At 44.3% G+C, this 122,931-nt stretch overlaps 5 protein-coding genes across 9 annotated transcripts in view; all 5 read left to right on the plus strand.

Annotated features, from left to right (window-relative positions):
- The first annotated feature begins 28,657 nt into the window (after positions 1 to 28,657).
- Positions 28,658 to 59,193, plus strand: ADGRG4 (adhesion G protein-coupled receptor G4). The gene is made up of 23 exons (XM_054214718.1): positions 28,658 to 28,670; positions 28,717 to 29,187; positions 35,621 to 35,704; positions 36,155 to 36,249; positions 36,577 to 36,629; positions 37,748 to 37,787; positions 38,172 to 38,191; positions 39,379 to 39,527; positions 40,446 to 40,578; positions 41,062 to 41,180; positions 43,099 to 43,309; positions 45,720 to 45,885; positions 46,007 to 46,156; positions 47,009 to 47,131; positions 48,822 to 48,867; positions 50,164 to 50,267; positions 51,710 to 51,831; positions 53,272 to 53,540; positions 54,770 to 54,863; positions 55,922 to 56,211; positions 56,753 to 56,854; positions 58,226 to 58,387; positions 59,045 to 59,193. The coding sequence occupies exons 1-23, from the start codon at positions 28,658 to 28,660 to the stop codon at positions 59,191 to 59,193; spliced, it is 3,165 nt and encodes a 1,054-aa protein (XP_054070693.1).
- A 9,298-nt stretch (positions 59,194 to 68,491) lies between these two features.
- On the plus strand, positions 68,492 to 72,873 carry BRS3 (bombesin receptor subtype 3). The gene is made up of 3 exons (XM_054214949.1): positions 68,492 to 68,922; positions 71,530 to 71,881; positions 72,466 to 72,873. The coding sequence occupies exons 1-3, from the start codon at positions 68,492 to 68,494 to the stop codon at positions 72,871 to 72,873; spliced, it is 1,191 nt and encodes a 396-aa protein (XP_054070924.1).
- Positions 72,874 to 79,484: 6,611 nt separating this feature from the next.
- HTATSF1 (HIV-1 Tat specific factor 1) lies at positions 79,485 to 94,834 on the plus strand. The gene is made up of 9 exons (XM_054213588.1): positions 79,485 to 79,781; positions 83,916 to 84,120; positions 84,441 to 84,488; positions 85,633 to 85,787; positions 86,851 to 87,014; positions 88,665 to 88,764; positions 89,262 to 89,351; positions 89,828 to 89,965; positions 90,346 to 94,834. Exons 1-9 carry the CDS (start codon positions 79,614 to 79,616, stop codon positions 90,625 to 90,627), a joined length of 1,350 nt encoding a protein of 449 aa, XP_054069563.1. The 5' UTR covers positions 79,485 to 79,613; the 3' UTR covers positions 90,628 to 94,834.
- A 347-nt stretch (positions 94,835 to 95,181) lies between these two features.
- On the plus strand, positions 95,182 to 108,834 carry VGLL1 (vestigial like family member 1). 5 transcript variants are annotated; one of them, XM_054213591.1, is made up of 8 exons: positions 95,182 to 96,728; positions 98,834 to 98,897; positions 99,689 to 99,918; positions 100,506 to 100,720; positions 100,811 to 100,925; positions 103,012 to 103,071; positions 106,509 to 106,650; positions 107,844 to 108,834. In XM_054213591.1, exons 3-8 carry the CDS (start codon positions 99,708 to 99,710, stop codon positions 107,875 to 107,877), a joined length of 777 nt encoding a protein of 258 aa, XP_054069566.1. In that variant the 5' UTR covers positions 95,182 to 96,728; positions 98,834 to 98,897; positions 99,689 to 99,707; the 3' UTR covers positions 107,878 to 108,834. The 5 variants fall into 5 exon arrangements, with proteins under 5 accessions (XP_054069566.1, XP_054069567.1, XP_054069568.1 ...); XM_054213589.1 differs by lacking the exon at positions 95,182 to 96,728 and adding an exon at positions 96,738 to 98,302 and having other exon boundaries at positions 100,506 to 100,925; XM_054213590.1 differs by lacking the exon at positions 95,182 to 96,728 and adding an exon at positions 98,310 to 98,725 and having other exon boundaries at positions 100,506 to 100,925.
- An 8,243-nt stretch (positions 108,835 to 117,077) lies between these two features.
- Positions 117,078 to 122,931, plus strand: part of CD40LG (CD40 ligand) — an 18,317-nt gene continuing 12,463 nt past the window's right edge. Inside the window, exon 1 of the mRNA XM_054213596.1 lies at positions 117,078 to 117,096. The gene's annotated coding sequence lies outside the window, so the exon portion shown is untranslated. The remainder of the gene's footprint in view (positions 117,097 to 122,931) is intronic.

Raw genomic sequence — 122,931 nt, forward strand, 5'->3', positions numbered from 1 at the left:
CTCCGACAGGGAGCTCTGGCAGAGGGAGACCTCTCGGCCAGCTGTCCGGGGTAATGAGCCGTTATAAACGGTCCGGCTGTAAACTCACTTTTCCAACAAAGAGGCTCCAGCCAAGGGGAAGTGGGCTGAGCTTTCTGGCACTTCACCAAGTTTTAGGCTCAGCTTCAGATGGGTGGGAGTTAAGAGATGGCTCAGTGGAGTCACCTTGTCACAGCACGTGCAGTGTTGACTTGAAGCAATGGAAAATGTGCATGGCTGGACAAACTTGCAAGGGTTGAGGCTGCCCGGTGCTGCGGATAATTTGCTAAGTTCGAGTGGCCCATGGTCTAAAGGTGAAGCGCATCCTGGAATTTGTCAGTCCTATGGAAGTTTAGGTTCACTGGATTCCCAAGAAACAGCCACAAATGTACAAGTTGGGTTGTACCTGCTGCATAACCAAGTGCTCGCTGGCTCGTGACAGGGTTAAGTCCTGTGTTTCAAGCACCACTGGTTTTGTACGTGTTTCCAAAAGAAGAGTGGAGTAAGGTCCTGCCAGTCAGGAAAAACATCACTCAAGCCTCGTTGAAGGAACTCCCAGGTATCATTCTGTGTTAACTTGAATTTGTCACCTGCCTACTTGGTTGTCAATGGATTGAATTTTGCTGCCTACTTGGTTATCAATGAATTCTGGAATAGTCTCTTCTCATTTTGCCTCTGGGTTTAAGCTCTGGGAAGAGTGAGAATAAAACGGCATCCGTGGCCATATTAAAGGGTAGTTTCTTAGGGCCTTGTGCAGAAAACTCCCCTTGAAGTCATAAATGGAAAGTTTACCTGTCAGAGGTTTGCCATAAATGGGAAGAATGCAGAAAAAGTAGCAGTGAGATCACGTAGTGTTTCAAGAGAATAAAAAGGAACCTTACAAAAATTCAGAGCAGGGCTCTATGTTAGAATATTCAGACCACAGACTTGCCCTGTTCTTTGTTTCTTGTTTGTTATGTTGGCTTTCCCCGCTTTAGCATGTGTGTACAGAGAATCCTTTGTCGGTTGTTTCCTCTCAGTGTTAATAGAATGGCAATTATTATTATTTAAAACAAAAGGTCAGATAAAGGGGAAAAAACCCCAAATATTCTGTGCCAAATTTCCCAAGTTTGTGTTTATAATATGTACTAATAATACCTTGCCACTTAGCAGTCTCAGTGTGCTTTGTACACATGCTGAAATTAAATTTCGCCATTCCACAGAGAGACATTGAGATGTTATCCACATTTTACAGATGAGAAAACTGAGTCACTGAAATCAAAGTCTCTAGGTATGTCATGAACAAAGCAGCTCAGCAAAAAAAACCCAGCCCAGATTTCTTGACTCCTTGTTCTGTATCCATGTCTTTTCCCATCTTTCTTTCATCAACAACTATCAGAAAATAGCATCAAAATGGTTTATATTGATTCTCTACAGCATAAAGTACAATAGGTGTGGTACCAAAAAATGGTTAAACTACCTGATAGAATGTAATTTTTATGTTTTCGCAAGCTCCATAAGTAATGTGTAGTTATGAGGCTGTACTTTCCATATCTGTAAGAATAAAGGGATGTCTTTGAATTTTGATTAGGTTACATATATTTTCCTTAGCTTACAGAATTTCTTTAACACACCGTGCAACAAAAGGAGCCGGTGTCTATTTATCCATTTTTGTTCCTGAGACAATTGACATGGGAGAAATCACTCTGCTGAAGGGAACGCTTACAAATGGAACAGGCAGCTAAAATTAATTTTCAAATGAGATGGTATTTTCTGTTCTTTCCATTTCAACAGACACATATACAAGTGGCCTCAGCGCTTGCAATTTAACCCGTCTGATATTCTGCACATGCAAAGCTTCAGAGTAGAAGGTATAAATTACAGGAAGGGAAATAAACTGACTGCTGCACACTCAGGATATTTGTGGTGGGACAGTGGAGGCTGTAAACTTAAAAGGGCCAAGCACATACAAATTCATGAGAGATAAAAGGCTTCTTGAGGTAGAAGTGGGGCATTGTCCCCTCCTGCTCTCCATACATATCCATACTGCTTGATGTGCATATCTTTTATCTTTAGGCGCACAGGAACCGAGCTGAGAAAATCTGCCCCAATGTGGAAAATGTGTTATGTTTTTCTCTGGTGAGCAGTTTAGGAATGTTTGAGCTAATGTTTCAGCAACTGTAACTGTAACTCCCAACTTCTTTCCTGTTTAACCTTGTTTCTCAGATTTTTAGTTCAGTCATGCAATTACTGCTTATGCATTTTTAGTGGAACTTCATTAAAATTTTGACCTTGCTTGGCTTCAGCAGAGCTTGCAATCATCTTTCAATTTTGCAGCATTTGCAGATTTGATTGCAGTAGCTGATTTATTCTAATCCTTTAAAGGCTGCCCTTTTTTTCCATTGTCCCCGTGGAAAAGTGAATAATTTAATTTTACAGTCATTTCTTCTGTCCTTTTAGTTTTCATGTGATAGCTTCTGACAAATCTTTCAAAAATATTTCAGGCCAAATCACTGATGGGTGCATATTGGCATTATGAGATGAAAATCAATGGAGCCCTGGCACTGCATGCAATTTGAGATTCCAGGGATTGGATATGATATTGGATATGATCCATTTCAGTTTAAGAAATACCAAAATTAGTCAAAGTGATAGTAGCTGCTATTAGTCAAGTAGAAGCTTGCACATGTGATGACCCAAATGCAAAATAAAAATAAAATGCTTGCTCAGAAAATGCTTGAGGCACTGGTAGATCCGGGAGGGTGTTAGAGGAAGAAGAACCCACCCATGAATCTATTTCTTACCCTGTTCTCCAAAGTATCTGGTGTTACACAGTTGTGCTTGACTGGACTTAGTCTGAAATCTGGTATAACAGTTTTTATATTCTAGTTCAAAAAACCAGCCCCCAGATTTCCTGTGAGCCTGCAGATCCTAACCGCTGTGAACACTGAAGTCTCTAATAGTAAAACGTTCATGTGCGTCCAACTTCATTTATGTCGGAGTCTCGCTGTATCTGTATATTTATATCTGTGCATAGGATTTTGAAAAATTATGAAAAAGTATTTCAAAATGTTCTAAATGCAAAAGCACAAGGCACATATTGTGACGGATTATAGTGGGTTTCCTGTGGCGAATGTAACTGCCATGGCCGATAGAAAGAAAATTGGTGGCATGAAAATGACTGTAGCTGTCCAACCTTCTTTCCAAATGGGCTTTAACTGCACATTCTTCTTCATTACTGCCCTGCTGGGACAAGTACCTGCAACAATCTGTGTTGCTAATACCTCTGTACTCTAAGGACCTCGTTTCTCAGTCTTGGCTCAAGTTGACTTGTATTTATCCGGGTGAATAATCCCTTAGATGTAAAGTTATCAGCCAATATTGCTTCATATAGAGATACAGAATCAAACCCTTAGTTTGTCCTTGGCCCGGTATGTTTATTAGTTACCTGGATGACAGAATGGATAAGCACTGCTGATATGGTAGAGGACAAGCTTAGAATTCAAGATTATCTTGAAAGTTAGAATTACAGTCCAGAAGAAAATGAGGAGAAATACGTACTGATGCAAGATAGAACATTTAGAGAGGAATAATTAATTGCAGAACGACAAGGCAGAGAACAGCTTGCTAAATAGCAGATAGAGCAGAAAATAATCTGGACTGTCACAAGCTAGGCATGAGTCAACAGAGCCATGGTATTGTGAAAAGGGAAGCGCCTGCCTGCGAGCACGGACAGAAAGGGTCACCTCCTGGACACACAGCGGTCCTCCGCGCAGCTCAGCAATGGGAAGACATTGCAGGACTACTCTTGTGGAAATATACAATTGGAGAAGATCTGGAGGAAGTCAACAAAAACAATGAGAAGATAGATGAGGAAAGTGAAAGAATTGGGATTTTTCTTTTTTTAGTCCAAAGAAGAGACAAATAAGGGTGATAATCTGCTTGCTTTGACCGAAGCAGAGAGAATAAAAGGCAATAGACTTGATTTTAATCAGGGAAGATGAATGGTTCAGTTTAAGGAAAACATTATCAGGTGTGATAGATTGCTGGGGAAGTGGTAAAGCTCCAACACAGGAGATCTGTCGCTGGATGAGCCCAAAAAGGCAGGTCTGATGGGAGGGCAGGAGGAGGGACTGCGTGACCTCTTGAGGTCTTCTCCAGCTCTTGAGTTTTTGTGAGTCTAAAATTCCTGCGTGTGTGTTTGGGGAATATTGGCCAGAACAAGTATTATTCAATGCAAGGGTTGCAGAACTGCCTTCTAAATTTAGATAGAGCATAATAAGCGGTGACGTAAAATAAATAAATAAATGAGTTCAAGTGAAGACACCATGATCGTGTGTCTACCTTGGGTAGCAGAAAAGGTTTGACACTTCAGTGCGTGACACCAGTTCTGTATCTTGGGTCATCCTTTGCTGTATAATAGTTTTGTAAGGACAGGACACCAATTTATACAGAAAGGAATAAATTGAGAAAGAAAGTGCACACATAATACATGTGGAAACCGGTCCACTCTTTTCCTGTCTGTAATCCTCTGCATGCCCACCACTTCTCATTTCATAGAATAACACCTGTGCGTTGCCTTAGCATACGTATTCCCTTTGAAATCCAAATTTTAATTATTACTGGGGTTAACATACCTTATCTTTTCAGCATTTATGTACCTACCTATTTATTTTATGGTTTTCCATCAGGCAGAAGGTGTCTCTGAGGTTGTCAGTTACTGTATTTAGATGTGTGTATGTGTGTTTATATGTATGTGTGTGTCTGGTAGGTTGAGCACACTGAAGATAGCAAAAAATAATGGTAAATAATAGCAAGTTTAGCTCTTGGGCTAATTTTGTGAAAGTGACTGCCTAAACAGCATGTGTAAAAGCTACATCTGTTCAACTAAACTGAGATGCTCTGTGCTCACCTGCTCGCTGCATGTGTAGACACCTAATGCTCTCATCACTAGCCATTCATTTGTATTGCCACAGTGTTTAGGAGCCTGCAGTGATAGCAGCCAGAGACAGCAGTAGGCTACTCTGTGCCCCAAAGAACCTAAATGTGGTCCAGAATTTGTTGCATGATCTGTGGAGCAGCTGGCTAATTTTTTAAATAGTTTTCTTACTTGTTTCTGTCTTGTCCTGCTCTGATTTGGAGGAGTACGTTTCCCAAAGAAAAAGATTAAGGGGAATTAGCTCAGTTAGTTTTCTTTAGGTACAAATCCCATCCCACTGAGTCATTGTACAAATGCTGCACGGGCTCTGCAGATCCCAGCATTTCCCTTTGCCTACAGCACAATCTGGTAATTATTACTGAATCTTTCGAAATTATCCAGAATTTTGATGTGATTACTGTCAATGGCACTAAGTCATACAATATCAACAAGCTAAACACTGATATCGTAATCCTTATCACTTCTAACACCAAACAATTTAATCTTATCATCATGTGCTGATGAGATAATATATTCCAGCAGTGGCTTTTTATGAATATTGTATTGTTCCAAGCGGTGTTGAGATAGAACACCATTGTGGAGAGTTACAGTATTATGCTAACAGTGCTGCACAACTGACTGAGAGGGCATTTTTGGGAAGACTCTTAGATGACTCCTCAAATCTGTGTAATGATCTATAATCCTTCTGATTGATCCCTGCCTAGAAGTGAGTACTTACAGGAAATTGGAGAATACAGAATAATTTTTCAGTTATCTGAGCGTGACAATATTTCTCAGTAACTCAACACTGCTTAGATGTTTTGCTTTCTGACAGCTCAAAGGTGGCTTCTTTTGAAAGATCAGTTTCCAAAGCAGCCTCCTTGGACAGAAGGGAAGAGCAGTCAGTCATGCTAATTTTATTACGTGCAGAGCTCCTTGGCAGAGCAGAGGAGAGTCCCTGAAAACTGCCTCACTGCTTTTGGAAAAAGCAAAAATAAAGAGCAGATTGTAGTGATGAGGGGGAAGGATAGAAGCTTTGAAGTCTTTGCTTTCCTAAGTTGCTGTAAGATATTTGCTTGGAGTTTGGAGAGTGGCTCCGTCCGCAGTAAGAACGAGATTTGTCAGGAGCAGCTCCCATTTCCCAAGCTGCTTGTAGACCTTTTGCATCATATTGCCACCTGCTCTTCCTAGATTTCTCGGCAGGTCTTGATTTAATAGCCTCATTATATTTGCCTTGATTCCCTGTGCAACTTCAGTACAGGCAATGTGCAGCCTTTTTCCCAGCTATTCCTATGCCAAAGGAAAGGGAACCCCAGCCAAGGCAAACCCCAGCAGGGACGGTTCCACTGCCCTGCTCACCGAGCGGGAGAGAAGGAACAGCAAAAACCCACAAAGCCTCAAACACCCGATAATGATTTTACTAACACACTTAATAGAGCTGGAGCTAATTTAATCCAAATTTCATCTTCCTGCAGTATTTTGGGATTTACCTACCTGAAAATCCCTCCTTTATCCCAATGCCACCTAGCTGCTGTTCCAAGCAGCTTGTACGGGGACCCTTCCCCTACACATGGGAATGGGCACAGACAAGTTGTGTTTTAGGACGACTGTGTCCAATTTGTTTTCCTCTCTGCCAGAGGCCAAAGATACTCGTGGTGTGAGATGGATGCTGTTAGGAATGGCACAATAAAAGACTATGTGTGTCTGGCACAGAGAGGTGCTGGCTGCAGTCACAGTGTTGAGACGCTGTGGTTCCGTTTCTTGTCGGGGAGTTACAATCTGTTAATTCTGCTGCAGAACTTGCCTCTCCCCATTGAATTAATCCAACCGTACCAAGTTCAATATGGGGTAAAAGCTGCGGGTCCTATTCAGCAGTATCAAGAAAGATTTTAGCCTGTGGATTCCTTAATCAGCTTTTAAAGACCAATTTCATATTGAAATAACGCTTGGGCAAACACGGAGTAGTTCTTTTTGGTAAGAAAAGTATTTAGAGGAGAGGCTTAACAGTATAGTTGTTCCTGAAACCTACGGTGTTCCTTCCTGTTTTGGCTTGGAGATTGCTGCTTTGGCAATTCCCGCTGGCTTCTTACCCGGCATGGAAAGCCCCTGGTCTCGCAGGCTGTTCTGCCATAGACCCTACCTTGTCCTCCCATGAAACGGGCCCTCTGCTCCTGACCAGCTGAAGGAACTGAAGTGGGATTCTGCATATCGACTCGCCAGGGACAGCGGGAGGCCCCTGCCACGGTTTTAAGCTCTAACACTGTGAAGCTCCTGTATTCCAGCTCAAAAAGAGGGCATGGAGATAAATGACTCTAGTGTTTGTTTGTTTGTTTTGCCTAAAGAAGCTTCTTTGTAAGCGTATTCCACATGAGTATTCTTCTGTCCACGTAAAATAGATCCCTTGTGTCTGAATTTAAGTCTCTGTATATTGTTACTTGTGCAATGATTTAGAAATACTTTAGAGCCATTATCTAGGAGCTTTTATGACTTCTCTCACATATTTCCTCTGCCTCCCTGCACCCACACATCCATGCACACATAGCGAGAGACGCAGGGGCAGATTCTGCTCAGGCTTCTGCTCATTTTACACAAACAAAACTCTCTTTTTACACTTTTTTTTCCTCCCTGAATTTAACCCAAAAGTCAGTTTTGGACCCATTAGACAGCTCTTAGTAAACACGAGGACCTCAGACTCTGGAAGTAGCGATAAGCAGTTAGATTTGGAGCTGAGAGCCTTAAAACACAAGCATCAGCCCATCTGTGGCTGGTTTCCCTGCGTGGTAGGGTTGGTTTGTGAAGTTGTTGTTACAGAATCACAGCAGTGCCATTTATTCTCGAAACTGTGGATTGCATTGCAGGAACAGCCATAACAAATCGCTAGCATCTGTCCTAAGCAGGTTTCATGCTTTCGCGTTTGGATTCCTCTTCGGTTAAAGCCCTGAATGGTGGCATGGAGCAGGAAGAGAAAGGCCATATGTTTCTCCTTGAGCATTTTCTAACTGTCTCTCCCTCAAAAGTTAACCATGCCACGATTCCTTTGGCTTCACATTTTTATTTAATGTCAGTTTTGGGAAGCCTTCAAGATTAAAATCTAAAGAAAGCATTTTAGCTTCAGAGCAATAAAGCAAGGAGTGCTTTGCTCTTTGGGGAGATCACCGAGCACAGAGTTTTCCTAGCAGAACACAGTTTCAAAATACTGGAGCTGGAACAGAAGTAGGCTTTCCACCACAGAAAAAGGACATGTGCTCCATTTATGAAAAAGCAAATTAATTAATGAAAATTTCTTTTATAAAATGATGAGTTTTACCAGGCAGGTAACAAGATGTCCCCAGCTGGACTGTGTAAAGGTGGTATATGTGAGGCCTGTTTATAAAAACTAGGGTTTTCTAAGCCAGAGATACAAATCATGCAGATGCTAGAAGTACGCCAGTTCCACTTTGCATGCACAGCCAATCGGTTATTACACCCCCCTCTAATGTAATCAGTGATGTACTCCGCAATTAGGCCTCCTGGGTAGCTGTCTGTAATGAGCACTGCCTCAGTTCTTCGAAGCATTGTGTGTCAAATAGTAGGTAAGTGCACCATGATGAGTAAATTGATGCTGTGGGTAACGGATTCAGCAAATTGCAGGATTGTAGCCCCCCAAGAAATCCACTCCATCCAGTCTCTTACCTTCCAGCTTCGCATTTATTTACATCTTTGCAAAGCACAGCCCCATTCCTTTCTTTGAAAAGATTAAGGGCCAAACTAGCAAGATACTTAAATATTTCTGAAATAAATATGACATGGGAATAGCATGTGGGAATCCTTTGGGAACATGTTGTGGTGATGCTGGGTAAACATATAAGTGATATTAACTCCAGGAGCACCCTTCAGAGCACCCACTAATGCTCTCCCATCCCCACACAGCTAACCATGCTCAACAGCCACCAACCAGCTCGACGCCCAGTAGCCAGACAAACAGCTTGGGTAAAGCATCGAGCACATACTCTAGGGAGCTTTTCAAGGCAAACCCTTCGGTTTTGGTAGTCTCTAACCTTCTTGCCCTGCTAACAGGGCTCTTGTTTTCTGGGAGTTCATAGCTTTCGGTATGACTGCAATTAGCACAAGTCCCAGACTTGCTAATAGAGTTTCTACTAGTTTATTTGCCGTGACTTCTGCTTTCACATTTGAAGGTTTCTGTCTCAAGTCAACACTGGTGAGCCCGAAGGGATTTGAAATCCTGTGGTAAGTGGCCTAGTATAAATTACTGTGAAGACATTGCAATAATACCCCTATGTGTATAAACTCGGCTGCGAGCGTGTTGTTGAGGTTGCATAGTTTGTCCAGCGAAGTACTAAAAAGGGAGAGAAGTTTCAAGTGTCCTGGAGATTCTCCTTTGCCTTACTGTGGTGATACAGCACCTGCTGTACCTGAGATTCCAAATTTCGAGGTATTTTAGTACTGGATCAAAGCAGGGGGCTCACACAGAGGGCTTTCGAAGCTTGCTCTGCTGTAGGAAATGATAAAGAACCTGGGTAGGTCTGAGCAGGAGGTGTTTGCTTTCCACCAGCAATACTGGTTTTTCTTCTTAGCATGACAACAGCCTGCTCAGACTACCAGGTTTGTAGCCTTGTCTTTTCTCGGGGGATTCCTGGGGGCATGATTTTCAGCCCGCCTGCACCCCACTGACTCCTGGCGGTGTCAGGGCTGTGTAACTGGTGTGAAAAGAAGTTGTGACAAATCCTGCGATGGTATCATTCAGCTGTGCAACCCCTGCTGGCTGGTGGGTGGAAGAGTGGATGGGGGTGGGGGGTTTCCATATGAAGTTTCCATTTAAATGCTGACGTTTGCCAGTTATTACTGTACAGTGGCATCTGATTTAGCTCAATTATTCTGCTGTTCCACACCTGGAAAAATAACTATTGTAGTTCAGACCTCAGGGTAATAAGTGTTGGCTGCTACTTACTTTTCAGTGGTAGTTCCTTATCTGCTTAGAGGCGATGCCATGAACCTCAATTAGTTAGTGGTTATACAGTGCTTTGAAATTATAAGACGCTATCTACTTTTTAAGTATTATAATATTTCTATAACATATTGTAACAAGTACATGCCTCAGTACAAAGCAGCACACTCGGCTGTAGGCCAGAAATGCTTCCTCAGTGAAATAATCTGGGATTTTTTGTCCCTGTAACATAAGGAAATGAAGGAAAATCTTCACCAGTTCTAAATGTACAGTGTACGTACCTTGTGAGCATGGTTATCCCAGCTAAGAAAATAAAGCACAGCACAACTAGCTGCCAAATGTGGGTGCAGAGCAGAACCTCCGTGCAATCCAGCCAGAGAGCAGAGTGCTTGGTTGAGTGGGAGCAGAGGAGGACGGGACAGGTATAGCATCTTCTATTTCCAATTATTTCCTTCCATGTCCAGCTCAGGAGCTCACGGTTGCTCTGAGCATGACTGCGCAGAGCTATAGACGGGTTCGTTTATTTTGAAACACGGGAGTCAAGGATGAATCCGACTTCCTCATTTTGCTCTTCAGCCAGTGCTGCCAGTGGTTAATAAAACGCGTTGCTAAATTAATAAGTCATAACGTTTTTGGGCTCGGGCCACTAAGCTGTCTCTCCCTGTTTCGCACGTGAGTATGGGAGATATGTTAGCCTGGGGATAGAGTAACAGCTCCGAAAGGCTGCAGTGAAATGCAATCTGGTTCTGACACAATGCAGCCGGCTGGGCCATCTGTGTGAAGGAGCACCCAAAAAGGGAACTGGCAGAGGCCAATAATCCCCAACTGAGCCTCGAAAACTCAAAGCACCCGGCCTAGCTGGGAGGCAGCTCGCGATTTGCAAATTTGAGAGAGTTGTGGCTGTGGCACTGAAGTTTTATAGTGATGGCAAGTGGTTAGGAATGAGGACATTTAGTTTATATTTCTCAACCAGGGTCCACTTTTAGTCCTGGGTCTTTCCCTGGCTCACCAAACCAGCGTGGGCGTGCGGGTCAGCCAGAGCTGGCATGGAGCAGGGTGCTCTGGTGTGGTGGAAAGGGTGCCCTGGCCGTGCAGTACCAGCCCTTCCCTGTCTCTGCGGGATTAAATCGGCAGAAAACTGGCCCCTGTGGAAGGGGTCTGGGGTCACAGCCTCCCACAGCAGCTTGGGCAAGGCCGGGTGGAGGGTGCGAGGCGTGGGTAGGACTGCAGGGATAGGGATGGGGGCTGGATAGTGACCCCCCTCCCTGGGTGCAGCAAGCTGGTGGCTGGCCTCAGCTGTAATCCCACACTCCTGCCACTGGCTTCTCTCCAGTCTTCCCCCAGCTGGGGCTATCTATGCCTCACACCTCGGTTCCCACCACAGTCCCAGGGACAGCAAGGATTGATGGGTGAACCACCGACCAGCTGGAGAGAGACCAGGGTCTGCAGATGAGCAGGATATTTGGCTGCAAGAGAAATATCTGCAAGATATTTGGCTGCAAGAGAAATATCTACAAGATATTTCACTGCAAGAGGCTCTGCACAGTGCAGCACAACAGTCTTGCTTCTAAATGTCTATATAATGTGGCTTCTCTACCTCTATTTCTGTGCCTTTTATTGCACAGGGGGAAGGCTGCCGAGTTTCATCTTTCCTCCCTCTGTGCCCTTCATTCCTCTCCTCGGCTAATGTAAATGTGATGTTTTGAACCCCTTCACTCTGGATGGAGAAGCTGTGGCAACATGAGACTTGTCCACCAGCTGACTGACGCATCCCAGCTGTGCCTGGCTGTGGTGTTCATCGGTCAAGGAATACTTCTCATGGAGATCAGCTCACAGGAGCGGAGCAGAGGAACAGGGGCCTGAAACTAAGAAAAAATTAAGATTTTGAAAAATTAAATGAGGCTTATGAGGTTGTGAAAAAAATAATCCTGCAGATAGGAGTGGAGACTGGCACAGAACAGAGAGATGGGACTCAGCTGGTGGAAGAAGTGCTGCATCACCACCGCGAGATGTAGATTATGTCACCACCATCTAGGGATGAGGGTCAAAACAGACCTGATTGCTTTGTCTACACACCATTCTAGTATATAGGTTGTGATATGGGAAGGGTTGGTAGATATTCAAACTAGCTTTAAAAGAACAAATATGTCTCACAACTAAATGCTTGGTGCCACCTGCAGAACTAAAGAGAGAACTACTCATGCCTGTTGGCTGCTTTTCTGACGAACACCTCATTTCCAGAGAGAAGTGGTACCAGCACAAAGCTGCATTCTGCATTCACATTTCATCCCGCTTCCATGGGACAATTTGCCTTAAAAGCCTTTGACGCAGTGCAGTCCTTAAGAAACCATTCACTTGAACACACTGCACTATTTAACACAAGAAATGAAATAAGGTGCGTGCCTGCGTGGAGTGACTAAATGTAGGATACAGCACAGAAGGATGCTACGTAGCATCTGATCTAGAATTTATCTCCAGCAGGCTGGGGCAGAACAGAATAAATCAGGAATTATGAATGCTTCATGTGTGGTGGAGGGTGCATCAACTGCAGACTTGGTTAAAGCTGGTGTTCACTTACCACTGTGCTCTTGGAAACTGAATAGAAAAACTAATTACCACCTATTTCTGTAATGACAGCTAAAGGGTGATGTTTCTCTTTGGTTTCCCAGCCAAAGCAATGGGCTGCATGTCAAAGCTTGTTCTTCCAGAGGTAAAGGCTAGAGGATTTGAGGCAAGCTGGATGGTTTGTGTGTCAGTGAGAAAAGGAGTCATCTAATGGCCTCCTGAAATAACAGAAGGACAGGCTGCCTTGGGCATAGGCCATGCTGATGACCCTGATTGGAAACTGGGAATAGGAGAAGCCCTGCTTGGTTTTCTTCTTCTGTGCCCAACGAAGCAAGGCTCAGTATTGTAAATACTGAGTAAATCTAACTCTTGTTTTCAGACCGTCTTCCCAATGGGACCAATCCAGTGAGATCCTGGTTATTACCTGCTATAAATCAGCTGAACATACACACTTCTGACTCAAGCAGAGTCCCCTCCCCTTCAATTATCCCTCCTTCTCATGTACAAACATTAAAGCAAAATTCAATTGGAAGTGAGCCAGGAGAGGGCAATTAAAAGCTATCTCTGGCTCCCAAACGCCCCAAGCAGAGCAGATGGAACATTCTGAGGGGCTGCAAAGGTACATCCCTTCGGCAGAGTTCACGCTCAGGTTTAGATTTAAGGATCTCCTGGGCTTAGGAGTTCTAGAACCAGTTTTGGCTCATTTCTGCCCAGGCTGAATGAAGTGCTCCATCCCCTAGGACGGGTCAGACCCAGGAGCGGCGGACGCTGGGATCCTGCCGCCATGGGTGGCATTCGCAGAAATATCACCAGCTGCCGGTCGTGACTTTTCTGGTTTCAGAAAGGACATTTGACTGGTTGTGCAGGGAAGTCTCGGGTTTAAGCCTTACTCTCCACGGCCTGAGCAAGGCTCTTGCCCCGAAAGGGGACAGGGGACAGGACAGGTACGTCATCTGCCGTACATACGTGCAGTGTGAGCATAGGGCACCCGGCACGCTGACACGTCTGTGGTAAACAGAATCGCACTGAAAAAATAATGGCTATTTTCAGTTTTCTTCAAGCAATGCTACTGCAGCTGGTGCAGCTGAAACTCCTTCTTTACCTAAAAGCAGGACTAATTTTTTTGATGAAATCATCTTGATTGGCACAGCACAGCTTGTTCCACAGAGTCGTTAAAGGGTTTGGGCTTTCATGTATTAGAATGTTGGTGTCTCTTTACAGCAAAAAATTATCTCTGTATTAGGACAGTTCTAGGTGATAAGTATTGAAAACTCATGTAGAAGAGGGCATCGAAGAACAGTATGTCCTCCAGGCATCTGCTGAAAATACAAAGGTGGCAAAAACTTTCATCCCTTAAGTCTGCTTGTCCTACTCTGGTGAGATTGTTAATGGCAATATTATTTCAGAAGTATTTCAAAACATAAATATGAGTTATGTTGAAGAAGTTTACATGTTCATCAAGATTTATTTTTTTTTAGGACTACTAAAACACATCCTTTCTCTTGCCTCAAGACTTAACAGTAATTATACAACTGAAAATGGAATGATTCTGAGAAAGGGTTTGAGAGGATCTTTGGGGTGGTAGTATTGATTTTACAAACACACAGAGCAATCCTGTTGCTATTTTTAACGGCCTGCCTCAGCTAAAAAAGGAAAAATATCAGAAGATGTAGAAAATGCGAAGAGGAAGTACTGCAGAGTGAGCCCAGGGGATTGCTCAGAGAGGAAATGAGTCAGGCAGTTGCTAAGTAAAGGCAGTTGCCTATTTACAGAGGAATTAAAAGAGTTAAAGGGGTGTCTTATGAAATTCCTAATCAAAATTTTCTGAGCAGAGTGCAGATGGCATGAGGATGCACTTAGAATAAATGCCTCTGGATCAAACCACTGGATTGCCTGAGGTTTGCCCTGTGCTGGCAGAGCTAAAACAGACACTCAGCCACAGTCACGGACAGGAGTCGGAAGCCACAGGACAAACCCATGGCTACCCTCAGCAAACAGCGGCGATGTGGGCACTGTTGTGACCGTGGTCTGGCCATTGCGGGCAGGGAAGGAAGCCCTCTGGCCACCAGGACTTCAGCCCTCCTGCTGACCACCTCCTGGCCCCTTCCCCTGTGTGAAGGTGGGGGTGGGTTGAGATGTAGTGTAGTTGAACAACATCCAACCCCTCTGGCCTTCAGCCATCCATCCTACAACAGGGTACCATCTTCCTTCTCTCCCTTTGCAGACCACTTGCAACCCCAGCCTGGAGGAACTTCTGGTGGGAAAGGACAGGTATGGCTGGTTTTGTCAGCTGGTGAAATGGGGAGTTACTGGGATCTGCAGGCAGAGCTTGCATGTTTGACACGCACCATCTGCATGAGAGGTGCACCAAAACCACCAGCAACTTCAAGGCAGGCCATGAAGCAACGTTTCCATCTACCAGACTCTACCTCTGCATGACTGTTTTTCCTTCTCACCAGATACATGCGGTTAACTAACTAGAACGGAGAGAAAACAAAAGCTCTTCCTCCCGCTCACATCTCGTAGCCATAATTAATGGGCAAAATACACTTCTCTCTGGTAAGCAAGAGAGTAAGTAAAAAGACTCCCGGCATTGCTCGGTAATAAAATAAAATCTAATAATAAATCCTACCCTATAAGACACGTTACAGAGAAGGAATGTTGCCTCGTAGCAGCGCAGTCTGTCCTGGGGGAACCAAGGGCTGATGTGACAGAGTGCTGTCCCGTGAGCTGGTAACAGCCCCTGTGTTTTGGGACCCTGACTGCACAACCAGGTCTAGTGTAAGCAGAGGGAGAAATTTATATCCTCTTACGTGAGATATGAATCTCACCCTATTATGTGTAACTGCAAAGCTTTTACACGGTTTTAGTTCTTGTCTAGTGAAAATGTTCTTATCACTTTAAGAAATTCCCCAGCCACAGGGAATGAGAAAAGCAGCGGTGATGTGACATGTTGAATTCAGGCTGTGGAAAAAATCTCGGCTATGACACTTATCTTATTTGAGTTTCTGTGTCATCTGTATTTTCCTAGCAGAATAGTTCAGATAGATAGTTTGGGTGGCTCCGACTCCCCAGCTGGATGCAGGGGCTACCGAGGGAATCCTGCCACTGGTGTGCCACGCTCCCTTCCACATCTGCAGCTGCGTGTCCGTGGGCTATTATGGAACAAGATTTCTTCCTATTGCTTTTGTCTGGTTTTGTCAGCAGAATGTCTGAAATATTTAGTCTGTTATCACCACCGAACCACACAGTTTTGGTGGCTCTCAGAGTAACTGGAGCTTTCATATTTTTGACTAGCAGCATTATAGCCATGCAGAAATCCTTGGGTTATGATCAGTAAGTTTCCAGCCTTTAAATAACTTCTAAATGTAGGTGCCCATATAACTTGGGATCAGGATTTTCCTCCATTCAACATACCTTGATGGAAGCCGTAAATGTGGGAAAATTTAGGAATCCCATCAGGAAGCTGATTTGGGAACATCACTGATCAGAAACGCCCTTTTGTGCGGTTGATGGAGCAGATGGAACGGAAAGGGCAGGAGGGAAAGTCCCATTGCTCATGGGGAGGAACAGGCAGAGAGTGGGTCCAGGGCATGTTTCCAATGCAAAGAGTCCAACGCAAAATTCAGAGCAGGGGATCATTTTTCCTGAAACTACAACCACCAGGCATGAAAAAGTCAAAGAGAAGAATCAGCCCTCAGTAAGTTGAAGGAATCATAGAATCACAGAATGGTTTGGGTTGGAAGGGACCTTAAAGCTCATCCAGTGCCACCCCCTGCCCTGGGCAGGGACACCTCCCACCAGACCAGGTTGCTCCAAGCCCCATCCAGCCTGGCCTTGAACCCCTCCAGGGATGGGGCAGCCACAGCTTCTTTGGGCAACCTGGGCCAGGGGCTCACTGCCCTCACAGCAAAGAATTTCTTCCTGATACCTCATCTAAATCTCCCCACTTCCACTTTAAAACCGTTACCCCTCAGACTATTATGGAGGTCCCCATCTTTCTGAACTCCTGCCTGGACAGTGGTGTTCATCCCAGAGGAGAATCATTACTCCATCATATTTGTATGAATATCACTAAGATTTTACCAGGGAAAGGAGGCCTTAAAGTGTAACCTGGCACAGATTAAAGGCCGAATCTCTGGTTTGTAATTTTGGTGGTCTTGTGTAAGAAGGACTCTGTCTCACTGACACAAATGACTTTAAAGGTAACCTTAAGAAACATCTGAGCCCAGCTTACAGTTCTTACTTTCCTTACAGAAGGTGTTTCTGGCTTGTGGAAGGATGACAGTGGAAATTATTAACGGCTGGACAGTGCTCTTGTCTCATGTTTGTTTTTCTGGTTTTGTTCCTGCACTGTACCTGCGCTCAGGGTCTGGACAGGAGGATGTTTATGAAGGAGCTGGAGGCGAAGCAGAGGGACTCAGCGATGCTGCAGGTCGGCTTTCCTGTCCTGCAGCTGGATTACTGTGTCCCGAGAGCCGTGCTTAATGGCCTTTTCAGTCTCCGGGGCTCATACATTAGGCAGTAACGTGTGGCTGATGGACACAATCCATGTCTCCTTCCAGCATATGTCAGCTTGGCACATGTTGCCTTCTGCGAGGCTGTGGGTGAATGCCTGGCTGGACTCCAAGCTCCCACTGCTGCAAACCCCATGGAGATGAGCTCACCTCGTCCTTGGAGGTCAGCGATGACCCTCGAGCAAAATTCACTCCCTTTTCCTTGCAGTTCTACTCTTTCTTTTTAATCCTGCTTTTTGAAAAATAAGCAGCTTGCTTCTTTTTATGCCACTTTTCCTCTTGCTTCAATGACAGCGTTTTCTTCGCAGGAGCCACCTGCTGTGTGCCCAGGGAAAGGCCCATCAGCACGACTTGTGTGGGGCAACAGTGACATCCAGTGGTCCCCAGTCAGCCCATGGTCTGCAAACATCTGCAGGCACCGGTCTGCCGGGGTTCGGCTCTTACTGCGTGATGACTAAGCTGGGTCCCCACTCAAGTCAATGGATGTTTGTTACTTCCGTAATAGAGTCATTATATTAAGTTCTCTAAATTTCACCCAGTGTAATTAAGACCTTTGCACTCCTTGTCCTGGCTGTAGCGTGATTACACCTCTGACAAAGGAAGGACAAGAACTTGCTCAGAATAAGATATAAATGAAATTCCGTAAGAAATATTTCCTCCTGTGTGTCATGAATACCTTAAAAAATAAAAGCTGTGTTGGTGGCTTATCTGCATAATCATTATGGCATGTGGCTGCAGGTCCTTCTGCTATTTGTTGTGTATTTTTGCTATGCTCAATTAGCAGGAGGTCTAGTTAGGCTGAACCCTTACTCTAATGATCCACTCTTCATTCTTCTCAAGCCGAAGTTTAAAGGCACAGAGTTCTGCAGGCAAAAAGTGTCTTGGGATGTATTTAATAAAGTTTCTTTTGCAGCAGAAAGAACCACTGCTGCTTCTTATCGCTCAGTAGGCAGACGCCTGGGATTGATATTCCGGTGGGGAAAACTGAAGAAGTGAGGGAAAGTGGGGAATATTCCCTCCATCTCACCAAGGCCCAAGCCCTGTGCGCGTCGATCCCCAGGCCAAGCTGTGCCAGAGCCTACAAGCGTCCCCTTCTCCTGGGGAGGTGGGGGAGCACCGAAGGCAAAGGTGCTTCATCAAGGGCAGCCAAATGCAATCAAGCACTTCACAGTGGTGAAGACTGCTGCGGCAGAGGTGGGGGGGTTGATCAGGGTCCCTAATAGGGACTCTTTTGGCCATGCCTGGGACTTGTGACCTGTCCTGTGCCCCAGACAGGAGCGTGGTAAATCAGCTTGTGCAGAGCAGTGCGTTTGAGCTGGCTCTTCCCGAGCAGACCAGGTGTCTTTAATCGCACCATGTTGTGGAGACAAGCCAGGTTTAAACAGGTCATTTTAGAATCTGTCTTTTCATTTCACACAAGTTTTGCTACCAATCTATCTCAATCTTTTGAACTCCCACCACAGCCACGCATGTCTACCTCACCTTTCCTTCTCTTCCCTCTTTCCTTACTTAAATGTTCCACAACGTGAGTCTAATACAATATTAAGCACTCAAGCCATAAAGGTTCTGTGCCAAAGTCTCCTGACATCAAATTACTTTCAAGGCAATTTTCATAATCCATAATTCCAGAGGACTATGAGGCGACACTACTAATAAAATCACTTATGAGGTTGACATTGTAATTTGTGTCTGTCTCCGTGCTGCAGTCGCTCTGGGGCCATTAAGCCAGGGAGTGGAGTGTAGGTGTGTTGTGTGGAAGTAGCACTTTCCATCCCTGCAATTCTGTGCTGTGGCTGTGACAGCAGCAGCCGACTGGATCGATGAACCGCCTGCTGGGTGCTGCAGAGAGATCCATTGGGTCAGGCAGAAGGTTCTCCGCTTAATTTGCTGTGAGAAAGGTTGGTGATGCTTGAGCCTTGGGGGTAATGCAATATTGTGGGTGCCCCATCCCTGGAGGTGTTCAAGGCCAGGCTGGACGGGGCTTGGAGCAACCTGGTCTGGTGGGAGGTGTCCCTGCCCAGGGCAGGGGGGTGGGATTGGATGAACTTTAAGGTCCGTTCCAACCCAAACCATTCTGTGATTCTGTGATTTTTGACAGGTGAAAGGCCAGGGCAGAGACACTGAACTTCACATGAGATGCAGGGTGCTGTGGCCACACTCCTGGCGCTGATGCCTGGAAAGGTGCTTGGCTGAGGGGAGAGGAACAGCCCTGGGCTCGGTGCCTGGACACCAGCTGGGGATCCCCTGGGCTGGGGGACTGGTGAGGACTTCAGAGATGGAGCAAGGCCAACAATCTGGTCCTTACAACCATAAAACAGATGTCCAGATGCACTTTTTACAGTTATGTCATTTGTGGTCACGGAGAAAAAATTAAGGGCTGCTAAGAGCAGCTTTAGGGCTGCTAAGAGTGAAGAGATGGTGCTCAGGTGTGGTTACGAGACAGGGTATGTAGGCAGCAGCCCTCCCGCTGTGATACCTAGTGAGTGAAGTGACAGGAGCATCTCAGCAATGGCTTGGCAATGAGCTGGATGCAAGCGGGTAAACGTCTGGGGCATATTTTCCCCGGTGAGAGCTGCACAGATGGACATTCAAAAGCCCATGCCCAGGAAACTCTGCCGAAACAGCAGAGCTGTGGCACAGCGGGAAGTGGGAGAGTGTCCATGATCCTGTTGAGCATCATATTCTGGATGTTCACCCAGTGTTTCTGCCACGTAAAATGGCGATGTGAGGTGACGGCACAGCAGATTGCCAGAAAAAAGGTGCAGAATGTTTGCTGACACTAGGTTTCTTTCAGGAACCGTTGATAACTGCTCTGGCGGGGAACAGGATTTTGTTTTCATTAGAATTTCTACTGCCTCTCATGTTGAAACATAATGAAGAAAGAAAAAGGGAAACATGTTTCAGAACACATTCTGGGTCACTTGTTCCAATTTGAATTTTAAAAGTATAAATCTTTTAAGATAAAAAATGAATACAGAAAATGTGATGATTTTTTTTCTTCTAGAAATACCTGCTTGGGATATTTTGACAGAACAAAACGTATGCCATTCTAGAATCAGCCTGTAGGAAAGGAGACAAGTAAATCTGAAGGTGTGGTTGTATTCTTTAAGTTGTATTTCTTGAATGCCTACAACTTCATGAGGACTTTACCCAGGTTTCTAAAATACGTGCTACACGATTCAATTACTCGTTGTCAAAAGATTTTCTCCTAGCTTTGAAATTAAAAAGGAATGGAAAAAGTCAATTTTGTATTAAAACCATTTTGTAACCTATAAGTTTGTATGAGCTGTCAGCTCTCTCAGAAAACGCTCTGGACTATTTACATCCTTCAAGGTTTTTGAAAGAGAAGATTAACACCCTGCTAATATTTTCCTGACCTTCTTTAGTGAACTAATCTAATCTTTTACACTAAAATGTGCAGGATTTATGGTTTATGGTCAAGGATGTTATTTACAGCTCAGTGTCCGGAGGGCGGTTCCAGCCCTCCCTCTGCTCCGCCACCACTGGGGCTCCGCGCAAGGAGCCCCGATGCTTCTGTGGGGAAGCAAAAGGATAACAATTGCTTGCTGAAACTTAACACCAGGTCCCTTTGCTGTTAAATATTTTATACCTTTTATTTTGAACAAGAGTGGTCTGATGGTGGTTCTGATTCATAGGACATGTATTTTGGGCCTTAACTCTTCTTTAAGGGCGCATTATCCCAGGGGGAGCTGCGCAGAACTGGGCAGGTGTGTTGACTAGAAAATGTGGAGGATATTTGCACAGTCTCTGTGCTTTCCACAATCGCTCAGTGACAACTGAATTAAATAGCAAAAGCTAAAGGTATGCAAAAATGCTCCCCTCGTTATGCACGTTTTAGCTTAGGGACCAAATTATAACATCCAGCGGTACAGAGAAAGCTCAGTCCAAACACGAGCTAAACATCCTCTAAATAACCTGCACTGATGCATAATGCAGGAGTGAGGTGTGCTGAAAAGGCAGCCTTTTAGTTAAAAATTATTCCAGAAGGTCTCGGGAGGATGGCAGCCAGCAAGGCCAGAAGGTTTCACAGAAACTGTAAGCAGCTGTTAAAGGCACAAGTATATGAATCCCTTTGTTTTGTTTTAGAATAAAAATGGCTAGTTGAAAAACGTCCTGAAGAGTCAGCCACCCACATTCTTCCTCCAAAGAATCGAAGATTCCCAGCTCACAGGCTTTGAGATGTAATTACAGTATGAGGAGGTTTGGGAGAGCTGAAAAGTCACCATAGCAACCTCCTGGCAAAAATCTTCGCACATCCAAAGTAAAGCAAAATTCCTTTTTATCTGAACGGCCCCAGTGAGTCTGAATGTGTTCCATCTTCATTTTCTGCTTCTCTTCATTTCACTGTACTCCGTAATCACAGGGTTGTTTCTGCTCTGGGTCCTAAGTGTCTCCTAAAATTTCCCAGGGAAGTTTTGACCAGAAATGGATGCAGGATGCTGGTTATTAGATCAGGCCCTGCCTGTAGCATTAAAGAGGAGATGCCCCCACATGGCCGTCCAGACCCTTGGCAATAATCTCTAGGGAAGATGATAAACAACTTGTGTTGAAGAATTAAATCCACTAAACTAAACTGAAAAACAGAGAGACAGGGAGAAGATGGAGGAAGGGGCAGAAGGGGATAGCTAGACCTTCTCAATAGCTGCTCTGGGGTTGCAGTAAAAACTCCTTCCATACCATGATGCCGTGATACTGGTTTAACGGGTACAAAAAGTTGACGAGTACAAAAAGATGACTTCTTAAGCACCCACCCTTAAAAACTCCAGTCCCATGCTTGAAAAAAGCCTCCCCATGCGAGTTTATGTGAACGCTCGAAACTGTGCAGCATGGACTTGGCGAGACAAACAGCGCATGCCTAGCAATTTCCATTAATATGTTCCAGCCATGAGAGAAAGAGAGCAAAACCTGCTGGCTGAGGCTGGTGGGTGGCAGGAGGGTGCTCGGCCGCTGTGCGAGGGTCCATGCTGGTGCACAGGGAGAAGACACGGCAGGAGAAGAGTTCCTGAGACATGGAACAGTTTGGCTAAGGGATGCTGTAGGAATCCTTTGGGGGGAAACCTGAAGTCCAGGGTCTTTATACGGTAGTAACAGAGAGGAGGAGACATATTTGTCAGGAAGAAGGTGAAGATGGATGACTAGATTATTTAGCAGAGCAGAAGAGAGGGACACTTCCACCCTGTTTGGAGACTGGAGTGTCTGGAGGAGCAGGGTGATCTGCAGTGTTAAGCAGCCTTGGGAGGTTCCCAGTCCCTCTTAGATCCCTAACCAGATCCAGGCAAGGAGCTGAACTGCTGTGAGCCACTGCCGAAACACTGAAGCTCACACAGGAGATGGGAACAAGCCCTCCAGGGCCTTGTGCGAACCTTTTCCTCCCTCCAGAGCTAACTCACAAAATTCAAGACTTAACTTCTAGCTAGCCAAAGTGACAGTCGCGCAGGACTGTCCGTCCCTGGTGCCACTCCTTCCTCGGTCTCAACTCACAAAGTCTTTCTCAGTAGCGAGCAATATTTAGTATTTTTTTTACTTAGCAACGACCGATTAGTATCTTGCAGGAGGGAAGAAAGATACTGGTTGAGCTTTCCATTATAGTGCTATATACTACAAAGACAGGCTAGACAGCTGCTGGGGGAAAACTGCAACTAATGTTCTTTACCGCAGTCACTTTTGAATCAGAAACGAGGGGAACACTTCAGTTCAGTTGTTTCTTTCTAATTTGTGTTTTATAACGCTCCGTGTTCTGGACTTTGCTCTGGGCAAAACTTAATACAACCCTGTGACGTGCCACAGCCTGGGAGCATAATGATTTGTTTCTTAAATGTTATTGCAAAAGTCAACAGATCACTGCTGGAGTAATAAAGGAGAAGGTTAGAAGCAGAGATTTGTTGTCACAGCAGGTTTTCCAGTACCGAAGAAATGTGGTTTCAGAACAGAAATCCCTTGCTCTTCATTGCCTGACCCACTGAAAACATCACAACATCCCACCTGATTTTTTCTTCATATTTCTCTTCATCAGTGTTTTGGCATCTGACGAAAGAAACAGTGTGGAGTAGCAAAAATCTACCAGGATTTCTGTGCAACGTGGGGAGGTGAGTTTTTGAGCAGCACATTTTAATGACATTGGTGTTTTTAGGAGAAAGCATGAATCACCTGAAATATGTAAGAAGTCCTGTTTAGGTACCAGAGGCTGGGAGCATAATGATTTGTTCCTTAAATGTTACTGCAAAAGTCAGCAAATCACGGCTGGACTAATAAAGAAAAAGGTTGGGAGGAGAGATTTGTTGTAACAGCAGTAAATGGAAAACCGGATGAAATTTCGTAACTTTGTAAGTCTTGTAAAGTGCAGTTTTAAAAGGAAATTGAGAGAGTTGTCATTAGCTCAGTTTTTATTTAATTTTCTAATGTTTATTTTACATGTCTGGACACAAAGGGGCAATTTCCATGTTGCCAGTGGTCAGAGTGCAGCAGCCCTTAGCGGGGAGCCCCAGGCAAGGGCTGTGTCTGATGTGAAGCCAGGAGAGTCCACTGAATGGAGCCTGGCCACCGTAGGCAGTCTCCTCAAGGATCCGGTCCATCCCTTATGGCCACTTTTTATACAACATTATTAGTTGAAGATTTAATCCAGTGTGGTCCTAGACCAAGAATAAGCCCTTGCCTTTGATGCCGAGTGATGCGAGTAAAGAAAGTGGAGCACTGCAGGGGGGCGTGCAGGGCAGTAGGAGGGAGTCTGGAGCGCTCGGCCATCGAGGCTGGCTGCCCTCTCTGTTGCTCTGGTTTAACTACAGTCATATTTGAAGGAAATTTAATCAAACTGAAGCACAAAATAGAAGAAAACTCTTTCCAATTTAGGGTGGATTTTTCTTTAAGCGTTCAGTGTATGCTGGAATGAGGCTTTCCCCAATTACAAGTGTGTTCCCAGGGCTCAATTAAACTGATGAAAGTTTGTTGGTAGACAAAGCCCAGCGGTGCGAATTAATACGGTATTTGACTGTGCTGGCTGTGAGCAGCCTGGTGTCCTGCTTCTCCATCTGCCTCTTGCCCTGTCTGCCGCTCTCTGGTCTCCCATCCCAGTCTCCCATCCCAGCAGAGTCTGTGGGGTGTCACTGTGGGTCAGCACATCCAGCTTAACCTCACCACTAGGGCTTTCTCTTCTTGTTTTCCCCACATTTGTAGGACCTTCACCACTTCAGACGTGGACTCCTTCTGTCAAAGCACATTCCAAGTTGCTAACAGGTTTGCAGACTTGTGACAGAGGGACAAAACATGCATAGTGTAATTGCGTAAACCTCATCTCTTTCAGAAACCAGCAGAAACCAGGGGGTTTGCAGAACTGTGACCTTTACAGTGACTGCTGATCTAGTGATTCAGCTCGGTCATGGGGAGCGAGGACTTCTGGGCTTCTGGGCTGTGAATGCCATTTCAGCAAACTATAGAAAGCAGTCTGAATTTCTCAGATGATCATCGACAACTTTCTTTCAGAACATGCCTGAAGAATGAAGAGGTTGACGTGTGGCCCTGAACAGCACTCTTCTCACAAGGCTCTTGGCATCTTGATGGTCGCTGCTCATCTTTTCTTCCTGGCAGGTACAGTAATTCCCCTTGGGATTAACCATAGGGATGGTGCTACCAATGGGCTCTGAGCATCCCCCGGCCCGGGGGATGTCTGCCAGGTTCCTGGTTTGTGCACACACAATATATCTATATAGGATCCCACTTTCATCTTGTTCTGCCCCATGCAGTGGTTACTCTTGCTCTGGACCTCTCCCTTCTCACTGCAGCTGCTGCTGGGGTCCTTGACTATCGTCTGTTAGACTTCCCTGAGCATACACTGGCCTGCAGACCTACAGGTCTGGGCATGATGCACACCCTCTCCGGGGATGCTGGTTCAGTCTGGGCCGCAGATGAGTCAGTACAAATGAGAAAATATGGCAAGGAGTGAAATGTCAGGTTTTGGTTGCATCACAACTGTTGCCCACGTTTGGAGGTGAAAAGCCTCTTGGTTTTGTGATTATTCACTTCTTTCCTTCCTGGGTGTCTTCCTGCCTTTCTGTGTGGTTTTTTTTTTTAGTTTTACTTTGGTCACTGTAAAATAAAAGCCATGCATTTACTTGCTTCATGGTGGTCTGAGAACAGCATGAAGCTACTGGCAGAACTAAATTCCCCAGTAATAATTCAGGCCCTGAGACAAACACAGTAAGCTGTGCTTCATTAACACACTCAGCACCCTTTTGCTCCACCATAAATCCCAGCAAAACAGTAATTAGTTCTATGTTGGTTTTTGTATTTCTTTCTTTCTTTGAGTTCTCCTCAAGAACAATGCAGAGCACAGAGATAATCCATGCTTCTAAAATGCACCCTGTTGCACTGGGGTCACTTCCAGCGCATGGTGCAGTCGAGGGAAAAATGAGCTTTTTCCAAGTAAAACCTCTGTAATAAAAAGACTGAATTAATGCCTAGGTCTTGCCAAATTTACCCAGCTTCAGCCAGAGGCTCCTGTGTATCTGCTATAAGACTCTGGTGCTCTGGTCAGTCGTGGGATGATTGCCAGTTCTCCCAGTTGTACATCCCACAGGGATTCCAGTCTCTTGGACAAACCCATGGGAACTGGCTTCTTACCTTCTTGGGTGCTGCAGCTGCTGGAAAGTACGGCTGAAGATGGCTGCTGCGTTTTCTTGTGCTGTAATTAATTACTCACTGCTTGAGCTGTAATTGAGTAGCTACACCCACCTCTCTGCATCCCCTGAAGCTCCACGACAGATCTCCTCCTGCAGTCCTGGCATTGGCCGTGTGTCATGGATGGAGTGATGTCCGTCACTTGTAGAGAGAAGCAGCGATACATTTATTGATATAAACAGGGATTTACCAAAGTTTGGTAGTAAATGCGACACTGTTTTAACAAGATTCGATGGAAAGGCACACTTGATTATTTACTGCAGAGAGGACAGGGTCAGACAGAGCTGTCAGGGAGACCTTCCCATTAAGTCGAGGTTCAGAGAGGACCCTTTGGCTTTCTAAACTTCTCAGAGAGGAGTCTGGGTGCGGCTGGCTCCAATCCCAGTCCCAGACTTGGTCAATGGTTTATGTCTAAACGATGATATATGTGCAATCAATCCTGTATACCACTTAGCTAAGATTTCAAAGTTTAGCATGCCATTAGTCACTTACTGAGAATCTGTTGTGGCAAGGAATTTCTAAACCTTGAGGAGTAACCTTGAGAGGTGTCCCTGCTCAAGGGGAGATGCTGGCATGCAGCCCGCAGCTGTGCAGGAGAAGTCAAAGGGCTCTTGGGCTGTTTGCTATTTATGGGGGTAAGATGATTGACTTACAGTCATATTTGCATATCGACCACAGTACCACTATTGTGGTCAGGTGGGCACATTGCTCAAGTTAACCCTTGGTTATTGTGTTGTTGCCTGCCTCCTGTCTCCCCAAAACCACGTTGAGCCGGATGCAGCCATCATGACTAGATGTACCCATCATGACCACCACGGGTGGTTATCGCTTGATAAAGATAAGGTTAGATAAAGCCATAAAGGTCAGGTTGGCAGTGGAGCACACTGTCACACCACGTGATTTTATGTGCTTGCTCCCACTAAGGCAGAGGCTGGTGTGCTAGTGGAGACATGCTGAACTCCTGACCCAGCCAGGGGCCTCCACCGAATGGGTGCCATACACTGCCGTTCTGAGTCCTGCGTGCTCCCACTCAAGGGGAAAATCATTCTCTTGGGTGCAAACCACCATCATAGTGGAGTTGCGGTGCTGGAAGCGAGACCAGGATGTGGGTGCATGCTCCACAACACACCGAGGTGCTCGGCAGAGCTGATTTAAGAGCTGAGACAGACATGAAAGATAGCAGGTGTAATAGAAATATTCTCTTTACTCCTCAGCTGCACGAGGTTATGCTAACACAGCAATGCACCACTTCTGATTGCTCCACAGATGAATCGTTTCCTACTTGCCTCCAGTTTGAAGCCTGTGGAGTAGATGGGGAGAAGTGCCAGCTACTTTTGCTGTCCCTGATGTGCATAACCTTTATTACAAGTGCAAATAGTCACTGGAGATTTCTCGGTCAGGTTAGACTTGAGGGATTTATAATAACTTGATTTGCATGGCTGGCAACCAGGTTTCGGAAAAATTTAAATTCATTTGAGCAAAATGCTGTAAAAACAGCCCCTAGATGTAGCTATAAAAGACTCAGCATAATGGCAGTTCTTATATAGAAGAAATATATCCTGAATTATTGAAGCATATGTAAACATGTGAGTGTAACGGCAAGTTAAAGACGCAGATCACCTGCACAGGAGGGGCCTGCGTTACAATTGGAATCATGGAATCATAGAATGGTTTAGGTTGGAAGGGGCCTTAAAGACCATCCAGTGCCACCCCCTGCCCTGGGCAGGGACACCTCCCACCAGACCAGGTTGCTCCAAGCCCTGTCCAACCTGGCCTTGAACACCTCCAGGGATGGGGCAGCCACAGCTTCTCTGGGCAACCTGGGCCAGGGGCTCACCACCCTCACAGCAAAGAATTTCTTCCTCAGATCTCATCTAGTCTGATTAAATTTTACCACTCTGATGGTGTACATGCGGCCACCTTGCCCCCTACAGAAGCACTTTGTTGGTGGCAGATGGAGCTGGTGGAAAGGTTGTCTCCTGCCTTTGGTGACCATGTTCTGCTGTCTAACCGTGTTCCCTGTGGACCGGTGCTGCTCCGTGGCTTTGTGCAGGTCCACAGAGATTCAAGCCTGGGAAGGGACTTTATCGTGGCTGATGGTGATGGCAGTGGGACCTGCTCAGTAGGACACCATGGCAAATCCAGGAATCAGAATGCTAAGAACACCAGGCTGCCTTCTGCCCAAATGTAAAACAAGACACTTAATGTGGAGTGAAAAACCCGGATAAGCAGAGTGAAAGACCCTCCAGCTTGCTGGTGTCCCTGCCAGACTGCTCCAGGGACCAAGGGTGGCAGTTAGAGCCATTGCAGCTCCCACTCTGCAGTCAGAGCTGGGGCCATGTGTGGGAAGTTACTCACTGCCTGTGCAGCTCTGCGGTCAGTAGTACTCAGGGAGGTTGCCTCTGTCAGCAAAACCTTTTGAGTAGGCTGTAAAGATATAATGAGATAATTTAATGAAGAAAAAAGATGCCCAGACTCTCTGCAGCCTGAGAAAAGGACAATCCTTATGATTTTTATTTTTAGCAGAAACTTTGACCCAAAACCTGAAAGTCTGGGGTGTGATATGTCGCCTGGGAGTGAAACCTGCAAGCAACTCATTTCTCAGAGTGCTGAACCAAGACCTTTGCACTGGACACCCATACTGATACTGGATTATGTGTAACCTAGACCTGAATTCTGTGTTGATTCCTATTTAGCATGTCTTGAGGACTTTAACTTTTTCTTTGCAGAATTAAACTCATCTTCTCTTTACTGGCGGTGTGGGTGGTCTCAGAATTCAGTTGCAAAAGCAGCAGAAACTAAAAATAAAAGAAACTTAATTTTTTTAATCATTATTCAGGGAAGTACCCGAATGAGGTCATATTGCAGCTTTTTCTTTGAAAGTGACACTTTATGTCCCTTCTTTAACCCTCTCTCCTAATGCTTTTCCCTTACAGAAACACATTCTCTGCATGGAGAAAGACTGGATTTACTGGGAAGGAATGACAAGTATGTGTCCCTGATCAACCACAGCATCCCTCAGCTATGTCGGTTCACAGTGTGCGTTGACCTAAACCGAACGGCCAACGTCAGCTCTTGGGCAGCGTTTTCCTACGACACTAACAACACCTCCACTGACATAAATGACATAGAGCTCGGACTCTCAGGAGAAAACAAGCAGTTGAGACTATATCTTTTTGGCACCAGACGAGACATTAAGATCGATCTGGCCCTTTTTGTGTGGTACAGCGTGTGCTGCTTGTGGGACACTGGGAAACAACTGCTGGAGGTCTACTGCAATGGTGAGCTCGTGCATTCTGAAACCATTGGCAGCACCGAGTGCCTGAAACCAAACGGGAGCCTGGTGCTGGGCCACCTGCACAAAAGGAAGGATGGCTTCATTGTGCGGATAAGCAACAGCTTCATTGGCAGCTTGTACTACTTCCAAATGTGGGACCGTGTGATGGGTCGGGAAGAGCTGCTGGACTGCGCCATGGGCAATACTGTCAGCTGGACGGAAGGGTACTGGAACTTCAGCAGCATCCTTCCCGTTGTGGACCGTCACCTACGCTGTGGTGAGTCTCTGCAATATTTTCTCTTCTGAGGGCTTGTGTCCAGCTTAGAACAACTGGGATTGTCTCATAGTCACCGTAAGACATTCTAATAGATTGTCCAAGTCACTGCTGCTGTGGCTGAGACTAAGAGTGGAGAGAGCTGTAGCCATGCGTATGACATTGCCTGCTCACCCACCCACACAGGCTCTTCTTGAAGCAGACACGGAGGTTGTGGATGAGGGAAAGATTGGCAGGGGCAGGCTCTGCCACCAAAGTCCCCTGGAGGCTGCTGGCAGGTGGCATCTTTGAGATGAACCTTTTAGTGGTTCATCCTTCTGCTGGGGCACCAACCTGCTACTCATCTGGCCTGGCACTGAGCGGGGTAGGCTGGACACAGAAGTTTTCTGCCAACATGTTTAACAATATTAAACTAGAGCCATTAGTTAGATGATGGTAATCACTTTTCCACAAGACTCCTGGCTGTTGTGTGCCCTAGATGGATGTTGCTTCACTGAAAAACACTCTTTAGCAGTGTTTGTGTTATCTCATCGTTCCATCCTCATGTCTGTATGTACTACATGGTATTTAAACTGCACAGTATTAAAACAGGACCGAGACTGATGAATTGACTGATTGATTAACTAACTTCCATAAAGCTAATGACATGCCAGGATATTTAGGAGCTCCACAATAGTAGTAAATGCATCTTTACTAATCCTCTCTAAGATGATGGCTTCACAGGGAAAGCAGAGGCACAGTCTGAGGTAAATGGTCATTTTTGGTGTCCGGTTTTAGATTCCAAGGAGTGTCCCATCAGACAGCACATCTCCATTGAGTGCAGCACCCGCTGCCTTCACTGCAGTTTTCGCTGCACTTTCCCACCTCCCACTCCAGGTTTCATCAGACCGGGGGCCAAGGTATCGAGAAGAGCATCAGGAAATCACCGACTGCTGCTGAAACCTGTGCTCAGAGGGATTTCCCCCACCTCCCTCACTGCACACCCCCTCACTCCGCACCGACCAACGCCGACGCTAATAACAATTGCTGGAAATTACAACCTTCCCATCTGTCTCTTGGCTCCCTGCCCCACTGCCTTTAACCAGGCGGGCCTCTTTCTGCACTGCCTGTTGCCAGAGCTGTCTCCTCACTCCCGACCCTGACTGGGAGGAGGGATGTGATCTGATGAGGAAGGAGGAGGAAGGCTCAGTTTCCCTTTTCCAATTAACACCTTTGCCCCTGGGCCCATTCGCTCTGTGGGAAAGGTGTGTGCTTGGCTTGGCAAGGACTTGTGAGCAGCTTAGTCATGTTCGCTGATGAAAAGTTTAGCACTTAAAATCAAAGTCTCCACTCAGTGTTCTTGGACTTTGATTTTTTTTCAAAAACAATAACCTGGATGAATTTGAGCAGCTTTTAATGAGACAAAGCACATCAGAGAGAGGCTTTCAATGGTCAAAGCATTTTTTTCCCTCTAAAGCAGTCCCCAGGAACCAGGTGATTTCCCCTAGCTGGGATTCTCCGGTGCAGCCTGAATTGGACATTCCGTCTGGAAAATGTTGGCCCAAATATTCAAGGGTTATCAGCAAGAAGAAGCATCAGTGTGACTCACCAGTGATGACCTACACCAACAGGATCCAGTGCTGTAAGCCACTGGATCCACACTGGGAGAAGGGTTATTGGAGTCTAGTATTTTCCCAAGAGCAATAACTAAGATGACTGTTGTGAAGTCCTAGTTATAGAGACGTTCATAAAATTTAATGATGTTTGAGAATGTCAAGATCTTGGCAAGACCTTTGCTTCCACTATAAATCTTCTCCTTACTTTAATTAACTGAAATTCATGAGCTAGCTATCGCACAGAGACGTACTGATGATCCACTAGGTAGGAATAACAGCAAGTGGTGTAAATACATACTGAGATTTATGTCCTGTCTGTCAGGCAGGGGAAGCTGCACCAGGCCATAGTTTGTGTGGGTTGTCTATATGGGGTCATACATATCGAGTCTACATGAGAACATAAGGAACATATGGAATATGTATATAAGAAAGAATTTAGGCAAAGTGAGTGAAACTTCTCATATGAATGTAGCAGAAGCAGCCTTAAGAAGGAGTGTTGACTTTTTATAAGTGATATAATTATAGTGATTGCACTGGCTTTGCTTGATAGCAGGAGTGAAGTTATTGTTCTGCCTTTGCTTTTTTCCCAGAGTTCTTGAAGATGATCCTTTACTTTTCCAGCTCAGCTGGGCCTTTGCTAAAAGTGCAGAAGTAAAAGCGTGTGTTCTCATCCTCTCACTGACTCACAGTCTTCATCTCTTCCTCCCCCTGCCTCACCCACACGCTGATTTCTGATTTTCTTCTTAATTTTAAATAATCTGGGAGAGGGATGAATATACAATATCTGAAAATGACTGATAATAATATAAAATACATATTTATCACAGATCTCTTATTGGTTGGTCTAATTTTTGCTGTTGTTCTATTGGAAACCATACCTATTTACAGGATGCCAAATGAGCCATTTGTTAAATTAGCAAACCAAAATCCATGACTAGGGCTTTAAAAACGTCAGTGGTACAGTATTTTTCTAGCTTCAGATCTCATCTGTCACCACTCCTTAGCCCTCACTTCGTGAACGAAATTACATGCATGTTAATTAAAGCAAATGAAGTTCCAGGATGCAGGTGGCTGGTCCCACACCTGCCTGCTAGTAATGATCCTTGACATGTCAGAATAAACAGATATTTTTTTTCTTCAGGTGATAATGAGAAAGAGAAAGAGAAAGAAATAAATTAGAATCTGTGAAGTTGTAATTATACCTCATTTGTCAGGAGATGAGAATGGCATTGTGAGTTACATTCCGGATTGGAATGGGTTTGGGTTTTGTTTGGCCATTTCTCTATTTTATTTTATTTTTTCCCTAGCAGATTTTTTCTGACTCATCCTGGCTGACACTGGGTGATATCATACATCACCCCTGAGGCAATGTTTTTTTAAACATTACATCGATAACAACAGGAACAGAGTGGAGCCTGTAATCACCCAGCGATATGTAGATTCCCCCTGTCTGGAGAGGATCTGCAGCAGGGGGACAAGTTAAACCCCAGGTATACAAACCGTTTGGCTTATGGCTTGATAAATCATAGCCTAATATCATGGCTATATTTCCATCAGAAAAGAAAAAAGAATTTATTCCAGTGGTAGGGCGTGTCTGCACAGCATTGGCCCTTCTGCATTCTTATCACACTTCCTATGCGACAGCAGGTCTTGGAGAAGCTTATAACAAGACACTCGTTTTCCGTCAGCTTGAAACCAGGGACTAACGAGTTGTGGAATCACACTGGGGCTCAGAGAAGCCACCTCTGCAGCTTCAAGCTGCGGGAAGGCATGCAGGTTTCCACTCGGAGTTTAAGCTGTGGGATTCTTTGCTGTGCGGGTGGTGAGCCCCTGGCCCAGGTTGCCCAGAGAAGCTGTGGCTGCCCCATCCCTGGAGGGGTTCAAGGCCAGGCTGGACGGGGCTTGGAGCAACCTGGTCTGGTGGGAGGTGTCCCTGCCCAGGGCAGGGGGTGGCACTGGATGGGCTTTAAGTTCCCTTCCAACCCAAACCATTCTGTGATTCTATGATTAAAGTCACTGGGGCTGCTGGAGCGTCCGCCTCTCCCCAGCACTCTGGGTTTTGCTCTCTGTATTCCCAGGGCGGAAGGGTTGGGAGGATGCGGAGGTCTTGGTGTGCATGGGTGCTGGAGGAACAAGTGCAGCCCCTTAATCTCAGCTCCTTGCATTTTCTTTAGAGGAGTTGATTCCATTTGTGTCTAGGAGTTTGCTTTTAATTTCATAGATACTTCTGGTTTCTTGTTTTCTGCTTATTCTTGTGTATGTCAAACCACGTTAGTGGCTATTGGTAGGAGGTCTGTATACTGAGTATCTAGGTCTGTCTTGCAGCTAGATGATCTAAACCTGCGGATTTTTTCCAGATAAAGAATAAGCAAATAGCCGTTACATCAGGTCATGTTTTTGACCTACTGCAGGCGACGTATTTGAAATGGCAATGTGGCAGCTTGCTCCTGGACTTGCTGGCGATTTAGCAGAAAAGTAAAGCAGAGTAATTAGTCCTCTTATTTCCAAACAGTTTAGTACTATCTCAGCAGCAAAAGGCCGGAGTAAAGAGGAGAGGTGTACAGATGAAAAGCTAAGACTCATCAAGCACCATGGGACAAGCAGGCTTGCTGTTTTGCCAGCTTCCTGTGCCCTCTGGGAGCAGCAGGGGCTGTGCTACGAAGAGCTCTGCAACAGCAGGTTGCTGGGCGGTTTGATCTTTGGAACAGCCCGCGCATCTTTCCCGCTCCCCATCCCGCTGCCTCCGGGGGCGGAGGAGCCTCCTGGCTCTGCTCTCTGCCAGCTCTGAGCCTCTGCCCATGATACCACTGGGGCTGAAACCCCTGGTTCTGAGGCTGTGAGATGACACCAAAACACAGACTGGCACCTCCGAGTGTTATCAAAGTATATTCCTGAGATGTTATTAGTAACTACTGTTGAAAGGCCTCATGTGTATTCTCACGAATAATGAAGATTCTATCCTCGATGTATCAGGCATGGTCTGATGAAAAGAACTCCTAACCAAGGGAGGCGAGTATTGTATCATTCTCGAGGAAGCACAACGAGCATAAGGACCTTGAGGATGGTACTAATCTACACGTTTTGAGAAGTTTAGCCAACTTGGCAGGAAAGTGAAAATTCTTAGTGTCCTAAGCTGAACTACCTTCATGCTAATACTAAAAATCATGCCTATAGGTCAAGACGACCCTTGCCCAGGTGAAGACCCCTCCCTTGAGCATGTGTGGTAGCTATAACTTGATGGTGTAATCGTATGTAAATTACAAACCAATCAAATATAGGTAGGAGGTACTACTATTATAATAATGTTGTAAAATGTGTATAAAAATTGCGTGGAGAGTTCTGATGAGTGTGCATGATAGGAGGAGAAATCCCCCATGCACCTGGCGCTGCAAATGAACTAATGTTGGCTTTCTAAACTACAAACCTGGTTTAGAGAGTGACGGTTTCATTATGGGTTTTGGTGACACGAGGAGCATTTGGAGGCTGAAGGTCTGAGCCAAAGATCGAAGGGTCTGAGCTTGGTCTGCAAGAGCCAACCTTGGAGAGACAACTTGGAGCTGGACTTCCATAGCTTTATTGTCCTCTTATTTGTCCATGAAGTTAGAAATTGCTCCAGTTTGACTTTGTGCTGAGCACACAGCCTGTGACTTAAGGCAAAGGGTAAAATTACTTGTTCATCTAAGAAGCAGAAGCTTGTGTACTGTAGCACACCTGTTCAGAGGGGCTTTTGACTTCAGCTGTCCTTTCAACTTCACAAAATAATTTGAAGCTATTTAGGATAAAAATAGGAGGCTTCAACTTGTTAACAGCCCCTGTTTCTGTTCTTATCCATGGATGTGTTGCCATTGATTTGAATGGGTCAGAGATGGGCTGTTATACTTTAAGCGTGGGTGATTCTCCTTACCTCCAACTATGGTAGAGACAACAATGTTTTGTGAAGCAGGGTCTTATCCTACTTATTTCCGACCACACTCCTTATTCATAGACGTTTGGCTTTGTATTCATATGTTAAGTTTATTTCTCTTAGTCAGAGCTAGAATGTCAAGTCTCTGAGAGTCACGAGAGTGAAGAAAAAAATACAAATTACCAGCATAGCAAGGAAACGGTACTTCTAGAGCAAAATGTTGTGATCCTGCTTTTCTTTCATCACCGAGGCCTGTAATGTCATATGATGATTTGGTTCACTGCAATTTTCTGTATTACATGTGACAAGCATCACCCGTTTTATCCCTGTCTGCCTGGTGATGTGGCAGATTGCATGTGAAATGCAAAAATCCTATCTGGCTTGACAAGGTGATTCACTTCAAGGAAAATTAGCTACCAATGAATTCTCGGAATTCTTTACTTTGAAAACAACAGGCAGGATGGACGGCATTTATAATGGGAATCCTAATGCCAGGTTATCATTAAACCAGAGACCGTGAACATCAATGTTCATCTCACATTCGTTGCTGCATGTTAACCCGTTAGCACTCTGTGTTTGACAGATACCGTTTCCGGAAGGCTGGGACAGGTTACACAAGCAAGAAGGGAATGGAGAGATAACTCCTCTTCAACAGAAGCAATGAAAAAAGATAAACTCTGGTCTTTCTTGTGATCTAAACTTTGCAAATCCTGTTTCCTCCCTTGTTATGCTGTAGTTACCTCTGGAGAAATAAAAAACCCCACACACGTAGGTGTATTTCCCCTTTGCCTTTCCCCTGCAGAGCTCTGTAGGACAACAGCAGCTCTTTGTTATGGTGTCCGTCGCTGACGGACTCACACCGCTCTCACACCTGGACCATGCCCTGCCTAACACTTTTGCCACTGTGGATTCTTAGACCTTTTAATCTTCCTTTCAGCAGGGTCCAGTGAAGCATCGTCAACAAGGGCTCCTGCGCTGCCCCCACTAACTCCAACCAGTAGTACCAATGGTACCATCCCACGTAAGTGCTGAACGAGGCCATTTTAAATGCTGACGTGGCCATCGCTGACACTGCTTGACACCATACACGGGACAATTTAAGACTCGGTCACATGTTCCAGCTATTGCTGCTGAGCAAGGCATTGTACGTCAGCAGATCCTACTATCTCTTCCTATGTATTCTTGGCAGGCAGTAAAAGCCAAGTTAGAGCACCCACGAGTACAAACCACGACTTGTTTGTTAAGCTGTGACAGCTTGACCGTGTGTTTGGGCCCTCAGGCTCTTTAGTGAAATTTCTAGCAACACAGCAGTAGTCTGGAGTTGGACACTTGGAGCATGGGATGTCCCAAAGAGCCTCGGTGGCTGTGGGAAGGGGAAACATTGAACGGAGGGGTGAGGAGGTGGGAAGGGGCACAGGCACCCTTCTGTGCAAACTCCAGCCTGCATCTCACTTATGTTCTCTTCTTACAGTCAGCTTCTTCAACATTCACATGAACTTCTCTCTTTTCTACAAAACTGAGAGAGCTCCCGATTACTACGACGCAAGGAAGCTTCTTGAAAACTGGGTGAGTTGCTTCCTTTTCTCATTCTCACCTATTTCTAGCAAGTATCAGGCAATGAGGACAGCTGGTACAGAATGCAAACTTATGGGACAACACAGAAATGAATAGCCATGTGACAATATTGTGGCGTTTCAGAATCATGTTATCCAATACATTTTTAACAGGATAAAATTAAATTCAGAAGGAAGGGAAAAGTGTTGACATTTTGCAAAAATTTTTAGCCATTTTCATCAGGATTTAGAATTTTGATGAGAGTTCTAAATTTACCAGCAGGTCTAGATAAAGAACCGATAAATCAAGTTAATAAAAATGTTACTGTTTTCTTTCCAGTTTAGTATCATATTTACTGGAGAAGAATTTGTTGTGACAAACTTTAAAGTCAGGTAAGCCTCTGGCTGCGTAGTGGTGTCCCCTTGACCCTCTGTCCTTTGAGCGAAATTGCAGCCAGGTTCCAGATACCCATTTCACAACTGACCAGTCCTGTGACAAAGGGTGTAAACCAAACCCTCAGATCTGTGCAACTGCTATTGCGTGGAACACCCACATTTTGTTTACTGGGCTCATTCACCTGAAAATACATCTCCTGCCTAAGGAAAGGCAAGTAGCTGCTGCCAAGCTGAGACTTCATCTTTGGCCATATAACTTGGCTGCTGATGAAGATGAAACCTTTGCTGCCTCTGCAGTGTGTGAGCGATGCATCCTGTGGGCTGATGTAGCTGGTGTGCCATCCTGGCAATGCAAAAAGGGCAGAAATTGGTACTTGTGGGAGATGGAAGGTGGGGCAGGGCGCTGGTACTTGCAGGGTTCATTCATGTTGGTACCCCTGAAGCCCTCTTTCAGCGACTGCATGTGAGTGCAAAGGAGTTTAGGGGTCACATCCCTCTGCAGAGTGAGGGTCACAGCCCCCCGAGGGCTGTGTAAGCAGGTACACGCTGGCTCTTGCGTGGCAGTGTCTAATGAAAGGGTATTATAGCTCCAAAACCCTGCTCAGAAACAACAGTTCGTTGTACAAGACTCCTCTATTTCACACCTTTTAGCCCAATCCAGCTGTATTCATATCCGAACTGTGAGCAGCTGAGAGGGATATTTAGTAATTCATAGAAGTACCACTTGTACAGACATGGAGTTTTAGCATTTTATACGTATTTCGACTTCCTACTTTCTTCTCTGACTTCCACAGTTACTGCTTGCTTTACAAATGACAATACAGTAACACACTGCACTGTTTACATGGGGTGAATCCAATTCAGAAAACCGTAAGAAAAGAGTGGGTGCCGTTCTGGAAGTAGCATTTTTTGTCAGGATGAATATCTGATACAGCACTTGATCTTGGCGATTTTGGTAGATATACCTGTGCTGAATTTAAGATGACTTCTCTGCTGCAAGGTCTGGCTCATTGTGGTTGCAAGATGGTATTTTTTTTTTAGACGATAGCAGAATGGGGCATGTTATATTTATATGCTTACTATGAAATAATTATTCTACTCTCTCTTGCTTGCAGGGGTAATTATCCGCAAAGCAGTGTCTATAAGAGGGTTCATGTATGTAATGTGCTATTTTCTGATTTAAAAACTACTCTCTCTTATCTCTGCATAGAGGATATAGTAGTTGCATGGTCTAAATGCTGATACTATTGTGTTTTGCTGAAATTATTTAATATTGACCTTCAATCTGGTAGGTGTATATAGATTCACTCTGCTCTCTGCACGAGGCAGCATGTTGTGTTTTATCCTGATGTACCTCTAGAAGTACTGTCAAACAAAGGCTACTCTAGAGAGCCAGGTCCTAATGTTTAAAGTAATAGGCTCTATTTTAATGAGCACACTGAGTTTCTGATGTTTGCTTTCCTTAAAATCCAACTTGCAACAGTTGATTTTAACCAGCTTCTAACTTTTTGTGTCCTTCTATGCGATCTGACGATGAAGGTAAAGCAGATGTCACAAAGGTAAGACGCATGGCTGTCAGCTGGGTTTCCATAATTCATATTGATTTCATTTTTAGGGTGAGGAGAAATTGTACCCCTTCTCAGCTATTTTAGTTTCAAAGTAACTGTGGAACCTTTAGTTGTCTAAAACCCAAAAGCACATGTGGAGTAAGAACCACAGTAATGCTTGACCTGGGGAAATGTATTTGAACATCCCAGGCCTCCCTTTCATACCCCATATCTTGAGAGGCTCAAAGTGCTTCCATGGCCAGTGGGGAGGTTTGCACTCAATGTAAGAGCCGGCTGTGAGCAGTGTCCTTCCCTGGGGCCAGAACAGTGAGTCGACAGTGACCAAGAAGTCTGCCAGGATGAATCCTGCACCTCTTCTACAGAAAAATCCTAATTGCCTTCTGAGCTCAGGCCAGAAGAGACAGGAGAGCTGGGTTCCCATCCCCTTCAGGGGGTTGCAAATGGTTTACAAAGGCTGTGCAGAGTGGGGAACAACTGTGTAGAAACAGGAGTGAGCTGGAAACCCTTAAAACATCACAGTCCTAAGGAAATCTCATTCGTCAGCCCCCAGTTAAATTAGAGGTCCATTGAGGTCATCCACCCACAGCTGAGAGCTGGCTTTTTGCTTCTTTCTGCCACGTCTGAAGCCACTCAAAGACTGAGATACAGTCTTTCCAAACCTAAGGTCAGCAAAGTACTTATCCATGAGAGTAACTGCTTTGAGGAGAAAAAAGCCAGAATCCAGTGGAGCCACTGAAAGCACTTAGTTAAATCTCAGTTTTCCAGGGAGCCTCGGAGTTTGCCACCTCTGTTTGGACACAGAGGTGCTCAAGTACCGCATAGTTTTATGACTTTAAACATGTTTGGAAAATGTTTGCATGTGACAGAGATATTCCTTTGCCAAGATAATGTGATTAGGAAACCTTTTGAGGTATTTACCATGAAACTATAAATAGATTCTTGTACCTGTAGTCCCAATAATTTGTACTTTAGAAAGCATTTCTAGCGATAAGGTACTAGCGTACATAAGAAGCGGTGTTTGGTGACATTTGCCATAGGACTGCACTTATAGTGAAAAAAACACATCCATAAATTATCCAATACAATATAGTTTTCTGAGTTACTCCTTCATTCTGTAGCCACTTATAATTGCGAAGTGTTACCAGTGTGGTCCCTCTGTTTGTGTATTATATCTGTAGCTACGTCTGTAAGGCCATTGTAAAGGCCACATCACTTGAAATGCAAGAAGTCCTGAGTCTCCGGATCGAACAGTTGCTGAATGACACTTATGAAGAGGGACCATTATCCTTATATGTGAAACCTGAAGATGTGGCTGTCAAGCCAATAGGTAATATTTCATTAAAACCTCATTGAAATCCTATGCTTTGTAACTCTGGCTACAAGTATGTTATCTAACTGAAACTTCATGGAGAGGTTAGGGCTAGAAAACATCCCTACAAGTAGCCAGACTGAGCTCATCCCATGCACGAGCTGTAGAACGTCATGCAATGACAGGAAGATCAAAGACGTGGACTCCAGATGAAGGGAGGTAAGCTAGAACTTGAATCCTGGTGCTGGGGCAGGTCTGAGCACCTCCAATGAAGGGGAGGTCAGGCTGATGCAGCTGCAGACCCAGGGGCTCCTGCTCAGAGCTCCCGGAGACGCAGCCACACACCGAAAACAAACCCGTTGCTGGCATTCTCTTAATGCCAGTGTGTATTGGATCAAGCCTCAGATGGCAAATAATCTCTTTGTTGGTTTGGTTACAATCTCCATTGCTCCTTAAAATACAGAAGTAAGCCAAAGATAAGAGCTAACAGACTGTACCTGAAATTCAAACCCACATTTTATACTAAAGACTTACAGAAGATCAGTTGCAGACAATAAAACGACAAGCCTGGAGGAAAGATGTTGATGGGATAATGAGGGGCAGTGTGAAAGCACCTGCAGATAGATGAGAGAAGCCTGCAGGATGTACTGTCATTAGATACGGTTTGTGATGCTGGGAAACTAACACTTTACCTGAGAACTGACCTTGTCAAACACAAGAGAAAAAGACTGTAGAAGAACAGATGAAATATTTTAGCAAAATGTTTTCTTGCAGCCGGTAAACTTGTAAAATGCTCCTATCCAGTCTGCAAATTACAGCTTATTCCCATCAGGAGAGGAGGTCCAGAGAACAACTGGGTCCCTGGGTGTCGGGGGGGGGTGTCTTCTTTTTGACTATTAAATCTTTTTGAAGAGCTTTTATGTATTTCTTCCTCAGCACTAATGGATTGTCCACAAAGTTTTTCACATACAACCTACAAGGGGAATTATTCCTGGCCGCTAACAAGTCCGGCTACAGAAGCAGAGGTCAGCTGCAGGAAAAACCCTCTGCAGTCTGCTCAGAGGAGCTGGTGAGCCACGAGAGCATCTCAGTTTGGGTCTTCCATGGGAACCAGGAGGGAGGGCCAGACTTGGTGCCATGGGGATCCAGGTGGTGGTCTGTCACGGCACACAACAGCGCCATGCCAAGGAAGATCAAAGTATACAGGGCCGGTCTTGGAAAATTTCCATCCCCTGCAGCCCCTGCAAGCCAGCAGACCAGGGAGCTGAGTTTCTGCTTGAGCAGGGAGGGGAAAGAGATGCACTGTAGCATTTTGTGCCACCCATCCATGGCTCTCTGCCCTCCAATACCTCTAGATGCACTCCAAATTGCTCTGGCATTTGGGCTCTGCTCCCACTCTGATAAATGAGTGCTAAGTCAGATCTGACTTGCAAGTCAGTTTTCAAAATCGGGCTAATTAATTACATTTTCAGTTACTTATATGGGAAATATAAGGAACATCAATTATTATATATTTTTTCTTGTAACAATATACACTGTTTTCATTTTTCAGTGCAATTAGTATTGAACTTGAGCAAGCTTTCTGGAAGAAACCAAATATGACTGAATGTAAATTACTGGAAGAACTTCCAAATAATATTTTAGACCTTCATAATATCACGATAACAGAAGGTGAGACGCCAGGTACTTCAGTGAATCAAAGTGAAAATACTCAGATAACTTACGTTGGACATCTGAAGAGCTGAAGTGATAAGGTTGTTTTCTGTGCATCCTACTCACCTGGTCATCTTAAAGTGTTTTTAGTGTAGACGAATTTTGCAGGTGCTTCAAAATTCTCTAGCCAGCACTTTGAAGACTCGTCTCAAATCATACCCTTAGATTTAGACAGGGAACTGCTGGAGAGGGGACAGCAAAGGGCTACCAAGATGCTGAGGGGACTGGAACACCTCTCTCATGGAGAAAGGCTGAGGGATTCGGGTCTCCAGTCTGGAAAAAAGACGACTGAGGGGGGATCTTATCAACGCTTATAAATACTGAAAGGGTGGGTGTCAGGAGGATGGGGCCAGGCTCTTTTCAGTGGTGCCCGGGGACAGGACAAGAGGTAACGGGCACAAACTTGACCATGGGAAGTTCCACCTCAACATGAGGAGGAACTTCTTTCCTGTGAGGGTGGCAGAGCCCTGGCACAGGCTGCCCAGAGGGGTGGTGGAGTCTCCGTCTCTGGAGACATTCCAAACCCGCCTGGAGGCGTTCCTGTGCCACCTGCTGTGGGTGACCCTGCTCTGGCAGGGGGTTGGACTAGATGATCTCCAAAGGTCACTTCCATCCCTATGATTCTATGATTCTGTGAAATAGCCCATGAATAATGTGACAGGTTTTGCCTGTCTGTACTCTCCCTGTTACCACATCCAAGTAGTTCATAATGTCTCACACAAAGAAGCACAAATCAGTGTATGGAACTGCAAAGTCTGTGCTGTAATTCATGCAAGCTGTAAGATGACCTTTACCACCGATTATATCTCTTTTTAAGCTACGACAAACAGTGCCAGTTGTCTGAATGGTGAACAAAACCAATTCCATTGCTTAGCCACCTACTCAGCAGCAGCATCAAATATAATAGATCATTGAAAGATATCTGCCGTTGCATACAGTCTGTCTGACTCCCAGGGTGTAAAACTCTGCTTCTATAAAAAAATTATAGAAGGGTGATGAGACGATGAATGGCAAATACAACTTTTCAGACTATACCATTCAGAATTTGCTTCTGCTGCTATACCAGTTAAGCAGCGTTTGGGGAGAAGGATGGATCTTGTGTAATTTTGAACTCACAAATGCTTGTAAATGTGACTGAAGTTAAAACTAAATACTATTTACAGATAATCTTTATAATCCAAAAGTTGGTGATAATATTCTTATGAAAAGTACATTGTTTTCTTGCTTTAAAATTCAACCTGAGACATCCAAATTTTACTCGGAAGTTTTTGCCAGTTTCATTGAGGTGTTGAGGGCTTATTGACTTATTCTTAGGACATCATTTTTAATAGATAAGAAGCATTATTATTATGAAGACAAACTGAGAGAGTTGGGGGCATTCAGCCTGGAGAAGAGAAGGCTCCGGGGAGACTATAGAGACCTTTCCAGTCCCTAAAGGGGCTCCAGGAAAGCTGGGGAGGGACTCTGGATCAGGGAAGGGAGCCATGGGACGAGGGGGAACAGTTTCAAATTGAAAGAGGGGAGATTTAGATGAGATCTGAGGAAGAAATTCTTTGCTGTGAGGGCGGTGAGCCCCTGGCCCAGGTTGCCCAGAGAAGCTGTGGCTGCCCCATCCCTGGAGGTGTTCAAGGCCAGGCTGGACGGGGCTTGGAGCAACCTGGTCTGGTGGAAGGTGTCGCTGCCCAGGGCAGGGGGTGGCACTGGATGAGCTTTAAGGTCCCTTCCAACCCAAACCATTCTATGATTCTATGATTATGGCCATATGGAAAGAGAGGAGAAGCAGCCTAACTCCTTGCTTTACCACAGAGACATGTAGCTATATAGCTAGACATATAGCTATGCCACATAAATCATCTGTACTTTCATTTTTTTTCAGACAATGCACAAGATGTTGTACAGCATATTTTATACCTCTTGCCAGATGCAACACTGCATATGGAAGAATTAGAAATCATTACAAGTAAAATTTCTGATATTGTAGGGGTTGCAGATATGACTGTGACACTTGCAGAGACTATATTGTCTATACTAAACTATATTTTGCTGCAAGAAATAGAAGATCAGAACATTAGAAAAATGACCAATAGGTAAGTAAGATAACTTGTGCAGAAATGGCTTCCTAAGCTAAAATGGCACCATGGAGTAATTAATTCAGGCTATTAAAATACCACGGCAAGAGTTAGCAATGGATCTTAAACATGTTTGTGGTTCTTAGCAGTAGAAATCGGTTATTGTGTTGTCAAAAGTGCTTTTACCAGAAGCAGTTCTGCAGAAGTCACCATCACAGAGCTGTTCTCTATGTTCATCATCTCTGTATGTTCATCAGCCTGGAGGCAGATGAGGGAGGCTGCCTAGCTGCCATCTCATCTCATCTCATCTCATCTCATCTCATCTCATCTCATCTCATCTCAGAGGTGATCTTTACAGCTCAGCAGTGAGGTCTGTTGGTGGCAGGTCAGCCTGGAGACACATATCTGTTCCACCAGCACACCAGGCTGGAGTGCTGTACCTGTGCTGATAAAGATTTTTCAAACCTAGCTATTCAGTGTTAGACTTCCGAATCTACATTTAGGATTCTGCTTCCATTATGTGATTCTCACACATGCTAAAATCGAGGTTGCTAGATAACTTTCCAAATATCTCTCTCCTTTGAGATCTTACAGGTAACTCAAGTACCTGTTTCTGAAATGTCTGGCTTCTGTTGTTGAGCTGTTCAGAAAACTACCACCAGCCTTTACAAAGGCGAATGCAAGTATGCAGAGTTTACTCATTTCTGATTTGGGCAAGACAGCTTACTCGCTTCTTACTGCATGGCCCGAACCTCCAAATAGGAAAGACTACCCTGCTTTGCACTGGCAAATCCAATGCTAACCAACAGTGCAAGAGATGCGGTGTTCGGCATATTAAAAAAGTCTTTCAGCATCTCTCATTTTAAAGACTGTGCCTACCTGCAATTTTCAAAAAATGAACTTTCCACTTAAGTTCTAAGCAGGGCATAGACCACGCAGCAGCCCGGTGGTTCGTACTGGACAACTCTGCTTTGCCTTTTCCAACTCAGGAGTCCGCGAGGAGTAGCCAAAAACAGCTTAGAAAATCTGCTGGAAAGAAAGCATTGAGTAGCATCGTGATCCTTTCGGCTGTATGCTCTCCCTTCAAAGTCTCCTGCAGTGTGCGGAGTGGGGGCTGTGATAGCTGCCAGCACTCAACACCTCTGCCTTCTCAAATAGGCTGTGGGGTTTTTTAAGTGAAATATCCATTACTTTGAATTCTTCTCCCGTGAAATGTAAGGTTTTAGGGACAAGGATGATATTCTAACAGGCCCTGGATTCCTGATCCTTAATGGAGATGGACTTGGTATGTTCAAGTTGTAATAAAAATGTCTTTACAGTTTTTATGGATGGAAGAATCTTAGGTATTTTAATTTTTCCATAAATCAGAGCTCAGAAGAGGACAGCCACTGTGATGATACCTGAGGAGTGCCAGCATGCTATCCTCACAAGAGCTATTATGCTCCTTCCTTTGGGCCTCGGTAGAAATTTTGGATCCCGGATATTTTGAGGAAGTTGAACTGCAGACCTTGCAGCACGAGGGCAGCTGTGGCTGAAAGGATCCCACAGGGGTCTTTGTGTGTCTGGCACCAATGATGCATGAACACCAGAGCAAAGAAGGACAGGAAGGTTTTCCTCTAGTATGCCGGGGCCAGCTGTCATAGGCATTTTCCATAGAATATTATCGCTTTGTGCACCCTGCTGAATAGCCTTAAGGCAAGCCAAACAAGATGTGGAGCTGTCTCTGACTCTTTTAACACCCATGAGCATTAAACACCCCTAATTTGCTGCTTCCTTTGGAAACCAGCCTCTCTACTTAGAAAACAGCTTTACTGGAGAAGATCCTGAGCAAGCTGACCTCCCTTTAAAGTGTGCCCTGCCATGGGGAGGTGGGACTTGGAGGACAGACCTCTAGAGCTCCCTTGCAGACTAAATTATGCTGGCTCTGATCTTTTACCTGATGATGTTCCTCCTCATATTTTCCATTTAAGTAGCTAAAAATGGTATTAGTTTGCCCAAATTTGAAAACTGACTTGCAAGTCAGATCTAACTTAACACTCATGTAGATGATTGCAAATAATCAAATTGGCAGGTTTCACAAGTGACTGCCTTCCAGATGAAATGTAGTATTTGACTGGGTGTGAATTTTGACTCAGGTCTTCCCAGAACCACCTCATGTTGTCCCTACAGGACAGTATCTTCCATCTGCTAGAGTGGAACTCATTCACTAACTTAATTGCTTGCCATCACCTGACCCTGTGCCTGATGAAATGCCACCTACCCCAAAATGGACCTGTCCTGCTCTAGAGATTGCTCCTTGTGATCATAAATAAGAGTTGATGTTTTTAGCCAATTGTCTCCTGACCGTGTGTTATGAAGCCAGGAGAACATTTCAAGACACGTATCTTTTTCTTCTTCTTTTTTCCCCTTGCTGTTGCGCTTGGTAAAGTATCCTGGGGACAACGGAAGAGATAGGCTATAAGGTGACTTACACAGAAAGAAATACGTTGGTGATAACCACTTCCTTGGCTTTGCTGGTGACAAGTCCGGACCCCATTGTGTTTGGAGGGTTGGCCTTTGGCGTGACCTCCTACAACAGAGGCATGGACCTCAAGGTGAGAGCAAAGTAACCCCTCAGTGACCACTGAGTAAACCAGACAATCCCGTTCTTTTGTACCGCTGTGTATTTGGCCTGAGGAAGGCAGCTCTGAGCATGTCATCTCTCTCTCTTGGCAGATCGATGTTCAAGAAAACCCTTTCAAAAACGCCCTGGCCTCGGTGTTTTTGCCAAAATCACTGAAGAAATTCTTAGGGATTGAGCACTCCGATCCAGACAAGCATTCGAAGATCCAGTTTAAGTTTTTTGGCATGACTTCACTCTTTGCAGTAACTATGAGTCCTAACAAATGCTCACATGGCAGTAATGGGTTCAGCTGGTCTTAGTGTGTACAAAAGAAAGGTCCCAATCGCATCATCTGTTCTGGGCACATTTAGCATCAGAGTGATGGAGCACTAAGAAATGTGCGGGGAAAACGTGCCCAGGCATCAAAGCCTTCGTTGTAGCAATGATGGTCTGAGAGGTGTCTGTAGACCTTAGACTTTTTGTTCATTTTCTGTAGATGATGTTTTATTCCAATATTGCTCTTCTGCAGCAAAAGAACATAGCCTAATCTTCCTCTGGTAGTAAGCTCTTGCTTAAGGAACGTGCATAGTACATGTCAAAGATTGTGAGAATAATTGCAAGATTTGGGTCTCCATTAAAACCATAGCAGCACTGATACGCAGAATTTGGGACTATTCTAGCATTTGCTGTCGTTTCTCAATGCCAGGGTGGTGGGCGAGTGTAATTACAAAGGGAGACATTTCTTTTGGTAGGACGGAGCATACAGTGTGCTGAGCAATGCTTTTCACACAGCAGCAGCATTCACGATTGTGTCTACTGTCTAATGAGCTTAATGATGTACAACTGGATGTTTTGATATACTGAAACGATTAGACAGCTTTCTCAATCCAGCTGATGCATCTGAAACTCTGTTCTGCTTCAGCTGATGTGGAGACTGGCCCTGAATTTGCAACTAACTACATTTGCTAATGAAGTAGCAAGTAGCTAACTTGCATCAAGCATCCCATGGTGTTTCAAGAAACACAATTTTTAACAAACGGAAGCAGAGAAGAGCAGGATTGCCGGTGACTGAAATGACTTGGAATTTTTTGCATGCCTGTATTTTTCCCCTGCAGGATGACAGTTTAAAGAAGGAGAGGCTGAATACTTACGTTGTGGGCGCCAGCATTGAACACGCATCAATTCAGAACCTTAATGAGCCCGTGACTATTACTCTTCAGCACGTAGACCGAAATACGGTAGGATGCGTTCATTTCATCAGAGACGTGTTGAAGTAGAGCCTGTTTCACTTAGACTCACAATAAACTGGCAACAGGAAAAATAAGCTTAAAACATTTTGCTGCCTGACCTCTCCATGATATATCAACCAAAACATTGACAGACCACACAGATCTTGGTGTTTTAATTCCTGCAGGTTAGCACAGCTTGTGTCTCCTCTCGAAATCCATGCTTAGCAGCAAGGGATGTTTTTATCGTTTCCTTGTTTTGACCTGGACAATTTTTTTCAAGGAATAGTTTATCTGCTAAAAAATGGCAGGTTTTGGAGTTGACTGAAAAGATTTGTAGTTGCTCTGAATTCAGCAAATTGGTTTAGTCACCAAAAGAGGTAAATTTCAAAAAAATCAAAACATTGCATGGATGTTTTTGATAATAATTTGCTTTGTTTGGTTTCAAAATTGATGTTTCAAAACTAAAAACTATCCTAATTATTTTCAAATGGCCATGGTTGAAACTGTTGACTGAGTTCCACCTCAGAATTTTTGTTGCCGATGTTTATGGTCCAGCCTCCACATGCATATACTGCAAACCCAGGGCAGAACAAAATTATTCAATAAGATTAATTTGATTAAAGTTCATGTTAATGAGAGCATGAAAATGCTGCTTTTATGGCAATATGCTCTTTCCATTCAGTTCCAGCAAATAACATATACCCAGAAATTTCATCTAGATATCCCCTCTCTTCCGTCATTTTTACTCCACCAGGCCATCTGGCACCTCTCAGATTTTTTTCCTCGACCTTTTAAAAATATCCTAATTAAATATTTAATGAGATATCATCCTAACCTACGTCTTTGGCTCTCTGCCTAATTGTATTTGACAGTCTACAGATCACACAACAGCTTATCTGTTAGGGTGCCTTCCTGTAAACTCTGTGCTTTATTAAACTTTATTAATAATAAAATAAAATGAATCTGTGCCTTGGGAAAGTTTACTGCAGCATTATGAGTAATAAACTAGAATGTCCCCAAGAGAAAACATTGCATTGAATACCCATTTAAATCTGTTCAGCTGTTTGCAATACACAGGCAAGTTTTATTTCCTCTTAGGTGTCTTCCCTGCCTTGTTTCAGAGAGAGAGGAAACACTGAAATTCTAAAATAAAGGTTTTCTTGTGCTGAGAATTATTTTTTTATTATTATTGTATAAAATCTCAGGTTGTTTTTGTAAGCGTTGGTCATAGCTTTTGAATTTCAGCAGTATTTCGGTGTGACATCTCAGGTACCACATGAGAATAGACATAGGAATTGATCTAAGCTGGACAATTTATCAGATTTTCTGCTGTCCTTAAAAGACTAGAAGACACAGAAAGACTGGTGAAACTGGGAAAATCACTGACTCCCAGAACTTCCCTTGGTAAAGGGGAAGGCAAAAATTAGGACCTTCTGCTGGTTTTCAGTGCCACAGATGAGATGCCACGGTTCCCAATGACCGAGTGTCCCGCAGCCCTGAACTGCTGGCATCTCCAGCGACCTACAGACCCTACGCAACACCACCCTGCAAATAATGGCTTTCTTCTTGAGGGGCACAGAGGAAATCAAATCAAACTGCCTTAGTGATAAACCCTGATTACAGGCAAGATGTCTGCAAGCACAGGTGGTGTACAGACGTCCGGAATGGATGTCACAGCCTCCTTTTTCTCTGCTTTCAGGATAATGCAGCAGTGCACTGCGTCTTTTGGGACTTTGAGAAGAACAGTAAGTATTATTTACGGAGCTGCCATGCATGTGCTGTCACCAGCCTCACAGAGACTTTGGCTCCTCGACACGGCAGCTGGAAACACTGAGGCTGCCTTGATGAGTCTGTGTTGCTGATTTCCATTGACATTGATACCTCAGCAATAAGTGTTACTACTAGGGGATACGTGTCCAGCATTGTACAGGAGTGCATCTACACAAATAAGAAGATTTTAGTCTAAGAAAAAAGCAGAAATGCAATGAAATGTCAGATGACTTCTCACAGTCACTTCAGGGGGGTCAGAGGGTGATTTGCTGTGGTCACGTCTTGGATATGGCTCAGCTGGTCAACAGACACAGAAAGATAACTGTGTATTAGGGTAACTGAGAACACCTGAGAGAGGTTTTCTCTGCAATTATTGGTGTTAGAATACCCATATTTTTTAAATCAGAAGCTTTGCTTCTGAATATGTCATGCATGCCACATTAATAGGGTCATAAATTTAATCTTACCAGGGAATAATAGAACGGTTTGGGTTGGAAGGGACCTTAAAGCCCACCCAGTGCCACCCCCTGCCCTGGGCAGCGACACCTTCCACCAGACCAGGTTGCTCCAAGCCCCGTCCAACCTGGCCTTGAACCCCTCCAGGGATGGGGCAGCCACAGCTTCTCTGGGCAACCTGGGCCAGGGGCTCACCGCCCTCACAGCAAAGAATTTCTTCCTGATATCTAACCTCAATCTCCCCTCTTCCAGTTTAAAGCCATTACCCCTCATCCTATCGCTACATGCCCTTGTAAAAAGTCCCTCCCCAGCTTTCTCATAGGCACCTTTCAGGTATTGGAAGGGGCTCTGAAGTCTCCCCGGAGCCTTCTCTTCTCCAGGCTGAACACCCCCAACTCTCTCAGCCTGTCCTCACAGCAGAGGGGCTCCAGCCCTTGGATCAGGCTTTTTCAATGCTACACTCTGCCTAAACAAATCCTCTGCCCTGTAAATATTTCTTGCCTTCTGTGTTTCCACACCCTGCAGTGTGATCTAATCCAGCACGTTTTTCCTTACCTTCCTGCTTTCTCTGTGTGCAAGCATGTAAATGACTTCAAATATTTCTTCGTTCCACCAAAGGCTTTCATCCAAGTTTTGAGGTTCTCAGGCAACTATGGAAGCTGTGTTCCTGTGTGAAATCTCACTTGTGTGCTGCTAAATGACCCTGCAATCTGTACTAACTTGAGCTCATATTCACACATTCTGCGCGCGGCAGAGCTATAAATGACTGAGCATGACTAACTCTGCTTAAAAATCCCTTTTTCTCTATTACACAGATGGACTGGGTGGTTGGAATACATCGGGGTGTGAAATGGAATATACAGATATGAATTACACAATCTGTTTTTGTAACCATCTTACCCATTTTGGAGTCCTACTGGTAAGTACTCCGTGAATCATCTCCAAAAAAGTCCTGTGGCACTAAACAAAGTCGTCGCTAGTTTTGTGGAGAGATGGGAGATTTATATCTATACAAGCTGTTAGATATCTGCAATTTTTGCCAAAATCAATAATAAAAAACAGAACAGTTATAATAATTTTTATGGTATAAAGTCCTCTAAATGTCACTTGCTTCAAGGCAAATTCATTTTACAGATGTAGTTTGTACTTCTTTGCGATGTAACTTAATCAACGTTAATGTGTTATTTGCTGTGTTGGAAATAGTGTGTTAAATTTATTACCTGTCAGTGGCAACTAATGACATTACATCTTAATGGAAAAAATAAGTTGGCCTACACTCCATCAGAAAGGGAAGCTTAATGTAAATATGGGAGATGCCATTAACTATCGGCTCTTATTTCTCTGCAATACAGACAAAACTGCCTCTAAAAGCTGAATGTCACAAAATGAGATGACTGCCTGAGAATGGGCTGCAACAAATGCAAAGTGTTAGGCAAATTCAAAGCGAACCGAGTAGATTAAAATTGTCTGATCCCAGTAGGATACAACCTCTGCAATGGGGTAAGCCCATCCCTTTTCGGATGCTTGCCCAGATTTCCCCAGCGCTCAGCACTACCCTGCTCCAAAAGGGGCAGGAAAACCCTCCCTGGTAGTAAAAATGAGAATTCTATGGGAAGGAATTTAGATGTTTCAGATTTCAGACAACTTGCTAAGGTTTCTATTCAAGCGAAGAGAATTCAGTTTGATTTTAAGATCACGCCTCTCCCGCACTGCCGTGTTAGCAATCAGCAGAGTTATTTATAGTATCATAGAATTGTTAGGGTTGGAAGGGACCTTAAAGATCATCTAGTTCCAACCCCAAAGTCACTTGTACACTGGAGGTGTGGGTTCCCAGTTTGAGGTTCAAAGTTCCACCAGGCAGAAGAGAAACTGTGGCAGGGAACAACAAAATCCTCTCACCATCGCTGCCGGCAGCGGCTGTGGAGGAGCAGGGCCAGCCTCCCCACTGATTTTTGCAGAGTGATACTTTCTGGCGATGGAGGGTCCTCCCACGTTCCGAGACATTTCGCAGGTTTGTGCGGCTCCCAAGCCTGGCAGCTGCCATTGAAACAGAGAAGAGTTTCTCCTACAAAGACAGCTCCCAGGGGAATAATTTTGGCAACATCCTGGAATCCTTGTGATTTGTGATTTCTGAAGTACAGCTTTTCTAGCTTCGCAACTTATTAGTGGATACTTTAAATACTGCCTATTTTTACTAGTTTGGATATTCTGTAGGACTATATGACATGAAACATAAAAATATTAATGGAAAAGTAGCAGTAAGCAGAATAGACATTGATTTCTTCATCAATGTGAAAATGTGGGAAGCAGTTTTCTTTATCTGTTACGGCAAACAACTGGGATTCTTTATCTTGTAAACAGGACTTGTCCCGGACACAGACAGATATCACACACGATCGTATATTAACTCTGCTAAGCTATGCAGGATGCGGTGCTTCTTCCCTGTTTTTGGGTATAACGCTGGTGACGTATCTAGCCTTGGAGTAAGTCTGATCCTTTTTCTCACATTGCTTTTAATATTTCAGCAATTTTCAGCAACTATCAGAACATTTGGTAATATTTGATGCTGTCATGCATAGGAGGGAAGACTGAGAGCTGACAGTATAAATATTGCCTTATTTTGACCTGTAACTCTGATGAAATAAGAGGGATTCAAATCCTTATGCTTCAATACAAGCACTGGTCTGAACTGTTCAGCAACTTCTATGTTCCTAAATTGCTGTCATTTCCTAAATTTACCCATGGACATGGCTAAGATACCATGTCAAGAACCTGGAATATTCCCTGTATACAGACTGTACATCGGATAATATCAACAGTAAAATAGGGAAACCTTTCTCTTCTCTTGCTCTGGGTCTTTCTTGTGTTTTGTCCTTTGGGACAGGTTTTGTGTTATACTGTGTGTGCCAGTAGCTCCTGGCACGATGGGACCCCAGACTTAGGTAACAGGGGGTGCTTTCATAATCCAGTAATATTACAATGACAATAATATTTGATGCAGTAGTAAAAAGATGATATTACGTCTCTCTCCCCTCCACCAAGTGTGAAAAACCTAGCGGATGTCCATGTATATAGAAGCTCTGCTTTTTCAGGCTGGGAGATCTGCTTCAAAAACACACTAGTGATTTGATATAAAACACTACGGTAGACACAACTGACACCACAGGAATCCAATTTGTAATATGCTGAATAGACATTTGTGCTGCTTTGCATTAGGGAATATACCCAGCGCAACTCATGCCATAACTTTGTGACTTTCCCCTTTGTTGTGGTTTGAGAAAACCCATAACAATTTATTGTCATTTAGACAATTATTCTCTCACCCAATGAGCCCTCCCCACCCGGGAAGGGGAATCGGGGAAAGCAAGGAAACATGAGGGTTGAAATATAAATAGATTTAATAGGATAAGACTAAATAATTAACAGCAATACTAAAGAACCAGTATTAATCCCGATACTAATGTAAGATATACAAGAATTGTACTCAGCCAATTCTATCAGTAGGAAGCTGTGCACCCCCAGCAGTGGACAATAAATGCTGGACACTGTGAGTGCTGCAGCTTCGGGAGGAAGGGAAGTGCTCAGGGCTCCGGCACTGGGGCAAGGAGTTCTCTGGACCACCACCATCAAGGGAGAGAGAGACTACACAGCAAACTTTCTAATTTATATTGAATGTGATGTTCATGGTACGAAATAATCCTGTTGGCCAGCCCGGGTCAAATGCCCAGGCCTCGCTCCTCCTCATCCCTGCACCTGGCAAGGCTTGAAAACACTGAGACCCTGAATCCCACACAGCCTAGCTGGCTATAAAGTAAATATTTTCACGAATTCAGACACTAGAGTCTTCCAGAAGTGGAGTTTTCCCCAGCATTAGAAGAGAAATTAGTCCTGTGTCGCTTAACCCACGACACCCTTCTTTCTAGAAAGCTGCGGAGAGACAACCCTTCAAAAATCCTGCTCAATCTCTGTGCCGCACTGCTGATGCTCAACATGGTCTTCCTCACCAATTCCTGGCTGTCCTCCTTCAACCAGCCCGGTCTCTGTATCACCGTGGCCGTGCTGCTTCACTATTTCCTTCTTGCGGCTTTCACGTGGATGTGCCTGGAGTCTGTTCACTTTTACTTGGCTCTTGTCAAAGTTTTCAATGTTTATGTCCCAAAGTACATCCTCAAATGCTGTGTTGCTGGCTGGGGTAAGTAAAGAGATTTCTTCTCCACTTCTGTGCTCGTTAACTTCTCTAAGATAGGGACGTATTTGCAGAAGTACTGAGCTAGTAGTAGAATGTGATGCACACCTGAAGCCGTAAGGATGGATTTCTTCCCCCAGGCAGGTTCAGATTAAGTTTCTTCTGCCCAGGGAGACATTAGCAGAAAGTGCCTGTAGCTCCCTGTAGAGAGATATAAGCAAGAAAAGGCAAAAATGGGTGTAAGGAGCTGCTTTCCCTACCCCTCCTGCTCTTTACAGGAATGACTTATCACGGTACCTCGTGTCAGTGGTGTGCCTGAGGCAGTACGAGCTGCCCACAGCCTTCACCCCTGCGTTGGTGATGCTCAGAGGCGATGTTGATCTCCTTCTCCAGGCCTCGTGTCCTCACCTGCCGTTCGAGGCATGATTCCCCACCAGGAGGTGGATTTGGCTTTCATTTCTAGCTCTCCTGAGGACTTCACCGATTCACCTTTCCTCCAAGCACTGAGCATCAGCAAGTTGTTTGGGAGAAACATAGCAAAAAGGACCCAAAATGCTGGCTCAGCTGTTAGTAAAGGGATTAGCAGAGGCACTGACCCAGAGCAGAATTTGGTCTGTGTTTTTTGGGTCGCCATTAGATACAGTTTTAAAGGTTGTTTTTAGGGTTTTGAATAGTGTGCAGCGTATCATCATCTCTGTCCTTAGGACTGGTGTCACACGTAACTGTCCTCAGGGGCTGCCGTCCATGATGGTGGTGTTGGAAACAGCCGTTCTCAACAGAAAAGCCAGAACTGAAAGAAATATGGGAAATGGGAAAGGAGTGGAAGGGAAGACCGATAATAAAAACGCTGTCTGGAAAATGTCTGCCTCTATGAGATCTTAATGCAAAACGCTGTGGTCTGCTTATCTTTTGACACTCTGATTTTGTAATAATCAGCTGGTTTTATTTTACCAGATTGGATCCCTTCTGGAGACGTTTGAACACTCACAAACATTTTGCAAACACAGATATTTTTAGGCCTAATCATTTGTAATTTACATAAATAAGGAGATTAAACCTGCTATGCCACACACTTAATTACACTCATTTTGGAAGGGTCTTTAGGGGTAGAGCGTGATCCCAAGATGTACATGTCTGCTGTAATTACTCATCAGAGATTATCTGACATCTTTTCTTATTCTCCATTATTTTCTTTTTCATCTAAGTATCTCGTTTTCTCTTGCCTTCCGTATTAGGGATACCGGCTATTGTAATTACTATTGTGCTGATTATAAATAAAGACTTCTACGGCAATGGATCACATTCGGAGGGCAACCCATTCAGTAATTTGTAAGTATAATACTTTCAGCTTTTTGATGGTCAACAGAGTATTTTAAAGGTAGAAGAAATAACCAGAAGGCAACAACTTTTGTCTTTTGTCTTTCCTCCCCCATCTTAACCCTCTCCTTTTAGTGGTTCTGGTTTGGTGGATCATTTTGGACTCTGTGGCACTACCTGGAGTAACTCTCACATCAGTGGACTGGGCTTGAGGACAGGGAGGGGATCTTCTGCCAGTCAACTCCAGTTTTACTGGCTGGAAAAGCTCTTTCTTTACATGCCATTAACTCAGACTGATGGAACATTCATATATGCTCCTGCCTGTTCTAGATTTCTGGTAAAACCCAAAGGCAGAATAATCGCTCTAGTATTTTACACGTTTGCTTCTGTTTTTTTAATGTCAATTCACATCACTGTCTCTTCAGCATTTCAGATTCTTTTATTTAAATCATCTCAACCTCCTCTCTTTTCCAGTGGGAAAACACTGCTTTCTTTCTTCCTTCCTTTTTTTAAAGAGTTTTATAGCAAAGAATGTTTCCTTTTTTTTTTGCCTGCTTTCTGATCACTTGTTGGTGAAGATTACCTGGAATATCTTTGCCTCACCAGAGAGGCAAAGCACCTCCATGACACCTCAGAGGGAAAATTGTTACCCATCTTTAGCAAAAAGGCAGTTAAAACTCAATAATTTATGTCTGAAGGAAAGCTAACCAGTGCGCATCTCTGTGCTATACTATTATTTAGACTCCTAATTAAGTCATATTTAACTTGATTTTCCTAAGGCAGTGTGTCTTTGTGTGTGTACATTATTAAGTTGTGAAACAATTGTCAGGTTTATTTGAATTTGACAGAAATATTAAAGTCTCAAAGTTATTGAATTTCTATAACATCCATAAAAAAGGCAAGCAGAGGGATTCTCTGAATGTCCTTACTGGGAGAAAGTAACTGGCATTAGGGAATGCCCCTTACTAGGTATTGGAGGACCATACGGGAGACTTATTTTGGATACCAGGATTCATTAGTTTCCCTGCTCACCAAACTCCTTATTAAATACATACTTCCCTTTCTTGCAGTTGCTGGATTCAAGAGAACATAGTGTTTTACATCTCCGTTGTGGCCTATGTCTTTGTAATCTTTTTGACGAATACCGCCATGTTCATCACTGTTCTCCTTCAAATCCACTCCGTGAAATCAAGGACACAAAAGAGATCCAGAATCTGGAAACGGGGTTTTCTCCAAGACCTCAAAAGCGCTTTCAGCTTGATGTTCCTTTTGGGCTTAACTTGGGGCTTTGTCTTTTTTGCCTGGGGAGCAGTGAGGATATTTTTCTTGTATCTCTTCAGCATTTTTAACACCTTGCAAGGTAATTTCTGAAGGAAGTACTTCTATAAATACAACAGTTTAGGGCTGCAGAATAGAAATAAATTTGTAACATCATGTCATTCAAGCACAGGGGAAGAGGAGTGCTCTTATAGCTTTTGTGTCAGAGCGTTCAGCTATTTTAATGGGAAAGCTCCCTTGCAGTGGGATGAGAGTGATGTTTAGATAGCACTGCTGTGATAGATATACTATTAAAGGCACAAATTCATGCCTTTGAAACATGGGTCCCAATAAATGCGTCTTTTCAGCAGCTGGCACAATCCTTTTCATCTGGGCATAAAAACGGTTGATAGAATCTACAGTGATTTGCAGATTATTCTTATACCAAATCTGCAGAAAGCCCTTTCACATGCACAAAGGACTCTCGGTGCAATTCTGGGCCAAGATGATGTTGGCCCAGGGACCACCTCTGTGCCCATCCATAACGTACTGGTAACTGAGTGGCATACAAAAAGTTTAGAAAAGGGACAGCAGGATGGAGAATCCGCCTGAAAACCTGTGAATTTGTCCTCTTACTTCTTTAGGGTTCTTTATCTTTGTCTTTCACTGCCTAATGAAGGAAGAAGTAGTGAAGCAATGCCGAGTACACTTTTGCTGGGGAAGATGTCACCTGAATAATTATTCTGGTAAGCATTGAGGGGTTTTCTTTAGCTTAACTCGTAAGTCTTTGCCGGCTACTGGTGTCTCATTCCTTCTACATCAAGAAATAAGGCTCCCCTCAATAGTCTTTCTGCATTGCATTGGATAATTGTTCTTTAATAGGTCTTTATCCTCTTCCATTACCTGCCTATAGGATATGATGATGGGGTGACAGCATGTAGTAAAAAACGTAGATTTCCGAAAAAGATTTCAGCTTGGTCTCTGATTCTGCTCTCACATGCCATTCAGTGTCCCTTTATGTAAGTAGTGTTTTTGGTGGCTTTCCAGTCTTCATAAAGCTGAGATTCAGAAACATATGCACGATATTGGACATACTAGTAGCTATTTTTTATGTGCAGGAGCTGGGTTTGCTCAGCCTGGGAGGGAGAAGGGAGATATAATTGCTGTCTTTGGCTATCAGAGGGGTGGTTATAGAGAAGAGGCAGACTCTTTTTCAGAGATTGACAGCAAGAAGACAAGAGGCAATGGACACAAGTGGCAGCTAGGAGAATTCCCATTATGCATAAGGAAACACGTTCTTCATAGTGAGGGTAGTTAAATAGGTGACATGGACCCAGAGAGGTGATGGAGAGAGTCTCTTTCCTTGGAGTGTCAAAATTCGGCTGGACTGGTGCCTGACCAACCTGATCCAGTTCCTTCCAACTGAAATTATTCTAAGATGCTTGTATCTACCAGCTCAGCAAGAAATAACATGTGCTGTGGCTTATTCTGGGCTACCCCAGTGATGTTGATTTTTCACAGAAATGTGGAAGAATTTAGTAACTGCAGTACCTCTGTGTATCTACCAGAATTAGTTGATATTATGCATGGGTATAACACAGGAGAAGCTAAATCAATTGGTTTAGTTTTTTCAGGAAACCAGACTAAAAATTCTGTACAAGCACGTATCTCCTGTACAGAGTAGTCCTGTGCACTGTGTGCTGCTGAGGAATATGTAGCTTTCCATTTGCAAAGGGGGAATTCAGCTCGAAGCAGCACACGGAGCGTTCTCCCTTGGGCACGATGCTGTACGATACAATAAGGATAAAGCTGCCGTTCCTTTCCTCTGCGTGCCTCCTGTCTTCTTCGGTATGATCTTATCCAAATTACTAGATTTGGGTCCCCAAAGGGGAAATAGAAGACTGAATTGCTGTTATCCAGCCCCACCTGCACAAGTGTGACAGAGCTCGTGTAAAAATTAACATCAGGAATTGCACATTGTGTGGCAGAGCTTCAGGGCAGGTCCAAGGATGGCAGAAGAAGCAAGCGCAGACCTTTCTCCTCCCTGCTCTCTAGTAGTTTGAGATGTGACACCTGTATGGAATTTTATTCTTGTGCCTTCCACTCTCTGATTTCAGACTGCAGTGGGTCAGGTGGAACTGCTGGATCTATACCAAGGCATTTAAACCACACCTCACCCTCCCAGCGTTTGTGGAGTCTAAATTCTAATGGAACAAGTACAACTTTCAATGGTTCAAATTTCCTTCCCAAGACTTCTCCGGATGGAAATTCTAGGATTGGTAAGAAAAACAGCATGCGTTACATAGACTAGACTGCAAGAGGTTCCCTGTGGTGACTGTCAAATCCCAACCAACGGAAATAAATAGGAAACCTTTCCCTGCTTTGTCTCTGCCAGACCTAATCTGGGGGCTAACGGCTGTGCTACAGATGGCTGTTGCTGTACTAAGGAAAGTAAAAAAGCCCTTAAGATCTGGGTATGGCTCTTCTCCAAAAGGATGGGAAGTCTCTGCTCAGCCTCCACCTTAGGCACCGAAGAGATGTTCTGCCCTGTGCCAGCTGGCTGGCATTCTCACAGGAGAGCACTAGAGCCTACCTCATGTGTTCCCAAAAGAGCAAAGATTTTGGGGACTACAGAAAGCTGAACAGGACCTGCTGTGAGCCTGTTTAATCCAGAAGAATCCCAGAAGAATCCCAGCAGGAGGTTTTGCCTTCCAGGGTGGAGAAATTGTTGCAGACCCATATTCTGCAAAAGGGATGCCTTTATAGGAATTCTGACCTGAGCACCAAACATTCCTGGTTGTTTTTGGAAACACACTGATTTCTGTTATTTCTCCGAAGACATTAAACCAGTGAGTTCTGCATAGACAGGTTTATTTTGAAAGAAATTAAACCAAATTATAATCATGGCAAATTTTCCCTCATTCTTTTTTCCGTAGCTGAAGTTCATTACAACCCGAGCGCTGTACCTCCAGACGACGGTGCGACCAAACAGCCTTGTTCACGAAGAATACTACCCATGGATACAGACCGCACTATCCACAGAGAGCAAGATTTTTTCACTGATACTGAATTTGTTTTCTTCTGATTATCTGATGATGATTCTCTTTTGCGGCATGTAGAAATAAACATTGAACTAAATAATTGCTTTTCGTGTACAGTTATCACTCTGAACACAATTATAGAGCTAAAATGTCCCATGACTCAACTCTCTGGACTTTGGTGGAGTGACAGTACTGACCACATAAGGATTTGGTCCCCCCGTGTTTGTGAGATTAACATTCCATTCCTCATCGTTAGCCCTTCTCTGTCCTCTTTATTTCTCTTTACACCCTCCTGCGATCCCTCTGCTCTCTTCTGCATCTGATACTTCTCCTCAGAACCTACCACCCATACTGCTGAGTTTCAAGTCATATTTTTGAGCCTGTTGGCATGGATATCTAGGCTCCTCAATCAGTATCTTTCCTTACTTTTTCCGAGATGGACTTTGATCAAGTTACACATTAGGAAACTGGACTCAGCTTTCCAAGATGTTCCTTTCAGTTGTGTGTTTTTATTTTCCGACGTGCTGGCACTGCTGTCTTGGACTTAGATCTCTAAAGAGATGTCAATGTGTGTTTAGATGTCTGACAACGTTGTCCAGTACCTTCAAATGGAATGCGGAAACAAGGAAAATTGAAACTCCCACCTCTAAAGGGTATCCATGTGTACAATAAAGTTTTCAGATCACCTGTCCTGCAAATAAACCAGACCAAGAGCAGATAAAACCCTACCATCTTTGCAGGTGTCTGCCCTTTAGTAATACTTTGCTGTGAATACAGCAGGAGGTAAACTCCATTTCATAACATCACAAGAGAGACTTAACTTTCCTCTCTCACTGAACAGGGGCTTTATTTTTCAACAAATGTGTTTGAACCAGTAACTTGCCTGCTCAATCGAATCCTAGTTTCAGTTTTGAATGCCTTTCTCCGTATCATTCAAGTAAAGATTTTTTGATGCTTGCTAATATAGTAAAATAGTAACCTGTACCGATGACAGAGAAGCAAAAAAAATATAACCGAGTGATGTCTTAGAGCCGGTGTGTATGATAGCAAATACAAAAGGCTCTTTCATTCTGCGAATAACTCCCACACAGCAATTAGTGGAAAAAGATGAGTATTTCAATGTACAGTAGCTACAGCCAGCCTACTTGAAATTAGACAGATCACCTTCGGTTCCTTGGCTTTCTGGGAGAAATGTTCGCATTCAAAACGTGCAAACAAGTTCCACCTTTCACCCACTTGTTTACAACGTGAAATTGCTTTCAATGAGAAAGAAATTGAGTATAAAGTACAGTTTGATATGTTGGACCCTTGAACTATCATCCTCTGCTTGTGTTCTTTATTTTCATTAGCAAACTCCTTGTCCCACAATCTGTGGCTGAGTATGAGCTTTCCTGCTTTGGGATGAGATGCGGGATGCGCTGGGCCACGGCGCTGGGTGCCAGAGCTGTGCCTGACTCCCCCTGCCCCCCCCACCCGGCTGCTGCACACCCAGGGGGCTGCCAGGGCAAGGAGGGAGGTCTGGGGAGGAACCAGAGCTTCAGTCCTCCCCCGAGTCCCTTTTCCGTCCGCTTGTCTCTGCTACGATACCAGTAAGTCTATGGGGATGGATGGTCTGACCCTGCTTCCTCCTCTGCCTCCTGCTTTGACCCTCACTGTCCTCCTTCCCACAGTAATTCTTGCTGCGTACACTTTTATAGGACAGAAGGCAATAGGCTTAAATCTAGACTAGACATTAGGTAACCATTTCTAATTTTAAGGAATAAGTGGTCTAGAGTGCAGATGGAATTGCCATCATTGCAGGTCTTAAAAAACCACTCAGAGTGATAAGACAAATATCCGCCAGAATAAGTAAAGTTGATTTTGCCTTAGGGCAAAGGATGGACTGGAAGACCTGTTGAAAGCCCTCCCAACTCTATTTTCTATTCCTGTAATCTAAAATAAAAAGGCAGCAAAAGAGGATCAATACGAGAGCAACATGAGACTGGCCTTGTCTCCTGCAAACTGTAATTGTTATATTACATTCCTGATAAAAGACAAAATGTACCTTGATTTTCTCAAGTTTTTGCTAAATGCCCTCATAACATTATTAAATTGTTAGGAGCAACAACGAGTTGGACAAAAGCTGGACAAGGAGTGAGAAAATTGCTAGAATACTTAAGACTTCTCAGGCTGCCAAGAAATGGCTGGAAAAGCCATTTTTTGGGCAGATCCATCAGCATGTTTCCTGCTTTGGAGGTGTAACAGCAGGCAGAAGAGCAAGCTGCACGGCGTGGAGCAATGTCTGGTCTCCTTCCTTCCTATTGATTGTGGTTTTGGTTTTTTTTCTATTCAAAAAGCAAAATCTGGAAGTAAATTTTTAAAAACCTGTCAACTTGCTTATGCAAAATGCTGAGCGCTATTTGTTCTGGGAAGGCGGTTAGCTCACTTCCACTCTCCATGATATGCCTCAGGTCTTTTCCAGCCAAACAGTGTATCATTTATGTTTCAAGCATCGCATTGTTTAGGTTGTCAGTCGGAATGAAGACGTGTAATTTTCTTTGGGCTGAAATAATATCTTCCGCCCCGGCACCATTACATTTGCTCTTCTCCGACGTATCTCCGCCGACATTCTGTCACAGAATTGAGCGTTGATGGTTTGCACAGGGAGAGGACGTGCACAAAGACAAATCTAATAAAAAATTGCGACGTGCTTGTGATTCACAGCCTGATAATTTTAAACGATTCAGCAGCTTTGGCGTGAATGTGACCTGATGGGCAGCAGCGCGTTACCGGGACAAGCGCATCCTCCTCCCCAATCCCTTGACTCTGCTTGCTCCCCGAGAAAACAGCCATCTAAAAGCTCCTTTGATTTCTAAGTCATTCTCATTTACTCCTAGATTGCTTATTCTTGGCGATGCATACACCAGAAAATGCATGCTCTATTTTAAACCAATGAAAGAAGTATTTCTGAAAGTATATTTATCTATGAAGACAATTATTTCGTGTCAGATCTCAGTGGGTTGTTAACAGTAGGTTAGACGATGCGAAAGACATAAAAAACGATAGTAAAAACACTGCGCCAGCTGTGGTGACTTGGGCAAAACCCTCTCCGTTCCCATCTTGCTATTTAGACCGGCACAAAACTCCACCACCATCGTACCGAGTCAGTCAGCGGATGCAGATCCAAGGTCAAGGCAGCTCAATCAAGGGTCCCCGGAGACTCTTCATGTCTCCGCATGGACAAGTGGCTAAAGCTGTCTTAATGGCAGGGACTGTAGGGGTTTTTTGTGTGTGTATGGTTGGACTTGATGATCTCAAAGGTCCTTTCCAACCATGAAGATTCTATGACTCTATGATTCTAGCTGGATGTATGCGCAGCGCTTTGATAACCAAGTGATGGACAAATATTACAAAGGATGCCAGTTAAAGGTCAGTGCAGCTTGTTTTTCTTCTGACAGTTTATGAAGCTACAGCAGTGGTTAGCAACACAGGTTAGCAATACTTCCGCCCAAGATGTATCATTCTTTCTAAATTTAGCAGGCAGTTATTATTGGGACAACGAAAGAAACGGCATTATGGGTAGGGATTTGAGATTAAAAATCAAAATACTGGGAAGATAATTACCTATTGCATAAGATGATTGTTAAGTCTTAATGCACAGTACTCTCTGCTTTTAGGCACCAGAAAGTATTTAGCATGTAATGGCACTTTAATGGTTCTAAATTAAATGTATCGTTGAGCGTTTCAAGGGTGCCCAAAAGAATTATGCTTGCTTTATTATTTCATTGCCTGATTGTTCCTGTAATGGAAGAAATTCAAGGATACATTCCAATGTTTATTCTTCTCTGTCTTCTGAGGAATGACACCAGTATTTCACCAGCCATTCCCATAGTGAAGCTGGCTGAGGGAACCCCTGGAAAAGGAGGCTGGGAGGGATGCAAGAATGGAGGAACAGGATAAAAAGTATTTGGAGCCATTGATTAATGGCAGCGTTTGAGACCCCGCCACAGGCAGACTGAGTCCCACTAACTCCACTGAAGAGTCTGGATTTTAACAAAATCATTGTAACAAAACCAGAAGTTGTTTTCTTAGCTTTTATCCAAGAAGATACCCATCTTGTTGCTGTGTCACCGAATGCTGCTCCTGACAGCTCATCCGAACTGACCTTCCGTCTCATCCGCGTTACCCTGAGGGCTGGCGTGCTGTTATTTTTCTCATGGACACACTAAGTCTTGTGGTATTTGACAGTGTAACTGGAGAGTCATCTTCAGTTCCAAAAAACAGGGCCACAGTTCCAATTAAACATTGCTGCAGGATTTGATGCCCTGAGTCCTGGTGCCTGCACAGCTCCCTCTGCCCTTGCTGCAGAATCACACAGGTGACAGCGAGACACACCCAGGAATAAACCAATGTATTTTTCTCCTAAATGGCTAGTCTTTGACAACGAACGCTTACGCTCTGCTACGAATGTGACACAGCCAAGGAAACTGTCATGAAAGTGTCCGAAAAAGATATTTTCCCTTTTAATAGCTCAGTAGTTGTTTTGTCTCCAACTGCTGAGGACATTGGGCAATGGTAAAAAAAATCAAAATACGGGATGGAGAAGATGTTCCCACTTAGTGGTGAAAAACATCAGAGTGGCAGACACTGGAACCAAGCTTTTGCACTCACAAGTGAAGAAATCCAGCACGGGCAGTGCGTCACTCCACCTCCCTCCCCATTTTCTGACGCTGGTCGCTCCGAAAGGGATGCCCGGCCAGGTGGGGAGGTGACGTCCTCTCTGTTCGGGACTCAGATGGAGCGCACGGAAATGACTCATCCCCGTTCTCGCAGTAGGACAGAGCAGAACTGGAAGCAGCCCTGGATGTAGTACTAATTTGCTCTAACCATGGACCGCTGTCTCTGACATTGGCGCTCGCTCCGGGTCTGCATCCAGGCTTTCCTGTTTAATACTTGCCTGCCTGAACACTAGAAAATCGATTGGAAAGAGTCACACAAGTCATGCAGCCCATCAAATGGCTGGCAGATAAAACCTTCATTCTTACTATTGATGTGAGTTATGATACTCTTTGTCCCCTTGTCTTGCCGTCACTTGTCACGCTATTGGCAATTTCAATTTCCGGAGAAGACACTAAAACTGCAACACCAATGCAAGTCAGGAACAGGGCAATGACACACCCCCGTCCCAGAGACTGTCGTCTCTAGAGCAGGGACGACTCTTCCCAACACAAAGGTGGCAAAGCCAGTTCAGAAAACAGCAGGAAGAACAAGGTATTTCAGATAACATGATTCTAGTTAGAACTGCAGAGTCTAGCTCAGAAGCGAGAGCTGTCAAAGGACTCTGGGTTAGGACTTCTTGATGGAGCAGCAAAAAGCCCTCCTTCACCTTTATGTCAAAAGAAGACAACCCAAAAGCGGAAGGCTACTGAGATTTGCTGGAAGGGAAAGATTTACCCTGATCTGGGCAGACTGCTAGACTTCAGATCAATTTTCCACCTCCAGGGAGGAAGAAGAGAAATGTGCCTGTGGTTGGTGACCCCACGGCAGAGTCCTGCTCTGGGCACGGGGACAGCAATCAATCAGGCTCGTCTGTAGAAGAGATCTTAGTCGGAAAAAAGCCTTTTATAAGAGAGGATGCCACAACAGAGTCTACCCAAATTCAGGACCGGAATAGCCAAGCTGTTCCATATCTCTCTGCCGTTAACACCCCAAGAACATAAACGTCAGTTCGCTCAGCGGAGAGACAGAGAGATGCATCAGCCAGCAATAAACAGATGGTGAAATTGCTAGGAGAGACAATTAAAGCAAGGGTCGAAAATGAGTTTGAGGCATAAAAGAAGAATTAAGACAACTAAATAGTTCTATGTAGAAATGACACAAACAATACCCTAAGAAAGTGAGTTAAAATAATCCTAAAAAAAAACCCCAGGCTGGCTAATATAGCTGTAGTTCACTGTGTATCGGTTTTGTGTTCTAGCACTCTAGCTACAAAGCATTTTGACGTATTTGTATAAATACTAATCAATTCTGCATGACCAATGTACACTGAAATAATAAAAAGGCGCTACCCCAAGTAATCACAATTTTGGAAAATCAATTTCTTTAATGGGAGTGAAGATTTTGGCTGTTTTCACCATATGTTGGCTTGGTGCAGAGCAAATGGTTCCGAAAGAGATTTTTCTGAGTGGGTGACACTAGGCAGCACATGGAAATGACTTAAGTCAGCAGTCACACTGCATTAAAACAGAAAATTTGCATTAAAAATACAGCTAAATGATATACTCTTGAGTATTTTACTTGGGGTTTTTTGTTGTTTTGGGTTTTTTTTGCAGCACAGAGTTCAAAAGGAACATTCATTTTCTGTGAAGGTTTTGTGCGTTTTCTGGTATTTTAAACAATAGCCAGAATTACCCAAATTGCTTTTCACCAGAAGACAGAGCTCTAAAGGAGTTGTTTACTGTTTGGGATAATGAAGCCATTCTCTTCCTTTTCAGCTGGATTTGCACAACTGAAAGCTACCGGAATCTCTCTTAAAATCATGGTGTGTTTTCTCCTGCCTCGTTTTTACCTGTGAAGAGCAGACAAAATTGAGGACAGCAACACTGAAATTCTACCACCATAAGTAAATTGCTTATTTGATGTTTACTATCTGTCCTTCAGGCTTTTGTTGGGACTAGAGAATATTATTTTGTGTGCTTTTTCAAAATAATATTTTTCATCTTCTCAGGATCGACTAAGACAACATCTTATGCTCCATGGGGAGAGAACCTGGCCAGCTAGCTGAAACCTGCAGTAACGCAAGGACTGTAGGAAGAATTGTGAGAAACGAAGGAGCTTCCTTCTGCCAGATTCCCCCAAGGAGGCAGAAAGCTGGGAAAAATACAATCTCTCAGTAGAAAGAGACAACCAAGTAGAATTTCATGTTGCTGTGAGCTGGGTTAGACATATTTACTGTGGTTCATTCAGGAGAGAGCAGGGAAAATGTGTCTGTGTTTGCAGGTAATGCGGGCTTCTGAAGTGTGAAGCATCAACTGAGCATCCAGGCTCAGATACATAAATTCGGGTCCAGTTTGGAATAAACAGCACACGAAGTACCAGGAGTAAACAGAATTTTAAGCCCTTGCCGCTTTCTGCGTTGGCTTTCATCTATGGCACACGTTGGTGTCCTCAAGAGCATTAAATACAGGTTGGGAGGTCTGTCACCTTTCCCTTCATACCTGAGTCACCCCCCAAACGAAGCGTTGGGAGCATCTCGTAGCTCAAGACTCTCCAGTCCTCTGGATTATCTGACACAGCAGGGTGTCAGTTCAGGTCCTCTATCCTGCCGTATGAAATGATGGAGAGACAGAACAAACCAAGCCTTAGAATTCACGCTGTCAACTCTAATCTCTCAGATGGCTCCGAAAGCTCTGGGACTGTAAGGGGTTGGATCTATGCTGCCAGCTGAACTTCGGTGCATCAACCAACCTCTAGAGCAATTCAAGGCAAGTAATGAGTTCAGTAAATTCCAACTTCAGCTAAACACCTGATGTTTCATTCAGATGCCACCTTTGAGTATTCAGCACTTGGTGGATAGCAATGAGTTCCCAATGTTTGGCGACACCCTACTTCTCCTATACAGGAAATCTAAACATTTTATGTAACTATCTGACATTAAGCTGTCACAATCTGCTACAGTTGACGAACTTTATATTAAATATAATGCACAGTACTACGCCAGTGTGGGTGGACAACATAATCGGGCATCCTCAAAGGCACCTAAATCTGTGAGCAACCTACATACTGCGCCTGCATAAAAGGACATTTTATGGTTGATCGTGACAAGAACTTCTCTTCTAAAAGCACTTTCAAAAAATGTAACTGGAATTTTTAACTCATGCATCCTTTTTGTTTCTGGGACTCCTTCTTCCACCTGGCCACAGTATTGGTCTTCCATCCGATCTACCATCTGGTCTTTCACCACCCGCCACCTATGGCATAGCTGTGATTGCAAGGGTTGGGACTGAGAGAGGGAAAGTTAGACTTTTCATGAGTAGTACTTAGAGGAGCTTTTTTAAGTAAATGAAACAAACTCGATTTTATGTGTCTGAGTGTCTGTGTGTGTGCAGCTAAAGATAAAGGGACTTGGGTATAAGATTGCTTTTGTGATTTGAGCAGGGTACCTTCTCCACTCGAACGTTGCAGCTGAAGAACAATTGGGAGGAAAAAAATACTCCAGCTACTGATCTTCATTTTCAAGGCATAAAGTTCAGACCTTTGACATCCTTTCCACTTCCGTTATTTAGAAATGAGATCTTGGGTTTCTTCATTTCAGGAGATTTAACCTGGTAGATCACATTCCTTGTACCTTAATTTACATTAAAGTTAGTCAAGGGTTCATCATGGAGCAGTTTCATATTTGACTGTTGACTAATCTAAAGATAAGAAAACCCATAGTACTAACATGTTTGATGAGGTAGCATCATAAAAAGTTATTTTTCTCCCAGAAGACTTGAATCACGAGTTGTACCACCCAAAGCCAATACCTACATGGATTATTGCAAGAGAACAGGCTTCCATACAGCGACTATCTATAAACCTGATCAAACTTCAGCATAAATTGGGCAAAATGGCAAAAATTTGCCATTTTGATGGCAATGGGACTGTTACAAGGGACAAACCTAAAGTTTAATGTAAGGGTTAGCAGGATTCTGGCCATAAATTTCTATTTTATGTTGCCTTTTGGAAGGTCACTGCATTTCTGTGATGGCAATGCTAATCCGAGCATAGACAAGCACAGGCTGTCTCTACGGCTTCTTCAACAAATACTATATATATTTTGAGGTATTTTATCTGCCATTAAGGTACACTGTAGAGTTTTATGTTAAATTAGAATGTCCTACGCTTACCTGTAGTAGTGAGAAAACTATTTCAGGTTTTCATTTTATTTCCTTTTTAGAACATTTTGAAAAACATTCAACATTTTCTAGATAACACGCAAACCCTAGTACTACAGTAATTACAATACAGTATTTATTTGCCAGATACTTCAAAGAAAAAAAAAAAACAACCATCATTTTGGCTAATATCTTTAAAGAAACCCCTTTTCTCTTTTTTCCTCCTCCCTCTCTGCTCCACTAGCTGAAAAGCCAATAAAAAAATTCTCCACCTCCTACACAGTTCAGAACAAGATCTGTGTGCATTTCTCCTAGGCATGTTTTGAGACCCAGAAGGGGATGAAAGTAGTTAATGCGCACCGGGAATCTCAATTTCAGGCACAGATCTGTACTTTTCTATTGACCTTGCTGATATGCTGCAAGATAAATATTAAACAATTTTTTGATCAATTTAAGTCCAGCCTGGGGAGAAGAAACAGTTAAAGAAATGTCTCAAGTATACTTGCATTCAGCTAATCAGACTTTGTGTGCATCTACAAATGGTACAGAACTGAAATCAATCCTTGATAATGAAACCACAAACGAAAAATGGACCGAAGACTCCTTTCCAGGATTAGAAATACTGTGCACAATTTATATTACATACGCTGTGATCATTTCAGTGGGTCTCCTTGGAAATGCTATACTCATCAAAGTCTTTTTCAAGATTAAATCAATGCAGACGGTTCCAAACATCTTCATCACCAGCCTGGCATTTGGAGACCTCCTGCTTTTATTAACTTGCGTGCCTGTAGATGCAACGCGGTACATTGTGGATACCTGGGTCTTCGGAAGAATTGGGTGCAAGCTGCTGTCTTTTATCCAGTTAACCTCAGTTGGAGTCTCAGTGTTTACCCTGACTGTTCTCAGTGCTGACAGGTGGGTCTGATGTGACTGCTTTGCCAGGAGATGCCGCAGGTGTGAAGCTAGAAATGAATAAAAGAGCTGAAATGACGATTTTGCACAAGATTAAACAGCACATTGTAATAGACTAAAAAAAAAAAAAACCAAACCAAAAAAAAGAACGCTCTCCCATTTGATTTTAAAATGTGTGTTAGAAAAATTGGAGCAGTTCTTTTCAATGGAGTGAAGTGAGAAAGACTCTTAAAGTCTTTTGACCTTTTATTAGCTTGAAGTACAGTACAGGGTTTTTTTCTCAATTGCACAGAAAAGGGAAATTGCTTAAGGCAGGGAAAAGGCAGTATATTGGTGCTATCTAGTGGTGCACTAAAGTAGTCGGGGAAGATGAAAAATAAAACTGTGAAAACGACTGAGTGGAAATCCTTTGTCCTTTGCGCTCGGCGAGGCTCTAAAATCCCAGAACATAAAAAAGATTGACATGTGGGGTAAAAAGCCAAAAATAAACACAGAACAGACTGGGGGAAAAATTAGTGACTCTCATATTTTGATGGTTACGGCAATACTATAGTAATTGTCAGTGTGAGATAATATGGCGCAATTTGAATATTTTATCTTATAGTTCTTAACATCTTTTCCAGAGCTATTTTAGCCCAGCGGTCCTGAAGTTAAACTCAGGTTACAATGAAAGCACCAGGATGAGTGCTCCCATCTGACTGCTCTCAGGAGCTGCTGAACAATCGGCACTTCTTTTCTGAATGAACAAAACTAAGATGAGATTTCAGTTCAATCAGCATAAGCATGAAAAAGGAGCAGAAAAACCCAACAGGAATTTTAGTATTAAGAAAGCAAAAGATTTTCATCTTGTATGCCAGCAATTAGGGATTGTATGTGACAGCAAGTAGTTCATGTGTGCAGAATTTAAGCAATGATACTGTTACTGTACTCCAAAAAAATCCAAGCCAACACATGAATGGCCACACTGGGTCAGATCAAGGGTCCATGGAGCTGTAGCATAAGGACAAGAAAAGACACATAGGAAGAACAAAAACCACTATCCAACTTATATCCTAAGTCTTCAGATGACCTCCTGAGCAGATGCGGTTTCTCTCTATTTAATAACCTCAAGGGATTTCTCTCCTAGACCCTTGTTCCGCCTCTTCTTGAACTTGTTTAGCAATGACTTTCGCTGCCTGTTGCACAAACAACTCCTTGTTTTGGCTCTGCACGTGGCTTCAGTTGATGGCCCTGGCTCTTGTGCCAGCAGACAGTGATCCCTGTCCATCTCTCCAGGATATTCATGTTATTTCCATCCTTGGTATGCTTTTTTTTTTTTGAAATAAGGTGTGCAGAGCAGCACATGTTGTTCAAGAGTTGCATGAACGAGATACAGGTAATTGCATAACAGCCTTTTTTGCTCTCCATTGTTTTCCTAATAATCCCTAACATTTTTCTTTTTTGTTGTTTTTCTGGGGTTTGGTGTTAGTTGGGTTTTTTTTTTACTACTGCTGAGTATTAAGCTGATGTTTTCACTGAACTATCCTATCTATCACAGCTCCAAAGTCTTTGTCCTGTATGAAGTCAATTCAGAATCTATAATCTTGACACTTGCTTTTGTATTTGATTCTTCGTGGTAGCTGCTACGTAAATACTCCATGCTACATTTTCACAGGGTAAACGTAACTGAGAAAGCTCAGAAAGCTCAGTCATGTGCACAATGCCAGACTATCACGTTCCAGTATGCTAGAAGAGCTCAAAGTCAATAAAACTGGTATTTATTTGATAAAGAGCAGTCCAGCTTGCAGTTTGCTAATTAAATTTGCCTAGAGGAGAAAAAGACCAGATCCTCAGCTCGTGAAAAACGGTACAATTAAGCTGCCTTATCCTCTGAATCCTTTTTCACTGCCTTTCCTTTCATGCCAGTCTTGTACCCCCTGGAGGGATCTCTTCTTTCTGCATCATGGAGACTCCCTGATACTTGGGGAGCAGGGTGTATTGTGCTCCATCCACCTTCATGGCAGTCGGTCCTTTTTCCCAGTCCCATTTCACACAGATTTTCACCCATCTATAGATTTACCCAGATTTTCTCACTTGTCTGACTCAGTCCACGTGCTGCAGAATCACAGCTGGGAATCAACAGCAGTGCTAGCTCCTGGTTTATTAGCATGAATGAATACCGGAGCACTGCACTCAGCTGGGATCTGAAGAACATGGGAGAAAGGAGGGGTGTATATGCTTGGTTTCATGTATTTATAAAATAGTTAACCTGTTTCATACCTTTGCCAGTTTTTCATACTAATTCCCTCATTTACCTTTCTAGGCAGTGCCATAAAAATAGGAGAGACGATTCCCCTCACGGATCCTAATCCAAACAGTAGAATTCATCTTTACTTAGGAAGGCTTTAAATGACAAGCCCTGCCAGCCAATTCATTAAAATACATGCTTAAAATTAACTTTTACATTTCCATCATCATTACAAAGAGCTAGTATCTGTTTTTCATTTCCAAGATGATCTTACCACTCTCTGTTTAGTGAGAACTGGGATGGCTTTATCCCCAAGAAGTTTGCATTGTCAGTGCCTGCAGTGTTTCCGCATTCATTCTGACAGTGATGTTGGTTGGTTTTAGGTACAGAGCCATCGTTAAGCCCTTGGAACTGCAGACTTCGGATGCGCTCCTGAAGACCTGCTGTAAAGCCGGCTGTGTGTGGATCGTCTCCATGATATTTGCTATCCCAGAGGCTGTTTTTTCAGATTTGTATTCTTTCAGCAATCCTGAGAAAAACGTAACTTTTGAGGCATGTGCCCCCTATCCTGTATCTGAGAAGATCCTGCAGGAAGCTCACTCCCTGGTTTGCTTCTTAGTGTTCTATATTGTACCCTTAGCTGTCATTTCTGTCTACTATTTTCTTATCGCCAGAACTTTATATAAAAGTACATCCAACATGCCAGCAGAAGAACATGGTCATGCCCGTAAGCAGGTAAGCTGTGATCAAGCGCTAATGTGTCCAGTTTTCCAAAATCTATCAATCATGCTGATTAAGTCTGAATACTTGAGCACAAAACCTTTACCTGGTAATAGAGTAAAAAGCTCCATAAACTCAGCCAATATTAGCAATCCAAATTCAGCTATGCACTTAAGCACATGTTTATGACTCATTAATTTAATTGTGAGTGTACCCTCTTTCCTAAAGAGCGATGGGGTTTTGTTTTGCGTAATTATGAACTTATTGAACTCAGGAGTTACAACGTTGACTTGTAAACAGAGACCTCATCCGTGTGAGCTGACACATTTAACTATTGTACTTTTATATCCTAATTTAGATGAGATTGCCATGTGATTTATAATGGAAAGGGAATGTGCTCTGCACTGGAAATACTTTGGTAAAACAATTACAGAATCACAGGAAATAGATTTCTTTTTCTATTGGTTTTGGGTTTGATTTTTTTCCATTTTGCTTTTTTGGTCACTAATGCATTTAGACCCCTTTGAAAATCAGCACCAACTACATAAACACGTGTTACTAATTGCTATTAATACCAAATATGCATTATTTTCTCATAGATCGAATCCCGCAAGAGAGTTGCAAAAACAGTGCTGGTGCTTGTTGCTTTGTTTGCCTTTTGCTGGCTGCCTAACCACATCCTCTACCTGTACCGCTCTTTTACATACCACGCTTCTGTAGACGCTTCCACCTTTCATCTGATAGCCACTATTTTCTCCCGTGCCTTGGCCTTCAGCAATTCCTGCGTCAATCCTTTCGCTCTTTATTGGCTGAGTAAAAGTTTCCGGCAACATTTTAAAAAGCAAGTCTCGTGCTGCAAGGCAAAACTTGGAAGGAAGCCTCCCAGTGGTACCCACAGTAATACACCCACCAGAGCCCTGTCCGTCACGGGCAGCACGCACGGCTCAGAAATCAGTGTTACACTGCTAACAGATTACAGCATCACAAAAGAAGAGGAAAGCGTTTAGTCTGTCTGGGATGAAGAAGGACAGAAACTGAGCCTTTGCAATCAAGCCACTGCTAGCGGGAGCCTGGAAAAAGGCACCATGCCTTGCCCTGTCTGTGAAAGCATTTTCATCGGGAGCTCCTCTTTTTTTTTAAATATACAATAAGGAAATCAAACTGTGCGGGAGAAGCTGCAACAGCTGAACTTTCCAGCATAAGCTCAAAGGGATTGTTCACGTTCCCAAGAACGAACATGGATCCCTAGCTGGAATTCCTGGACTGGGCAGGACAGGAGTCAGCAGAGTTGCTGCGAGAACTGGCGTTGAGGATGGTTTAGTTCTTGGTGACTCGTTCTTTGACTTGTGACTGAGAGCTCCCTCTGTCAAACACTCGCCTCTGCAGCAAGCAAGCAGAGCCACCTATCTTCATAACACGATCAAACAGGCAGATCTTTCAGTTATTTCTTTTCTTGCCCCTATTGTTAAAAATTGGTAAGCCCATCAGAAAGCGTGCTAAAATTAAAGCAAGCTAAGGTCTGTAGTACGGTGTAGTAAAAAAGAAAAAGCATTATGGGCCAGATCCACACCAGGCTTTGCTCTGCCGGTGACTTTGAAACTCTCAGTAAGAGCTGATGGCTGGGTGAAGGGGTGCCTTTCACAGTTGCTAAGGAAGCCAAGGGAACCAGCAGGTCATCATCTCTCTTCAAAATCTATAACCATCTTCAACCACGCTTGTAAAATTCTTTGCAATCTATGGGGGAAAACATCTCAACGGTGCAGAGTTCTGTATTGTTATAGTGATTTAACATGAAGAAATTGGGGTGGGCGTGTATCAGAGTGCTGGTTGTGATTTGCGGTGCACTTTTGAAGTGAATTGCTCGTACGTCCCCTCCTGCCTTACTTTGCTCTGTCTCCCAGAGTGCTGTGAGTGCACAGCCTGGATTCCTCTCAGATTAAACCGCACAGCCAATCCACAGAACTAGACTAGACCAAGTTTGAATAAAGCCCCCAAAAGTGTATGGCGGGGGCGGTCAGATTAACCATTTCCCTCCACGGATCCACTCCTGCTGTAGTGTACGTGGTCATATCTCAGTGGGCCGCACATTTTCAACCATGCTGGGAGAGCTGGATTTCTCTATTGTACTAATTTTCTCTTCTTCAAGTTATTCAGGTAATATCCCTTTTTAATATTGGGATATACTGTCTTTATGAGATAGGCCTTCTAATCTCAAATCCACTGATTTTATGACTCTGCATGGAGAGGCAAGTCAGGGACAGCCTATCATGGGCAGCCTGCGCATCCCTAAAAACTGCTGGTGGGGACTCGCTTCCCATCGGGAAATACAGGAAGCAAGTCTTCCCACCCCACGTTACAAAAATGTTGAATGACACTTATTTTTATGAACTTTGTGTACCCTGCACCAAAACTGTGTTCTGTGGGAGTGGGCGACAGAAAACACAGTAGATTTTCCATCGCTTAAACTAAGGGACTTCTAGCTCAAAAACGAATTTGTGCATTAAAGTATAGAAGAGAGGTTGCAATATATGAATTAAAGAAAATCGTGCTGTCAGTCACAGAAGTTTCAATTTTAACTAACCCTTGAAGATATAACACCCCTCCAGCTCCACAGAGCCCCTAAAACACATGGCTGGAAACCCACCCATCCATGCACCACTATTTGAGTTCATTACAAGACGAGAAAATCTATTTGCAGTCTCTCTCTGTTGACTGCCCTAATCAGAATAATAAAACCAAACTATAAATCCCAAGGGCATTGGAATACAACCTCTGTCATCTTAAACCGGTTTAATGATAGCCCATTTTAATCCCATCAAGCCTGGCCTTATTTTACTGCACTCTTCATGTTACATGCTGCAAGGCTATAAACACTAATTGTCAAATGGATTCTCCCTTTTATTGTACCATTTGCAGACCAGGATAGGATCACTGAAACCAATGGAAATATAACAGCACATAAATGCAATTTATGGCAAACCAGACTCCAGAGACCTTATTTTACTCTCTTTGTCTTAATATAACACACTCCCTGGTAGTGAGCTACATACAAATAGAACAAACATATTGCACTGATATTTTCCCCTTCTTTTTTTTCTTCAATGGAGCTGCAGGGTGAGACTGAAATAGGTAAATAAACCTACACACTTATGAGCGTACTTTTATTTTCCTGGATGTTACTACAGGGAATTCAAAACAAAAGACAAATCAATGAACATTACAGTTCTTTACATCATTCTTTATTCTAGTTTATTAAAGCCTTTGGAAAACAAATCTGCCACGTGTTTCTGGACTTCACAATTTGTCTCTATTGGGGACCAAATTTCCCACTGCAAAATCCTTGTCTACCCCCCACAGCAGCCCTTAAAACCCACGGTTTCCTAATTCTCCATTTTTCTTGCTTTGCATGCAGCTACTTTTTGCTTGTGTAACTACTCCTCTCACTGGATAGTCTATCTATTGCTAATATATCCTGTTACAAAATTGGTATTTTTGCTGTATGCTGTACATGTTTTGGTTAAAGACTGGCAATATTTCAAGCCATAATTTAACTATTCTGTGTACTTTATGCTTTTATAACTCTGTGCTTTCAAATCTTCATGACATGTTGTATTGGAGTGATACATTGGTCAACTTTTATTTTTATCTAAACAATCCAATGAGATTCATTCCATCTATTCCCCCAATATAATTATCCATAAAATGTCTCCACATTAACATAACTGGATTTAGGGAAAAGGGGATGTTTCGTTTGCATCTTTGCTCAGTATTCCAAAATCCAGTTCTTTCACCCCTAGATAATACAAGTGTAATTCTATAAGAGCATATGGGAATAATGTCTATTTACAGAAACATTGAGTGTTATTTAGCAAAAAACTGGCATGAGGAATTAGGAGTTTACTATTTATATCCACAATGAAAGAATAGGTAGAAAAAAGGCACAAAATACTGAAAGGCAAGACTCCATGAAAGGTCTTGTTCATGGGGAGTCTTTCTGAGAAAGTAAATATGATTTCTAGGATGTACCTTGATTATAGTTTGTTTTGTGAATGAGATGTACACATTAACAGCTTTGATACATATAAATGTAACAACTATTGTTCACCTCAGCAACAGGCTTAGCCTCAGTACTCTAATTTGTGCTGCCACTACCAGATGCTGGTTTAGTTAAGAAAAAAAGCCACAAAAATGAAGGAAACGATGTCAAAGCATGGATACAGCGTAACAGACTGCATGTGCACCTCCAGCAAATGGCACAGAATATTAGTCAGTTATGAAATTATAGCCATTTTAAAGCTCATCCTCCTGTTTTCATCGAAAGTATTTTTATTTTACATAGTTAAATATAGGCTGCCCGCTGACACTCATGTGTTTCTGCTAAGAATATTACAATTAAAGAATAAGCTAAAGTTACACACAGCTACAGCACTTACACATTTCAGTCAGTGGTACTTATAATTTTTTAAAAAATACAGGCTCTAACCAGCGTTTAGTTATGGGCTCTGACACTGATGGTCCCCTCGGTGCAAGGCGAACTGTTTTGTGGAATTTCCTTTGTTGGCATAGGAAAGGGTATGGAAATTTTAGCACATCTGGATCTGGTCCTGTCATTTTTTGCCCTGTGAAGACTCCACGCTCACTCCTCTGTGTAACAGCTACAGGCTCCAGCCCCATGGAAAACCCAAAGAGGAGTAACCTCTCTGCACTTAATCGCTAGTTCCTGCCTCCTTGATTTAACATAACAAAGCATTTTAAGAAAAGAGTGTTAACTCTTTACCTAATTAAGTATTAGCTAGTGATTTGCTGGTTCCTCTCTAATAGACAACAAAACACCACTTTAAGAAAACCAAGATTTCAGTACTTTTGCTAGGTGGTATCTCTAGACCAACAATCAGCTCTGATGAACCAAAATTGCCTTTTATCACACAGGAAGAGTCAGACAGAGATACAAAATCATCATGCTAATGCCTCCTTTTAATATGTACTTTGGGACATTCTGTCAGGATTTAAAACGCCATTTCTTGATAGCTCAGACTGACCTGATCTGTGTAACACTCAAGCCCTTCGCACCATCCCCAGAACATGCAGCTTGCTGCAGCAGTGCTTGTGCAGCCATGAATTGTATCTTTTCAAGGATGTGATTGAGAGGAAAGCTGTCTTGACCCCAAAAATCGATGAGCTTCCAGTCGAATCAGTTTCCTGAGCTGGCTCACTGCACTGTCTTTACTGAAGAGGAAGAGAACAGACGGTGGCGACACAGTAAGAAGCTGCGACACGGGAGCTGTCGTCACACATGCTGTTATCTGTGGAAAGTGTGAGGGAATTTGAGGTAGTTTGTCCTCATAGCTACATTAAAGTGTGCAGATCAGATTTACCAGGCACTAACCCTGCTGCACGCAAGCATGATCTCACTTCCATGGGACTGAGATGAAACTTGGCTCTCCTGCTCCCCAGGACAGCGCCCCAGTGACTTGCTGTAGGTAGATCTGCACGCTAGGGAAATCCGTACCGTGCTCCTCCTGCCCAGGAAGCTTAATTGGTGAAACTATTGGCACCAGCAGCCTGTGCCAAGGGAGGAGCAAGACCCAGTGTGATTTTTTGACATTTAGCACACCATTTAAGTGTTATCTACCTCTTTTGGGTTTTGTCTTTGCCTCTAGTAGGATATGAAAACGCCTTCTGCCTCAGTGACAGAAAACGGCCAGCTGGCTACATGGCACCTCAACTGACAGCAACTACATTTAGTCAGGTTATGAATGTAAAAAACTGCCAAAATCAAATAAGCAGTTTAAGACGTAAATTGTATTGCTCTTAAAATGATTAAGGCTATGATTATCTTGCTTCTAAACACACACCCAATTCCAATTTTTATAAGTAAGCACAGTTCACGTGAAGACTCCCATGCTCCTCACCAAAAGCGAATACCTATTTGAGAGCTAATACAAATGTCTCTTAAGCTGTCAGTTTATAAGTGGTGAGGAAACAATCTTTGGACAACTATCGTAATAGCCCTGCCAAGAGAAAATTCTTGAAGCATGAAAGATGTCATTAACCAGGCTGGATGTTCTTTGTGTAACAGCCAAAGGTTACTAGAAGTGTATATTTATATCCTCAGCAATTTCATCTGACGGTCTGTTGACCAGCCAGTTAGCTGATGTCGCTCTCTCCCTGCAGAGCTTCACAAGCTCAGGATCGTGTCTTTGATTTTATTATCGTTCCAGTCTGTATCACAGTAAAGATATATTTGTTCCTGGAATACTCACTTTCAGCAAACTTCTGTCCTGAATATTATTTTCATTGCTAAGTGGAAAGACTGCTTTGCCGCTGGCAACCAACCACCAACAGCCTTGGTGGGATTGTTCAGCTAAATTTTTATTTAAAACACATGCACTCTTTTAATACCTGGGGTTCTAGGTTAGATTTTGAAAAACAAAACCTGAACAGTGTGCTTCGTTATCCTCTAAATAAATACTTCTAAATACATAATTCAGCAGTTAAATTTGCTTTTGATGTGAAAACCACTAGATGGCACTGAATGAAGGTCTTTTAAAAGAACTGATTGGAGTAAGAAAATTTTATTTAAAGTATTTCACTATCCACAGGTAGAGCACTAAACTGATGGACAGCTAATTGCAGGCTTCATCAATGCAAACCAATTCAAAATTTTGAAGACCTCATCCCTTGCATTGTACCAACCCTTCAGCAAGGGAGAGCAACAGCCGTAGCTGGAGGCCATCAGCCTGTCACACCCCTGTCCTGCAGAAAGCAGGTGCTTGTGCCACCCAGGCAGACCCCAGCAACTGCTCCTCCTGCCCAGGAAGCTTAATTGGTCAAACTATTGGCACCAGCAACCTGTGCCAAGGGAGGAGCAAGAACCAGTGTGATTTTTTGACATTTAGCATGCCATTTAAGTGTTATCTCCCTCCTTTGGGTTTTGTCTTTGCCTCTAGTAGGATATGAAAACACTTTCTGCCTCAGTGACAGACGACGGCCAGCTGGCTGCGCGGCACCTCAACTGACAGCAGCAACTTGACTGCACAGTGCTGTCCCAAGGCACAGTAGGGACAACTAGTGCAGAAGAAAGTACTTGCAGTGCTTCACGCCCCTTAGCAGGCTTTTATTTTACGTAAATAAAACCTCAACAGTCTCCACGCAAGGCCCATGTAGTCAGGGCTGCATACACACAGCAGGCCCAGGTAGGTCCGCAGGCCCAGAAGGGGCCTCAGAGCCAGAAGGGGCCTCCTGCCGAGCCGCTGCCTGCAGTGAAACAGCTCTGCAGCCTGAGGGAAAGGAGCCCCGACAGCCCCGAGCAGCGCGTAGCCACCAGACACTGCGCCATCATTACAGGCCTCAGCCCGCACAGAGGCGGGAAGGGAACTCCCGCCCCCTGCCCTCTCCGGGAACGGCCCCCCTCCTCCCCATTGGCTCCGCCTTCCTCACGTGATCAGCCAGCCGGCGGCTCAGTGGCTGCGGGGTTCTTAGAGGGCGGGGGGGGGGGGTGTGCGCCACTTCCGCTCCTGCGCCCTGCGGGGGTGCTGGGACGGTCACCGGCCGCGTGAGGCGGAGAGGCCCCGTGACGGCCCGCCCGCCCGCCGCTTCCGGCTGCGCGTGCTCGCGCTCGCGGGCGCTGCCCCGGCCCCGCCGCCGAGAGGGGCAGGGCCAGCGGGCGCCTCAGGCGGCGGCGGCGGCGGGTGCCTAGGCCCGGTGCGGGCGTCTCCGCTCCCCCTTCCCCGCCGAACGGGCCAGGATGAGCGGCGAGGACGGGAACGAGGAGTTCTACCGGCAGCTGCAGCTCCAGCAGCAGTACGAGGCCGAGCCCGGCGGCGAGGGGGAGGCCGACCCCTTCACCTACGTGGACCCGGCCGATGGGGCCGCCTACGAGTGGGACCGGGAGAAGAAGGCCTGGTTCCCCAAGGTGGGTGCGGAGGCCGCCGCCGCGCTCCCTGAGGGGCGGGCGGGCCGGCCCGGTGCCCCCTGCCCGGTGTGAGGAGCGGCCTCCTCGCCTAGCTGCGGCCTTCTGTGGGAGAGCCTGGTGGGGGGCCGGCGGCGTGCCCAGGTTCCCCCCGCGGAGGGGTGAGAAAAAAGAACAGTTGATGTTGTTGGGGCTCTTCAGCACCGGGTTGTCTCGCTTGTCTGGATGCGGCCGAATCCAGTGCAAAGTCCCTGTGGCACTGAAACACTCTTGTTTTACAGGCAAAACCACGGCAGCTGGCGTTGCCTCCGTCTGTAACCCAGCCGGCTGCATTCTGCTCTTTTGTTGTGAAGAGCCGTAGGTTGGCTTTTCTCCTTGGCTGCGAATCTACAATTGCTCAGGCCCGGCATGAAGTCACAGTTATATTTGTGGATACTAACAAATCGTTACTGACGTTGACATGTGTAGGTTTCTTTGTCATGGGAGCTGAGGTTATCTGTATTTTTCTGTTGGGAGTGAAGAAGTGAACTACTTTGTTGAGAGACCTAGATGAAAATGGACTAGCATGTCCCTCTTCTGTTATTATCTGAAAATAAGGCATGTGTAAAGATGCTTTCCTTCTTATTAGATCTTAGAAGTGCACTTGAAAATTAAGTGTATTTGGCTTAGAGGCATTCCACAGAATGGAAACGTGTTACAGTTTTTCCTCTTGTGTTTTTTTTTTTTAATCAAATATTTTAAGTATAAAAAGCCAACTTGTTATAACAACGTGGTTCTTCAAGGTGAGAAGGAACATAGATTTAACGTGCTGATCTGTAGAGAAGGCTCCGGGGAGACCTTACAGTGGCCTTCCAGTATCTGAACTGGGCCTACAAGAAAGCTGGAGAGGGATTATTACAAGGGCTTGTAGTGGTAGGATGAAGGGTAGTGGTTTCAAACTGGAAGAGGGGAGATTTAGATAAGATGTTAGGAAGAAATTCTTGACTGTGAGGGTGGTGAGCCCCTGGCCCAGGTTGCCCAGAGAAGCTGTGGCTGCCCCATCCCTGGAGGTGTTCAAGGCCAGGCTGGACGGGGCTTGGAGCAACCTGGTCTGGTGGGAGGTGTCCCTGCCCAGGGCAGGGGGGTGGAACTAGATGATCTTTAAGGTCCCTTCCAACCCAAACCATTCTATGATCTGCAAGTGAAATAGTAGTTTCATTACTATGTGACAATGAATGAGGGCAGTTACTTAATTTAGAAATATTACGACATTTTATAGCATGTACTTCATAAATGTAGTGTGCCAGTTCTTATTTGCGGCTCTGAATTCATTGCAATTCAGAGAATCTGAGTGAGAATGAAGCCTGTAGTGCCAAGTTTATATGTGTGTAAACCTGGTAAGGTCCGTGTAGCAGAGGGCTTACGGAGGGATAAAAACATGTGAAAAATCCAGACTCGCGAAGTGAGTGGAGAGCTTAGTACTCCCGGCTCCCAGTGGAGTGCTATATCCAGTAAGCACGGTAACTTTTAAAAGGGTTCTTTTTTCATTATTATTTTTTTTTATTTCTACTGGGAGCGTTGGTCTTTCCTAAATGCCTCAAATATCTACCTTGGAAAGGAGACAACATTAAGAGTTGGGCAGATTATATAGGAACAGCAAAGTTCCTTAGTAAATATGATGTATAGTAGAAGTTGGTAAAGAATTGTTGTGAAACTCTGTGTTATAGATAGGTCACTGAGCTCAATATCACAGTATCTCTGGTTACTTAATTTTGATGATGATTATTCAACAGAGTGTTTTATCAAAATAGATTTAAGAGACCACGGGAGCCAGAAATTGTAGTTCTTCCTCTGCTCCATGAACGCTAATAAAATTCCTTATCTGTGTTCTCTGGCAAAAGATTAAGTAATCATCATCTACAGACTAGTATTGCACTGCTGCTCTACGTTGGGAATAGAGTAGCTGCTGAACTTCTTCTAAAGCGTATTTGAAAGCAGTGCAAAAAGTTAATGATATTAACTGTCAACGTTCCTCAGAAAAATTTGGAAAAGTCAAGTATTTAATAAAAGTGATTGCAACTTTATGTATTATTTAATTATTTTTCTTTCAATGGTACTATATTGAAGGATGCTAACTTTTTATAGTCCTCCATAAACATAGCACAAAATCACATGTTGAATTCATCTGCCTTCCTTCATCACTTACTATGAAAAAACAGGCGTTGGATGTCTTTGTGAGCGTAGAGTATCTGTTCTTCATTTGGTTAATCTATTTCTTTCCATTTCAGTGTGACCCGTAGTTAATTAGATGCTAGCATGTCCTGTAGTATTGTATTTCTTTTTCTATAAGCTTAATTGCCTCAAACTGTACAACTGTGTGGGTATGGAGATAGAACTGATCTCTTTCTGTGATGTTCTCCACCAGAACTGGATTGAAGCCCCAAGTAAGGAATTCTGTGAGCGCTTGTTTTCCACGCAGGCATGGAATGACCTAAGTTCCAATAAAAGCCTTTATACTTGTATAAATTCCTTTATGCCTGCAAAAATGCATTTTAAAAGGAAGTAGTTGCAATTGTATATATGGTAGGATGATAGCATATAAAGAGGAAAAAAAAAATCTTTGTTTTTGACTGGCAAAATTTGACAGTCCATGGTAGGTAATTTGCTAAGAATAAATTTAGCTTTACATGAGAATGCGGCTCCACCTGAAGTTGACAAATAATACTGCTGCAGGAAGGTGGCTAGTTGTTGCAGGTTTAATTACTAATTTATCAGTAGTTTCTCTGATGAAAATTAATAATATTGTTCACCAGAAAGTTTAAAAGCTTAATTCTCTGGATTTCATCAACTGTGAAACTAAGGGTTTGCTAAGATTGCTAGTGTCAAATATAATGAACCTTATTAGAACACAGTATTTTTTCTTCCTTTGTCTTGACATTGCGTTAAGTCATGTCTGTGAGAGCAGCCACTTACATTCCTGATTGAGGTGTGTTGCAAGTCTTGTTTAACACAGGAGCTATTTCATGCTAAACTTTCAAGTTATATAGGGCTCCACAGTCTCTTGTGTTACTCATGACAATCCTGTTAACTGTCAGTTCTGCTATTTTGATTTGTCGTAAAAAAAGCTTAGAGTTGAACCATCAAGCTTCAAATCGCTAGGGAAGATATGAGATGGCATTGTTAACATTGACACTTACCACAGTCTGTTGTGCCGCTTTCTTACAATAGCTTAACGACATTAAGTTTTGTTCCCTTTTGAATACAGATGAAGCAAGTGCAGCACAAGTCCCAGTCAGATAAAGTTTTCAAACGTTAAGGCTCAGCTTTGGGAATAAATCATTTCAGAGTGCGTATCTTCAGAAGATGCTTCATAGTGCAGTGATGCTAGCAAAATCAACTATGATGGATGTTATAAACATGGAATAACCTGCATGTGTAACATGTCTTTGCGTGTAATTGCTAGTGGCTAGTATTAAAATTTTCCTGGCTGGAAATACTGCGTGTAATTTGTAGGGTGGTTTTGGTTTGGTCTTTAAAAGATAGACGCTAGCCAATGTTATATTTTATCCAAATACAGTCTCTCTCTAGAAAAGAGTGAGCTAATTATTTATCTATTGGTAGGATATAAAGTAGAGTATTCGGCCTTATAAACAGTGTGTTAAGATCCATCTCTAAGTGCAATATTTACTGTCTGTCAACACAAACATATGTTGTCTCTGAAAATGTTTCTATGAAAAGGCAGATGCCTACAAATGTCAGTCGTTCATCATCTGTGAATAAGTTGTTGGCTTACCTTCAGTGTCACTTTATCTCTTCAATGTGGTCAGGGTTTTTGCCCTTCAGGCAAATCCAATTTAGGTTGAAAGCAGAAGGCTTTGCGTGGGGAAAAAAGGCAGAACTTCTGAAATATTTGTTAAGAAACTTCACGTGCTGTATGAAATTAGCATGTTAGTCTAGTTCAGGTGATGCCTACACTGATTGTTTTTGTTGTGCGCATAGCTTTACAAAGATGATTTAAAAACAGTTTTAAAAAACTGTTATTTTCTATCTTGCCAGATTAGAAAATGACCATGATCAGCGCACTAACGTTAAAATGCTTACAAACCTGAATTTATAGACCTTTGGAATTTTGGATTAACTTTCCTAATTTCTTTTCAGATAACAGAAGATTTCCTGGCAACGTATCATGCCAACTATGGCTTCCATGGAGATGATACAGACAGTTCATCTGCTTCTGGCACAGCAACTGAAAGTAAGCAACCAGTAACTTCTAAGACATCAGGAACGCAACCATCAGCAAACGAGAAAGGACCAAAACAAACAGATCCCAAACAAAAAGCAGAAAAACGGAAGCTTGAGCCAGGTAAGTGCCTAAGGGTTTCCCTCTGTGTAGGCTGCAACCTGCATAATACTGAGTGGAACCTGACAACTGTTCAGTGTCATCATGTACAGCAAAGATGTAGGTTGTTCTGAAAATTTCCAGAATAATTTTAGAATTCTATGGTACTTCATAGATATCCTTTTAAGTCCATGTACAGGGTGGAAAAAAAGCAAATTAAGGTGTGTTCAGAGCTTTTCCTGTGGGCAAGCAAAAATTCTTAGAAATCTAATGGAATGTGAACGTTAGTGCGTGCTCCCATGTTTAATATATTGGCACAACTGAATTAAAACTCTGTTTTTTAGGGTGGTTTCATGTTGAAGAAGACAGAAACACAAATGTTTACGTGACTGGTAAGTAGTAGCGTTTATTTCTCTCGTTTGAGCTAAGGATGGTAAAAGAGACTCATATATGTCTCACTGGCTTCTAACATTACCTATTCAGTTTGCCACTTGCAAGCTACTTAATGTTATTTTCCTGACTGCATAATGTCTTTGTGACCTTTAAATTGCAGATGTGTGAAGGTAATATAAGGGACATATTCCATGTTTTTATCTTTTAAATGTGATATTCTGTGAGCTGTGTCAGCCAAGTCACTGATTTACTATTTTTTTAAGTAAGCTACAGCAAAGAAACATAATCTTTGCAAAGTCCTAAAGAATATTGACTATATATATCACTTAATGTTTTAATCTCTAATTTTTCTTTGATTTTATAAATACATAATTCAATTACTGGATAAGAAGGAGGAAACAGTAAGTACAAAAAAAACCCTAGAAATTGAATGAGCAAGTAACAGGGAAGTTCAAATGAAACTATCTGTGCATTTATTATGAAATTTTATTTTGGATGTTGGGGTGCTATCTTTAGGTGCATACACAAAGGTACATTTGGTGGTTCTGAGCAGTCACAGAAATGCACACAGTTGAATTCTCAGAAATGTTTATCCAGGCCAAACTAGCATGGAACATTCACATAATTTTCTCCCTCCGTTTTGTGTTTGTTTTTTTTTTTTTTCTTAATTCAAAGTTCAGACTTTGAAAACTCCATATGTTATCAGTTGCTTTTTTTTGTCGAATTTGTGGATGGATAAAATAGTTGTCTGTTTATAGATTGGGGTAATTTTTTTTGTCTCCGATCACTAGAGGTGCAGTGGAACTTAAAACTTAGGCAGGATAGTTATGTTTGTGTAGGCCATTGTGTCCACTGCACCGTCGGTATCATGTATAGCGCTAAAGCTCTAGGCCTGCATATTAGGGAGCACAAAGATGTTGCTGTACGCTACACCTATTAAAAAGTAAAAGAATTTTCAAAGTGCTAGTATGAAGTAATGCTTAAAAGGTAATATCGAAAATATTGGTCCCAAGGGTGGTATGTAAAATATCGTCCTTAATTTTGATATGTTTCATTTAAAGAAACATTGAGAGGTTTTTGTTCTAATGAGGTTTTAAAAAAAATTGAACATCCTCAAGCCTTCTGTTTTAATTTATTTTGCAGGTTTGCCACCAGATATTACTAAAGATGAATTTGTACAAGTCATGTCAAAATGTGGCATCATCATGCGAGATCCACAGACAGAAGAACACAAAATCAAACTTTACAAAGATAAGGAAGGAAATCTTAAAGGAGATGGGCTCTGTTGCTATCTAAAGGTCAGTGGTGCAATGAAATGCAGATTTCCTTCCCATTGAAGATACTTGTGGGCACTGTTTCAGAATCACATTCAGAAGAGTCTTGAAATATCTAAAGTATAACTTAAAATGGGTCTAAAGGAAAACTTAAAAGGTGTCTGTTTTATTCCAGAACTGCCCACGTATCTGCTTGTGCACCTCATTCGTTTCCTCTTAACCACCCCCACCCTCCCCCTGAAAATATCTGTAATACCTGCTGGACATGTCTCTACGTGTTCCTGTCTTGGGTGCCACTGATTATGGGGTGAAATGGGGAACTTTTTCACCTTTTACTTTCAAAGTATGCTACTATGTGGCCAAGAATACAGAAATAGCAAGACAGGAAGGAACATACTGTAGTGCTGTATTTACAACGTTTAATTGACAGCTGGTTAGGTTCAGAACTGTTCTTGCATTCTGTATTAGCCTATAAAAGTTAAGGCTGCAATACGATTTCCTTCGTGGTTCTCACTTGTGAAGCATTTGGAAAGTTAGTGCTTGCAAGTGCAATCTGCTTTAATTCTGCAAGAAGCACCAGGCAGTACTAAATTAACTTCATTGTAGTCTATGCTATTTTTGTAATTTTGGTAGTTAGGGCTGTTTAGTGCACAAGTATGAAGACAGTCTGTGCTCTAAAGGGCTTTTAGGAAAACATTAAAAATTACTTAAGAGCCTCAAAGTCTGCCGTTCTTGGAAACGTGATACAAGCTTTATAGAAAATCATCCCCCTGAAATTTTGTTATTCTCGCTTTTAAGTTCATCAGCTTACTTGGCCATTGCAGATTAGTTTTTATGACATAATGAATGAAATGTGTGCAGTTGCTTTTGGGAGCATTACTCCACTATAATAGTGGTGAAGAAATACTGGGTTTCAAAAAAGAAAGCATTGCTAACTCTGTGTCAAGAGACTCGAGGAGATGTGGCATTATGTTTTTCAGTGACAAGGAATTGATTCTTAGCCACGATATGCTTAACTAAATGGTACTGGAATAATTTGACTGTGCCATGTGCTTTAAAGCTTGTGTTCTGTTTTATCTCCAAATAGAGAGAATCAGTTCAACTTGCATTGAGACTTCTGGATGAGGCAGAAATTAGAGGCTATAAATTGCATGTTGAAGTTGCAAAGTTTCAACTGAAGGGGGAGTATGATGCAAGCAAAAAGAAGAAGAAATGTAAAGACTACAAGAAGAAGCTGTCTCAACAGCAGAAGTTTGTATTTTTTATTTCAGTAAAATATTGCTTGAATTCTAAGTGCTGTTAGTAAAGCGCTGCTTTCAAATGCAATGCTATGAGTTATGCAAAAGTTGAAGTCTTATCTGACAGTGAAATAGCTTAAATATCACATATTTGGAGGGGAGGAACTTCTAAATTAAATGTTGACATAATGAACTTCTTCATCATTGACACATTAAAATAATACATAGGTGGTGTGGTTCTATCTCAAACCAGGACACAAGGGGAACCATGGTCCTTTCAGTTATAGAAGAAAATATTACAACTTTTGGGAGATAAAAGACTTCGGTTTTTTTTTTTCTCAGTGTGCGAGTGTGCAAGTCCTATCTTAGGCTTACTTTTTTAAGGTACTAACACTCTGGCTGTACGGACATATTGTTTGTACCATACTTTACTTGCTGCAAAGGGCAAGAGATGCTAGCTTCTATAGGAGGAAATACTAAAATACCTCTGTAGATTCCCCCAGACCCCTCTCTCCGGTCTAAGATATGCTGGTTTTTTAATTGTACCCAGATTCATTGCTTTTGTCACTTAAAAACTGTTTTTCTGCCTTTCGGAGCCAAGAAGATGCAGATTAAAGAAGAAAAAAAAAAATAAAGTATATAGGATGCTTAATATTTTAACGAAAGGAGCATTCCACTAAACATTTTAAATAGTAATGCAAAAAAGTATTTTGCCAGAGTTAAAGGGAATGAAGTCTACTTGGCATCTTATCAATTAAAAATAAAAGCCACTTGAAATGTATCTACTTCAGAGATACATTGCTAGTTCTTGCTGTAAGATGTCTCTGGTGTGGAGAGAGGTGTGAAAATAATTAACTTGCGTTTGACAGCAATTTGTGTGAATAAACTAACTTCAGTTGGCGTTCCTTTTGAGTTGAAGAGCATAACTTAATTGCTGCTACCTTCATTGGAAATCCAAGTCGTCTTCAGCTGAAGTAGCAGATACAAGAAGGACCTTAAGACTTTTTCCCCCCAAATATAGTACTTTGAGATTTAGAAGTGTAAGTGAACATGTCCTTTTTTTGTAATAGGATGTGAAGTAGGCATTTCTACCAGAAGTCATAGAAGAGATGCCCAGAGTTACATTGCTAGTTTGTGGCAGTGGCTCTGTACACTGTGGAACAAAATCCATCTTGCAGCAATGCCTGTGTAAGACTGAAGGTGTTCTTACCTGTTTATTTAAATAAAAGTAGTTAAATTTTACCAAAGGGAATAGTGGATCTCCTCTTTTACAAAGTAAGTTAGGAAAAAATTGTGAAATACTGACATTTTTATCATACTTGGCAGCAACTGGTTCCTGTATCTGAGCTGATAATTAAGAAGGAAGTAAAACTTGAAGATTATTTTTTCAGTGTTTAAGAAAATGCTTTGATTCTTAAGATAATTTATAGTCCCTCTAATAGCATTTAAGTACCTTAAAATCTCAACTGCTTTGTAGGAGAAATGGTAAAACTGGATGATGATTGCATTTTTTAGAAGAGCAAGTTAACTCTTTGTGTCAAAATACATGTTTTGGTTGATGTATTGCAAAAAATGCCGAATTAATGATTTTTTTTCAACAAATACTTGTAGAAACTGAAGAGAGCCGCAACAATATCTTCTTACTGTTGCTTCATTTCATTAGACAGCTGGATTGGAGGCCTGAGAAGAAAGATGGCGCAACTCGAATGCGACATGAACGCATCGTTATTATCAGGAATATGTTTCACCCAAAGGACTTTGAGGTAGGTGGATGCAGTTTGCTACTGTTGATTGTGCTGTTATTGTCTGCACTTTCTGCTGTTAGAATTTTAGCAAAATTGTAGGCAGATGAGAACAGCATTAAACTTACTGTTTGGGCGGGTTTTTTTTTTCCTGTGCCAAGTATGTTTAAAATTTATTCAGTTATTTCCAAAAAAACAAGACATCAAAGATATGTATTTTTCCAAATTGTCATTTTCACTGTGTGTATCCTGACAATATTCCTTTTTGGGATAGAAAGAGTAGGCAGTAAGTCTTGTTTTAGAATAGAGAAGCCAGCGCAAAAGCCTTATTAATAAGTAGTATTTATTAAATCCAAATAAGGGCTGTCTGTCAACTCCCAAGTGGCTTTGAAAGCGCAGCGTAACAACACTTAATTTCTAAACTCTTAGTAGATTGGCAGGTGTGTTCCATTGGTGATTGAGCAAAAATAAAGCTGGGAAGAAAGTGCTTCTGTTTAATCTCTGTGATTGCATTGCAGGAGGATCCCTTAGTGCTAAATGAGATCAGAGAAGATCTGCGGACAGAATGTGAAAAGTTTGGTCAAGTAAAGAAGGTTCTCATATTTGATGTAGGTATTCTTTGCAGGTTGCTTTGGCAGAATTGATGTAATGTGCAACTATGCAAAACATTTATGAGTGGAGCATTTATTTGGTTTTGTGTGTTTACTTTATGGAAACTTGACCTCATCTTCCACTATTTTAAAATTGGCTGTTTTGGAAATTAATTTATAAGCACCTGTCTACTTAGCTGATGTGAAGGCAAACTCTAACTGTTCTCAATAAATTGGATACGTATTACAAGTTTGAGAGTTTATAAATACATTCATTTATAGCTAAACTGGCTGAAATATGTCTTTTGTGTTCAAAATGTCTATTCTGTGTACCAATAGAATAAAATGTGTAACCTTGCAAATTGAGTTTTTCGAACCCGATTGCGTATGATCAGAATGGAGCTATATCCTGATGGATTTTTGTAAGACAATCTAAAACATCTTGGAATACACTGTTTAGAAAAGTATTAAATGAAAGTTGTCTCTCCTTACAGCGGCACCCTGATGGCGTGGCTTCTGTGTCATTTAAAGAAGCAACAGAAGCCGATCTGTGCAAGCTAACTCTAAATGGAAGGTGGTTTGGTGGCCGTCAGCTCAGTGCTGAAACATGGGATGGTGTAACCGATTATCAGGTAGCCTTTTGTGGTCCTATTTCATCAAATATTTCTTCCAAACTGAAAATCTGTTTTAATTTGAGAAATGCTTGGTGTTCCCATCCCCTTCCCACCCCCGCCCCATCTTGCTTCTTGTCAAAAACTGCAAGGATGTCTCAAAAAAAAAAATCATGCTTAATTATTCAACTTAGCAAAAATTTAAAGGACCTGCTTGATGTTAAAAATTGTGTGTTGGAGTTGTCAACTTAGAGGATTAGTCACTGGATGTACAGATTGTTAGTCCACAGTCAACAGAGCCTGTTGAAGTCTTGAGATATTAGTTTGCTTAATTTTATCTGTGTAAGTATTCATTTCTACAAGCATGACTGTAATGATGCGTATAAACGTATCTTTATTAGGTGGAGGAGACTGCGAGAGAAAGGGAAGAAAGGCTCAAGGTGTGGGGATCATTTCTAGAGGATCCTGATGCAAAGGAGCAGCAACCTACATCTGATTCAGATGCCGCAACAAGTAGCGTTAAACTGCCTGAAGGCAAACAACCTTCAAAAGTTAATGAGACATCTAAGGATGTAAATGATGAAGCCCATAAGAGGGAGAATAATGGTGAGGGCATTAATGAAGATGGTGCTCCATCTACAGACAGCAGCCTTGCAGGCAGCGATGTGGAAGCAGATACATAACGTCTTTAATGCTTTACGAAAGCATGGGTTTTAGGGTGATGTTTGAGTTTATCCCTTTCTTCAGGGTGACTGCAGACAATGTTCGTATGAATATATGCATATTAGAATGTCATCAGCTGTGTGCTTTGAAGTTTTCATTAAAAGCAGTATTTAATGAGATTCTAAAAGTTTGTATTAATTGGCTGTTCAGGTAAAGTAACTCAAGTTGCCAAGAATGCAGTAAAACTCATCAGGCTTCTTTTGTTCTAACTATGCTTGTCAGTGTTTCATTATGTAAGTGTGAAATATGTTCCAACCCTTAAGTTTATGTAACTGTATGTAACTTAAGTAATGCAAAGCTATTACAAGATTTGTGGATTTTCCTGTTAATTTTCCTGTACCCCTTGGAGCTAGGTATCTCATCCTTAAAAATGATTCTTGTCCTGAGTGCTTTGGATCATTTTATGGAACAGATGCTGTGATGCATAAAGGGTGAATGCATTTGGATATGTTGCTGTGCATTAAGTGGCAAATGATAAGAGCAGTACCAAGTCGCAAACTTGAAGGAAGTGGAAAACAAACAAGGTTGCCAGAGCCAAGATGAGGCAAACTGAGTGAAGGTAGATTATTAAATCACAGCATTCAGTTAATTATTTTTTCTTCCCCTGTTTAGATCTTTTCTTGATGCTTAGATCTTCTGTTGAGGCTGGGATTATGTCAAGGAGACTAGAAATGCATGAGCACACACATTCTAGGCCATAATGAATTAAGACTGATCTTAAAGTCTCATGGTCTGTATGCACTAGGTATGCAAAATAGGCTTTTGATTGATGTGTTGGCTTTGTTTAGTTTTTGCTTTAATATTAGAGTAAACATTTTTGTTTAACTTTGTTAGATGATGAGTGTGAGTTCTCTTCAACGTTTTAGTTTAGATTTTTGTGCTCTTTGAAGGTGCAAGGATCTCCCATATTTCATAAAATTTAAAGGCTTTTGGCAACTTGAACTACAATTTGTTGTGCAAAAGTTAGAATACTTGAAATTATGCTTTCAAATAATATTCTTTTATATGGAAAAAAGGAAATGCTAGCCCTCTTAGAAATATTTCCAAAAGCAAGGCTTTAGAAGACCTTCTAACTTTACATATCTTAATAAGTGGCAGGCTTTCAAAAATAACTTTTGGGGAGCTGTTTTGGGTGTAGTCATTGTTAACTTAGAATCCCATTATTTTGATACCTAAGGATAGAAGAATACAGACTTAGGCACTAAGCAAGAAGGATACAGACTTAGGCACTAAGCAATTAAAATACTGGTGCTAAATTCATAGCACGCTGTTCATGTGGATGGTTACTAGCGCACATTTGTAAGGAGGATCTTTTGAATTTTTTAATTCATATTGGATTGCAAGAAACTGTAAATGCTAATTCTTATATTTCCATCCTGAAGTATTCAGAATGCTCTGAAAATCGGTATTTTCCAACTTTGTGCTCTGAGGTTACCATCTATATTTTTTTCCAGAAGTCTGTGTGGTACTCTAAATTTGGTTTTTTTTGTTTGTTTTTTTTTTTTTTAAATTGGTATGTATGAGTAGCTATGCCAACCAGAGCATCTAAGTTAACACTTGCCACTGTGGTTATAAATTATGTCTTTTTGTGACAAAATGTTTGGTCTTACAACAGAGGGGATATTTGAATTCGGGGTTTAAAAGTTGGGGGGGTTCATTTTAAGCTGGCACGACTAATTTCCCGTTTTGAGTTGCATTACAAAAAGAGCTGTATTGCCAGCCAAGAAAGACCATTTTCTCATCTTTGCAAGTGTGCGAATTGTACGTTTCAGCAAAGCAGGTGTTCAGGGAATCTGAAATGCTGCCTGGTGCCTAGCTGCACGTAGGGGTATATTCAGATGACATCTCCGGGTTGTGTTGGTTCTGCCTTAGTTATTTTTATTGGTAATAAGCACCACGGACCTTTGAGGGCTGAAGGTTTGGGCATACGAAGAGTGTAATTTAGTGTGGTGGGTATTGCTTTCAGTGCTCCTTTGCTTCCAGCTTCTAGACTCCAGGCTTTAGATCTGTTAGACTATTGTGTTTTGTTAGCTTTTTCGTTTTTTAAGAGAGCCTAGTGATATAACACTCTACGCAGTTAAATCGCCTGTTTTACAGTGGAATTGCAACAATATAGGGAAACTGTTGACAAATGTATAAATATTGTACAGTTCTATGAAGCCTTATCATGGTATCAGATATAAAAAACAAGGTTAGTGTTAGTGTTTGAAAAAAGACTGAAAAATAAAGAATCATTATATGTGCAGTAACCTTCCTCTCTCCAATTGATGTACAAATTTGATTGGCTTCCTTCAAAAATGAGACATGATGTTAAGTCTTTCCACCTTTTCCTCTAGACTTCACAGTGAAGTAGAGCACCAACAAAGACCAAACGCTTTTCTGGCTTTCCTATTAACTAGGATTCTTGCAAAAATAAAAGCTGTTTTTCCATGCAAATACGTGGTTCTAAGTGCGGCATTACACTCAGACTGGTATTTTCCTTTTGTCTACCTCTGTTACTCCCCAGTAAAATGTAAAAATATATTTTTATAAACTATTCCTTGAGTTATTGAGGCATTTAATAGTCTTTGGAGAGGTTAATGCAGCTGTAACTTTCTTTTCAGATTTTCATTGCGACCGAATTCTTCTGATGTTTTCCTCTTTTAAATGATGAAAATTTTTATAAATTAATCTGAACATAAATTAAAATTTTTCACAAAAGTTAAAATTACTATTTTGACGTACGATGATGAAAATCTTGTAGTATAGAGCAGTAATGTTGAATACCAAATTTTAACCAATCAGAAGCTGAACAAGCTGATTGATTTTTAAACTTGGATTTTTTTCTGACTGAACAGCATCATAAATTGGTAAGAAGTTAAAACCCCAATGGAATTTTCACTATATTTGTTCTCTAATTAATAGTGCTTTCTGATGACTTGTCTTGCTCATTAGAAGTGACAAAATCAAACTTTTTGCTCAGTTTCTTCTTTTTCTTAGGTTCCATTCCAGTGTTGCAGTATACTGCGTGTTCCTTCGTCCCTAGGCTTTTGGCGAGAGGTTCGTTTTAAGAAAAGCTGTCTCCTTCCCGCCGTATATTGTGAAAACAACAACTAGCAGCACGTTGAAACAATTTGTGGATAATCATTGCTGCTCAATTTTGAACTAGAGAAATAGCTGATTTTGCTCATTCGCAGAGTGTAACAAAATGGATGTGAAGCCACTTAAATATAACAGCAGGGAAAGAGTATTAACTGGTATTTCAGCATAATTCGGCATAGATAATCACTTTCTTAACCATGCAATATAAAATCAGTTGCTTAGCTTTAAGATATATTGGTAGTTTGCTTTACAATGAAATGCTACTTAGTGGTTTGCTGGCAAAGTCATTGTGTGGAGGTAGAAGCATTCATCAGAGATGACATGGTTTGAGGAGCGTGGCCAAGGTAGACATCTGGAAACAAAAAGCCCCAAAAGAAAAGGCACAGAGGTGGTAGCAGGTTCTCGAATGTTCATATACAGCTGTAAAGAGAGAATTAGTTTCATTTTGCATCAAAATGTTTATCTGTTTCTCCTGCTGACTTTTTTTAATTACTTTTTTTAATTGAATTTCAGTCCCTCGTACAACTTACATTTTGTATAAGGATTGCAATTCACTTAAAATCATTAGTATGTTAAATGCAGTGCATTTTGGCTAAAACATGTCCTAGACATTATTCAGTTAAGGTTGATCTATTTACAATTACAAATACTTAACTTAATTCGCTTGAGAAAACTTAAAGGTATTGGATGCTTCATAGAAACCCAACCCTGCCTTTAAATTTTCCGGTAAAATCGATATCCATACCCTGAATTCTTGAGCTGTATAACCTAACTACATTCTTAAACACAAACAAACATACCTATAGATTTTAATTGGATTTTAAATTCTCACTTTTATTTCTGAATTTGAGGAAACATACTGCAGTATGATAAATGAATTATGGAAGTTGTGTGCTTGTGTTGATTTAACTTGTGTGTATTTTAGTGCTCATTATACAAGGCTTGAAGTCTTACTGTCAGGATACTCTGAAAGTTCTGTAAAATATTTATAGAATTATGAAATCTTTTGCAGCAAATTGTTTTTTGCTCATTCTGTAATACGAAAGTATATTGTTAGATTAAACTTTTCAATAAGTTGACTTGGAACTTTTCTGCCAGGTTATTTTATTTCGATAAGATAAATCGATCGTTTTCATTTATCCTTTAGAAAACCAACATTAAAAAAAAAAATCATATTTGAATAATATCTAGACCTGTGATGGCATCTGGGAATCCCTTGATTTGTCTTCAATTTTGTTTCTTAAAGGGGTTGTGTTTTATACTACCTTTTTAATAAACAAACTCGTGAACAAAACAAGTCTTTTCTGGTTAGTTTTGAGATAATGTATTTGTCTTACTTTTTTTCCCCAGTAAAAGACACGGTAGCGTTTGGTGCCCAGTGACTTCAATTTATAAAGCCTGTGTGTTCCAGCTGGAATCCGCTGTACGTGTTGCTGGAACTGTAAGTGTTCCCAGTGGGACATTGGTATTTGTTCCCTCCTTGGGTTTGGTTTCGGACTTGGTTCTGGCTCAGTGTGTTAATGGGCCCTGTGCGAAGGGAAAAGGGGCAGGAGTGACTGCAGACACCGTAGCTGTAATTGAGATTGGGGGGGGGGTGTGTGGTGTGTGTGTTTGTTAAGGACAAACCAGAATTTAAATTTTTATTCTTAGAAATGAAGATAATGCTTTTATTATTATTTTATTTTCTTCAAAGCTTGACGCTTTGAATGCTTAAAAATCCCTGGAAACAAGTTGTTTCGATTCCTATACAACACAGGGACAGGGCTGATAAACCCATTTTAACCCAGTACTTTGAGGTGTTCACCTAGGAGCTTTAAACTCATGCCAACTAACAACTTTACGAGTGCTTTAAGTGCCCAGCCTGAGAGGAAGTTCTCGAATGTGTCTTGAAAAGCCCTAGCGGAAGAAATCTCTGCTGTATGAGAGTTTTAAAAAAGGGTGTCAAAGAAGGACTGATGGAGATGTTGAGGGCACTTGCCTTGCTGACAGACTGGAATCCGGTCCGTCTCACAATGAAATTGTGTTTATGCAAAGAGTGTGTCAATAAAAGACTAAGCACCTTCCTGGGAAATGTTACAGCCTGGTAGTTAAGTTGTTCTGGGAGATGGCAGAGGGTGGATTCTTACCTCTTTAGGCAGAGGGAATTGGATTGTGCTCTCCTACTTTCTGGGTGAGTAAACAAACTCTTAAGCTACTGCAATAAAAGACATAATGCCACCAGTCTGGTGACTCTAGTTCCCCGGTGTATTTTTTCCAACTGAGACTGGCAAATTTGACCCCGTTTCAGCATTTCTGGAATGGCTGCAATTTGGTAATTTTGGTTGACTTACTACAAAAGAACCCCAAGCTACCTGTTCCTTGCTACAGCCCTTACAGGACAAGAATAATATTTTTATTTTTTGAAGATTTCTGTGAGCATTTAAACAGATCCAGCAAAGAAGAGAGAGGAAAATCGGTTATCCTGTTTATCTGGACTGGAGACAGGTGATGTTTTCCTTCTTGTAGATGTTTGTAGTTACCCACTTAGTACTGAAAATGCTGTAACCTGGTGTAGGAAAGTCCTTTCTGATCCTGGCCGAGTTTGGTTCTCTGCCATAACTTGTTTATCATCTTCCCCTGAAGTCTTCTGAAGTCCAGACGCTGTTGTCTTTATTATGTACACATTGTCATAAAAAAAAAAAAAAGGCAAAACCCAAACCCTACTTACAATCTTATTTTCCTCATTCCTGAAACCTCCTAACCTGGTTGACTTGTTGGAGTGCATTTCATGCATTCTTAGCAGATGGGCTGAAGGAAACGCCTAGTTCACTGGCAGCTAGAGGCTAGAAAGCATGTAGGGAGTTCATGAACGCTGCTTGTCTCCTCCTGCAGTCGCTGCAGAGCGCACACGGCCTGCCGGGGGAAGGATCCCGAGCTGCTGGACGCAGCATGACCTTGGAAAATCTTACTGGAGTGACACCACTCGTGACAGTGAGTTAAGGTAGGAGAATTCCCTGAGAATTTCAACCTGTGCTCACTGGCTTTCTCAAATGTTCCCTGATTTGAAAGATACTCGGTGAAAGAGAATGCCTGCTTGTTAAATCATTGCCTAATACTTGGGAAGTGGAAAATTTTAAATTTTATTTATTTTTATTTTCTTTATTTGGGCTGTGTGAAATAGAGAACAAAGAGTTCCCTGTCTGATGCTACAGTAATGGGAAATTAATACTACTAGCGAGGGTGGGGAATGTGAAAAATGTTATAAAGTATTGTCTCTTGTGGCTCGCAGTCAACCACCTTGTCTCTCACCCCAATAAACAGTGCTAAAGGAGCTTACAATTAATGTCACGAGCAAGTTAAGCGTGTTAATAAAGCGGTACAAAGACGCAATGGCTGGCTTGCACTGAGCAAGGCACAGGAAAAATAGACCTCTGGGCCAGAGCTAATGCTTTGGAAATTGTATGTTGCTGTGCAGTGGTGGAGCAGAGTGGGAAGGGCTGGCTTGCTGTTGAGATGGCCCGATGTAGTCCTTTCTCAGGCCATACGGTCACTGAGAAAGCCGAGTTTTCACTACCTGCTTTGAATTTTCCATGGCAAGCGTTGGCCTCCAGCTGAGCAACCAGAAAGTTTCTTAAGCTAAACAGCAGGGTGCTTTCTGAAACAAGAGTGGGCAAAAGTAGTGTCTCTTCCTGGGCTTGAAGTTCTTTCAGTTGTTTCGCTGTGATGTGCTGGTTCCTGCTCCCCTCATCTGCCTTGGGAAGGTGCCTGTAAATCCAGGAGGGAAGGGGTTTTTGGTTTAAGTTTCAGCGTTTGGGAAAGTTTGGTCAGTTTTAAAGTTCTGAAAGACGGTCTTCTGAATCAGATGGCTGTTACAGAGCATCCCCTTGAATTTCCTAACTGGTGACCAACCTGTACCTGTCCCATCCCCACCGCTGTGATGAGGTGGGCCAGAGGTTGGAGCTGGGGAAAGAATGCAAGAAGGACAAAGCAATAGAAATGCTAAAACGAGGACGGAGGAACTCTTGAGTTTGAACATAAATTGGTAGTTGATGACAGGGGACTAGGGCTAGCTGAGCGAGGGGTCATGAAGAGAGAACGCAACAGAGAAACAGGTAGAGCTAACAAGCAAAACTAGATGTAGAAGCAGATGATAAACATGGACAAGAATTTTGTAAATGAAGGCTTAAGATTAAAAAGGGAGATGGATTATGGCTGGATAACCTTAATCCTCATATTTCTTAATGTCTGAATACTTGGCTTTGCAGCCTGAACAGTCTTTTCCTGTGTAAGAAACAGGGACCGTTTGGAGGCAGCCTTTGCAGATACTTCAGAATACCCTTCGAGACACAGATGAATGCAATGGTTATTGGGAAGCTTCTCAGCATTGGAGGGTTTATGATTAGAAAAGAAATCAGATAAATGTATTGGAATAGCTTAAGCAACGCTGTGTATTGCAGGGTTAGTTGGATGGAAACGCAAATCTAATGATTCATTACGTTTTGCATGATACAACTGGCTATCGGCCGAAGGATTCCCCGCTCTCTGAAAAATAACAGCCTTCTTTTTGCTACCAAGGTAAATCAATTATGCTGTGCGGTGTGATGAGCTGACAGTGAGACTGGAAAATTGAATAGAACCAGCAGGACCTTCTCACTGCATTTGCAGCCTGAGCATTGCTAAATCTGATTTTGATTACAGCAGAAAATATGAGCTCTGGTTGTAGAACTAGCTCCCCTGCGGCCAGAAACTGCACAAATGCATAAAAACGACGCTTCACCAGGGCAAGCAGTGACATTCCTTGTCCTACTCTTACCATATCTGGCAGCAGAGATTTTTAAGGAGAACAAAAAGGAGTCTTACAGTCTTCTGTTGACTTCCTGCAAACTATTTTAGAGTTATTCCGGCCTTAAATCTGTAACTTCTGGTTGAGCTACAGTGTGTGTTTTAGCAGTCTTGCTACCAAAGCTTTAAGCAACTGGCAGGCCCATCACGTTCTAGGTAAGTTGTTTCAACCAAAAAAAGTTGTTTTGTTTGGTGGGTTTTTTTATTTGAATTTGCCATAATATGAATTTCCAATAATTTAATCTGAGTGTCTTTTTCTAACAGGTGAAACAACTAATTACTCTCAGAAGTCTTTTTCTTGTGGAGGTCTGTGCTGACAGTGACCAAGGTACTTTGAACTTCACCTTATCGAATGTTGTTATTATTTTAAGTTCCAGTGAGGTTTTTCTTTGATTTGTTTTTTCACTCTATCAGTGTGGGTTTGGAACAATGCAAAAACCAGAATTGGACAAAGCATTTCGATAAGTTCACCCTGAACTTTATCCAGGGCTAATGCCACCTCTGGATTATTTGTCCCAGTGCTTCAGTTCTTTTAGCACAGTTCCATCCTCGGGGCACGTTTGCACAGCGCTGGGCCCTACGCCCAGGGTTATGGAGACGGATGAGGGCAAAGTGAGAAATGACAGCTGGTGAATAGATGTGCCCCTTTTATTTTTCAGTAGAGCCGATGCGATGGCATTGACAGGTATCTCATACAAGGTCGGTATCCATCAGAGCCTTTTTGAGCCATTCACAGCTTTAAAGATGCAATATCCCTTACTAATGTCGCATATTGTACGGTTATATCAAACTTAGAGTTCTCCGGCAAAAGATACTGCTGTGAAGGAGTTAAAGATAAATAGGACTCAATTTGTCTGCTTGGGAGAAAGGGGCTCCCATCACATTCTGAGAAATGCAATGCATGTTTATTGAAAGTTTTCTCTTTTTGTTTTATATCTACTAAGGAAATCTGAAAAGAAACGGGCCATGGAAGAAGCAGAAATCCAGATAAAAAATCTAATCATAACAGTTCTTCTGGCCCTACCAGTTTCAGGAGGAAGATGGGCCCACCACTCCCTGTGCACTTTAAGTGGAATAGTATTTCTTTGACCAATCTGGGTTTTGGGTTTTTTTTGGCAGGGGCTGTTGGTTATTGAAAATGGAAGACACCAGTAAGCTCTCTCCAAAGCCGTGTAAAAGCAAAGAACCCGTGAAAACAGAATGGGGGTCTCAGAGTGTTGTATTTACGTATTTCCAAGGGGATATTAACAGCGTGGTAGATGAGCATTTTTCTAGAGCTCTGAGCAATGCCAAGAACCCACAAGACCTGAGCACAAAGCACAAGGGCGAGACTGTTGTCCTGAAGAACGGTGAGCCGCTTTCTATGCCTGAGCGTGGTGGTAGACAGGGGTGACTAGCTTTCACTAAGGAATGTAAGATGCAGCGTACTTAAATTTGGAATTGTGAGCAAACAGAAAGCAAGAAAATCACACTTGTAAAGCCCTGGATAACGTAGCTGGGACTTCCAGGGTAAATCCCTGTGCTTGCTGGGATGCTTCCCAAGCTCTCCATGGGCCTGTTGGCAGGACCGGGTCCTCATTTCCCAACCGTGAGCCTCCATCACTGTCAGATGATGCATTAAGTGCATTATGTCTTAATTTGTTGTCTTTGCAAAAATATATTTGTCTAACCTTGCAATTGTTAAAACCGTGCCTGTGCTAGTGGCCTGTAAGAAAGCCTGTGTAATATTTATTTGAAAGTATTGGTGGTGGTGGTGTAGTCCACTTTTAGTATGAATTTGTTGTTGATTTTTACAATAAGCAGTACCAAAGCAAGTATCTATGTCTTTAAAAATGAGTATGCAATCCAGTAGCATTACCTTAGAAGTCCGTTGGAATTTGCCTTGGAAAAAAATAAGAATTGGTGAGACTTCAGATGCTTTCTTTCTCTTTTTAAGTAGATAGCATGTCTCCCCATCAGTGGAATTTCTCTTCACATTGCTCCAAACCATATCCATCATCTTCTGCTACAAGCATGTCAAATTCTGGTCTGAATTTTTCTGCTGCTGGTATGGCAGGCCAATACCAGCCATCAGCTCCACGGAGTCATCCAACTCAGCCTGCAGATTTATGGCCCTTCCCTTCCATCGGGACTCCCAGTCTTACCAGTTCGGTATATCATCATGCCTTGCCTGACCTGCATGCGGTAGATGAACCGATCTCTGACAGGAAATACGGTTCTCTTCTTGGTCTTCTGCAACAGGAAAGGTGCCTGACATCCATGCAAGAATGTACCGTGAAGCAACACTCAAGTTCTGCTTGTATGACTGGACCTGCTATGTTACAAAATATAAGCCAAAGTTCAGCTCCTGGGGGAGGTAAGGAAATATTTACTATCACTTTATCCTTTGATGGCATCTTATGTAAAGAGACAAAATAATACAGCTTGTTCCTAAGGTTCTTGAATTGGAGCCATCTTCAGCCCAGCTCATAGAAGTTTTCTTCAATAGTTGATCCATACCGTGGTACTTGGGATTGGTTAGCTAGCTAGTATGGCTTAATCAAAACTACGCGTTGCCCACTTGCACAATATTTTACCTTCTGGCTGACACTAGGGGATTATTTTAAGTGAATATAAACATTATCCACAGTGCCATCAGGATCTCTACCTTACAGGTAGTAGGTATGAGCAGATGCTCCTTATAGGTAGTAGGTAGAGCAGATGCTCCTGTACTATGACCAGAAGAGGGTGGCCAGGAAAGAGCCCTGAGCGCCCTATCTTGCTGTGTTAATGATACTCTGAATAAAGGGTGGGGAAACTGCAGCCCTTACCAGAAAGGCCAGGGATTTCTTTCCCTCCCCAGTCTCTGTCTGTAGCTGGGAGGACTAGTCGGAAGGGGCTGGCAGGCCAGCCTCGCCTTATCTCCCAGCTAATTCCTGCCTTCCACGAAGCACTGCTGCCCTGCGTGTGGAAGGCTGCGATTGCTCTGCAATCCCTAATGCAATCCACGCAGGAGCGACGATTGTTGCTTATTTATTATTAACGATTAGTAGGAATCCCAGTCCTACGTACTGCCAGCACACGGAGAACGATGGCTGGTGACTGAAGTCCATTTCCTGGGAGGTGACATCCCTACAGCATCTGGGACTGCTGGATGAAATTGCTCCCTTGTGAGTAATTGCTGCCTTGAGCAGCTCTCTGGGGTCAGGCTGCCTGGCCCTGGTGCGCTGTTGGGGTACGCCTTCGTTGCCATTCTTGGGCGTCACCTGCATCGTCAGCTTGGCACTGGCCTCCAAGAAAAATGGGTTGTGAAATTGTTTAGGGAGTCTGCTGGAAAAATAGAGCACGTCCTACCTGGTGCTTCTAGATAAAAAGGACCGGGCGTGTGAAGAAGTGATCTTGAGCCTTAGGTTTTCAAAAATAACCAGCTGTGAAATACCTACTGGTTACCCAGTTCCTAATCTGCGTCCGCAGGAATTTGGCAGAACATTGGGCTAAAACTGCTGGTTATATCTGCAGCGTTATCCTTTTTGGAGGCTACACCAGAGCTATGTTGTTATGAGGACCCCAGCTGTAGGTGTTTTGCTAACTTTTTCTTGCTAGAGCGTTCAATGCTTTCTGTGTATGGAAAAGGGAGAGTGTGTATGTTTTTAGCTGGAATATAGACCTCCTGCTCCTGATATAATAGATGGATGTAGCTGCGACCACAAGTATGAATTGCACCCTAGACTTTTTGCAGCTAGTAAACGACGGTCTAATTACTTTGAAGACTGTGTCTGCACTTCTAGGATTTAACTTAAGAACAAGGTTAGGTGCCCTCTTCCCCCAAGGGGGCAATGTCAGCCTAGCAAGGCTTGGGAGCCCAAGGAACCGACGCCTCCAAAAAAGGAGATGTTTCATGAAACTAGCCTTGGGATCGAAAAAGGGAAGCAGCGCTAACGACTTCTGCTCAAAATTTCAGAAAGAAAATGACTGGGGGGAAAACTGAAGAGGAAATTAAACAGCTCGATGTTCCCCAACTACCGCAAATTAAAGCTTTTTCTTTCAGGATGTTTACAGGGCCTCTCTGAATATTCGGGGAGCCTCGTAACACCCCATGTGTAACGCTGTGCATGTGCTTATCAAGCAACCCAAAAAAGAAGAGATAAGAAATGACTGGCCCGTGTTCACAGGGAGTGTTTGGCAAGTCCCTAGGATGTGTGCATCTAGGCTGGCTGTGGGAGTCCCCGTTTCTTGGCGCTATCTGTTAAATATACTTCTCGTTGCGCTGTGTCATGTTTAAGAACAGCTGATATTTATATTTATGGAAGTATATATTGCTGTGCCAGACAGCACAGAGCTCCCCAGCACCTGTGCTATAAGCTGGGCTGCAAAAGCACAAGGTTTCTTTAGGAACTGCTGACTACTTTTAGCTTTATGTTGAATCTCTGCTCATCTCCGGTATTTTTTTTTTTTTTTTTAAGAGAGGAAAGCAAGCTCTTACCAAGGCTCAGAAAATCCCAGCGTAAGCCATGCCGCTGCAGGTGAGTAATGAAACCAGCAGGTTTGGACCGAATTAATAGTCACGTATGAAGGATAGCTGCCTTGCTTATGCACGCAGAATTAAAGATGCTTTCTTGCTTGCTTCCAGACTGTATTTCAAAAGCTTGCTTTTCCCCCAGATATACGCGCCATCTCCCATAACTACGTTAACAGAGAAGAGGGTAAAATGAGATATGTGATCTTTTCACTCCGTCTGCCTTGGGTTTTGTGGTCCTACCATCAGCTTGCCGCTTTGCAATGCCTATTTTGGGCTGGCTGTCTAAATTTCAGATCCCGGAAAGATAGGACACCCCTTGCTTTGTAGCTCAAGCACCCGGCTTCAGGCTGAGGTCCCCGTGGGACCTGTGTGCTCATGTCGCTGCAGTTCTCACCGACAAACCCACCACGCTGCTAGCGGCATCATTCTAAGAAATTATTCCCAAAGTATTCAGGCTTCCGTATTTTTGTTAGCCTCTTGAGACTGCGTCACACCCTGATGTTGGTTCTTCGATGTGCAATATTTTGGGGATGCTTTGGAGGGGTCATTCAGGTTATTCTAGTAAGGGCCCTCTTGCATCAGACCCAAAGGTGCAATTCTGTTTGCACAACGTCTTAGGAGATTGCATGGACTATGCTGTTTGACGGTCCTGATGCTGCTGTGTCTTTCAGGTATTCAGATTCACGACAGAAGACGAGATTTGTACTTTTAGCAACTGGATGTTTCTACTTTATTCTGAAAGAGAAAGTTCCAGCCGTGAACTTTTTATTATTTGGAACTGTGAATCAGGAAGACATGAACTGCAGATATTCTGTGCTTTTTCTCTCAGCTGGAAGAATAGATGTGCTACTTGGGGAATGAAAAATCATCTTTTTCTATTCAGTAAATAATTTCTAATAGCTGCGGTATTAAACCTGAGAGTATGTTTGTTGTGAAGAAATACTGTCTACTTAAGGCGTTTCATGGAGCCCTCTTGAAAGGACCCAGCACTTTTTTAATCTTTCTGTGTTTATTCATTTATTAGTTATCTCTTGGTAAGAAGCACGATTCTTATCAACACAGTTGATAACTGATAAATGCAGGGATGCAGTTAGCATAAATTCAGCGCTGCAGCTTCTTAGCTTGATTTGATATCTCCATATTGTTCAAAATAGTCTTAGACCGTGGGCAAGAGGCTTCAAGACAAGCACGGGTCAGCAAAGCACGTTATCGTATTTATGTTTTGGAAGTACAGTAATTTGTAACCATACTTGCAATTCACAGGGACATCCTTCAGAAGCCATATAATATGCATATGCCCGAAGGCTCTGTTTTGCCCTCCCGTAATGTATAATCATCCTTTCGAAAACAGTGAACTAACACTAGATCTGGGAGGAAATCTGCATCCTCGTTGGATGCAATTAAAATACCATTGAGCAGAAAGGCGGAGGTGGCGATGGTATATTTTCCCAGCCTCTCTGCGGGCGTAAAAGGTTCTTTTTCTAAATAAACCCTGTGGGGATGGATTTTAAATGATTGAGCTTGAAGGACTTGGCCACCTGAACAAGCGAAAACCAATCCCTCCATGGCAGCTGCATCCCACAGACGGAGAGCGGCTGAACCGGGGGTGGGTGGTCCCGATGCTCCTCCCCGCAGCAGAACGGCAGCTGTGAACCGGCCATTGGTACGGTGCAGTCAGATCCCCCCTCGCTTCACCACTCACCCGGGGCAAATAGAATTCCTGAAGCTTCTGCGGGTAAAACCTCCTGTGGCTGGTGTTGAGGTTCGTGTATGTAATCCCTGCAGCAAGAGAGACTGCTTAGCCTTTAGTGTCAACCCCGAGGATAAAAAAGATTTGTGTTTATGTTTTCCTTCTTCATTAGCTATACATTAATTTAATATAAAGGAGCACGATTAATTTCCTGGCAGCTTTATGCATTTGCTGAAGGAAATTTGACCGTTTTTGCTCCTAGAGCTTGTGATTTTGTAGGAGAAATCCTCAGCTGGTATAAAGTGTTTGCGGCTCTGTTTGTGCCACGTATCTATGCTGCCACTGAATCTCCTTCAGTTAGGACATCCTGCATAATTTTATAAGTAATTTGAGTTCAGCAACTTTCGATGTTTATGCTACTGATTCAAAAAGAAAAATTAAAAAAAAAAAAATCCCGGTTTGTATGATAGAAGTCTGCTCTAGCCATATACATGGGTTAGACCAACCTGAGATCACATGCGAGGGGAACTGTTTTAACTAAATTAATAAAGGGTAGACCAACATCCTGTCTCTTGATAGACGAGCACTGACAAATCACTCATTTTTACTATTTCTACACAACTGCCTTTCTGCTCTTTCAGCTTTAGGAATACTTACCCAAGTACTTTTCTTCTGTCGTCCCAAATCACTTAATTCCCTGATTTTTAAGACCACGTGGTAATATAATCTGCCTTCCTTCATGGGCTGAAGCAGAAATTTCCAAGCTGTGCTCCGTACATGTGTCTTACTGGCGTGTGTTGTAATTCCAGTGAAGTTATTGCTTCAGAATAGTGAAATACTACTTTTCTCTCCCTCTGACCTCCCTCCTAAAAGAAAATGCTTAAATAATTCTGTCTAAGGTCAGAAAATGTGTGTGACAGTATATTTAAATGCTCTTAAAAGGTAGTGTTTCTTGGAACAGTTTGGTCCAGTGCGTGTCACAGCTGGGAATATTCAAGGTGACTTATAAAGCCCGTGTTTCTGGTGAATCAACCAAGTGGGGTCGGACAGTGCCGGGGGAGGAAAACACCTCGTTTTTAAATGCATGTCACTTAATGGAAGGACACAAGGTGGAACTGCCTTGACACGGTAACGCTTTGAGCCACTGCAAGGTTTGGCAAGGCCATGTCCTCACCATCTGACCTGGGGAAAAGGAGCAAGCACTGGGGCAGCCTGAGGGAGGGTGTCTTACCCCCGTCCCCCTTCTCCTGGGCAGATGGGTGCATGTTCCCCTCCCCGACTGCGGGGAGGACGATGGCCCCGGGGTGCAGGGCTGGGGACAGAGGCTCTGCTGCTCTGCCGTTTGGTCTCACACCACCCGACCGGAGCGTGCCTGGCTTTGTGGGCATCTTAATAATCAATGCAGTTAACCCAGCAGCGCAATTTGCCTTTAATCACTTAGTATGAATAGAGGCGTGAGCATTGCACAGCAGTTCCCTGCATTAGGAAGGCTTTTATATATATATAAGAAATATATACACATATATCTATTCCTCTACATATTGTTTGTCCAGAGTGGAGCGTTTCTTGCTTTCCCACTCAGGCTAATGCCGCGTTCCTGATGCTGCCGTCACGCTCCGGTGCCGGCGCCTTCATTCCCATGCAGGACGTGCGCTCCCTCGCTCGGAAGGACTTGGCAGACGGCGCCCGGCATTCAGCAGCTGCCATCTGGTACTTCCCACGGTTATTTTCGGTTCCTCCTCTGAATGCAGCAATCACGGTGGTGACGGGAGGAGAAGGGATGCGGGATGGACCTGTTTCAACAGCTTCCGCCTCCCCCGGTGCTAGCGCACCTCTGCGGAGACCGCTCCGAAGGACAGAAGGACAAACGTGGGCCAGGTGTTACATTTTCTGGTAATTTACTGACCCTGTGGGAAAATGCTGTTTGCCTTCGTTTGGGTGCCATTTCTAAAGCTTTAGCGCAGGAATAACTTCTTTGCACGGGTGGTTTTTCTCTCGGCTTTTTCTGATGGGCAGATGAGATGCAAAGAGCCCCGTGCGGAGATTTAGGCAGAGAAAAACACACAAGTGCTTGGCATACCTGCCCTGGGAGGAGGTTGGGGCTTCTTTTCTTTTTTTTTTTAATAGGCTGTAGGAACCGTTGTACATGTTGCACCGGGCACCTCTCGGACACAGGCATTTTCTTCCGTGCCCTCTCGCACGGGGTGGCCCTGGTCCAGCTCCTCCTCTGATGGGCAGATAAAGCTCGTGGGTGGCTGGGAGCAGCAGCGGAGCTGGCTTAGCCGCTCCACCCCATTTTAGTCATTCATTAGCAGCGTTAAAAATAGTCCCGGACTGCAAGGACAAACAAGAGAGATTCTTTTGCCATTAAAGAAAAACCTAAGGGTTTAAAAAAAAAAAAAAAAAAAAAGGCAGGCGGGAAGGCAAGAATGCTACAGGGTAACTCAACCACAGTTTCTATGGCCTCTTCTGAGCGTTCGTTGCCTCTCTTCCCCATCAGCCTAAGCATTTTACTTGACGCCAGTCTAGTTCCAAAATGTCCCAGAAGCGTGACGGAGGTGTGACGGTCTGTTTGCATTTCTTATTCCTAATTTTGGATGAGGAGCTGAAAGAAACAGAAATTCTCCCGTGCTCACTCGGGCTGGAGGTGGCGGCCCTTTGCTGGGGAGCTGGGCAGTCCCTGGGAGAGGGCTGGCCGGCCCCAGCCCAGGGGACAACCACCAGCTGGCGGTGATGCCAACAGCGATGCCGCCTGGGAAAATGGTCACGGCTGGTGGCCCTTACCCTGGAGCTGATGTCCCTCATCCCTTTCGGAGCAGGGAACCCAAGCGGTTGTTGCTTTTCTTTTTGTTCAGGTGTCAATTAATTTCATAGAATCACAGAATCGCCTAGGTTGGGAGGGACCTTTCAGATCATCTAGTCCAACCATCAACCTCACACTGACAAAACCCATCAGTAAAGATTTGCCCCGTCACCGTGAGAAGGGGACACCTTGTCAACCCCCATGGCACGCAGCCCTTGGTAAACACTCGCTCATCACTGGAATTTTTGACCGTCTTGTGGTTTTTAACCCTCTTTTCTGGTAGGCTCTGCCAAGTGGGACAGTCCTGCTCCTGCTGAGCGGCTCGGAGTGGCACGGCAAGGCGGAGATCTGGCCAGAGCAGGGCAGTTGTCTGAACTCTGTGATCTGTGCCCTGCGCAATGCTGCGAAGGTCAGGAAATAGCGTCAAAATTCCTTTTTTTTTTATTTTTAAAATAAAAAATAATCTCAAAGGTGGTTCATGTGGGAAAGTTCTCAAAGCATTGAAGAAAGCTAGTGGGTTTGGGTGAGAAGAGTGGATTCATGGCATCCTTCCCCCTACAGAAGAGCAGAAGCGTGGGTGGGAAAGAGCTTGCCATCCGAGCAGAGAGGCTCTCACCTTCACTCGGGAATGCGACGGCTCCTTGCTCCTGGGTAGGTGGGCTCCCAAATCCCCCCAGGAAAATAGCAGCCGAGCCTTTTCCATCACTGTCCGAAGGGCTGGTTCTGCTCGCTTCGTGTCCCAGCAGCCTGGGGAGCCGCTGGGTGCAGGGCGCTGCGATAAGGAGGGGGACCGGAGCCAAACCTGCCCACCCCATCAGTGCCTCCGCGCGGAGAGCACGCTGCTCTGTGAGCCTTTTCCAAAGCTGGGTCAGGAAAAATGCTCCTTACTAGGTCTTCCCCCACCCCCCCCCCACCCCGTGTGTGTATTTGGGGTTATTTTCCCTGTGGGCAGATTTATGACTAAGTGTCTGTGTGGCCTTGGTAGAAATAAAGGCAAACAAATAACTGGAAGAGGTGATTTCCTGGGAAAGGTAAAAGCGTCGTCGCCCCACTCTGTTTTGTGATCTGTTTTCCTGTACTGTCGGGTTTGAAACACTGCACGTTTTGGGCTCAGGGCTCTAATCCGCTTAGCTGCTGATCCCCTGAGCCCTTGTTAGTACCCTCTGAGTTATCACATCGAGTTACACTGGGAGGATTTCAGCAGCAAAAGGGTGCAAACTGGTGGTTTTGGTGCCTGGGCTGCTGGGAGGAGGATGCTCTCCTTGTTTCAGTATCGCGCCCCGTGTCGGAGGGCTGCGTGTCACCGCACTGGCAAAACTGCTGTGCAAGCGCCTCTGCTGCGGTCACATCACCCCCATCGCAATTTCTTTGCCGAGAGGGTGCAAAGGCAGCTGAGGAGGGGACAAGTCAGCGGCCGGGCTGCAGCATGGGGCTCTCTGGGCCACCGAGGATGATGCTTTTGGGTGGCTGGAGCCGTAACGGGGCTGGCTGACCCCAACTGAAAGGTGGTGCTGCTCTAAACGCAGCCCAGCGAGAGCCCCTGCCTCCCCTCTGAGCTCACCAGCACCCACGCTGTGGGTTCCCACTGCTCCCAGCGCCTCGGCCAGCTGGCTGAAGCTGGGTGCAGCACCCCGAAAGCTGGTGGCTTCTTCCAGCCTCCATCCTCCCCCCTGTGCCCCCATCTGGGCTCTGCAGGGTCCAGGTTTGAGCCTGAGCAGAGCAATTTGTGTTTTCCCCATCGCCTTTTTCTCCACCTGGCAGATGCTCGGTCCGGTACAGGGCTATATAAATATTACCAAGCAGTTTTTCATACTGAAATACAACAGCATTTCATCTCCTCCTTACCGCCTTTCCACCTGAGATAGGGATAAAGTAGCAGCTCTCTCCCACAAATAAAAAGTTTCTATGCTCAGCATTCTGACTCACTCCCATTAGCTCCCAATACTCTACATTTACCAGAGAGAAGTGTCGCTTTAGGTAAATCCCGCTGCCAAACGGAAAAACAAATTGAGCGGATGGAAGGAAACTGAATGTACTGAACACGCAAAGGGCATCTCGTAACTGAGCACAGCCTAAAATAATCCTGCACTGGCTGCCTGTCACGTGCTGTCTCCCCGTGCCTGGATGGCTGCAAGGGACTCCATCGGCAGTGGAGAAGCACCCCGACATGGGCTTCATCTCTTACCCCTTGTCCATAGGCTCAGGGATGACCCAAGTCCTGCAGATACCACTGAGTGATGCGGTCAAGGGACAACGCTTTGATTTGGTCTTGCAGAATCATGGAATGGTTTGGGTTGGAAGGGACCTCAAAGCCCATCCAGTGCCACCCCCTGCCCTGGGCAGGGACACCTCCCACCAGACCAGGTTGCTCCAAGCCCCGTCCAGCCTGGCCTTGAACCCCTCCAGGGATGGGGCAGCCACAGCTTCTCTGGGCAACCTGGGCCAGGGGCTCACCACCCTCACAGCAAAGAATTTCTTCCTAATATCTAAATCTCCCCTCTTCCAGTTTAAAACTGTTCCCCCTTGTCCCATGGCTCCCCTCCCTGATCCAGAGTCCCTCCCCATCCTTCCTGTAGGCCCCCTTCACATACTGGAAGGGGCTGGAAGGTCTCCCCGGAGCCTTCTCTTCTCCAGGCTGAATCCCCCCCAGCTCTCTCAGCCTGTCCTCACAGCAGAGGGGCTCCAGCCCTCCCAGCATCTCCGTGGCCTCCTCTGGCCCTGCTCAAACAGATCCATGTTCTTCTTGTGCTGAGGACCATGAAAGCCTTGAAAGTCTGTTTGTCTCATAGTTTTGTGGATCCCATCCAGCTCCTGGCCCCATGGAGTGGCTCCCACGTCTGACTGGGTCTGGTTGTGGCTCTGGAAACCAGGACATCTGGATTTGGGTAGGTCGTAGAGCAGTGTGGGCTAATGCGGAAAAGCCAGGTTCTCAGGAGGGCAGGGAGGAAGGCTATTGCTTCTTGTGAACTGCTCAAATATTGTCAAGTCTCAAGTGCGTTCCGGATACATGATATTTAACAGAAGTCGCCATGTGCAGCTCACCCGTGTGAGGAACGCTGTGTACAATCTGGGTATGTACTCACATCACTCCAGAGAGAAACACAAGGGCTAATTAGAAATGATGGGCAATTAGGAAAGTTCTCCAGCTGGACTTTTTGACGCATAAAGGAGTTGTGAGGTTTTTTTGACGTTAGAATAAGTAGATTTTAAGGAAAATCTCCCCGCTTTAGTCAAGCTGTCACAGAACTAAGACATCTGAGACGTGTGATACTATCACAGTTCCACCTACCACACGTTGTTTGTTGGGGCTGGGTTTGTGCCATGTTTTAAGAAAAGATTAGCATTCGCAATGCTCTCTTTCCCCTGCCTAAGGTTGCACCAGTAACTGCTGATCGTAAGTGTGAAAAGAGCAGCCAGGCATGACTAGAAGTTCTTTACAGTGAGGGTGGTGAGACACTGGCCCAGGTTGCCCAGACAGGTGGTGGAGGCCCCATCCCTGGAGACACCCAAGGCCAGGCTGGATGAGGCTCTGAGCAACCTGATCTAGTTGAAGATGTCCCTGCTGACTGCAGGGGGGTTGGACTAGATGGCCTTTAGAGGTCTCTTCCAACCCAACACATTCTAGGATTCTATGATTTGGCTCGTGAATCATAAAGGTGCTTCGCTAGAACAGCAGCATCCAGGGCTGCGCCGTGTCGCGGGGAGCAGGGAGATGAGTGATTTACTGTGAGTAAAAGGGCTGGGGCAGGAGGGGCGGGGGGGTGTTACCACTCTGCTCCACGCAGGATCTGAGCACCCTCTCCTTGACCTCTCTGTTTGCCAACAGAGTGCGAAACGATTGCCCAACGCCTGCCCTGGGTGGTTTGGAACTGCTTTTCTGGCTTTGTCCAAATATGCAGGATGAGGATCACCGCTGAACCCTTTATCCCATTTCTTGCCAAAAAAAAAAATACATATATTACAGAGGATTGAGTTTTTTAGATGGTTTTGGGGCGTAAAATCCATACGCGTGGTCTATAAGGTGGCACAAGCACAGCTGGTCGGTGCGTGACTCACGCCTGTCCCCACCTGGGCAGGGCTGGAGGATAACCCGGGTCTGATGAGGGGTTTTTGAGGTCTGTCACTCCAACCACGCTGTTCCGGACCGCCTGTCTCGCCAGGAACACCCACGGGACGGTGTGATGCTGAGGGAGGGGAGGAGGCGTCGCCGATGAGATATTTGACACGCTTATGATTTAACAGCTATTCAAACTTTGTTCGTGAGGCAAGGCAGATCGAGAGGTTGAATTTAACAGCGCTTAATCATTAACCGGTTCAGGGGTTTGCAAAGCGAGTAAACAAAATAACTGAATGGTGACTTAATTACAGTTTTGAAGGTGACAAAATTCACACTAACCTACTAGAAGGTATCCCAAATCAATGCATATACATATGAGTAAAGGTACAAATCACAAATTAATGCTTTTTTTTATATATTTATCTAAGTAAAGCATAGAAGCGCACGCATACACACACATACAGGTCTCCGATCGGGAATTTCTTAATAGCAGGTAATGCTAGCGAGCCGAAAGGTGCCGCTTTTAGGTCCTACACGTGCACCGATGGACACAAGAGCATCCACACCCATAAAGCTGATGTGTATCTCGCGACCACCACAGGAGGCAAAGCCAGGCAGGATCTCACGGGCAGGCGGTGGGTCGAGGGATGCACCGTGCATCAGCATCCCGTGAGGCGTCCCCATGCAGCATCCTCCCCGCACGGGCACGAGCGGTGACCCCCCCCACATAGAAACACATTGGCTGCCCGCAAGTTGTGTACTGGTATCCCAAAAACTAGCTTGGTTTGTTTTTTTTTTTTTTAATTTTTCCTTCCTTACACAGAAAAGCAGTCTGGAAATACCAGTTTGGGAAGCAGCTGTGGGATGATCCCGCAGGGCACTGGCACTGCCCAGGCTGGCCTTATTCTGGGCAGATTTCCCGCGCTGACACGCTGTAGGGCACAAAACAACCATATAAGAGTGACTAATGAGAATTGCTGCCCGTCTCCACACACGAATGCTTGGGAAGGGAGGGGTTTCAGGGGAATAAGAGCCTTTTCTACCCCTCCTCCTTGCTTGGGAAAAATGCTTTCCGTGGCTTTGCAGACTGGGGAGCGCGGGAACCCAGAGCCAGGTTTATTCCCCTGGGCATACCCATCCCCCTCGGCTCTCATACGCACAGCTGCAGCGTTTGCTTGAATGCAGACCAAAAACCCGAGGATCTTCTGGCCTGATTCTGGCTTTTCTGCTTGCGAAGCCCGACGCGCGCTCGCTGGGTGCACGAGGAGCGTAAGCCGCGGCAGCCCTGCCCTTGCCGCTGACTTTGTTTGTGTCAATAAGAGCAGAAGTGTTGCCCATCTCTGCAGGCACGCCGAAAGGAAAAAAATTAGTGCATCTAGTCAGGCTGGCTCAGCTCGAGCGGTTCTGGGGTTGTGTTCTGGATCTTTTTTAGCCGTCTTGAAAGGAGGGAGAGAAATCTGTAATTAAATCAATACATATGTAAACGAGCATCTGCCGCAGAACCAGTTTGACTTCTTTGTGTTAAACACGTATTTCTGTTGATGCGTTATTTGTGACATATTCTTTGTGGATAAGGGTGTTATTAAATTGGATTTTGGCTTGATTTAAGCAATTAAATGAGTCAAATCATTCTATTCATTTGCAGGATTTGTTAAGCTCTTATGTTGGTTCCTGATGCGTGTTCCTGAGGCTGCCTCTCCACTGACAGCTACTTTTATGATTTACCATTATTCAGAGGTAGGTTTGGGTAAATCGTGCAGCTGATAAACTGTCGGTGGTTGGTTTTTCAGTGACCAAACGTGGTTTGACGTGAAACTAAGAGCCCTTCTGGCGAGGCTGCGTTTGGGTTTGGTTTGTTTCTGCGCTTCTCCAAGAGCACCTTCTCAAACCTCAGCCAAAGCTGCAGTAACTTCAGGCTGGTTCTTTGGTGGCTCTAAACTCAAGTAGCTCTATTTCGGTCATCCGGTGTGCAGTAAAAATACTGAAAGCCTCAAGTCTTTGTGGCATGAAAGAAGGTATTGTTCTTTCCCATGTAGGAAATTAGTCTGGTCTTGCATTTCCTCAACGCTCAGTGCTGCCGTTTACTCCTTGGATAAACATGATCCATTCTTCTTTGTTTCTTTTCAAGGCCTGGTTCAGAGCTTAGACGTCCCGAAATCTCTTTTTTTTAAAAAAAATATATATATTCCTAGCTCTGCTGTTTTTGAAAAAAACCATCATATTGGTGATTTTGCTGTTTGGGACCACTCGGTCCGCAGGGACGCTCCAGCCTGTGCGGAGCTTGTGCGTTGGACTTGGGTGGCAGGATCAGGGGATGGCTGCCTCTTCTTCCTGGGGTGTGCACTCGTTTCTTCCTACACTGGGAAACCCAGCTGTGTCGATACGGCTCAGTCAGGAAGGACGCTTGGCCTGGCCTCGTTAGATGTATATTTTCAGCTGCAGCCGGTTTTCACCACGTGTGCGTAGTCCTCCATGCCTTTGTGCCATGCAAACGCTGCGCGTGTCTCTTCCCTTTTGCAGGGTGTTTCTCTTATCATGGAATATCTCGAGTTGGAAGGGATCCATAAGGATCATCGTGCCCAACTCCCTGCTCCTCATGTCCTGCCCAGTGCTGCTTCCGCAGCTGCGGCAGAAGGAGAGTGGGAGCAAAGAGCAAGGGGCACCTCTGGCTGCTTTTGCGTATCGTAGCACTTTGGGATTATTAGTGCTATTAACGGTACTTTGCACCCCCGAGGACATGCAATGTGTTAGCACCCGTGCAATTAAGTTTGTCACTCGTTTGTGGGCGGATTCATCGTGCTGCTGGCGATTGCAATAGATACGCGGTGCAGCTCTTGGGTGACAAATGGCACGTCATGATGCTCGTGTGGTAATTCCAGGAGGCTCCATCAGGACAAGGCTCATCTGCTGCGTGGAAGCCCAGAATGAAAAGATGCTCACTGATCCCAAAAACTTGAACATTTGCCACGCTCTGCTGCTGCTGCTGCTGCAGCCTTTGAACATTACATTTGTTGTGCAGACAGCAGAAGACAAGAATAAGAAACGGATTGAGGCAAGGAATGCAAATACTACCTTTTTGCCTGATGATAAAACAAGAAGATATTTGGAAAAGCCACCTGCAATGCCCAGTGGAAGAGGGATAATGCAAAGCTCATGCATGCTCCATGCCGTGGTCCTCAAAAGGAGCCGGTAACAGACTGCATGCCAGCCAGATATTCTCCCAAAGGTCCTGCCTCCCACAGCTCTCGCTGCTTCCTGGGGAGCCTTGCCATGTCCCAGAGCTGCCGTCAAACGGCGCAGTGTGGGAAGCAAATTTCCTACCAGGTTTAGCTTTAAGAATCGTAGAATCACAGAATGGTTTGGGTTGGAAGGGACATTAAAGACCACCCAGTGCCACCCCCTGCCCTGGGCAGGGACACCTCCCACCAGACCACGTTGCTCCAAGCCCCGTCCAGCCTGGCCTTGAACCCCTCCAGGGATGGGGCAGCCACAGCTTCTCTGGGCAACCTGGGCCAGGGGCTCACCGCCCTCACAGTGAAAAATTTCTTCCCGATATCCCATCTAAATCTCCCCTCTTCCAGTTTAAAACTGTTCCCCCTTGTCCCATGGCTCCCCTCCCTGATCCAGAGTCCCTCCCCAGCTTTCCTGTGTCCCCTTTAGGGACTGAAAGGGGCTCAAAGGTCTCTCCAGAGCCTTCTCTTCTCCAGTGCTACTCGACTGTATTGCATCAGCAAAACTGGTGAATTCCCACTGCTAAGGAAATGAAAACTGTGGAGCGGCTTGGATCAACCAGACAGGTGAAACAAGGGAAAGCAAATGTTTCTGTCACAGCGTGTAACCAAGCCGTGGTGCTCCCAGCTCAGGGGCACAACAGGGGCAGCCGTATGCACAGGTGTCTCCTAAACGCAGCTCTCTGGATGCACCCCCAGTGTAGGAAGTCACAAACTTTGATGGGCACAAGGTGGGTCTTTATTTTCCTCGGTTATCAGCTACTCCTGGAGGTGAGCACTGGATCTTGGATTTTAATGTAGGATGGTTTTTATGCCTGGAGTCTCCTGAGCTGCAGCTGGACTGCTCTGCTGTTGTCATCCAGCCCTGGACCCATGTAATGGTGGCATCATGGAACCCCATCCCGCATCCTCTAACGCTGTGTGGGGGATCCAAAACTGCCGGTCAATGTGCTGCCAATCTAGGTGAGACTTTCTGCCCTGCCACTACCAAACCCGTAGGGACACGGCAGTTCAGGAGTCACTTCCGCTGAGTGCCTCCTTGGCCTTAATCAAGTCCCAGAGCTGCTGAGCATTGGGACTTGGTGTTCACTGAGGCTGTACGCTTGGCCGATGAATGAAACACTCCAGGGCTCTTCATTAATTTTGCATGTTAATATCCCCAGGGCAGCTGCGTAATTTCAAGAGCATTTCATTTCCCATGCAGAGCTCCGGCCTTTTTCTTACCTGAGGCATAATTTTATGAATGACTCGCTGGCGCCTTGCCACCCAACAGAAGCCACCACGTTGCAAAGGATTGTAGTGGCGCCCTTTAGGGAAGAAATTTACTTCTCCTTCTGGGAAGGAGGAGAAAGCTGACCCATCCCATGAACACCAGTTATCCACAGGCTGTGAGGACGTGGGAGCAGAAGCTGTGGATGCCATGCGATCCTCCAGGCCATGCTCCTGTGCCATGAAAGGGGTGGGCACGTCCCCACCTGCGCGAAGGGCTTGTAAGTTGTGCTTCCTCCTGAGTCCTTACATGCAGCTGGAGAGGGAAATCTGCTCAGAGGAAGGAATTGGTCACTGCAGAGCTCTTTTGTCTTATCCCTATTCTGACCTGGAAAAGTGTCCCTGCGTCAAGGTGGGCACTGTGTCCGGAGCTGGCACAGGTCCACAAGGTTTGTGCGCAGTGAGGTTTTGGCTTGCACACCTCCGTGTACACACAGCCTTGGCCTCAACCATTCTTTATGGATAGAGATGATTTCTGCTCCAGATCCCATGGCACAGATGGGATGGCTTGCACGCCGACATGTCCAGGTGGGCTCCCACAGCCTGTTATTCGGAAAGAGTACTGCAACGTGCTTCTTACCTTCTTCACTTCAGTGAGATTTTTAATAGAAGTAGCTAGTTATTTTAGCAGGTTTGTAGAAGAGGGAACATCACATAGACGTTGTGGTGGTCTCTGTGGTTACCCGTGCTATCCTCTGCCAGATGCCATGTGTGATACTGCCTTTGGCTGCGACCAAAGAGAACCTGGAGAACCTGGTCTGGATTTTGGTGTGGACAGTGTTTGACAGCTCCTGAAATGGGCTAAAGGGACATAGTTGGGTCTAAGAGATTTACATTTTCTGGTGTTAATCCAGATATGACCTTTCCATGTGGTCCTCAAGGCACCGTGGACCTCAAGCTCCAAACTCCTGGGAGATGCCTGTCCATCCTTGCCATGCCAGGAGGAAAACTTGCTTCACGTTTTCTCTCGTTGAGCTCAGGTATGTGAGGAAAGGTGATATGAGAGCTCTGGGTTTGTACCAAAAGTGTTTTGAGCATTTGCAGGATTATTTGAAGACCGGGGCTCATTCTTAGAGACCTGAATCGTGTGCTTCTGCCCTCTAGGACAAGCTCAGTGGTTTTTCCAGCAATTGCAGACCAAGAGGTCATTTCTACCACTAAAGTATTCTGAGGCTGTTTTCAGTAGCAGCCGGTGCTTGGAAAATGAACCTGGTAAACACTAAAAAAGGTTGTGTAATTGCCTGGTTTTGTGGTTTGTTATAGTTTTGCACTGGTGGGCACTGTGGTGTGAACCTACTTTCAGTTCCATTGATGTTCTTGCCTTGCAAAATGAAAGAAAAAAATACCTGAGTCCCCTTTGCCAAGATGCTGACGACCACCCTAGAGCCTGCGCGCTCTGCTGTTATTTCACGCACCGCAGGAGGGAATCGGGGGGAATTCGCCTTCCTGCCCCGAATCCAGGCTGTCACTGAGAAACTGTCCCTGCGCCGTGTGGCACTGCCACAGCCACCTTCACGATCTGGGGGGCTGGTTAGTAGAGATGGGGGGGGATGGATGTGTGGCAGAGCTGGAACTCAATACAGCACTATGTAATTATTAGCGGTAGCGATTCAGCTCAGCTCTTTGAGAATTAGGGTGAATTCGCTGGTCAGGAAGGCAGGAAGGGCAGCGGTGCTCGTCCTCAAGTGCACTGCATCGTGGGAAGCGAACAGGGCTGTGGGAGGGCTGGGACCTTGCGGTGGGTTGACCTTGGCTGGCTGCCAGGCGCCCATCCAGCTGCTCCCTCACTCCCCCTGCTCAGCGAGACCCGGGGAGGAGGTAAGAGATGCTCACGGGTCGAGGTAAGGACGGGGAGATCACGCACCGGTTACTGTCACAGGCAAAAGAGACTTGACCTGGGGAAAAAGGGATCTGCAGATCCTGTGGCCCCACCTCGGGATACAATCGGCTCTGAAATAACATTGCTCTGAAGATTAGAGATGTCACAGTGGTTTTATTTTTTATTTCTGTCTCCACTGAATACATTTGGCTATTTCCATCTCTGCAGCTTCACTCTTCCCAGCAACGGAGCTGCCTTGTTTCACCAGTGATGAAACTGAGACCAGTTGACTTAGATAAGTTGTCGTAAACAACCGGGCAGGGGCAGCAAGAGAAAGCCGGTGTCCTGCCTTCTAGATCTCTCCACCTAGATGCTCAGGTGGTGAAGGCCAACAGGATCTGCATCCTGGTGGCTCCTGGCCTGAGGCAGGGCATAGGGAGGCTGGATGCTGAGGGAACGGGCTGGGATGTGCTCTGGGTTTACTTTCCTTTCTCTTCAACCACTTAGCCTGGTTTCCCTTGCGGTTCCCCCAGCTTACTGTCACAGGACTGACAACAATCAATGCTTACGTGAATAGATTTTCTTGTGGCTCAGCAAAATGGTGATAGTTTCTTGACATCTGCACATTCTTCTTCCCCTCCTTGAATACTGGCGGGGGGGAAACGGTCCTTTTTTCTGTCCCTATGGTTCGTGCCATTTGGGTGGTTTCCTTGAAGAGGGTGTTCGGGGTTTTTCTTTCACTTTTTGCAGCAAGCGGCCATTTTGGTGTGCAAACCTCTCTGACTGCATCACCTCTGTGTAATAGTTCCCTCCAGGCATGCAGGGGGTTTTTGGGCCAAAGATTTTCCGCTTTAAAATGAGAGTTGCTTTTCTCCTAAGAGGGAATTACAGTCTCTGGGGTTTGGTGACTCATTCAAGCGAGAGAGGAGAAGGGTCTCCCCCAGCCTGGGCTTATGAGGACCTGCTCTGGAAAGAAAAAGGTGTACCCTGAGCAGGGTTTGCGTGTCCCCAGGCCCACTTTCACCAGCTGACATGGTGGCACAGTGGCATGTGAGGGGAGGTGGGGATGTGCTGAGCCTGGGCACCACCAGGGGAGCTGAATTCCTGCAGCTCTGCAATTTGACGTTGGGATGTCTCCCCTGAACCCATAACCAGCACCCAGCCATGGGGCACGTAGCTCTGTCTCCCAAGTGTTACACGTGAGAGATGTCTGGAGGAATCTTCTCCAGATGAAGCTTGTTCCTCTGGTGTGACTTGGTCCTGGGGGACCTGCACATGGATGATCAGCTTAATTCTAGTTTTTTAGCCCCATCCCCTCCTAAAATGGAGTGCTTGAGCCAAGCCACTGTAGCTGTACAGGAACTTGGTCCACACCTTAGGGGAAACCCCTGGGAAGGATGAAGACAGCCGACACACTCAGAGTGCTTCCCAGGGGGTTTCCAGCCCATCATGGTCCTAGTGTGGAGGGTCGGGAGCCAGAGTAGAGGTCCCACATCGCCAAGCGAGAGGGGCCGGGGCCGGGTATGGGGCTCTGCCGGAGCCACCTGGGTGCACGCCTGGCCCCTGTGGTAAAAGTGAGATGAGCTGAGGTCTCTCAGCCCTCTGCAAACAGGCTGCAGGCTGCAAGCTCTGAGAAGCGCCTTGTGTCTGCTGGTAAGAGTGACTTCTACCTAGAAACTGCAGCGGATTTGCTCCCAGCGTCAGCGGGACACAGGGGCTGGGGCTGCAGCATCTTCCGCTGTCACATTCCTGGAAGGACGGGAGAGGGAGATGTCGTGCTTGCGCATTGGGGCTGTGTTTCATCCAGGCTGGAGCCACTTCTTGGAAATGCCTCTCCTCCGGGCTGGAAAGGACAGAGGGGGATGCTGGAGCTGGCATATCCAATGCTGTACCGTCCCCAGGCGTGATGCGTGGACACATCTGTTGACCTCATTGCTTATTTTCAAGCACGCAGCACCCTTTGCAGGAAGGATGCAGAGGACAGACGGCTCAGCAGGGTGTTTGGAGACCTGCATCTCTCTGGGCAGTGACCCAAAAAAATTCAAAGCAGGTCTTCCTGGTGATGAGTGTGTCTGGCCATGGTAGACATGGTGTGACAGTGGGCAGGAGAGCTCGAGCTGCAACACAGCCTTTTGCTTCTAGTACCTGCGTTGAAAAGGAAATATCTCCCTTGGGAAAATAAAGTCTTGGTGGGAGAGCTCGGCTGCACAGCGACCATGGTTTTAACTTTCTCACTGTTTGGAAAGAGAAACATCTTAAAGACCCTCATGTCGATGCTTCTGGTAGTACCATCCTGCTGCAGCAGCATCGCCATGGGAAGTCTCCATACTCCTCCTCAGAGAAGCAGGGACTGCAGGGAGAGGCAGTCCTTGGCTGCCAAGATGCAAGCTCGACGTTTGTCATTGTGCTGCCACCATTTTCCCCTGCAGAAGCCGCCCCAAGCCGCTGGGACCACTGGTGTGGGGCCGGGCATTTGGGGCTGAGGCGATGGTGCTCCCAGCAGCGTGGTGTGCTGGTCCACCAGCCACCTCCAGCCGTAGAGGTCCTGCACGCGTGGTGCACACCGGGACTCTGCTAGGAGGAAAGCAAAAGAGAAAATTAATTCCTGGTGTGTTTAAACACTCCCACGTATCACACACAGCTGCCTCTGCACTGCTCAGGCATGCACTCCCTAAGGTGCAGGCTGGGGGTGGTGATGTCCCTGTCCTTATGGCCGTGTGTCTCCCCTGATCTCTGCAGCTGAAGCTCCTTTGCTTTGCAGCACTGGAAATAGGGAGCAGCACCCAGTGGCCGGGATTTAGCCCAGGAGGAACCTTCCCACGCTGGCAGGATGGTTTCCATAGCACCAGGGATGTTCTTCTAGTTTCACTTCTGGGTGTGTTTTTTCCTTTTAATTTTACTTAGCGAGGTGGCGCCGAGCTGATCTTGCTGCTCAGGTTTCTGTGCACGGCTCCTACAAAAGGCGTGCGGTCCACCCTGCCTAGGGTCGGAGCTCAGCCCAGGGCAGGCTTTGCACCTCCTCTGGTCACAGCATCGGGGCTACCAGCCTGGCTTGGGGCTGTCACTTGCTCTTCCCCACGGCGGCTGCCAGCGCTTTGGCTGAGCACACACCAGGCCAGCCCTGGGCTCTGCTCTGGCCCGGCTTCCAGGGGCTGCGGGGACAGCAGAAGTGGCTGGACCTGCAGGAGACAAGTGCCAGCCACCAAGCACTGCTCCCACGGACAGGCAGAGGAAAACCTGCCCCTGAGGTCTGTTCAGATGGAGAAATTCCTGAAACATCATTGCTTTATAGGAAGTTGCACTTGCTCTCCTCTTTAAGCAGGTCTTGTCCCTGGCCTGAGCACCAAGACCATTATTATGTTAGGGTAGATTTAGATGAGACCTGAGGAAGAAATTCTTGGCTGTGAGGGTAGTGAGCCCCTGGCCCAGGTTGTCCAGAGAAGCTGCGGCTGCCCCATCCCTGGAGGGGTTCAAGGCCAGGCTGGATGGGGCTTGGAGCAACCTGGTCTGGTGGGAGGTGTCCCTGCCCAGGGCAGGGGGTGGCACTGGGTGGGCTTTAAGGTCCCTTCCAACCCAAACCATTCTTTGATTTTGTTGGCAGCAGCTTTTGCAGCTTCAGTTTGCTCTTCTCCCCACGAAGCCGGTTGCTCTGCAGCCTGAGGACTATCCTGAGCCGTGCCCGTGTACCCGGGGCGCACGGCAGGCGAGACACACGCCTGCTTGGCTGCAGGGCTCCTCCAGCGTCACCTGCGGCACCACGGCCCCGCATGGAGGCCCTTTATTTTTAACATCATCTTTCCAGGTGTCTGTTTGCAGCAGGGATGGAGGGACAGACCGGGCAGGGAGGGGAACCGGAGAAGTCAGTAGATGGCAGAGTTGTTTTAGCATCTGCTCTCTGCCGTGTCTCTTGCAGGCTCCCAGGGATTTTTATGATGGATTTGTCAGCAAAATGACGGCCCAAAGCTCGAGCCATTGCAGGCTTGAGCCTAGGACAAAGCTGTCCCTGGGGCGAGCATTCCCACCACCCTGCTGCAGCAGCAGCGGGGCTGCCACCCTGCAGGGAGAAGGCTCCTCGCGACGCCCACGTGCCTGGCGCGGAGCACCACAGCTTGCAGCGCCGAGAGGAAAGGGCTGTGGGTTACCATTGCAGTATCTATTGCATGCCAGTGCAGGCGACGCTGCTCTGCCTCTGCGTTGCTTTGCAAGGGATTCGAGATCGGGTTTGCTGCCGCCGACCGTGTGCGGATCGTCTTGGTTGGGTTCTCAGACTGAGCGTTACTAGACAGCGTGGCTGCCAGCGGGTTTCCACCCCAGCACGGCTCCCTCCTGCCCCCAGGCGCCACCTTCCCCATGGGGATGGTTACTCCCAGGCAGGGGCTGAGGCTTTCCTCCCCAAAGGTCAGAGCACTGCTCCTTGGCTGCCCGTCACCCTTGCTGGCTCGTCTCCTGTCATCATCAACAGCATCACAGAATGATAGGGGTTGGAAGGGACCTCTGGAGATCATCTAGTCCAACCCCTCTCTTGCCCACCTTGGGGCTCTCCATGACCCCAAGAGGATCCCAGTGATCCTGAGGGACGAGCACAACCTCCCAGAGGATTCAAAGGTCAACGCAGGGCGAGGGGAGAAATGACAGTGCAGGCTGAGAGGGGACACAGTGAAGAGCCATTGAGCTGATCCTCACAGTGGCGAAGGAAGCCCTTTGGTGAGAGCCTTACGGAGGTCGCTGCATGTGACGTTTTGAAAAAGATGAGTAATTTGCATTAATATTGCCTTGGTAGAGGGTTTGTGGTTTAATGCAGGAGATTAAATTAGTGGCTGCCAAATCAGCCCTGGGAGATTGCACATCTCTCAATAATTTCCAATCAGGATCCAGATGATGTTCTGTAAGATGTGTCGGTGCTGTGCAGCCCCGCAGGGGTAACCAGGCACGGCCAGCCTGAGAGCTCACTGCAAACCTCCGGCTACGGAATCATCGAATCATAGAATCGCCCAGG

Source organism: Rissa tridactyla, chromosome 9, assembly GCF_028500815.1.
Source record: "Rissa tridactyla isolate bRisTri1 chromosome 9, bRisTri1.patW.cur.20221130, whole genome shotgun sequence".
In the NCBI taxonomy this organism is placed as follows: domain Eukaryota; kingdom Metazoa; phylum Chordata; class Aves; order Charadriiformes; family Laridae; genus Rissa; species Rissa tridactyla.

Excerpts from the sequence above, each read along its gene's own strand:
- BRS3 (XM_054214949.1), top strand. The coding sequence starts at position 68,492 with ATGTCTCAAGTATACTTGCATTCAGCTAATCAGACTTTGTGTGCATCT. Across the intron at positions 68,923-71,529 it reads ACTGTTCTCAGTGCTGACAG|GTACAGAGCCATCGTTAAGC; the intron begins GTGGGTCTGATG and ends GGTTGGTTTTAG. Across the intron at positions 71,882-72,465 it reads ATGGTCATGCCCGTAAGCAG|ATCGAATCCCGCAAGAGAGT; the intron begins GTAAGCTGTGAT and ends ATTTTCTCATAG.
- HTATSF1 (XM_054213588.1), top strand. The coding sequence starts at position 79,614 with ATGAGCGGCGAGGACGGGAACGAGGAGTTCTACCGGCAGCTGCAGCTC. Across the intron at positions 84,489-85,632 it reads CACAAATGTTTACGTGACTG|GTTTGCCACCAGATATTACT; the intron begins GTAAGTAGTAGC and ends TTTATTTTGCAG. Across the intron at positions 89,966-90,345 it reads ATGGTGTAACCGATTATCAG|GTGGAGGAGACTGCGAGAGA; the intron begins GTAGCCTTTTGT and ends TATCTTTATTAG.
- VGLL1 (XM_054213589.1), top strand. The coding sequence starts at position 99,708 with ATGGAAGACACCAGTAAGCTCTCTCCAAAGCCGTGTAAAAGCAAAGAA. Across the intron at positions 100,926-103,011 it reads AAGTTCAGCTCCTGGGGGAG|AGAGGAAAGCAAGCTCTTAC; the intron begins GTAAGGAAATAT and ends TTTTTTTTTAAG. Across the intron at positions 106,651-107,843 it reads GCCAGGTGTTACATTTTCTG|GCTCTGCCAAGTGGGACAGT; the intron begins GTAATTTACTGA and ends CTTTTCTGGTAG.
- ADGRG4 (XM_054214718.1), top strand. Across the intron at positions 53,541-54,769 it reads ATGCTGTGTTGCTGGCTGGG|GGATACCGGCTATTGTAATT; the intron begins GTAAGTAAAGAG and ends CTTCCGTATTAG. Across the intron at positions 58,388-59,044 it reads GGATGGAAATTCTAGGATTG|CTGAAGTTCATTACAACCCG; the intron begins GTAAGAAAAACA and ends TTTTTTCCGTAG.